This window comes from Miniopterus schreibersii, assembly GCF_964146895.1.
Source record: "Miniopterus schreibersii genome assembly, chromosome: X".
NCBI classification, from domain to species: domain Eukaryota; kingdom Metazoa; phylum Chordata; class Mammalia; order Chiroptera; family Miniopteridae; genus Miniopterus; species Miniopterus schreibersii.
In genome coordinates, this window is record NC_138104.1 from 97,107,028 (window position 1) to 97,209,893 (window position 102,866).

General features: G+C 39.4%; 1 protein-coding gene across 3 annotated transcripts; it reads left to right on the forward strand.

Moving 5' to 3' along the window:
• The first annotated feature begins 719 nt into the window (after positions 1-719).
• On the forward strand, positions 720-100,618 carry ADGRG2 (adhesion G protein-coupled receptor G2). Of its 3 annotated transcripts, XM_081126595.1 has the most exons (29): positions 6,958-7,015; positions 30,139-30,183; positions 38,935-39,050; positions 56,051-56,086; positions 58,643-58,687; positions 58,785-58,808; positions 60,252-60,290; positions 62,213-62,254; positions 64,379-64,432; positions 68,756-68,811; positions 69,663-69,718; positions 72,110-72,149; positions 72,621-72,658; positions 73,914-74,008; positions 74,542-74,608; positions 75,100-75,488; positions 78,045-78,216; positions 78,382-78,538; positions 79,445-79,588; positions 80,209-80,331; positions 80,945-80,990; positions 81,113-81,216; positions 82,007-82,128; positions 84,456-84,724; positions 90,460-90,559; positions 91,128-91,411; positions 94,482-94,583; positions 95,554-95,706; positions 98,867-100,618. In XM_081126595.1, the coding sequence occupies exons 3-29, from the start codon at positions 38,936-38,938 to the stop codon at positions 99,049-99,051; spliced, it is 3,057 nt and encodes a 1,018-aa protein (XP_080982721.1). In that variant the 5' UTR covers positions 6,958-7,015; positions 30,139-30,183; position 38,935; the 3' UTR covers positions 99,052-100,618. The 3 variants fall into 3 exon arrangements, with proteins under 3 accessions (XP_080982720.1, XP_080982721.1, XP_080982719.1); XM_081126594.1 differs by lacking the exons at positions 6,958-7,015; positions 58,643-58,687; positions 58,785-58,808; positions 60,252-60,290; positions 62,213-62,254 and adding an exon at positions 720-865; XM_081126593.1 differs by lacking the exons at positions 58,643-58,687; positions 58,785-58,808; positions 60,252-60,290; positions 62,213-62,254.
• Positions 100,619-102,866: the final 2,248 nt, after the last annotated feature.

Below are 102,866 nucleotides of genomic sequence, written 5' to 3' on the forward strand. Positions count from 1 at the left end.
CTCTAGGCCTCTGGCTTTGGCATCTGTAACATGGGTTACTTTGACAAACTGATTAGGTGATCTGTAAGTCTTATCCAGATCTAGCTTTTATTCTATGAAGGAGCAGAGGGAGGAGATGCTGAGGTTATAGGTAGAGGGGACCAGGAACAACTCACTTCACCCAGCAGGTAGAGCGCTGGGGATCCCAGTTTTTAGGTTCGGTGTAACATGTCCTTCACCAGATAACCACGAAGCTGAATCCTTTCCCAGGACCTTTTCCTTTTACAGATCTTTCAAAATCGCCCTCCAAGTGGTCTGACATCCAATCTCTGCACCAGAAATATTGTGGCAGAGGAGCTACCTCGGGGTTACCACCCATCCCAGTGGACAGTGCTGAAAGTGATGGAACAGGCAGTAGGGTATCATCAGGGCGACCCCTAAAGGTGAGCGGCTGGTTCCCTGAAGAAGCGCCGGATCGGGATGCGGGCATCGGAGGATATCGCGGTCCAAGGAATCCTGAAGCCCCGCAAGGGCCTCACCTGGGGTGGGGTGGGCTACCCGGTCCATGGGCCCCGCTTTTCTCCCCACTCTCAGTCCAGAGGTCCCGGCAGGGCTTTGGCCCGCCGCGCCACTCGCTCATACCCTCCTCCCTCGGCGCCCCGCCCGCTCCCCACCTCCGCGTCCAGCCACAGCTCACAGCCTCACTGCCGCGGAGCACTCGACGCGCCAAGCGGCTGGGCAGCTGGAGAGCGGGCGGGCGAACTATCCGGGAGCAGCGGGGGCGGCGCCCAGCCCGCAGGAGGCGGGAGGAGGAACGCGGAGAGAGGGAAAGGGAAAAGAAGGGCCGGAGGGCGTCAGCAGCCAGCCCGTCGGTGGGGACCCGCAGGTAAGCGCGTGGCGCCCGCATGGGTCTATCCCCTTGCGTTCCTGAGACCCAACCCGGGGAACTGGCGACGGGCGCGGGCGGCTCCCGCTCAGCGCCTGGACTCGAAGGGCTACGGGACAGCAGGGCGAACGCTCCCTCCGCCCAGCCGCGGCTTTGAGCTGGGGCCCAAGGCCGCCCTGAAAGGCAGAGGCAAATGGCCGAGCTCCCGGGGCGACACCCTGACAATGGGAACGTGCGCGCCGTGGGAAAGGGGGCTCCTGAGACGCGTTGTCCGAGGGGTGACAGACGTATCCCAAAACTTCAAACGGACTCAAACTCTCCCCACCACTCCGGGAAACGGAGCCACGAGTCTTGTTCTCACTGTCGCTCTTTGAGACGCGACCCGCAGGCACTCAGTTTACCGCTCCAGTCAGTGGGTGCCCCGGAGCCTTCGGAGCTCGAATGCTCCCCAGGCTCTGGAAGGTTTGGCGCAGCACCGCCGGGCGAGACCCAGAACAGGTGGCCCGGGCGCGGCGGGATGGAGCGGCAGCCGGGAGTCTGGGGGTGAGCATGGGGGAAGGAGAAGGCTGGAGGTTTCAGGTGAGCACGTTTAGAGGGCGACTTGTCGTTTCGAGGCCCCGGAACTACGTAGGTGAGGAAAAGGAGAGCTGACCGGCCTCCCGAGAGCTAGATGAGGCAGACAGCAACCTCTTCCGTGGCTGCTTCGGCGGTGACACTTCTTTGTGCGTACTGTGCACACAGATCCCTTGGAGGTCTCGTTAAAAAGCAGATTCTGATTCAGTAGGTCTGGGGAGGGGCCCGACAGTCTGTGTTTCTAACAAGCTCCCAGATGCTGCTGCTGCTAATCCATGGACCACACTTACAGAAGGACTTTTTGTCCAAACCGTCTGAAAACCTTAGGAAAAGTGGGAGATTGGGAGAAGAGGTTCTAAAACCTTACAATCCCACCTCCACCCCAAACGCACACATTAAAACGATTGCTACTCATTTAGTAGCGAAGTGCTTTACTTTTCTTACCAGTTACTAGCCAAATACATTGTCTAAAAGTGGAGCTGGCTTTGCGGGCATGCGACCTGTATTTGGTTTAATGCTCTGCTGTCGCATTTCTTAATTTTTGAATAAGGGACTTGGCATTTTCATTTTGCACTGGGCCCCACGGATTATGTAGCTGATCCTGTCTAATAGTCACCATAGGCAGAAAAAGGATGCATTTCTTCCAACAGGGTTCAGAAGGGGTGGGTGATGGAGAGTGAAGGTTTATTAAGCAGAGACTAGCTAGATGTTGCAGTTCCTCCCATCTTTCTCAACTTCTCTTCGACTATTTTAAGAGGTAAGCCTATGAGTATAACCTCAGTTATACACGGTATGCCAACATTTATTGTTTTATTCATATTAACAATATACACTTTATTAAGAACTTAATTATTAAATAAACAATACAATTAAGTTTGATGCTGCAATAATTTGTAAATTAAGTGACAGACTGTGTGTTATTTCCAAAGGGTGTGGGGAATCCTTTTCAGTGTCTCAAAGTTTCGCTTAGTTAAGATCTAAAGTGAGCTGGACATTGCTTGGTTTGGCTGCTTTTAGAGCTCAAATGCAAAGCTGGAAAACAAAAATGGCCAAATTTTGTAGCAGTTCCAGGGATATTGTTTTACAAGGCCTCAGCTCGATGCCAGCCCTGATCGGATTCCCTCTGCTTTTATCATTCCCACACCCTGCAAGGTGACTTTCACTAAAAGGGGGATAGAGCAGTTTTTACTATTGAAACACCGAAGAAATGAAAGGCCAGCATCAGTGTTTCCTCCGTGAATAATTCTTGCCCCAAACCCACAGATTCCAGGTGTGTGTGCTTTTCTAGAAAAAAATTTTGGAAACACAGAAAAGACAAGAAAAATTGAACTTTAATTATGGATATGATTTTGTTCCACAGAGGGAGAATAAGTCTGAGAAATGGAATTTCATTGGCAGGTTTGGCAGGGACAGGAGAGCCGCTATGTTTTTGGTACTATGAACAGCCTTCCAGAAATGGCGAAGTGAGTTTGCTCAGGTGTTAGGAAGAGACAGTAAAGAAACTGCTTTTCCATGGCCTACGTGGTCATTCTGGGGCCTCTGGTATGGCTGTGGTGTGGCTGAATCTGGTCTGGGACTCAGAAAGGGGACATGACTATGTAGGTTCCTGGTACCTTTACTACTCACATGAAACTGACAAATACATTTTTCCCTTTTGCTGTCTGAGAGCATCAAGTAACTTTCAAATACACGCTACAAACTGGGAAGAACAACATGAAATTAAAACAGGTTGGGAGAGAGTGTGTTTCTGTGACATTAATAATTCTGAAGATAGGGGAGATTCTGTCTTTAGTAAAACTTGGGAGCTGGTTTTTATGTCTCATTGAGAAAGGGCTTCCCTACCTCAAGATAGAGAAAAAAGTTTCTTTTAGATCTTTTAAAAATGTTTATGGTTTTTAAAATATGTGGGTCTTTAATTCACATGGGACTTATTTTGGGGGCATGGTATGAGCTGCGGGGGGGGGGGGTCTGGAAGTTAAGAAATGGGCTAAACATTTGGGGAAAATTATCACAAAATAAATTCCCATAATCAAGTAAGATTCTATGAACACTGTTCCATTTTATAAATCTACTTAGTTAATTAATGAGTTGATTCCATGTTTTTAAAATTGAGGTAAAATAAATTGAGGTTATTTATTTATAATAACATTCACCCTTTTTAGAAGATAGAGAATTCCATCACTCCAAAAAGTTCCTTACTAACCCTTTGTAGTCAGTCCCTCCCAGGGCTCTCAGCCCCTGGACAGCAGTGATTTGTTTTCTGTCCCCATAAATTTGTCTTTTCCAGAATGTCCTATGAATGTATTCATACATGATATATCCTTTTGAGTCTGGCTTCTTTCATCTAGCACAGTGCATTTGAGATTCACACCTGTTGTTGGGTGAATCAATACTTTGTTCCTTTCATTGCTGAGTGATATTTCACAGTTTGTTTATTCATCAAATTTCGGTGATTATGAATAGGGCCAATATAAACATTCACATACAGCTTTTTGTGTGAACATAATTTTCATTTCACTTGGGTAAATAACTAGAAGTAGGATTTCTAGATTGTGTGGTAATTTTTTAAAAATCCTCACCAGAGGATATTTTTTCTATTGCTTTTCAGAGAGAGTGGAAGGGGGAGAGAGTGGGAGAGAAACATTAATGTGAGAGAGACACATTGAGTGATCGCCTCCCACATGCACCCCAACTGGGGATTGAGCCTGCAACCAAGGTACGTGCCCTTGGCTGGAATTGAATCCGGGACCCTTCAGACCATGGGCCAATGCTCTAACCACTGAACCAAACTGGCTAGGGCTATTGTGTAATAAATTTAACTTTATAAGAACTGCCAAACTTTCCCCAGGTGGCTGTACTATTTTATTAGACTTATACAAAGTGGAATTGGTAATATATATATTTTTTGAAGAGCAGAAGTTTTAAATTTTTATAAAGTCTAATTTATCAGGTTATTTTTCTTCTATGGATAGCACTTTTAGTAACCTGTCTGATAAATCTCTGCCTACCTCAGGTTTACCAAGACTTTCTCTTTGTGCGTTCTTTTCGATATTTAATAATTTTATCATTTATAGGTAGGTTTATGACTTCGTTTTGAGTTAATTTTAATGGTCAAAGTTTACTTTTGTTCTAAATTGATAGCCAGTTGTTCCAACACTGTTTGTTGAAAAGACTGTACTTTCCTCCCATAGTATCCCCTTTGCCCTTTTGTCAAAAATTAATAGACTGTATAAGTGTGGGTTTATTTTTGAACTCTATTCTGTTCCATTGATCTGTATGTCTATCTTAATGCTAATACCACATTGTAGGTCTTACACATTCTTGTGAGGTGAATTCTTAGATTGTTTTATGTGTGTAATTTTTATTGCTTTTAGAAATTGTGTCCCCTTTCCCATTTTATTTTATAATTACTCTGCTGTTGTATAGAAAGGCTAACTTTTTCTAGGCTTATTATATTCAAGCCATGTTGCTGAACCTTTGTTAGCTCTCATAGCTTTTTGGTCGATTTTCTTGGATTTTCAAGGTAGACAAACTGTCTGCAAATGGCAATAACTTAGGGACCCCGTCTGCCAATAATTTTTCCTCATTTTATTTGCCTGCCTTAGTGGCTAGGCTTCCCTCTAGAGCAGTTATTTGGGTGGGAATGCTTCTAATAGTGTACCAATAGGTATTAATTATGCTTTCTGTAGAGTTCTGGTAGTTTCCCTTATTACATCCAGGAGAGTTCTTTCCATTTTTAGCTTCTAAATGTCTAAAGTTTCATTTTAAAATTTCTTATTCTGTTTGGAATTTTTTTTTTCATTGAAAAGTCTAACAGTTTAGAGGTGAGTCAGTCTTCCCAGCTTAGGATGGTCATATTTTGATATCCTTGGAAGGGAAGATAGTGTAGCATAAGTCAATTCGCTTTATTTAGACTATGAAGAAGCTACCCTTAGAGCTTTTTGATAATATTCTCATTTCTCATTTGGGGGATGCCAGGCACAGTAAGGATGAGAGAGAATAAAGGGATGGTTTATCACCTACTTATGCATACTATTCATAGTGAGAAGCATATTTTAAATTTCAACCCAGTATGAACATATGTATATATAATTGAAACAGAATCTTACAAAGCGTTATGAATCTCACAAAGTATACACTTTTCCTTTGTGCAGTGTATGCTGATATTTGCAGTTCTCTTCCATCTGTTCTATTTCATTTTAAAATGATAATCATGACCCTCTAAATTGACTTGACCATTCTTTCATAAAACACTATTTTATAAAACTGTTGATTTCATTTTTAAGCCCCAAACTGCTGAACTGTGTCCAGGACAAATTCACTTTACATCAGATCTTGTTATGATGCAAAGTGAGTTGAATTATAATATCCTCAGATTATTGTAGTTATCCACATTTCTCACATGAATTACTGTGTAGCCTCTAAACCAGCCTCCCAGAATCCACCCTTAACCCCACAGAATAACCAGTAAATGCAGTCTTGTAAACCCACTGCTCAAAACCCTTTAATAACCTCTACCACCCAGAATAAATCCCTGGATCCTCACTGTAGCCTCTGAGGTCCTATATGGCATTTACCCCTATTCTTCTCACACTTCTTTAAACACACCAGTCTCACCCAAGCCAAGCACTTGCCTGCCTCCCAGCCTTTGCACCATTTCATTTCATCAGGTGTTCACATAACTTGTTCCCTTATTTCATTTAGGCCTTCTCTAACCCTCATTCCAAAATGACATTCACCCTCTACCACTATAAATGTCCATCCCTTCATCCCACTTTTGTTTCCTTTGTACCACTATTATCTGTGGTTATATATTATTTAATTAATTGTTTACTGATTCTATGTCTCCCCCCCCTCCCCCGCTTGCAATCAGTTCCAAGAGGGCAAGGACTTTGTGTATCTTGCTCACTGTTTGTTGTATTCTTAGGATCCAAAACAGTGGGACATAGTAGGTAATCAATAAATGTTTCTCAGATGGATGGATGAGTGTACCTAGAATTTAGGAAAAAATCAGGCACTAGTCTTAAGAGAAATTCAAACACTCTCCCTTTCTGTTCAATTTTAATGTGGAAACTTATTTAGGTAAATCATGATATATATATGGGGGTGGGTGTATATACACACAATGTTTTTATTGACTTCAGAGAAAGGAAGGGAGAGGGAGAGTTAGAAACATCAATAAGAGAGAATCGTTGATCAGCTGCCTCCTGCACGCCCCCTACTGGGGATCGAGCCCGAAACCCAAGCATGTGCCCTGACCCAGAATCGAACTGTGACCTCCTGGCTCATGGGTCGACCCTCAACCACTGAGCCAAGCCTACTGGGCAAGCATGAAGTATATTTTAGTGTAAGCAGTTCATTAATCAACAAACATCTGGTATCCACTATGTTTCTGATTCTGTGATAAAATAATGATAGCAAATAGCTAATATTTATTAAGCAGACACTGCTCATACTACTTTATATAGTAACTTATTTAATCCTCCCAACCTCTTGAGGAACGTACTATTATTATTTTACAGATGAGGAAACTGAAGCACAGAGAAGTTAAGTAGCTTGTCCAAGGTCATATAAAAGGTAAGTAGTGGATCTGGGGTTTGAACACAGACCACCTGATTTCAAAGCCAGTGTTCTTAACCACAATGCTTTTAGCAACAAGGAGTATACACAATTCCTGACCTTTATAAACATGTAATGTTTATGGCCTTTGTTCCCTTAGCATAGTGGTTCTCAACCAGGGCCGATTTTGCTACCTATGGTCATTTGGCAATGTTTGGAGACATTCGTGGTTGTCATGACTGGCAGAGGTGGCAGTGCTGCTGGCATCTAGTAGGTAGAGGCCAAGAATGTTGCTAAACATCATATAATGCAGAAGACCCTCTCCCTCATCTCCCCCTACTCCCCAACAAATAATTATCTGGCTCAAAGGTCCATAGTGCTGAGGTTGAGAAACCCTGTCTTAGCATAGCAGTTCCAAAAGCCCATTCAAATCATTTGAGGAATTTTCAGAATAAATACTGATATTTAGGTCCAATTCCTGACCTTAATAAATCTGAAGTGGGCCTTTGGCATTGCCCAGAAATCCTACCATGCTTGCATGGTGAGTTTGCATTTCTGTTGTCTAAAACAGCTGTTTTACACCTTCCTTTATTTCCTCTCCACTCCTAAATCAGCTGCTCATTAGACAGCAACCTCCTCCCAGTCTCAGCACCCAAACTCCTAACATGCCCATATTTGTACAAATACTCATGGAAACCCCCACTGTTACTGTGAAACTGAATGGACCATCCCCAATGTGCCAAAGACTGGCTCTTTTTCTGAGCTCTGAACATATTCTTTTCTTAAATCATTTTTAAAAACTTTTTATTTGGAAATCTCAAACTTTACAAATAAATTGCAAAAATAAATGGTACAAAGAATACCAATATATCCCCTATCCAGATTCATCTATTGCTAACATTTTACCCCATTTGCTTCATCATTTGCACTCACGGTCACACATAATTTTTTTCTGAACCATCTGAGGGTAAGGTTACATGCATCATGGCCTTCAATCCTAAGCACTTCAGTATGGATTTCCTAAGAATAAGAACATTCTCTTACATAACCACAGTGCTGTTATCAACTATAGTAACTGTTATCTAATCTGCCATTTGTATTCCAATTTTGACAATAGACCTGATAACATCCTTTGCAACATTTTTACTTGTAGTACAGAATCAGGTCTAGAGATATCATGGCATTTAGTTGTCAGGTCTCTTAGCCTCCTTTAGTCTGGAATATCTCCACAGCCTTTCTTTGTTTTTTTATGACATTGGCATTGTGGAGGAGGAAAAATAATTTTCCCTATACCCTTCTAGGTTCTTGGCTGAGACCCCTGGTAAGAAAAGATAGATTAAGGGGAGAAAAACAAGCAAGTTTAATAACATGGATGCCTCCTGTATACATGGGAGAGACCCAGGAAAACTGAGTAACTTCCCCAAATGGCCCAAGCCACTGCCTTAAATATCATTTCTAGCTAAAGACAAAAGATGATGATGGGGTACAGTTATGGGAGGTGACAAGGGTAAGGTTGTTATGAAGATTTAGTCAGTGCCTTCTCCATTGATAAGAGATTTAGAGTCACCTCCTCTTCCTGGTACAAGAGGGAGACACCCTGACAAATGGCGATTCCATTACAAATGTAAGTGTCTCTTACAAGAGGGTAATTTGTACTCAGTTTTCAGGGCTTCTCCTGGGTCTTGTTTCTTAAAAAGAATGAACCTCAAGATAATCCTTATGCCAAATAGGCATATTTTGTAATATCATATTCTGCTCCCCCTAAAAGAATCTTTAAATATATTTCCAATTGTTTCCACAGTTGTCAATTGTTTTTTCCTTTGAATGCAATTAGGATTAGTAGCCACCTTTGGACATATACATTTGTATCTATAAACAATGTTGTGGCTTTTTATTCATAACTTGAATTAAGTTTTAGCATCAGTTGTTTTTCTACTTTTTCCCTAAGAGTCTGTTTCTATGTTCATTTATTCCTTTACTAACTACCTATATAAAAATGTCATTTTAAAAGATCTTAAGAATTTTGGCAAGGGGAAAAGGTGAGGGGAACAAAGTAAATGAAGGAGGTTTTGAAAAACTCAAGTATACTTTATTTTGCTGTGATTACACCCAGGTGGGCAGGTTGACACTAGTATCTCCCTTTGTCTTAAATTGCATAATCTGAACTTAATTTGACAAACTGGATAGAGCAAATATAGCCTAAAATCGAGCAAATACCTTCCACTTGGTTTTGGTAGGAGACATTCTTGAATGTACTCTTTGTGCTGAGAGCCCCAATAGTATCTACAACAGTGCCTTTCAAATGTACAAATCGATCACCCGGGGATCTTGTTAAAATGCAGGTGAGGATTCTGTAGCTCTAGTGTGGGCCGAGATTTCTGCTGTTTGGGAGCCACACCTTGAAAAGTGAAGCTTTAGAGCACAGCTGAGGATTACCTGAAACTTTTGTCCGTTGCCCATTTACTGATTGATGATAAACATGTCTGCCCAAGTGCCTCTCTGGACTTGTCCTCCCAGCCCTGGCGTGAAGAAAAGAGTGGGGCAGGGCAGGCATGGAACCACCCTGCTGTCGCCTGGCTTCTATATTTTGTACTTCCTCATTCATTCCAGAGAGACTGGGTATCCATTTCAACAGCCCTGACCCTGACCACTTGAGTACACACCAGCCCCCTTCCAGCCACTCGCTGCACATTTCTCTACCCGTGAGCCTGCTCTGCCCGCCCATGTGGCAGACTGGGAGTGCCAGGGAATTAACACTGAATTAACACTCCCCTCCCCTCCCAACCCCACCCTGGCAGCAGCCCTCAGTGAAAGTTGGTAGATAAACAGCCCAACTCCCTTGCCCTCCAGTAGTATAACTCTGAGAAGGAGGGACTGGCGTTCTACACTCCCAGGCTCCCAGGACTGAGCTTCAGTTGCCCCCAGTGGTAACTGGCTTGATAATGCGTCTGTCTGTATTAGCTGCCTTCCTGCAGCTGTCTCACTTCCCCATTCTCCTGTTTCCTGGGATCACATCCTAAATAAACTTTTTGTTTTTGAATTCTTGCCTCAGAGTTACATTCTGGAGGAACCAAAGCTATAGCTGTTTGAAGCCAACAGTCAGGAAGTACTTTTGTTCCTTTTAGTAAAACCCCATTGCAAGAAAACAACAGAGAGCTCCATGGGGTTTGTTGGGGGGGAGGGAGTGTTCACTAGTGTCTAGTTATTTTGTTGGCATGACAACAACCATTTGGATGGCTGGGAAGAAGCCCCGACAATGGAGAGAATGCTTCCGTGTTCCTGGGCTATTTGGGGACCATGTCAACAGAGTTGATATTCTGGGCTCCCCAGCAGAGTTGATTCTGGTCATTCTGACTCTGGCTAGGGATGAGGGGGGGATTTCTCTGAGTTTTGCCTCAGAGCCCTTAACCACATCTTGTGGCCCCTGCAAACCTCAGCCTGGCTGTATCCTACTTCCATGCTCCTCTTCATAGGCCTCCCTCCCTGGGGGTCTCTACTGTGGACTCTCTGCCCATCCCCTTGGGACAAGGAGTCCTTTCTTGGACCTTTATTGTGTGGAGGCTCCTGATATTAAGTTTCAAGGACGTGCCCACACCTGTTTTCCAAGTTTTGCATCAATGATCAATGTTCCTCCTAGCTATGTCTTCAGCTTAGCCTCTTCCTCCTGCATTCTTTCCCAGGCTAGAAGTGGACCGGAACCTTCACATAATTTAAGTCTCTCAGGGCATTTTAGAGCTGTTTGCACCCAGGTGGGGGTTCTTAGACCTTTAGACCTTCGGTATGTTCAGAAGGGTGCTACAACCCAACCTTCTGCCCTCAAGACCTTGTACACAGAATTCTCCTTTCTGTGGTTCCTCACATATTTGGAACCCACACCAGGCAGTGGTGTTTGGGAAGGTGGCCTGACCTGGAACCCTGGACTTAATTTCTCACAATTGTGCTGTACCTCTACCAGGGTGTGCTGCCCAGCAGGCTGAACACCCATGTCTTTGTTCGGACCTCTTGGGGTTCCTAATTAGACACCTGTGGTCCTTTGGGTTTGGTATTTTAAAGGCATATGGTACATTAACCAGGCTAGCTTTAATGTAAACATCTGTGAAACCATCAAGGATGGATGACTAAGTGACTGCTTCCCTGTGACTTTGAGCTTTCTTTCTGGTTTGCAGACTGCCACCTTCTTGCTGTGTCCTCAAATTATAGAGAGAGTGGGGAAAGGGAAGGAGGGAGGGAGGGGGAGAGAGAAAGAGAAAGAGAGCGAGAGATTGAGAGAGAGATCTTTCTCTTCTTATAAGGCCACCATCCTATTGAACTAGGGCCCCACCCTTATTACCTCATTTAACCCTAATTACCTCCTAAAACCCTGTCTTCAGATACAGTCACACGGGAGGTTAGGGCTTCAACACATGAATGTTGAACCCAGGCCAGGCAAGGTTGGTCCATAGCAATAATTTTGCCCAGCTCCCCCATTCCCCTCCCCTCCAACATTTCACCTACTCATCTAGCTGAATCCTGAAAATCCACGATTAGAGATTCATTTATTTGGTTTAAGGATTTTTTAAAAATGTAAATGGACATGGATTTTGGTTGATGTGCCTCTCTGTGAGGTCTTCTTCTGAGAGCAGGTAAGGGTTCAAAATGTATGAGGTCACTGGGCGCCTGTAGGTTGGGAATGGGCCCTACATAAAGGAGAGAAAGGGTACTAAAATGGAAGTCAGTTTCCTCCAAGCAATGTCTGTTTAACTGTGCCAAGACCTGTTCAAATCCTCAGAATTATTTTCTTATCAAATTTTTTTTTTTGCAAAAATAACCCTTAAAATCAAAGAATTGAGTACTTAATCTTGCTTCCTTGGATCTATGAGCAATTTGAAAGACATTGCCTGTTAATGAGGTATTCTATAAAAAGGGAAAGTAGAAGTACAACTTCTCATTGGCTTATCCAGCCTTCTATCAACACAAACTTTTTATTAGCCAGCAAATTATTTATAATGACAACAGATGTTTGCAGTAAAGGTTCTTATGTGCTGTTAGAGCCTAAAGTACTTTTCAAATCATCAAAGATTAAATTATATATGAGATCTTTTGCACATTAACTGTGACTTTGATAAAGTTTTGTTACTGTTTGTTACTAAATGATAGTCCTTTGTCAACCAGAATATGTCCACTTCAATACTTCATCTTCCTCCTTTGCTAGCATCAAAATGGCAAAGTGAGCCCTTCTTCTGGCTTGTTATTGCTGGGATCAGCTGCTTGTGGATAATTAGTTCAGGTAATCAGAACAGTCAGGTACATGGCTTTGACACCTATGTGACCTTTGCTCCTATGGGGGCCCACTGAGGGTGAGTCAGTGCTGCTGAAGAAAGTGCATGGAATTTAATCTCCTTTGGACCTGCTCCCACAATGGTGTCATCTAGAGGTCCTCAATCCTGGCCATATATTAGGTTAAAAAAAGTGCACAGAGGTAAGCACTATCCAGAAATTGGTGTTTATCTTCTCAGACATTTCTTTATACTTATTCTACATATGAATATGTCCCAAAGCAAGAGAGCATACTACTTGCATACTTTTAAACTTTATATGATAGGGTTTTTACTGTCATATTCTTCTGCAACTTTCATTTTCAATCAGTTATTTTTTGTGAGATTTGTCCTTGTTGTTACATGTAGCTCTAGCTCAATTCTTTTTCTTTGCTCTGTAGTATTTTATTACATAAACATATAACATATTTAAGCATTCTTCTATTGATGGTCATTTAAGTTTTCATATTTTGTTATTGAAAATGAAGCTGCTATGAACAGCCTTGAACATGCTTCCTTGTACAAATATATGAATGTTTCTCTAGGGAATATATCTAGGAATGGAGGTATTGGGTGGCAGGGTACATGCCTCTTTAACTGTACTAGATGTTGCCCAATTACTTCCTAAGCAACAGTGTAAGACACTTCTTATTGCTCAGCATCCTTGCCAATACTTAGCATAGGCTTTTCAATATAGCTAAGATAATAGGTATGATATCGTATCTCTTTTAGTTTTGATTTGCATTTCTGAGTACCAGTGTTCATTGGCTAAATTTCATCTTTGTGAAATTCTAGTTCAATATTTTTTTGCCCATTTTTTTTCTATCAGAGTGTCTGTATTTTGTTTTATTTATTTGTATATATTCTTTATATAGTCTGGATACTAATTTTTAGTGATATGTGTTATAGATAATGTCTCCAAGTTAGTGGCTTATTTTTTCACTTTTTATGTAGTTTTCTGATGAAGTCCTTACTTTTAATGTAGTCAAATTTCTTTTTTTCCTTTTATGTTTTGTACTTTTTGTGTTCCTATTCCAAAGATATAAAGATACTTTCTTATATTTTCTCCTAAAATATTTTAAATGTTGGCTTTTGAAATAACTTTAGTCTAACTGGAACTGAGGGAGAAATTTGTGTGTAGTTTGTTTTTCCATCTGGAAAACCAGTTGTCCCAGCATCATTTGTTGAAGAATTGATTCTTGCCCCCTCTTAAACTGCATCTACCCTGGCACCTCCTTTGCTATGTATGTCTACGCATGAATCTGCTCCCAGGCTCACTCAAATTTGGCTTCCTGGCATATTTGTCTAATCCTGAGTGAAAACTACACTTGATTGCTGTAGCTTTCTAATGAGTCCTGGAGCTGGTAGGTCAAGCCATCATTTCTTGTTCTTTGTCAAATTGTCTTGGCCACTTGCTTTTACATAAATACCTTAGAATTACCATAAAGTTCCATGAAGAACCTTATTAAGGTTTTGAGTGAAGCTGCCTTGAATTTGTAGCATTATACATTTTTTCCAAAATTACTTACACATAGATATCTCACTTGCATCTCACCAGCAAAATGGGAGGTAGGTTAAATGCCTTGACCACAGTTCACAAAGTTAGTCAGTTGATAGCCGAGTCAGATCCTTTTTTTAAAAAAAAAAACTTTTTTTCTTTTTATGCCCTTTTCTTTGCTTGAGAAATAATTCACATACCATAGAATTTGCCTTTTTAAAGTGTACAATTCAATGGTCTTTAGTATATTCACGGGGTTGTATAATCACCACCACTATCTAATTCCAGAACATTTTTATCACCTCAAAGAGAAGCCCTGACTCCTTAGTAGTCACTGCCTATGGCTCCCTTCTTTCCCCCAGCCCCTGGCAACCACTAATCTACTTTCTGTCTCTATAGATTTGCCTACTCTGAACATTATATATAAATGGAATCGTGATGTGTGGCCTTCTGTGTCTGGCTTCTTTCACTTAGCATCATGTTTTCAGGTGTCTTCCATGTGATGATTCAGAGCTTAATTCCTTTTGCTTTCCTTCATTTTCATCTTCTTTTCTGTTTCATTCCATTCCTTTTCCTTCATTCCTTAAGTTCTTTAGCCAAGCCTTTTGACTTTAAGCACAGTGCTCTTTTCACAGTTACATATTAAATCAATCAGTAAGTAGGAATTTATTTCTTCAAGAAGCTAAGGACACAATGAAATTATTACTCGTGAGCCTAACAACGAAGTTCTACAGCCTTACTCCCTGTTGACATGCAGTAGGCACTCGAACATTGAGCTGAGCACAACCAGCTTAGAGGATCAGCATCAAAGTTCTTCAGGAGAATCTTGCCAAACATTTGCTAAGCACTGTGTCTGAAAAGCTGAATATTGTTTAGGTTGTGAACTGTGCATTAGATATGCATACTTGCTTTTATAGAAGTAAAGTAGTGTTTTCTTCCAGTGAACATCAAGTAACATCAGTTGAATATGTTAACAGAACTTGGTTTAAAAGTTACCTAAAGCACCTTATGTAAAGAACCGTTCTTTCTTTAGAAAAGCTCCTATTCAGTTAAGCAATATTTTGCTGTTAATTTTAACCATGAGCTTGAATTGAACTATGAAGAAAAATTAGAATGATTGACACTACAATTTGTCAAGCCCCGAACTAAACTAAACACAGATATATATGTTTCCCTGCAAAGCCTGCTGAATCAATTTCATACCACTCCCCAGACCATCCCCAGTGAACAACAGAACCTACATTTGCCAGGATGGGGTTGAGGAGGGATTACCCACACACACTCAAAATTAGTTGATCTGCAACAAACCTCAAGCTATTTTCTTAACTAAACCTAAATCAAGCCAATAATTCCTATAGATTTTAACCAGCTATTTTGACACTCTTCTAGGCACTGGGGAATCAACAGTGAAATAAACACAAAGCTTATTTTCTAGTGGGGGAAGCAAATAATAAATAAGTAAAATATACATTATGTTAGACAGTGATAGTGTTAAATTCAAACCTTTGCTCTGCCACGTACCTCTGTGACCTCAGGCAAGTTACTTAACCTTTCTGTGCTATGCCTCAGCTTCCTTTTCTATAAAGAAATTATAATAGTATGCCTTCTGTGTAAGGTGGTGATATATCCCAGTTTGCCTGAGGCAGCCCTGATTTATTCCTGTTTTCTCTGCATTAATAGTGTCCCATTTAACTTTCAGGTACTCCATTCTGGACATTAGATTAAATATGTGCCCTAGCTAGGCTGATGCAGGGATTGAGTTAGTACAAATAAAACACTTAGAACCCTGCCCGACCATAGCCTGTATTTACTAGACTTTGGTTGTCATTTCTTGTCTCAATGCCATGCCAACTTATCACTTAATTTTCTTCTGACTCGTTGCTAAGTCCAGACTGATTCTTGTCTGAAGCAGTTTTGCATGTCTGGGTAAAGAGGCCATCAGGGATCCTTCTTCCACGGTGCAGTGTCTTCTGCCTGCAGTGCTTATCCCCTAGTGAGCATCCTGCTCACTCCCTGACCTCCTTCAGCCGATCTTGGGTCAGATGTCCTCTTTTCATGATGCTTTCACAGGCCACCTCTCAAAAATTGCCACCCTCTCCCACATACACTTTCTATCTACTTCACTGCTTTAGTTTTGTACTTAATACTTGTTACTAACAACACAGAGTCTATTGAGCAGCTAATAATGTTTTTAGTATAGTTTTGTTTTGCTGTTACTTGGATAGATAAAAACCACAAAATTCATAATGCCTATAAGATTTATTTGTGAAGGCCTGGAGTGGGGGTCAATGTAGAAAAAAGGGGGACATCTGAAATACTTTCAACAATAAAAATTTAAAAAGTAAAAATAATGTATTTTTATCAGTAAAATTGTAGAAATTACAGAAAACCGCAATGAAATAAATATAATCCACGCACAGTCCCTCCCTACCCCTGCCCTCAGAGTTGGCATTTTGAGGTGTATTAAGAAAGCAGTTTTACACCAGCTCTAGAGGGAATGTATTTTCTAGTTTAATCATAGAAGTTCAGCTAAACAGCTTATAAGCAAATAAAGGTTTACTCTGTTCTCTAAGTATTATCATTTTGATTCCTTTAAGATAAACATTTCTCCTCCATATTTTCATCTGAAACTGGTCTGAGAGAAAATGTCACAGTACTGGTCCAGCCTAATCCCATCTCTAGAAGTAAAAATCATGGAAGGGCAGTTGAGGGAAGAGAAATGTTCCCCCACTTGGAGTTAAGGTTTCCTGGCATGTCTTAACAGAAATGATCATGTAGTAACAGACTTTCTATTTGCTGACTTATTTATAATATAGAGCAAGTTGCACATTCTTTTTGTGTCACTGTCTGACTGGAGAATATAATTCAGCTCCTTATGTGTTTGATTTCCAGCCCTCTTTAAAATTTATAATTGTTTCATATACTTGTTGATTTACATTTTTATTTGTTTGAGTGCCCTACTGGCATGTACAGTCCAGAAGGGCGCAGTTGTATCTGTCATGCTCACCAGTGTGTTCCTAGCCCCTCATGTAGTACCTGGCATGTGGTATTTACTCATTAAATATTTGTTGAATGGGAAGGTGCCTGAGCATGGCAGGCACACTCACCCTTCATGCAGTGGGGCTCCCTCCACTTGGCCCAGGGTGGGGACATCCTATGTGCAAGGTCCTTGGCTATGGAGAATGAACACCTAAAAAGGGGCACTAGCCCCTCAAACATCAGCGTCACTTTCTCCCCCAGGTCTCAAATTCCTCTAACAAATGACAAAGTCATTAATTTAACCATCCACTTGGTTTAAAGTACCAATGCCTTTTGAGACATGAAGCTCATTAGGACCTTCACACTCAGGGATCAAGAGTAGATATTAACTACATTTTGGAGGACATTTGTAACAGGGTGGGAATGAGGAGAAGAGCACAAGGAAGAGAAGCAGAAGAGGGGCTGCACAAAGGGGGGATGGCCAGGGAGCAAAGGGTGCAGAAGAGCAATGGGCCCACTGCCTACACAGTCTCTTCTGGAGAAGCACGTTCAATTTCACCCACAACCCAGGCATGTGAAGCAAGTAGCAGAGCACCTGACACACCTGAGCAGTTAATGATGGTGATAACACTAATAGCTAATATTTTTTTGAGCACGTACTATGAGCCAAACTCTATGCTGAGCTCTTTTCTTATACTTACTCACTGCTCCTTCATAAGAATTTTAGGAAACAAATATATGATTATTCCCATTTTATGGGTAAGGAATCTTGAGGTAGAGAGGCATTAAATATCTGTAACTGCTTCATCCTGAACTTGTGACAGGCTAAAATGAAATATTAGTCATTCTTATCATAACTAGTAAAAATGTGTTGCTGGCTTGCTAAACCTCCCTTTTCTCTGCAATATCTTATATGTAAAAATGCTTTGACAATTTTGTCAATGATTTGGCATTATTACTATAGAATAACTAAAGGCACTTCATAATACTTCTAGAATATGAGATTTAAAAGCAGAGATATTGTACATTCATTTTTACTTGCATGAGCATACTACATCTTTATTCTGGCAGGATCATTTTTACATTAAATGCTATTTTTCAATATCTATTTCTAACTATAATACTGGTCATTGCTATTTATTGAGCATTTGCTATGTGCCAAGAATTGTTTTAGGCATATTATATGTATTGACATATTTATGTGTCCCAATAACTGGGAGATGGGCACTATTGATATTATCTCCATTTTACAGATGAAGAAACTGAGGCATACAGACAGACTGAGTTACTTGCCTGAGGTTTTAGGGGCAGCAAATGGCGAAGCTAGAATTCAAAGGCAGGGACTTATGCCACTTGAAACACTCTGCCATTTGCCTCATGACTGGGCATAGCAAACTTTCTTTCCTATGGTTAATATTTACAAGGAGTAAGGAAGTTACTATTACTTCCTGAGGAACTCCACTAGCTGTAACCGACTTTCCCATTTTCGTCCATTTCCTTTCAATCCACCCCTTTCCAATAAGAAGCCAGGAGACCAATTGCAAGATTCTGTTTTATATTCACCCTGCACTTTTTTTACTATAAAAATTTTCATCCATCCCTAAGACTAACCTATGTGACTGTTGTACTTTGGATAAGAGAAAAAATGTTACTATTTTCCTCGACATTCTACTCATCATTCTAGTTGAGTCATTAGTTTCACTAGTTGAATGTTTTTTGTAGTACATATGCTGACTAGCAAAGTATGGATTGATTGTTGGTCCAGGTCTGGGTGGCAGAAGGACTTGTAGGAGCTGCCTCTGGAGACTGGCCTTTTAAAATATATATGTATATTTTTTATTGATTTCAGAGAGAGGAAGGGAGGGGGAGAGAGAGAGAAACATCAATGATGAGAGTCATTGATCGGGTGCCTCCTGCACACCCCCTGCTGGAGATCGAGCCTGCAACCTGGGCATGTGCTCTGACTGGGAATCGAACTATGATCTCCTGGATGTTAGGTCGATGTTCAACCGCTGAGCCACGCCGGCCGGGCTGGGGAGTGGCCTTTTCTGCTATCAAGTTTGCTGACCTTTCATAGAGTTCTGAGGTCAAACTACTGGTGCACATAATATCACACTACTTTCCCTGCAGTGTATTAAAGTGAGTTACAGACCTGTACTAGGCAGGCCCAGTGTACCTCATGATTCATGGGGACTTTGGGGTCTGGTGGCAAGTGATTATCTTTGGGAGTTATTTCACTCATGTGGTCTGCTTCCATTTTCCCAAAATATCTGGGGAGTTGGTCTCTTACTGCAAGGGGAAAAAAATAATACTCCCACACCAGTTGGAACACCTCAGTTTTGGAAAAATCACTTTTAAAAAAAATACTGTGAAGCCACCCATGCTGCATCAGTGCTGGAGGGAGTCATTTGGGAAAAGGCAGAGTCCAGACACTTGTGGGAGGTATGATTTTTATGGGCTGTTTGTGTGTCCAGTTTTGCAGTCTTCAGAGGATTCTTTTGGGGCTGTCAATGAAAACCATTGAACTTGTCAAGTTGTTGTTTGCCAGGTATCCTGGAAAAACACACTGACAAATCTCAGTACTGGGCGGGTCAAAGAGGATAGTTCTAAAAAAAGAAAATGGATGGCCCTGCTCTGGTGAGGCCAAGACTTGGTGCTGCAGCCAAGTTCCCCGGTGAGAGAGGAGTTTCCACCATCGGAGGCTTTCCCCACCCTACTTCACACCATCCAGTCTGCAAAAATAACTCCACTTCCGGTGGAGCCAAGTAGTCATTTGAAGGCAAAGAAAGCAAGCGGAGAAGGCAATGTTGATACTTTAAGAGCACATCCTTATGAAGGAGGGAAAATAATAAAATGAGAAGGCCAGTCAGCAACTGGGAAATTTTCCTGGATGTAGGAGAGCTGCTTGGAATGGCATTGCCTTTCGTTTTCTAAGGACCAGCTGAGCCGACTTATAATGTAGGCAAAGCCTCTCCTTGGGAGTCTCTTCCCCATCCCTCCCCTTTTGCTCTTTTGAGCTAACAGCAGGATTCCATCTCAGTGCTCCTGTGTTATCCAGGCCTGATTCCATTGGGCCCTCTTTAGTCATCCATGCCTATAGTCCCCCTTCTCACCATCAAAGCTGGCCTGATTAATTCAAACTCATGTGTTAATGGCCACAGTAACAGAAATTTTCATTCTTTAATGGGTTGCAATGCCTTACCAAAAAATAAGCCTTGAGAAGTGATCTTTTAGATATCTGTCAAAAAGTAAGAACTTTCAGAGTAGGAGAGGAGTCCTACTCCACAGAAACTTTAACAGACATTCTAGGTCATCATCATCTCTTTCAATTTCTCTGATATAGAACATGTTTCTATGCCCTCTACCTCCCAAATACACAAAAGATATAATCAGTCACTCCTATCTTTGTGTCCTCAAAGCAGTGTTCTTATGACTACGAGCACATTTTATAACACCATTCATCCATGCATAGAAGTTGACCAGAGATGTTTTTTTGCCTTCCCAGAACATATTTCCCTGTGTAAACTAAACTGGCCTCTATTTAGAAAAGAATCTTAATTAGAAGCCACAACTTCCTGAAGATAATGTTATCAACCCTCCAAGGCTGCTGAGAGAAGTAAAGGACTGAGAAGTGACTCCTGGGCTTGGTGAGGTGAAAGTCATGGGAGATAGCCTATTTGAAATCAGTTCAAGAGAGGTTGGGAGGAGAGAAGTAGAGATACTGAGTATGGCCAACCCCTGAGCAGATTCAGTTAAGGACTAGTTGCAAAGAAACACTTTGCTTCCTTAAAGGATTGTTATGGTTTCTCCTCTTCGTGGGTAAGAGTTCAGAATGGAACATGATTCCATTTTCTATCTGGGCACTGAAGGCCATGTTTTTGGTTTGATGATACAGATGTGAAGGCCACAGGACCAGGTTATCTGTTTCCTAGTTCTCCTCCTTGGTTTTGATGGCCTCTAATTTATATTCTTCTGAACCTGCTTTTCTTTGTGGGAGGAGGGGAATACAGAGCGCCATGCTGTCATCTGTGGTCTTGGTTGTTAATTATCTCTTGGCCTCCATAGAACAAGCAGGGTCTTTAAATGGAAGTATTGCTAAAAATTCTAAGACACAAGACCAATGTGAAATTCCTCCTCCACCTCTCCTGAGATCTCCTGGGCTAAAGCATGGTTCAGGATGAGTTTATGTAGCCCCTGAGGACAGGTGCAAGGACAGAATTTTAAGATGCTGGGGAGTAGGGGGCAAGGCTGGAAGGCAAGAGCAGAAAAGAAGGGCCTGTGCACCCACCACTTGAAGCCCCAGGACTGGTGTCCTGCTCTTCCCTGGCAGCCTAGGAAGTGTTTGTCTTCATATTTGGGCTTATCCTTCCTCTTCCTGCCTTTGACCTTCCTCATCCTCTCCACGCACTAGACTCAGAGCTCATCTTTTAAAAGCTGGACTCTGGTTAATTCTACATCCCTCATTCTGGTTTCTTCATTCTGTTCCCCTCTGAAATTAGGCTTTGACTGTCTTCTATACTTTTTTTTTTATTGTTGCTGTTGGTACCGGACTCATTTTCAAGTTGTTTCTTGGGGACTAGTGTGAGTGGGAAAAGCTAGGAATTGATGTTAACACCGTGGAAACTATGTGACTATGATGGCTAAACGTGTTTTCAGAAAGCATCCCATATACTTGTAACCTAGCAAAAGTGAAATGCAACACTGCAGGGACTGGGATGGGGAGCTGTGGATTGGACTACCAGAGGAGCTGTGGCTGTGGTAGGAAGGTATGCTTGACCAGGTGTGGAGAAGTCAGATGAACTGGGTTCTAGGCCATACCCAGCCACTTATCAGCTCTGAGCTTCACTTGCCTCAGCTGAAATCTAGGCACTGCTTGTCACTCTCTCACCCTTAATATCCAATCCAGACAGAAGTCCCAATTCTCCCTTCCAGATACTTCTCAGATATATCTGTATCATATCACCACCACCACCACCACCACCATCCTCATCCAAGCTATTGATTGTCACCTCAAAAACTGTAATCACTTCCTCACTGGTATAGAGCAGAGCAGACTATTGAACACTGGCCAAATCCCACCAGCCCAACTTTGTTATTGTAAATAAAGCTGCATTGGCACATGGCCACACCCACTCATTTACATTTTTTTTCCCTATGGTTGTGACTAATGGCAGAGTTGAGTAGTTGCAGCAGAGATCCCACAGCCTTCAAAGCTGGAAATATTTATTATCTGATCCTTTACAGAAAAATGTTTGCTGACTCCCGGTGTAAAGGGAAAACCGATTTGTATAATTATTTTGAATCTTCCTCCTTTTCTGAACTGTAATTCTCATTATATTTCAGTAGATCTTCATGTGTGTAACATGACATAAACAAATCTATAGTCTCCCTTTCCTTGATTATACTTCTTACTTTGGATTTTTGTTTTAATGATTGCTCAGACCTTCAGAACAATGTTTGAGAATAGAGAGCAGAAATCCCAAACTGGAACTCCACTTCCACTCTGTCCCCCTCCAATGCATTTTCCACTCAACTGTCAGAACAATCTTGTCAAAATGTTAACACATCACTCTCTGTTTAAAATCCTTTTGGTGGCTTTTCATTGCTCTCAGAACAAGACACAATTCCTCACCTTGGCTGCCAAGCCCCAGTGTGAGCTGAGCCTTGCTTGCTCCTTCAGCCTCATCTCTCAGAGTGCTTCCCCTACCCCTCTGTGTCCTGCCCACTTTGGCCTTTCTTTTAGTTCCTTACATGGGCTGGACTTTCTCCTGCTGCAGTGCCTTTGCAAATACTGATTCCTCTATTCAGTATGGTCATTCCCTGCCTCTTTGCTGTGACCCCCTAGGTCAGATCCCATTATTTTCACCCAGAGGTCCACATGCTTTTCTTGGTGGCACTTATCACAGTTGCAGTCTTGCATTTCTTGCTGTTAAGTTTTGTATCACACCTTTGTTTCCCCAGTAGACAATAAGCTCCTTGAAGGTAGGACTTATTTTGCTTTCCAGTGTATCCCCAGTACCTAGCATGGGGCTAGGAATTTGCCTGACAGCTACTCTGTAAACATTTGTGTGTCAGCTGGGATAATGTATGCAAAATCATCTTATCTACCATAAATCACTGTACAAATGGAAGGCTTACTATCAAGAACAGATGAGAAGGAGAAAAAGTAATTCTCTTTAAACAGGGATGTTCTATAGACAGAACATAGAAAGGGAAATACTGAAAGACATTTGAGGCAAAAAAGTTTTCTTCTGCTCTGCCAGAAGACTGCATTGAGAAATTGAGAAAAATCTTTTTCTTTTTTTTAAATTTATCTTTAAATGGGTACTTGTAGTTCTTGTAGAAGCGAAAAAGGAAAGCAAAAGGTGTTGGGGGAATGGAGGGTAGATGGAGAGGAAGAGAAAGAATGAAGAGGAAGGAAGGAAGGAAGGAAGGAAGGAAGGAAGGAAGGAAGGAAGGAAGGAAGGAAGGAAGGAAGGAAGGGGAAGGGGAAGGGGGAGGGGAGGGGAGGGGAGGGGAGGGGAGGGGAGGGGAGGGGAGGGGAGGGGAGGGGAGGGGAGGGGAGGGAAGGGAAGGGAAGGGAAGGGAAGGGAAGGGAAGGGAAGGGAAGGGAAGGGAAGGGAAGGGAAGGGAAGGGAAGGGAAGGGAAGGGAAGGGAGAAGGAAGGAAGGAAAGAAAGAAAGAGAGAGAGAGAGAGAGAGAGAGAGAGAGAGAGAGAGAGAGAGAGAGAGAAGAAAGAAAGAAAGAAAGAAAGAAAGAAAGAAAGAAAGAAAGAAAGAAAGAAAGAAAGAAAGAAAGAAAGAGAAAGAAGGTATATAAGTTAGCTTTTTTGTGAAACAAAACACTCCAAATTTGGGGGCTTAAAGCCACAGCCATTTCATTAGTCCCCAATTCTGGAGTCTGCAATCTGGGCTGGGCTCAGCTGGATGGTCCTGATGGTCTCAGGTGTACTCACTCAGGCACCTGTAGTCAGCTGCCAGTCAGCTAGATGACTGTTCTGGGGGGTTGGCTCAATGACTGTGACTGGGCATGTGCGTTTCACCATCTGGCAGGCCAGCTCAGGCTTGTTTGCGTGCTTTCATGGTGGCTTGAGGTTCCAGGAGCAGCAAGAGAGAACAAACTTCCATGCTCAAGCATTTTGTAAACTAGTGCTAGTATCACATTTGCTAATGTGCCATTGAGCAAAGCAAGTGGCAAGGCTGGCCCATATTCAAGGGGTGGAGGAAAAGACTACCTTTTGATAAGCAGAGCTGCAGTCACATTGCATGTGGACACGCATACTGGGATAGGGAGAATTTATGGCCAGTTTTGCAATCTACTACATAAAGGAAAGGGTTAGTAATTTCTTGTGCTGGCAAAGTACACAGCAGTATAGAGGTCGAGTATGAGTCTCTCACATTGAATTAAAATATGATACTAATAAATCACCAAGTGCCTATCTTCCATAGTTTACCTATCAAACAGGGCTAGGTAATAATGTAACTTCTTACTCATTTCCAGTGGGAACAATAAAAACTTTATGGGCAAAAGTTTCCTCTCTTTTTCTCCCTGGATTGGACCAAAAAGCAGTTAAATGTTTAGTACATCTCAAGTGGCAAATAAATTTGGAAACAGAAAAATTTTAATGCACCAGCCTTAATTCCTAGCCCAAGTGTCAAATATACAACAACAACTTAACAAAGGAAAAACTGACACAGTGGTTTTCTTAGTTACTTGGTGGGATCTGTCCTACACGTGCAATTGTTTGTTTCTTCCTCATCTATGTATTTTTTTTTAATATCTTTTTATTGATTATTTTAGAGAGAGAGGAAGGGAGAGAGAGAAGCATCAATGTGAGAGTAAAACATCAATCGACTGCCTCCTGCATGCCCCCTACTGGGGATTGAGCCTGCAACACAGGCATGTGCCCTGACTGGGAATCGAACTGGTGACCTCTTGATTCATGGGTCAATGCTCAACCACTGAACAACGTTAGCCAGGCATCTATGTATTTTTAGTCATATTTTGTTTCATTATTGAAAATACAATGTCAAAACATAGTTTAAATAGAGGAAAATGCTTAGCATTTGTTGCTACTCAGTGGAAAGAGAAGTTAAGAGTTAATTAGAAAAATATCAGGCATGGAAATGGAGGTTGATTTAAGGTTGCAGTAATTATCTAAATTCCGTTTTCCTGGTGAAGTGTTTTCATACAAATGGAAGAAAGTTCACCTCTAGTTCACTTTGTATGAACACAGCTTAACGTAAGACTTGCATTTAAAAAAATCAAGTATGTGGCGTTTTTTATAATGCTTTGAAGAAGAATTAATTGGTATGTCCTTGCATATGCATTTACTTTTAAGGTGATGATTATTTACTTGCTAAAGAACGTCATGCCATTTTGAAACACCTTTATTTCCACCAACCTGGGTGGAGGGCTGTGGTTGCCTCACCCAGAGGGTTGGGTCTGGTGATTAAGGAGTCATTTGAAGGTGGGTTTCTCACCATGTGGTCTTTAATACTGTTCCCTCTTCTTCAGCTCTGCGTAGAGGTAACCAGCAACATTCTAGTCCCTGAAATATGTTTGGCAAGTCTCAAGCTAGGTTAGGGGAGGGAAGGAAAAGATGGAAAATGTAGGATGAAGGAGAGTAGAAGAAGGGAAAAGAGAAGACAGGAGAAAGGGGAGAAGAAAAAAGGAAGCTCTCAGTGCTGCAGAAAAATAGCAAGAAGTCCACCAGCTGTTTTTCCTGGCCTGGTTCATTCCACCTCAGCATGCAGCCTCACCAGTGACTAATACGTCATCTTTTCAATGTTTCAGAAAGCAATTCCAAAAGCCCTCTCAGTCACTTCTATAACATAACAATGATCAATACCAGCACATTCTTCTTGCTATTTAATAAATACCTTGGGCTATGGTCTAAACCACCTTTTAGACACCATCTCCACCCACAGTAAAGATGGAGAACACCTAGTTGCCATCTTTCTGTGAGTGCCTTGTATACCTAATGGATATTATTCATAATCCACCACAACCTACATCTGGACATGCAATGTGGATTTTTCCCAGTCTGTTCACAGACTATATTTCTAATACATTCCATCAGGTTTCTGCTCCATATCTCCGTGGTCCCTTCTGGCCAGTCTCTGTTTTGCTCTTTATGCTTCAGCAACATCAAACTGTCATGCCCACTTAATGCCAGTCTTTGGCTCTATGTCTTGGTTTAAGCCATTTCCTCTCTTTGGAATGCTCTTTTCCATTTCTTCACACAAAGGGAATTGCGCATCCTTTAGAAAGCAGCATGACTGTTACCTCCTTGGGCAAAATTTCCTGGATCCATTTCCCTACACTGGATTAGGTGCTATTCCTCAGAGCTCCCGTTATACCTGTGACAGAGCTCACAGCTGGTTCATATGGCACTTCCAGAAAGCCTGGCATTCTGGATGCAGCTCTAATGGTCCTCTTGGCCAAGTACCTTTGTGCAGGGTGCAACCTGTACAACCACACAGAGTGGCCATGCTTTTGGGTACATAGTAGTCATTCAGTAAACGTTTCTTGAATAAATTAACTTTAGAGTTTTCCAGAGCAATCTCACAATTTAATTCCTCATGAACCATGACATCCTGAACTGAACAAACCAGTCTGTGCAGGTAAAGGTCCTAGTAGGCAGAGTCTCCTTAGTAATGGGGCCACCACAAGGTTCTAGGACCACTTTTACTTGTTCCTCAATGGCATACTTACCACTCTACATATCACTATTTCTTGTATATGCCCACAAGCCTAACCTTCACCATCATTTCTATCTATGCATTTGCTTTTCCTACTGGAGAAGCTTCTCTGCGTATTCCTGTCCCCATTCCCAATTTCTCAAGGCCTCATTTTCTTCTGGTCCTTTCTTCTATGGTGTCGGTGTTATTGCCAGGAACTAGGAGAGACTCTGCTCCTCAATCTGGGCCACTAATTAATCATTAGATTCTAAATGAAGTGCTGCATGGGTTTGTTTGGTTTGGTTTGGTTTTGGTTGATCCTGGGGCTGCATCACATTACTCCAAGGCAGTGGGACAACTGCCTGGGGCTGCTGTTACCTGTGTATTTTGCTCATTGTTTCGTTCATTATCCCCAGGATATGTGGGCCCTGTAGCTGAGCAGCCTATGAGCACAGGAGTTCTGATTCTTGGATGCAGCCTTTCTGAGAGCTTCCTCTGCACTGGAGAAATCTAAATACATACATATTTAATTTCCTTTCCACCCAAACCACTTATACGGTCTGCTTGCCTCCCCCCTTTCTTTTCTGGTCACGCTGGTATTGCCCTGGGTTTTAGCCAGCTTGGTAAATAGAGGAAATTGGATGCATTTCCAGCCTCCCTGATGTCATGGTTTGGGGCAGTCGGCAACTGTGGGAGGTTTCAGTTAATCCTAGCAATTGGTTAGTTTGCCGTTCTTCTCTGAGAAGCTTCTCTGTTCCTTGCCATGTCTTACATAAGTCCATATGGTTCCTTTTTTGACTTGCCCTTTTCTTTTAATGATGTAAGAAGCCCAAACATTGGCAGTGACTATGTTTTGTTACTGGAGTGCTGGTGTTGATTGGATCCTGATTCCTGTTTAGTTTTTCTAGGAGATACAGGACGGTGGGAGTGTAGCGGCGATAGTGGCAAGGAGGCACCTGGAGGCTGAAGGATGTGCAGTTCTTTAATTAAGTTTAGGCCTCTGTGTCCGTCAGACATTCTCACATCATTGCTTTTGACATTCTTTTGCACAACTTATTCAAGTGAGTTCCTGCTCCCTGGCTGGGAACCTGGTTTTTTGGCTCTGACACCAGAAATCCTTGGGCTTTCAATGGGGCCTTTCTAATTAGGTTAGAGCAGGGCCAAGGGAGATGGCATCCAGCTGAGCAAGTGATGGCATTACCTCCCAGTTAGCCTCCCTCTGAGCTTGATTTAGGAGCTGTGTTTGGAGAGCCTGAATGGCTTGGCTCTCCCTTCATTCTGCATTTCTTTGGTGGAAGAAATATATTTAATTGTAGTAAGTAATACATGAACCCACTTCTGCGGAGTAAATATTGTGCTTCGTCCTCTTCTCCAGCACACTGCTATCCGTGGAGGCTTCATGGGTTTCCTTCAAGGCCTTTTTGGATGCATGCACACTTGTTACTATATAAATAAGTATACAGATATATAGTTTTGTTTAACGTATCCTCATATATATTTATTGTTCAAAATATTACAGATGTCCCCTTTTCTCCCCATTGACCCCTTCCACCCCGCCCCCACTCCCCGCCCCCACTCCCCGCCCCAGTCCCTCACCGCACTATTGTCTGTGTCCCTGGGTTATGCATACATGCACAGAAATTCTTTCGTTAATCTCTCCCCACCCCCCACCCCCACCTTTCCTCTGAGGTTCGTCAATCTGTCCCGTGCTTCTATGTCACTGAATCTATTTTGTTCATCAGATTATTATGTTCTTTAGATTCCACATATACGCGAGATCATGTGATATTTGTCTTTCTCTGCCTGGCTTATTTCGCTTAGATTAATTTTCTCCAGGTCCATCCATACTGTCCCAAAGGGTATGAGATATATTTTAAGAAACTTGATTTTTTTCACTTGACTTATATGTATTGACAATCTCTATATGTCAATACATATAGACCAACTTTATTTTTTTAAAGCACTGCATAACATTCCATAGTGTTGGATACACCATCATTTATTTAACTATTCATCTACTGATGGATACTTAGGCTTTCTTTCCCCCTCACACAAAGTTGCAATGACAGTGTTTGTATACTTTTGTGTATATGCATCAATATTTCTGTAGGGACAATCTCTGCAATTAGAATTCTGGATCAAAATGTATACACATTTAAAATTTCAAAACATAGCTAAACTATTCTCTCAAAGTTTACATTTATACCAATTGTGTATGCAAGGGTTCATTTCCCCACATGCTCTCTCCAGCTTTGGATATTATTAAGCTTTTAAAATTTTTTCATTCAGAGGGCAAAACATTTCATCGTTACTTGTCCTATTTTTCTACTTGAAAGGGCTCCAAAGGAGCAAAGAGCATCTCGTGTTATTAATAAACTGGATTACTGGGAAACATTAAGTGTGGTTTTTTTTTGTGGTTATTAATAAGGTTTCAGAAGAGGCAATGTGCTTTAGTTGTGAAATTTCATCAAAAATCTCTGTAGAAAATCCTTATTCACACAAATGTAGAGTGAAATTACTTCTGTTAATCAAGTCACAATTGATTAGTTTGTTTGATTATTTTCATGTTTTTCAGTTGTTAATTCTACATTCATTCTACACTGAGCACTGGGACATGTGTTTGTAATTTGTTAATCCTAGGACAGGACAACATGCTTGGCTTTCATTTTTGTCTTCTTTAAACATTGCTTAATGAAGTTTCTCTGACATATTGGGCTTTAATTTATTAAGAACTACTCCTTATTTTCCTCTTAAAGAACACATCGTGATCAATAGAAACTCACCATGACTCCTTATTTCTTCTTTGAATTCATATTCTGGATTCCTCCTTGAGCATTGAACGTCTGTCATATCAGTCTATTGACTGAAGCCAGGTCACTTGGTTCCAAGATCACCCTATAGATTGTTTCTTCTTGCAAGTCTTGATTTAAAAATCATTATGTCTTTATTTCACGTGAAAGAACACCATTGTGTGATGTGACTATCACCTTTGAGCTAATAGCTGTACCAATGTTTTGGTTTTGAAGTACAGCATGATGGAATATTCTGAAAAATACAAGTCATGTTGTCAACAGTGCCTTGGCTGGGCACACTGTTTCCTTTCTCAAGCATGCAGCTGCCTTGTCCCTCACTCTTGTCATTGCCAGTGCCCCTGCCTTAACTCTGAACCAAACTTAACCACCAATAGAGAGTTGTTTATTTAGTCCCTTTGTGGAGAAAGAATTCTGCCTCTGGCCTTGGAAGCACAACTGACATAAATGACCCAAACCTTAAAATCAAGGAGTTTAGGTTCTAGAAAAGTTAAGTCACAAAAACATGAAGAAATATCTAACAAAGCATGGTCTCTAAAGGGCTACCCCTCCCCAGATCTAATCATGTCATTGTCCAGTGTCCCTATGATGCTGTTAATGAAGCCTGAGACTGAGCAGTAATACAATGCTACTTAACAAGGTCAGCTCCCAAACTGGCTTTGGCTTGTTTTCCAATTTATAATATGTTCCTTAAGAGCAGGGTTTTCATCCTCCATTTCTTTTGTAACTCTGCTGCCAAGTTCAAGACTTGGTATACAGAGGGGGGTCTGTAGAAGCCTCAGCCCGATGGGCTGACTGTAGTACTGAAGCATTGTGGTACCAAGAAGGTCCACTTTCCATTGATCTAATTTTTTTTCGTTTCTTTTTTCATTTTCAGATTTGTGCAGAGTTTCTCCATCTTTTCTTCTGAACTGCCTGTCAGGTGAGTGAGGCTATTTCTAAGTGATAATGTAGAAATAATGAATGTTTGGTGGTTGTTTTTTTTCCCTTTCAAATTGCCCCCCTTCATTCCACATCCCTACCCCCTTAGCTGCTCTATTCTTTTTTGTTTGTTTTGTTTTGAACTCCTCACTCCCACCCACTCGGAGCCTTCTTCTCTTCAGACATTTTCTTTTCCTTGGAGATTCTACTGTTGAACCGTTTCTTCTCTGTAATCCCATTGTTTTTATGGGTACAGATTTTAAAATGACATGGTGCAGTAAAATCTGGAGGAGAGTGATCATTTATGTAGAACTCTGGGATTTTGTTTCACTGTTTCACCTTTCTTTCTCCCTGGACTGGCTTCCTTATTTCCAACAGTTCTTCTGTTTTGAAATAGACCACTGAATTGTTCTTTCTCTTACCTAAGATGTTGTGTGCATGCAGCTTCCAAAGGCCTCTTCCAACCAGATTTCTGCTCCCAACTCCCTTCTACAAAGAAATTCTGAAGCCACTGACGTGCACTCCCTGTTTCCTTTAAGACTCATAAGTAGTGGTTATTTCTGGGACTTCACTGGTATAAATAACAGAAATCTTATAACAACACAAATACTTATTATAATTATTATAAATTATAATTATCCTATTATAATTTAGTTCATAAAACACATAGTTATAATAAATGCTCATAAGTTATTGCTATAAACAATGTTAAAATACCTGTGCAGGGTCACACAGCTAGTAAATGTCCAAGCTGGGACTTGAAACAGGAGTTGGCATGGTGTAATGACAGAAGCAATAAAGGGCTCAATATTGGTGGGTGATTTGCTTTCCTTAGTACATACCTCATTTCCTCTCAAATGTGATCTCCTGATGAGATAAACCATGCACTTCTGCCCTATTCCTGCTCCCATCTCCCCAGTGCAGATCAACATCTTGAGGATGCTTTTAAGGAGAGTCTCCTTTTTCTCTCTCTACGTACTGATAGAATTGTTGTGTAGCAACAGATTCGGAAACAAATCAATTTTAAAATCTTTTTTGAGTGCTTGCTGTGGGTGGAGTTGCATGCTGTGGGAGTTAGGATGAGGTGGATACCAAGTCTATATAGAAGAAGATATTGTGTTCTGGTACCTTTTTTTGGTTTCAGGCCAAGATGAATCTAAAGTTGTTGTTTTTTTAAAATCACTATTTGGCTATACCAATGGTCAATTAATCTAAGTGGTGGCTGTGAGCTCTTGCACACAGGAGAGACATCTGTCTTGTTTATTGTATCTTGAGTCTGTAGCATAATACCTTTCATGTAATAGAACCTCAATAAATATTTGTAAACTAGATGAATGACTGCAGAAAATAATTCCAAAATCTATTTACATTTAGCCCAGGAGTGTACTATAAATTTGTCTTCTAATTATACTTGTATTAATAGCTAACACTTTTTGACTATACTAAGACCTTCAATATATTACCTAATTTCATTTCTACAGGAACCGTCTGAGGTAGATCCAATCATTACCTCCACTTTTTCAGATGAAGAATTTAGGTCCAGAGAGGGTGAGGAACAGGCCAGGGGTATACTGTAAGTGGTGGAGCTTGTATTTGAGGCAGGCATATAGCTCCACCATCCATGCTCTTGTACCCTATGCTATTCTGCTTGTTTGTGTTGTTGAATATATTTAATATGAACATTGGGAGAGGATCCTGAAGAGTGAAGGGAGAGAGATAAAGTAGACTTTCAGTTTGCCTTGAGTAATTCACACATGGGTAATTAAGAGGATGGTAGACTGCAGGCAGGACAGTGGAGACATTTGGAGATGAGTAAGGGAGTTGGAAAATATAACAATTTTCATAAGGTTGTATGAGTATTTCTTTACTTAAAGTGCATCATTTCCTTCTTGCACACCTGATATTGATTCACTTGTTTTATTGAGTAAAACTACTTTTTTTCATTAGAAAGCACTTAATGCTTATTAAGAAAATCATTTTGCACTGTAAAGACCAAACAAATCATTTTCCTTCCATTTGCTTCTAGAGATGTGAAAGCTTCATATTACAATCATCCTGTCTAGTTCACCATTGATTTTACTTTGTGCTATGACAAATGACACACAAAGCTGCCATTTGGGAGTTCATATTCAGCACTTACCAGTTAACCCAGTTTCTGTTCTGTCATGTTTAGGACATTGTTTTGTGGGGATTTTGTGTTTTTATTTGTTTGTTTGTTTCTGTATACGGGATACAGTTTATCTTACTACAGCATTGTTGGCTTTAGTTCTTGGTGACTTTATCTTCAAAAAATGTTGTTGCTGAAGTTCAAAATAATTCATTTTGTCCTATATTTATTCAAATTACCCCAATTTACAGGATTCAAAGTTGCTGCTAGACATTTTTGTGAGCATTCCAGAGAATTTTGTAAATAGTCTCACTTGATTTATAAAATGGGTAAAACTGTGAGGACTTTCCTTGTCAGGTTTTGGCACCAGGGTTATGCTAGCCTGGTAAAAATGAGTTAGGCTATGCTCTTTCGCTAGGTTTTGCATTCTTGTGAGATTGGAGTTCTTATTTGATAGAAGTACCAGTGAAAATATCTGGGTCTGGAGTTTTCCTTGTGGGAAAATTCTTGAGACTTTTAATGATTATATGTTTATTCAGGTTTATTCTTTCTTCTTAGTTCCTTCTTGGTAAGTTATTTATTTTTTTTCTAAGAATTTGCCCATTTCTATCTAGATTTTCAACATTAATAAAGTTGTCCCTGCCCTAGCTAGTTTTGCTCAGTGGTTAGAGTGTCGGCCCACGAACTGAAGGGTCCTGGGTTCGATTCCTGCCAAGGGCACGTATCTCAGTTGCAGGCTCAATCTGGGTCCCAGTCGGGGCGCGTGCGGGAGGCAACCAATCGATGTGTCTTTCTCACATCGATGTTTTTCTTTCTCTCTCTCCCTACCACTCTGTCTCTCCCTACCACTCTCTCTGAAAAGCAATGGAAAAAATACCCTCTGGGGAGGATTAAAAAATAATAATAATGATAAAATTGTCCCTAAGATACTTTTATCATTTTTATGTTTATAGCACCTTCAGTTATGTTGCTTTTTAAATTCTTTCTATTGGTTATTTGTTTACACTCTTTCTTTTCCTCACCCTCTTTCCCTCCTTCCTCCCCCCCTCCTAATTTTGCCAGAATTGTCTTTACAAAGATCAATCTTGGCTTTGTTAATAACTTTTGTTTTATATTTTTACTATATCATTATTTCATGCTTTTATTTTTATTATTTCCTTTCTTCTCATTCTTTGGGTTTATTTTGCTGTTCTTTTTCAAACTTCTCGAGAAGGAGCTTGACTTATTAATTTTAAGCTTTTCTCTCTTTCTAATATGTACATTTAAAATATAAATTTCCCTCTAAAGATCTTTAGCTTTAGCCCCATGTTTTGATATATGGTGGTGTTATTATAGATTAAGTCAAATGTTTTCTAATATTTGTTATGACTACTTCTTTGACACATAAGTTATTTGTTAAATAACAATTGTGTTGTGGTCAAAGAACATTCTCCTTTCCTTTTTCCAATTTTGTAAAATATTTCTGAGACTTTTCTTTTTGGCCTTGTTGGCTTTCATAAATATTCCATGTGCACTTGAAATGATTATGCACTCTATGGTCTCTAAGTCAAGTTGGTTAAATATTGGAATATTCTATATCCTTAGTGACTTTCTTATTTGAATTTTATCTATTGCTGATACAGATGTGTGAATATCTTTCAATATGATTGTGAATTTCTTCTATTTCTCCTAGATTTCTGTAAAAAATAACTGCTTTGTGTATTTGAGGCTATATTATTAGTTGCATTCACATGTAAATTTGTTCGGTCTTCCTATTGAATTGAACATTTTATGAATGAACCATTTGATTTATAGGTAATGCTTTTTTGCTTTGCTTTAAAGTATAATTTGTCTGATATTAGTATAAACATTGATTTTTTTAAAATTAGTATTGACATTGCATATCTTTTTCATCCTTTTATTTTCAAACTTTCTGTATCATGTTCTAGTTGTACCCTTGTAAATAGCATATGTAGCATATATAGTTGGATTTTTAAATTTTTCTAGTCTGATAATCTTTGCCTTTTAATTAAATCATTTGATCCATTTATATTTAGTGAAGCATTGATTTGTATTGTGTTTAAATTACCATCTTCTATTTTTCCTAACCATTCTTTATTTTTCGTCCTTTCTTTCAGATTAACTAAATATTCTAAAAACCATTTCCCCTCCTCCACTAGTTAGGCAGTTATATACTTCACTTCTATTTTTTAGTAGCTACTACAGAAATTACAGTGTCTACTGAACTAGGATAATATAAGGATTTTGGAGGACTAATTCTATTTTTTCATTTCCTAATTGAGATATATTATTTCCTATATTATATAATATAGTTGTCATATTTTTATTCTATCATGTTTCACTTATCTCTGTAAGATATTATTAATGTTTTATATGGTCAGTTCATTTGGATTTACTAATATATAGTACCACCCTTAGCTCTGGGCAATTGGGGTCTTTGGCCTGTGTCTCATGCTTTATAGGTCCTCTCTCTGGCCCTTCTCTAGTCATACCCCTCTTTAAAGAGCTCAAGTTTGCCTCAATAGACCTATACCCTCAGGAAAAAGCAGCTCCTTTGCATATATTACTTCTCTGAGTTCCTGCTTTAGCTTCATCTTTGACTTGATGATTCTTTTCTGTCTTGTCAACTCTTTGATATGTTTAAAAAAATACTTTTTAAATATTTTATTGTCTTTAGCAGAAGATTTGGTCCAAATAATCTAACCTAAACCATATTCCTGGAACACTGAAAACATTTTTTTCTGAGATATTTGCTGTATCAGGGTCTTAAGAGCTCAATTGAAATTTAATTAAGCTTTTACTAAGTTTCCTGATTCTTTTTAAAAAGTAATTAAACATATAACCAAAGACTCTATTAAAAAAATCCAAAATAACCCTGAGTTTCTCTGACTTCTTTGACAGTTGAATGATCCAAGTCAATAGCTTTTTCACCCTTTAGTTCTTGCTTTATCTGAACTGAGAACCTCTTCAGTACCTCCCTTTTAAATTTCCCTTTGTGCTTGTCTTGTTAGCCAACACTTATGACTCCATGTAAATATCTCAAAGGCATAAAGTTTTCTAGAAAACTTAGGGAACAATTATCATATGTCTTATTCAAGTAAAAAAATATTTATCATTGCATTCATCATAGCAGCCATGATATAATCAATGTATTCCAGTTAACCAGAGGTAACAGAGAATAAATCTCACCCAGACCTGTCCTACAGTGGTATCAAACTATTTCCCCCTTTTAATCTTACTATTTATTCTATATCTATATAAAGATAGATTTATCACTTATTGCCATTCAAGCTTGCACTGATGATATGGATTTTTTAAAAATATGATAGTTATACTATTTAAAATAAAATCAAAGAGATCTAGAACAATTTCTTAAAGTGGTACAAGTGGGGCCATGGCATACAGTCATTTAGCTTCTGCACTATACAACCCTAGAGGTTGCCACTTACATCTAAGTCCACAACCATAAAAGGGGCCCTGGACCAAGGGGAACCTGGGTAACCCTTAATAAGAAATTGTCTAGTGTCAAGGTCTAGATTTTACTGTTTAAATGCTAGCAGATAGTTTTCTTTGTAATTGATGCTATCTCACCAGCTATCCTTAGCACTTTGAAAATTGTTAAGAACCAGTACCCATTCAAATAATTTTTAATGATGACCTTAATAGCATTGAATTAGCCCAACTAGTACCAGAAGATGAAGAAAAGTTCCAGCTGAAAAGGATTAAAATGATTTTTATGTATAACGAGTAAGAGTTTAAAAATCCACAGATTTCCCTCTTTGATCAAAGATCCTAGCGACCTTATGACCTAACAGGATGTTCTCTAGTTTATGCAAAAGACGAAAGGAGCTATAATACTTCAAATACCATAAAACTTCTCTTGCTAGGAAGTGTATATTCAGCTTTGAGGAAACATTCCAGGATTAACAACTGAAAGCAATCTTTTCAATGATGCCTGGTCTGTACTAAGTTCTTCTTGACCCATATTCTCTTTTCAGGGTGATTGCTGGAATTACCCTTCATTCTGGCCTTTCCTGCCCTCATTTGGGAGTTGAGTACAAGCTCTCTTGTGAAAAACATGGTTTATTTTGATCAGAGTCCCAAGCTCTAGCCCACAATAACTAGTCACTGTGTACCATGACTAATTTAACTGACCATATTTTGTATACCACTTAGGTCCTACCCTAGGAATTGGCAAAACTCAAGAATAATGTTTGCAGCCCTGGCCAATATGGCTCAGTTCACTGGAGCATCATCCCATATACCAAAGGTTTCAGGTTCAATTCCCGGTCAGGGCACATACCTAGGTTGCGGGTTCAATCCCTGGTCAGGGCATGTAGAGAAGGCAACCGATCAGTGTTCTCTCACACATAGATGTTTCTTCCCCCCACCCCAAGGAGACAAATTCTCAGGAGGCTGGCAAGGTGGTAGGAGTCCCACCAAAGCAGCCAAATGACATGACCAAACCCATCTCCTAGAGCATGCTGGGACTCTTTCTTCATATGTAGAATGTGGGTTTCAGGCCAGGTGAATTCTGAGTTCCATTCCAGAAATATTCTGCTCTGATATTTCTTCCAGAACTAAAATTACTTGTGCAGTAAATCTTCTAAGTCAGCTTTATGAATTCCAGGTAGAACTGAGTTTAAAGCATTTGTATAGGAGAGGCTTTTATAGAGGTTTAGTTCACTAAATAGAGCTTTTAAAAAAGAGCAATGCTTTTGGAGGGAAACTGAGTTCAGAAATAAAATATAAATTTTTAAATTTTTAAATGAAGCTTTTTATGATATACATATAAGTGTACAATTCAGTGAATTTCAGGGACTGAACACACCCATGTAACAGAAGCCCCCTTGTGCCCACTCCTAACTTTCACACCCTCTCCCTGCTTCCAAGGATAACTGCTCTCCCAACTTCTTACTCCATCAATTAGTTTTGCCTGCTTTTGTTCCTCATACAAATGGAATCATGTACAATATGCATTCTTTTATGTCTGGCTCCTTTATCTAACATTATATTTCTGAGATTCATCAATATTGTGTGTAGCTGTAGCAGACACTTAAATTTTCCTCCAGAGAGACATTGCTACATTTTTGCACAACTATATTAGCATTCTCTTTTGAGTGACCCATTTGAGAGGGTCAATATTATGCCATTATGAACAGAGAGAGGATAAAGTGCTGAAGAGGAGTGACAGACCAGAGGCAGTTTACAGTACATTAATGTATATATCATTAATATATAATACAATTTATTGATTTTTAAAATGTAAGCCCTCTTTGGAAGGAGTAGGATTCACCTCCTGGTCTAAGACGAGGAAAGAATCACCTCCCTGCCCCCCCCTCACCATACTGGTGATGGCTATTACATTACAGGATTCTTAAAGATTGCCTGCTTCTCTTTGAGACTGAGAATTTGTGATTTATCCCCATCTTTCTTTGCCCTCATTCCTGTAATCCCATAATCCCTGCACTACCTAACCCTGCACACTAGGTACAAAATAGATATTATTTGACTGAATGAGTGAAGAGTACAGCTAACATTTATAGTGCCTTAATGATACCAGCTATTGTGGGAAGATCTCTTATTTACTCATCACAGCAACACTATCAGGTGGTTTGGTGCTCTTATCACAATTTGCTAAATGGGGAATCTGGGCCATTGAACATAACCTGTCCAATGTCACTCAGACATTGAGTGGCCAGGACTTATGAACTCATCTCTTTAGTCTTCACCACTGCACATACACTCTATTTTAGTTTGCCAGAAGTTGCAGAGTTGGCTGGGTTCATGGGTGCCCTGTGGCCTGTAGCTCTACCTGCTGAGGACACACAGCCTGACCTGTCCCAGCCATTTCCCTTGTGGCCATATAGAGGAAGTCTTCTCCTTGGGCTCTCATTGCCCCCCCTGCTGTGAGAGGACCAGACATAATCTTAGCACTTGCAATTCTAATTCTGTATACCTAGCTCCCCCAAGCGCCTGTCCCACCTCCACCACATATATCTCATCTAGTTAACTGCTATTCAGCCCTCACATCTCATCTCATGTATGTTAGCATTCAATAAATATTTGTTGAATGATTGAATAAATGACCAGTAAATGAGGTTTTTAAATTCAGTTCTGATATCAACTTTGCTTTTTAAATAATGTTAACTCTGCCCTGACTACAAAAAATGCAATCAATGATAATGAACTAATATGTAATTAAGAGGAAATGCAATGTACCCATCCTTTTACAATCTAAGACATAAACAAGAGATTATTTGTGAGATTCTGTGGGCCCTTCTGATTCTTAGCATAGTTTTAAACTAGTTTTTATATGGCGGTAATAATTATATACGCAGTGTTTTGTGTTTTTAATTTCTCCTTAATATTTTGCATGTATTGATGATTTCCATAAATTTGTATGGTGACCTTGCTTGTCATTTTAAACATAACAGAATATCCCACTGGGTGGTCCTCCCATAATAAACATTGGGTTTTGCTTTTTGTAGCCAGTGCCCATCTGGCATTGCCAATTATCTGAAGCTACAGTAATTTAAAGGAAGCAGGACTGAAGTTTGCCTTGGTTGAGGAACTGACCTTTGGGTATTGCTGTGTTGTGATTATGGCAAGCTGTGATGATATTTTCCCCTTAATTTATTCCAGGATGTTTTTCTCTGGCGGGCAGTGTGGCCATGTTGGCAGACCTGAAGAACTTTTACTGATGTTCAAGATATTTCTTGTCATTTGTGTTCATGTTGTTCTGGTTACATCCCTGGAAGGTAAGATACCTATTCTCCTTCATTGGGGTATGTGTGTGTGTGCATGTGTGTGTGCTCGCACACCCCCTTGTGTGTTCATTTAGGAATTTCTTACTTTGGTAAAAAAAAAAACAAAAAACATAAAACTTACTATTTTAAATATTTTTAAGTGTACAATTCACTGGCATTAAATATATTTGCAATTTTTTGCAACCATCATGACTGTTAATTTCCAGAACGTTTTCATCATCTCAAACAGAAACTCTGTACCCATTAAACAATAGCTCCCCATTCTCCCCAGCCTCTGATAACCTCTGTTCTTTCTTTTGCTATGAATTTGCCATATAAATGGAATCATACAATATTTGTTCTTTTGTGTCTGACTTCTTTCACTTGGTATAATGTTTCTGATGTTCATCCATGTTGTAGCACCTATCAAAATTTCATTCTTTTTAAAGGCTGAATAATACTCCACATTTTATCTACTCACTGTTGATGGACATTTGGGTTATTTCCATCTTTTGGCTATTGTAAATAATGCTTTGAACATTGGTGTACAAATATCTGTTTGAGTCCCTGCTTTCAATTCTTTTGGGTATATATACCAAGCAGTGGAATTGCTGGGTTATATGGTAGTTCTATGTTTTACTTTTTGAGGATCTGCCAAACTGTTTCCTACAGTGGCTGCACCATTTTACATTTCTACCAGCAAGGCTCAAGGATTCCAGTTTCTCTATATCTTCACCATCACTTGTTATTTTCTGTTGTCTTGATAATGGATGTGAAATGGTATCTCATTGTGGTTTTGACTTGCACTTCCTTAATGATTAGTGATGTTGAACATCTTTCATGTGCTTATTGGTCATTTGTATATCTTCTTTGGAGAAATGTCTTCAAATCTTTGGCCCATTTTTAAATTGAGTTGTTGGTTTTTCTGGTGTTGATGAGTTTTAGGAGTTCTTTATGTATTCTGGATATTAATCCTTCATCAGATCTATGATTTGCAAATATTTTCTCCTATTCTGTGGGTTGTCTTTTCACTCTCTTAATAATGTCCTTTGATGCACAAACATTTTTAATTTTGATGAAGCCCAACTTATCTATTTTTACTTTGTTGCCTGTGCTTTTGCTGTCATATCTAAGAAATCACAGCCAAATCCAATGTCGTGAAGATTTTACCCTATGTTTTCTTCTAAGAGTTTTATAGTTTTAGCCCTTATGTTTAGGTCCTTTAATCTATTCTGAGTTCATTTTTGCATATGGTGTAAGGTAAGGGTCCAACTTCATTTTTTTGGCATGTATATATCCAGTTTTCCCAGAACCATTTGTTGAAAAGACTGTCTTTTCCCCATTGAATGGTATGAGCACCATTGTCAAAAATCAAATGACCATATATGTAAAGGTCTATTTCTGGTATTTGTTTTTAAAAGTATCTCCTTGAAGACACTTCTGCATGGAAATTTAAGGGAGGTAGAGAATCAGCTAAATGAAGCAGCATGGTTTTCAGAAAAGAGGATCTTTAGAAGCTTACGAAACAAGGAGAAAGGGTATCTGAGGGAGGCAGTAAAAAGACCAGAAACCCTGGGGCTGCAGTATCTATGGGTACAACTGCCAAAATAACACAGTGCTATGCAAATGTAAAGAACGTTCCTTAGGAATGTTATTTAAAATACATTATTAAGGACAAACAGAGAAATACCTTTCTTCTTCAGAAGAGTAGCAGGACCAAGGAATCTTTATTGGCTAAAGCAAATATCTACTAGCAGCAAACAACAGTAGCATAAACCAAACATACATACAACACACATACATGCACACAAATAAATGGAAAACTTCCCAACAGGTTAAAACACAATTGACAGTCCTTCAAAAAGTAGGCACTGGGGCATATTTTCAAGAAGCAACAATAGCTTATTTAAAAAAATGATAAGAGCTAAATGTGCACTGACTGCTTACAATGTGTCAGGTTCCTATGTGCTTTACATACATTCACTCTCTTAGGCTTCTCAACCAAATCTATGAGAGGGAGATCCTAGTCTTAGCCCAATTTCTCAGATCAAGAAACAGACTCAGAGAGATAAGTAACTTGCTTAAAGAAGTGGCTGAGCTGGGATTTGCACCCAGCTCTGAATTTTGTGCTCAAAACCACAAAAACCAGAGTTCTCAAACTTGAATGTGCATCAGAATCATCTGGAGAGCTTGTTAAAATACAGATTTCTGGGTCTTTCCCCCAGAGGTTCTCATTTAGTAGAGCTGGGGTGGGACCTGAGAACTGACATTTCTAACAAGCTCCCAGGCAGTGTTGATGTGACTGGTTCAGATATTACACCTTGAGAACCACTGCCTATATAACTGCAGGCGAAAGCAGGGAGAACAAACTCCTCCAGATATATATCATGGGATACAAATTCTGTTGTGGCCATGTGACATTCATGTCAGCTATGCTCACATACACCATCTCACTGTGGGATTGGCAGAGCAAAAATCAAATGTCCTTACTTTACTGATGAGTAAATACCCCCAGGGACATCATTCCTTAGGAACTGATGGAGCCAGACTAGATACTAGATCTTCGGTCTCACGTTTCAGTGCTTTTTCCACCACAAGGGTAGATGAGGAAGGAAAGTGGAACACAAGGGGAAAAAATCATCAAAATGAAAGCTGCTTGGTAGAAATAAGGCTTTCTTAAAAAGTATTTTAAAATGATGAAACAGGGCAGGTAAGTCAGAAAGTGCATAGCTCTGAAACAAACCTGAGTAGGGAAAACCTAAGTGGATGCTTAAGGCAGCTGAATGTATTTCTTTCTTTTATTTTAGAGAGAGAGAGAGAATGGGAGAGAGAGAGAGGGAGGAAGAAACATCAATGTGAGAGAAAAACATTGATGTGTTGCAACCTAGGTATGTGCCCTGACCAGGAATCAAACCCACAACCTTTTGGTGTATGGGAAGACGTTCCAACCAACTGAGCCACCCAGCCAGGGCTCAATGTATTTCTTGCTCTGTCATATGAATTGATTTCTGAAAGCAGTGGTTCCCAAAGTGTGGCCCCAGACAAGTAGCATCAGCATCACCTGGGAGCTTTTGAGAAGTGCAGATTGTCAGGCCCACCCTAGACCTGCTGAATGGAAACTCTAAGGGTGGAGCCCAACAGTCTGTGTTTTAATCAGCCACCCAGGTGATGCTGATGCATGCCCAAAGTGAATAACCACTGTCATAAAGAATTGGTTAAAACACTACTGCTGACAGCACAATATAGTAGAAAGGTGGTACGTTCTAGAGTTAGAACCCTCCCTATGCCCTGCCACCTGTTATTTGCATGATCTTCATTTGCCACTAGACCAACAGGAACTTCTGTTTCCTCATCTTCAAAATTGGTGCAATCATGAGCTTTCCCAATGGATTCTTGTAAGACTCAATATATGCTTTTTAAAAAAGCTCCATGAAAACAAATACTTTCTTTTTTCCCTTTCCAGCTTTATTGACATATAATTAGCATATAACATTGTATATGCAATGGTTTTCCTGAACAAAGTGTTTGGGGATCTAGAAATGGCTAAACAGAAGTTTATTTCTGTCTTTCAGAACTCCCACGAAGAGTTCATGTTATTTAATAATAACCTTGATGGCACTTACCATGTGCCAGCTGCTGTTTTGAGCTCTTAAAAAAGGCTAACTCATTTAAAGCTCACTCAATAACCCTTTGAAGTAGGCACTGTTATTAGCTCCATTTTATAGATGAGGAAACTGAGACACAGAGAAGTTAAGCAACTTGCCCTAGGTTAATCATTTTATTTGCAGAGCTGCAATTCAAATTCAGGCCATATGACCCAATCTTTCTGTGTTTAAGTACTACACTATCTGTCTTTTGGAATTCTTAACCTCTCTGCTGTGCTAGGCTCAGTTGCTTGGTGGTTATGCAACTGTAGATTAAAAATAATGGTGGAATCCATACTTGTGAGAATCACTGAATGTTAGATTGGATCAACCAGATGGCTCATAGGCACCATCTCCCTCAACAGCTTTGGACTGAGGCAGGTTCTCTTTAGTTCAGAATGGCTTAAGTCTGGTCTTTGATGAAAGCCTAGGGGATTGACCTGCTATTTCTATACTGGATAATCAGTTGTACAGTAATGACAGCCTGCTATGTGCTCAGCATTACTGGCTGCTGAGAGAACATCATCTCTGACTCCAGGGAATTTACATGCCAGTTGAAGGGACATGATTATGACACATGAGAACAACACAAAGTACAATTAAGTCCTAAATGTGAGTCAGTGCTATATGGCCTTTGGCCAAATCTTTGGATTAGTCTAGTTAAATGTTAAGCCACCAGTAGCAGATGCTATTGGTGCCCTGTCCATCCCCAGAGGTCACCTACAGACAGATCCTGTGTATGTTGATGGCTTCCATGTCTCTCTGACCGAGAATGATCTGTGCCCATGGAACCACACTTTGCCTTTGTATGGAAAAAAGCAGAAGTGCCAGGGAGTTAACCCCCCACAACAGTGAGAGATGGGAGTTGGTGTTTACCTAGGCCAGTTTCCTCACCCCTGGGGCAAGCTGAGGTGTGCCCCAGTTGCCCATAGTAGTAACCTCCTCATTAATGTACCCATTATTGACTTTGTTCCCTTCCCTATCTCACTTCCCTACTCCCTCCCTCTGCTTCCTGGGGTCATCCCCATTTGGAAACACATTCATCTTCCAAGGTCCAGCCAAATATTACTACCTTTATAAAGCCTGCCCTGACCTCTTCATAATAATTAAATCTTTCTCTCCAGTGCTCCTCCCCCCATCCATATTTTTTTATACTTGTCACTTTGTATCATGTCATTATGTACTTCCTTGGCATCATGAATCCCTTTCAGTGCATTGTTAGTGCCAGGTGAGAAGGGAGAATGGAGGTTTGGCGAGGTGGGTGGGAAACTAATGGGAGGAAAACTAATGAGCACTAAGGGCCTGCTCTGGGCCAGGCCCCTTTAGGTACTTTATATACATCATCTCATTTAATCTTCATGAAAACTCTTCATGGTAGATATTTTTAGTCTCAGTTTGCAGATGAAGAAACTGAGCATCAAAGAGGTGAGGTCATTTACCCAGAGCCACACAGCTTGGAGGATACCTCATTGGAATCTATAGCCGTACTCTTCATACTATACTAGGCTGCTCAGTAAGTGTCTGAAGACTGAAAGAACATGTCACTGAGGCATGAGAAGATGGAGAAGGAGCCTGGGGTAAGCCGCTGGAGAGTAGCCATTCCCCCTGGCTCTGGGGAATCTAGATTGCAAACACAGTAGCTTCACCCTGGAAGCCTGAGAGATGACTCAGTAGCTCTTGACAGCAAGGAGAGGTAGGTCTGACCCTCTGTTGTTAGGCCACTAGCCAACAGAGAGAATCCTTAGAACCTAGCACTTCCAGTTGTGTGATTTGGCGATGTTTGAAGGAGTCATTCTTGATTTACCAGAAGCCCAAAGGGGCAGGTAACTATACTTACATCTAGCCTCTAGCTCTCCCAGGCCATGCCAATGCCTTTTTTGCCCTTTTCTTTCTTTCTTTTTTTTTTTAAGTCTTCGAAGGAGGTCTTCTTTTAGGTACAACTATTTTCCAGAGGGTGAGATGACATAATAATAGTGGAAGATGGTTATAATTTTATTTTTGCAGAGTTGTCTTCCCCATTTGGAAACAATTACACATTTGAGCCAGTTTGGTGATCTCATAAGCTATAATCCCCAACATACTCTTTCTCTGGGCTGTACCTAGATCTTTCTGTGCTGCAGGCATTTCCAGTAATAGATTCCTCTATAATTCCCCTTCTTCAAAGCCTCACTGTCTTGTTTCCTCTTAGACTCTCATGCTTTGTCCATCTAAGACCTGGTTTTTCCTTGTGCAGCACATGTTAGAGGAGGTATAGGAGGTAGGCTATATGCTTCTAAAAGGCAGGGTACCTGTCTTTTTAAAAATTTATTTTCCAATTACAGTTGACATACAATATTAAATTAGTTTCAGGTATACAACATAGTGATTAGACATTTATATACCTTGGGAAGTGATGCCCCTGATATTTCCAGTACCCTGTTTATTACATAAATATAAACTTTATCCAGGGACAAAAAATCATATAGTCTGAATTAATAATCATTACAACTTATTATTGGAACTGTGATAAAATACTTTATAAATGTAATATAATTATATTCAAAGTAGTCAACCTCACTTTACAGATGAAGTAATATAAGCAGAGAAGTATTAGAAACTTACTCAAGGCAGAGTCAGGATTTAAACCCAAGTTAATCTTCCTCAAGAGCCAAGTTTCTTAATCATATTTAAAGCTTGGTTAAGGAAGCATGCTCACTCATCCATTGGAAATAAATGGACATGGGCATTTTATTAATATGAAAAAGATTACCAAGTCAAGAATTACATATTATTTAAAGTAAGGAATCCCAGATCAGATTTTCAAAGCTCACGACAAGCCAAAAACATATAAGAAGACAGAACAGGAGCCACCAACATTACAAAGGCCTAGGGGACTGCTAAGAATCTTCTACCCAGAGGTGCTACAGCAAAGATTAGGGTTTACATGGCTAAAAAACAGAGGCAACTTAGAAATACTACATTTCTATCTAAGTAGGATGCAGCATGAATATCCATTATTCCAGCGTTTCTTAGCACCTAAGAAAGAGTCCATTACGGTCACTACTGAGATTGCTCATTGTCCAATCAGAAGGGAGTCATTTGAGAGCAGGAGCCTCCATCAGAGCCACCCAGGCCACTTGGACCTTCATAGTATGGCATGTAACTCACTGTGACAAGGTCATTGTGCTTCAGTTTCTTTATCTGTAAAGTGGCAGTACCTCTCTCATAGTTATATGCAGATTAAATGAGTTAATGCATGTAAAACAGATGACTGTAATACATTTGAGACATTGTAAACATTCAGGAAACACTAGCCGTTATCACTAGAGACCAGCATTGTCTAACATAAATTTTTGAGATAATGGAAGTGTTTGTTATCTATATTGCCCAATACAGTAGCCACCAACCACATGTGGCTATTGAGCACTTGAAAGGTGACTGAGGAACTGAATTTCAAATTTTATTTAACTTTCATTATTTTAACTTTAAATAGCCACATGAGGCTACTGTATTGAAGTGTGGCTATAGACTATGTGTTCTAATTGCTTCAGAATGTTTCTATTTCACACTGTATAAGTCAGGGTTCAATCACAGAAGAAGAATCACTAGAGACACACAGACATGAATTTGACAAAGGGATCTGACCTTATACAACTGTGGAAGCTGGTTAAGCAGTCTCGGTAAAGCTGTTGTCTTCATATCTGATGCTAGAACTTAACAACTATGAAGGGCAGGCAGTAGCGAAGGGAGCATGGATATAAGATGCGGAGAGCAAGAACAAGCTGGAAACCACAAGCATGAGTTGTAGCCACAAAACAGACTAAAAACCATGTCAGTTCTTGTTGCCTGTGACCTTAGTGGTATGGATGTCCTGGAGAAGCTGAGCCCTTTAGCACATACCTGGCCCAGGGAGTCAAAGAAGCCAAAACTGGCAGCTTGACAATTGCCAGCATGTGAGAGCTACACAGTGGCTGCTACTCTGCTTCTACCCAAATCTCCCACAAGAAACTCTCTTGTGTTCCACACTACCCAGAAACATACCGAAAAAGGAATTCTGGAAAGCATAGCTCAGCCTAGCCATGATGTTACATTACAAAGCCAGCACACATACTAGAAAGCAAATGAGCTCAATTTTTTATCTGTTAATACTTCTAAATAAAACATAATACTAACATCTCCCAAGGCTTTATTTAATTGTTTCTGTTCTGCAACTGACTCAAAGATATTCTGAAGATCCTTACAACCACTCAAGCTTGTATTTTTTTTAAATTTTCTTTACATTTTTCCTGTGATTTAGAATTTTCTCCACATAAACCCACATTATTATTATAATCAGAAAATAATTAATGTTCATTTTTAGAAACCAGCCTATGACCCCTAGGGAGACTGCACACCCAAGTAGAGGACAACCTAATAACATGATTAGCCAGGCTTTCCAATTTTTCCCTGAAACTTTGCTGAGTCTTGACTTTGTACAAGAATTTAGGAGACATAAAGTATGGTCACCAGATCTGCAACCATTTGACTTCTGCCTCTTTCCTCACATGTTTCCAAAGTGACCCCAAGGGCATTTTGAAAATCCCAAGGGCAATTTGAAACAAATAATATAAAGGGAAAAGAAACTGAAGTGGGAGTCTTGCTCAATAGAAGGGAGAAATCATTTCCTAAAAAGTCACTAGGAAAATGAGAAATAGAGAGAGCATCACTGTATTAATTACTGACATGAGCAGTATTTACTGTGTATTCTTCTCAATGCTGTAATAGTAATACCTATGAAGTATGACCTATTATGATTATCTTTACCCCTATTTTCCAGATGAGAAACTGAAGTGCCAGGTGGGTTATGTAAGTTATCCAAAGTTACATAGTGGCAGATTACAAGAGTTGTACAAAATTAACAAGTGGCGGATTTGGACCTAGGCTGTCTGGGTTTCAGAGTCTAGGTTATTATCCTTCCTACCATACTTGAGGGATTCAGGGCAACATCACATGGACTGCTGGGGTCTGATAGGTTGACCATTGGCAGGCTGACTCCTGCTTTTCCTTCACCCCCACATCCAAGTGACCCCCCAAGATCCTCTCATCTTACCTTAGAAGTATCTGTTGAACTTCTCTTTTCATGCCAACTTTCCAAGCATGGGTTCAAGTCCTCATCGTGTCTTGCCCAATGTACTGCAGTAGTGTGCTCTGCCTTCCCACTTCAGATCACACTCCTTGTTTATTTCATAGCTACATAAATATATATATATTGTTCTGTGCCAGGGGCTAGGGAGAGGTGAGAATGGGGCAGGGGCTGGGAAGAGGGGAGAATGGGGAGTCCATCTGGTACTGAGTTCTTATCATAGGCTCTGTACCCCCAGATAACCTAAACTAAGATGACAAGTGGTTACTGCTCGACTGTGAGCTGGCAAAGAGTGGCGTGGTCTAAGCGAGACCAGAAACTCCGTATCCTAACCATTAGTGCCTCCACCTCCACCTTTCCAGGTGCGTCTGCACTTAAAACTCTCCCACAAGAAACTCTCACTAACCCATAAATTATAGGTGCTTTGGTGTGAACGAACATGTCAACCAATAGCAGAGTCACCCTAGACACTAGTGAGAATCAGAGAGGAGGGGGCACCCAAGTAAATGTTGCTTTTCTTAAACTGTATCTCTTCAAGAGGAAACAGAGATAACCCTAGAGTATGCATTCTCTTCTGGGGGCAATATCGCCCCCATGGGGGTGAAAATGGGTTTTTGTGGACACAAAAAAAACCAAACTTATGTATTACAGAGGACTGAGACTAGGATGAGGCAAGTGAGGAGTCTAGGACAGAAAATTTTAGGAGACACCTGCTTTTGGGGCTCTTTTTGTGTGTGTTTGTATACATATACATAATAATATATGTATTCGTTAGATGGCAATGAGTGCTGTAAGAGGATGGAAAGGGTCAGTCAGGCTAAGAGGGAAAGTGTTTTGATTTTAAATAGAGTGGTCTGAATCAACTTCTTAGAGAAGGTGACATTTGAGAAAAATTTGAAGGAGGCGATAGGGCAAACCAGGGGACTCTCTGAGGGAAAAGTGTCCCAGGCAGAGGGAGCAGCAAGTGCAAAAGCCCTGAGGTGGGGATATGCCCCATGTGTAGGGAAACAGCAGAGAGGCCAATATGGCTGAGTGAGAGGAGGGAAGGGAGGTATGAGGTCTGGGTAGAGGGTCATCTGTTTCATGGGAATGTGGGGAGATTCCACGAAGAAGCATGGGTATAACACCAGTGTAGTAAGTATTCAACAAAGGCAGTCTGCCTCCCTTCAGCCAGCTCCCTGAAGCACTAAGCTACATTTACATATCAGTCTGAAATAGCCCCAGAAGCTACCAACCTTCAGAAGTAGAGTGAACACAAATCGTGGGTAGCATTATTTGCACTGGCCTTGACCAGCAGCCTAGATTACTGTCTATGTATCTAACTTCAGGGGTACCAGGAAGGGGGGGATAATGCCCCAGTATCCCCCACCTCATCCTTCCTAAAGTGCACATCCCTCCTGGAGGAACAGAGTGGATAGCCAGTAGGTCAGTGGCTCTTCAATTTTTTAGACCACAGCCCACAATAGAAGTAGCCCTGTGTAGTGTGGGGCTGGAGTGCCTATGCTTAGATCCTAGTTCTGTCCTTTTACTAGTAATCTTGAGCACATTACTTGACCTCCCTCAGTTTCCACCCTTACATGTAAAATTAGGATAAATTTCTTTGTATGGTTGTTATAAGGACCAAATGAGCTAATATCTGTGAAGTGCCTGGTTATAGTAATGCTATATAAATGCTTATTAACTAAAAATAAACTCCCTTTGGGGGCTCTGCTCTTCCCTGAAAAAATGCATATGAATACACACAGAAATTTGCATTCTATTTCAGGGAATTTATGGATGCTCCAAAATGTATCTTCTACACCCTTGAGGGAGGGTGGTCTATAAACCCCTGAGAGAGCCAAAATCATTTCTGGAGGGGTAAAGGGCAAGGGGATGGGTGGGTGGTACTGTGAGAGGGTGAGAGAAGAGCAAGAACCAGGAGGTGGGGGATCTAGAACACATCTTACCCTCTTCCCATTTTGGCCAGGGCCCACCTAGAATTGCTGATTGTTTGCATGTTGGGAAGTTCCATCAGCTAGGAAGTGAAGTTTTCTTGAATGATGTCATTATTAATTGTTTAATAAAAATGTTATGTCAGAGTATTTACTGAGCAGTGTGACATGAGATGGTCACAGCTCAAGTAAACACATTTCAGCTATGCCAGAGTAGAAATGTTTTCATTCATGTTGTTGGTTATGTAGCAAAATCTGAAAATACAGTTTTTGGAAGAGTGTCTGTTGTCCTAAGCCCTGAAGTGCCAATATAATAACAAAATAATATTGTTTTTAGGGTTCCCATATATGAGTGCCTAGGCGTGGTGTCTTGTTTTGAATCATCTCTCTATGGAACAGTAATTCAACCCAGAGAAGAACTGCCACCAGATTACAAGTTTTGGCTGGGTCTAAAATATTCACACAAAGGGGGTTAGTTGTAGCCTCCTTTAGATCTACTCATAGAAGATTAAGCCTTTATATTTCTCATCCAACCTGGGGATGAGTGTGTTAGAAGTAAGTACTCATTAGTATTAACACAGTCACAGGTTTAAGACGACCAACCATTTCACATTTTAAGTCTTACACCCCCACAGTATTGAACAGTGGGGAGAAAAATGAAAATTTCAAAAATACTCACACATGACCTTGCATGACTTGGGTGCAGGTAGTTTGTTTGTGAGGTGAGCAAAGAATCCAAGAATCAGGAGTGAGGGAGCAGGAAGAGGGCATTAGGAAAAGAGGGAAAGTTAATTAAAGGTACATTATTGAGGTTACTGATGAATTTTTTGTGTTGTCTGTGATCTGTATTTGAAGGGTCATTTTAACACACATTTGTAAGATCTGTTAAGCAATCTATCTGCTATGCTTGGCAGTTATAACTACTACTCCAGACTTCAGGTTCTGAATAATAGTAATCCAAGAAGAGTTCTCAAGGCTTTCCTTCATGGATTCTGCTTCACTGCTCTCAGAGCCATTCCTCATCTTTCCCCTGCTCTGCTTTGTATCACCTGGACCTGACCCCTTGCAGTATTTGGATTAAATTCCTGCTCTTGAACTACCTGCCACGGGTTCCTGACTGATCCCTGATTGATAGAGATTCCTTAATGTCATCAGTCAATCCAAATATTTTTGAACATCTACTAGATACAAGGCACTGGACTGAATTCCTTGAGGCTAATAAATAAAGCATCAAGCAGCTTAGCATCTAGTTGGGAAGACAAGACATACAATGGCAAACTTAAATAACAATGCCTAAGAGTATATGTTCAAATGCCAAGTGAATGATGTAGTCAGTGAATAAGCTTTAAGATATAAAAAGAAGAGAGCCATCTCCATTGGCTTCTGTAGCCAGGGCATACTTAAGAGGGCCAGGGAGCTGACATAAAGCGGTCATCTGCTAAAACTTCCAATTTTGGAAGGGTGAAAGTTTGAAATGTTACTTGAAATCTCCTGATTTATAAACTTTCAGAAACATCAGTGTGATTACCACTGTGTGGGCAAGATAGAACTTGTCTGGGAGCTGAATTGGGATTGTCAGCCAATGGTGTGCATTTGGTGGATGACTTACTGTATTGGGGGAGAAGTCGGAGGCAAAGAACCCTTCCAATTAAAAGATTCCAGGGTTCTAATATTTCACTAATATATGAGGCAATCAAGGCCTGGGCTTAGAAGGGGACAGTGGGCATGGGAAGGGAACAGAGGAGAAAGAGATTAGAGAATATTCATAATAATACCCTACCTTTATATACTAGTTTATGGTCTGCAGAGCTTGTCATTGGAAGCAGGATAGAATAGAGGCTCAGAGGGTAGGCTCTGATGCCAGACTACCTGGGTTCAAATCCCAGCTCTACTATGAATTGCTGGTGCAAGTCAATAAACTTTGCCCAACCTCAGTTTCTCAAGCACTAAAAAGGACCGATGCTAATAAATTCACATATCTGATAGAGCTGTTGGCTAATTAAATAATAAAATGTGTAAGAAGCCCTTAATACAGTAAGCCTAGACCACAGGAATCAGTGTTCACTATTATCATACATACACCATCTGTCTTTAATCCTTGCAACAGCCTCAAGTTACAGTGAGAAGAATGCACAGGATGATTGACTAGATCTGGAGATGGAAGATGAGATACGGGAGGAGTTGGGAGTAATGGCCAGAGAGTAAGCATTTGGTTTGTAGATTCAGCTCTATTGCTGAAATTAACTTTGGGTTTCTGGGCCCTTCAACACCTGTGGGATTTTTCTACATAAAGAGTGGTTCCTTGCAACTCATATTCTTCATAATTTTAAAATACTGGATTTCTGAGTATGGTAGGAAGAATAATGGCTCCCCCACAATGTCCATGTCTCAATGCCTAGAACCTGTAAATATGTTATCCTACATGGCAAAAGGGATTTTGTGGATGTGATTAAAGTTAAGGACCCTGAGATGGGGAGATTATCATGGATTATCTGGGTAGGCCCAATCTAATCACAAGAATTCTTAAGAGTCAAAGAGGAAAGTAGAAGAGTCAGAGGGATGCTACATGAGAAGGACCCCCACCCCATCCCACAGTTGCTAGCTTTGAAGATGAAGGAATAGGGCATGAGCCAAGAAATGTGGGTGGCTTCCAGAATTTGGTTAACAGCTCTCAATTTACTGCTGGCGGGCACCTTGGTCAGTCCTACTACCACAAAGTACTGAATTCTGTCAAAACCCCCCAAAAGCAGAACACAGATTCTCCACTAGAGCCTCCAGGAAGGAATGCAGTCTATTGATACCTTGATTTTAGTCTTACAGAACATGTAGTGGATTTACAGAACTATAACATAACAAACTTGTGTTGTCTTCAACCACTAAATTCATGGTAATTAGTTACAACAGCAACAGGAAACTAATACACTGAGATTTCCAGCTTAAATTACATAGCTGGTGCTACCAGCAATACCGTCAAATTCAAGAACTGATTAGGTATGAAAATGATGTGAAGTGATGAGAGGTAAGTTCTTAGATATATGGAGTTGAAGAGGCAATGACAGTAAGGCATTCACAGGGCGGCAGTGGTCAGATCACACTTGGCTATGTGGGATTGGAGTTTGGGAAGTAGTGGCAATAACTTTGAAACAAAGTGTCAGGGAGGAAACGTAGAGAAAGACTCCATCAGTGGAGCCAGTTTCTTGAGTTTCCAGTTCCTCTGTTTGGCTTCCATGCTAAGTTTATGCATGCCAAACTCCTGCTCATCATAATTGGAATATATGGACTTTGTTTTAAAAAAATCACTAGGGAGTCATACCGAGTAAATTTTATAGACACATCACAATAATTTTATTTATTGACTTAAATCAAGACTTCAATAAATGAATAATGCTTTAAAATTTGCTCTTTGTTGGTTTCCAAAGGAAAATCTGAAAAATTTAACTGTTTTTCCTTTCTTTGTTTATGAATCTTTTTAACAATGGAAATATTTTGTCTCCTAAGAGTGTCATGAAGCTCAAATATATGACTCACTGGAAATGACGACCACCTCTTTGGTTGTAACAAATGAGAAGGGAGTTAGGAGAGAGCCCAAGAGAAACAGGCTGATACTCAGGAAAATGTAAGGCCTACGGGGATCTCTCTCTGTTAGACCAGGAGGAGTGATGTGGAGCATCATAATGAGAGGCAGAAAGTGAATAAAATGTTAGTCACTGAGCAATCAGGCTTCTAGAAGAAGAAAAAATGCCAAAAGAAAAAAAAAGTGGGCAAAAACAGCTTTAAAATCTCTAGCTTCTATTTACCAGATTTCCTCCCTTCATCACTGTACATAGCTGCTTGGAGCCCCGTAAATTCCCTGATGGAAGAGGCCAGCTCTGCCTGTGGGGTGGGCTGGTCTAGCCCTTGAGCTAAATTTTCATCAGGTTTTACCTCTTTTTTGTGAATCCAACCTTTCTACCCAGAGATGGCCAACCAATTCTGTGGGTTTTCCAGAAAACTTCCTTCTCTGCTCTGGCTGTCCTATTATGCTTGACTAGTCCATTTCCTCTAACATCTAAGAAAGAGGTGAGACTCAAATCAGCCCCCTTCCTTGTGGGTACACAGCTCTGCTCAAAGGATTTAGCAGCAGAGAAGGTTGTAACCATTGGTAGCTATGGCAGCCACTGTTAGCCCCTTTCGCCTTTCAACATCACTCTCCATCCCTCTTCCCTGGTACTCAACTCTTCTTCAGTGTGCTGTACCATATTACTTGATCTGTAGATATTGTACCAACCTAGCATCCCAGGAATAAATCCCACTTGATCATGATGTATGATCTTTTTAATGTATTGCTAGATCAAGTTTGCTAATATTTTGTTGAGGATTTTGGCATCTATGTTCATCAGGGATATTCGCCTATACATTTTTCTTTGTAGTGTCTTTATCTGGTTTTAGAATTAGAATAATGCTGGCCTCATAAAATGAGCTTGGGAGTCTTCCCTCTTCTTGAATTTTGTGGAATACTTTGAGAAGGATTGGTATTAGTTCTTTGAATGTTTGGTAAAATTCACCTGTGAAGCCATCCGGTCCAGGACTTTAATTTGTTGGAAGTTTCTTTTATTACTGCTTCTATTTCATTAGTTGTAATTGGTCTGTTCAGATTTTCTGTTTCTTCTTGATTCAGTTTTGGGAGATTGTATGTTTCTTGCAGGTTGTCCAATTTGTTGGCATATAGGTGTTCATAATATTGTCTTATAATCCTTTGTATTTCTGCGGTGTCAGTTGTTATATCTCCTCTTTTATTTCTGATTTTATTTATTTGGGTCTTCTCTCTTATTTTCTCGATGTGTCTGATTAAAGGTTTATCAATCTTGTTTATTTTTTCAAAGAACCAGCTGTCTCCCAAGAGTATTTAATAAATTAAACTCCTGTTAACTCAACATACTCTTTGATTGGTGGAATATTAAAGTAACATGAGGGATATATATTATGCTTGACTAGTCCATTTCCTCTAACATCTAAGACAGAGGTGAGCAGAGACTGGGCAGAGACTAAGAGGAGGCAATTACGATTAAATTAGGTCATCAAGTCATTAACTATTCTGGGTACATGGAGAAAAATCAGGTTATAAATAGTTTGTGTGATATGATCTTTCTTATCATACATATCAATACATATATACACAAGCATTTATCCATTTATTTATATACAGTTGACCTTGAACAAAATGGGCTTGAATTGTGCAAGTCCACTTATATGCGGATTTTTTCAAAAAATACTGTAAATGTATTTTCCCTATGACTGTCTTAATAACATTTTCTTTTCTCTAGCTTACTTTACATTATGTAAGAATACAGTATATAATACATATAACATACAAAATACGTGTTAATCAACTGTTTATGTTATCGGTAAGGCTTCTTCTGGTCAACGGTGGGCTATTAGCAGTTAAGATTTTGGGGAGTCAAAAGTTACATGTGGGTTTTCAACTGTGCTGGGGATTGTTGCCCCTAATCCCCACTTTGTTCTAAGGTCAACTGTATATATGTAGATATACATATATACATAGAAAGAAAAAAGAATATATGTCAAAATGTTAATGTAATTTATCTCTAGGTGGTGAAATTACAGGTGGTTTTAATTTTCTTCTTTTTGTTTATCTGTAATTTCTGAAGTTTCTCCAGTAAGTGTGTATTATTTTTCATGGATTAAAAAAATAGAATTACTATTCCTTTACAGAATCTGAGTATCCTCCCAAAATAAATAATACAGCAGTTCTTGTAGTTTATACACCCAGAGGCATCTGACCTAGTTTAACTCATAAGAAAGAAGTGGCTTAATAGGCATAAAGTCTGTGCTAATAGGTATAAATGAAGCACAGTTAATAGGAATTTAATTTATGCAAATGTATACATTTACTTGTACAAATTGTAATGAATGTTAGCCAACAACTAAAGTTCTTATTCATCATTTTTAGTTTAAAATGTACTAAACCGTTATATCACAAAATATATAGAGCACAGTCAACAGTTAAATTGGAAGAATTGCTTCACCAGAGATACGTCTTTGTAGAGAATTGAAAAGAAGTACTGGAGGGGGAAGGGACGGGGTGGAATGGGTCATTGGGGAGAAAAAGGGACATCTGTAATATTTTAAGCAAAAATAAAATTTTTAAAAAATTTTTTTAAAAAAGAAAAGAAGTACTGATTACGCTGTTGAAAAAAATAATAGTAAATTAACATACTGCCCTCTTTTGGTAGCTATTTGCAACTCATTTTACATTTGCTCCCCTTTTAAGATGTTACTCTCCTACAAATTTATCTGCAAACTAAACTAATTTTAAATCACCTTTTTCCTCAACAGAGAATGCTGGTAATTCCAGTTTGTTACCACCATCTGGTAAGACTATTATTTCATGACTATGGGGGATTTCAGGAAAATAGTCTTAACGTTCTCTATGCAATACGGCATGTAGTCAGATACAGCAAAATTGTTTTTTTCCCCATGAAGCTTAATTACGTTAAATTCTGTCATTAAATCTATACCTGAAAAATCAGTAGCAAACATAAGAGGACAGGCATATTGTTCCCACACATTGCTGGACAAAGCTGGGGAGGGAGTAAACTGTGGGTTTTCAGTACAGTAACTGCTTAAGTTCTTCAATGTTATTTTTAGTTTTCTAGTTCACAAGTCTCCTGAAGAGCATCAAGAACATAAACATGCCGAATGTTCTTATATCTGAGGGATGCTTTCTCAGTACCCACACTGAACAAATATTTCTCAAAAGGCTTCTAAGGGCTTAGCACTCATAAGAATGGAAAGGCAAATAAATTAAAGAGAAATTTATAACTAGGACCCGTCTTGGCAGGAACGAGGAACAAAACCTGTATTCGAGACTGCTAGTTGGAAAGGGACCTCAGGGGTAAAGTGGTCCAGCCCCATCCCTTAGTGATGACATGAAGCCTGGAGGGGCTGAGTAACTTGTCTAAGGTCACACAGTTCTTGTCCTACATCACACAGAGGTGGCTTCTCGGACTTTAACTTCTGTATTCTTTCTGGTATACCATATATTAGAGAACAATCTTCTGTGATAAGGAGTCAGTCAACTCATTGTATTCTTAGTTGTGTGAAAATGAGCTTCTACTGTTATTAACTCATTTAAACAAAATAATAATAGCTATTACTTCTCATGCACGTACTTCATGCCTGGGAGTCTTCAGATACCTCATTTAGCTTCCAATCTTGCAACATAGGAATCATTATATTCACGTTAGAGATGAAAAACTGAGGGCCAGAGAGGATAAAACTTGTTCATGTTCGCACATTCTCTGGAGCACACTACTGGGGTTTCAGTTCAGCCACCATCCTCTTACCCCATTGCTAGCTATGCAACTTTGGGCAAGTTCCTTCATCTTTCTTTCTGTGCCTCAGTTTCTTCTTCTGTAAATTGGGGAGAATAATAGTACCTGTTTCATAGGGTAATTGTGAAGATGAACTGAGATGACACATGTGCCTGGCATGGAGTAAGCCCTTGATAAGTAATAACTATCATTACTCTGGGTTATTAAGTAATGGGGCAAAGATTCAAACCTGGGACTGCAAGTCTCCAAATCCCAAGATCTTTTTACTATGCCATTTTCCCCCTCATGGTGAAGCTTCTAGGGTAAAATGAAACACTGCATGTCTCTTCTGGTACAATAGCCTTCATCAGACTTAATCATAGTGACACCTTTGCAAAATCCTGTTTGCATGGAATGGGATATGGGGCTTTGGAGGCACACACTGGGTCCAGTCACAGCCTGGGTTCTGGGTGCCCTGGGGGAGAGGTGCACTAACTGGAAACTAAGAGCCAGTGCACATCAGGGATGGATGGGCAGCTGTGCCCACAGGCCTCTTCTTTGCATGGCATCACCAGTCATCAATGTTTAGAAGAATTGATAGTAATTGATTAAAAACCACCTTTGGCCAATTATTTTGTTCTGCCACAGGAGCAAAGGATTCCATAGCCACACTTTGAATCTTACTGCTCAGGAACTTCTTACTTCTGAAGAAATATCCTTAGTAATTTTAAAAAATGTAGTAAATGACAAAATATGGAATGAATAATGTAGGACAGACAGGGTGTGTGTGTTTCAGCCAAGGCATGAGCGGTCTAAAACAGACAGGCCAGCCAAGTGCCTCGACACACCCAAATGTCCTTATGGCTGAATATCAGGCTTCCTACTGCAAGGCTTGTTTTAGTTGTAAAATATTTGTGTTTACTTTTCCTGTGTATATGCAGAGGTCAAGCCATTGGATCTTTTTAATATTTAAACAGGCAAAGTGTGTGTAGTACACTGCACCCTTAGCATAAGTGGAGTTATTCCATTGTAAATTTATAACTTGATTGTCTTAATAGTAGCCATACTTTAAAATAACTTACCAGGAAATTGTGTTAGGTAGTACAGTATTGAGTGATAGTAATGTGTTGTTTTTTTACATCCTTAATTCACTATGGGAAGAATTGTCAGGCATCATTATAACCAAATGGAGCCAATGTGCCAATATGTTTTATAACTGTAGCTTGAAAAATATTTAAAATATAAAATGTTTTCTAGAACTCTCTGGCTGAAAATTTTTGAAAGTTAGTATGTCTTATATTTTGTTGTGGTTCCTAAACTTATTTCCATAATATTCCATAAGTAGGATCATGCTTCCTGATCATGAGCCTTGGGTTCTTCATCTGTAAAATGGGACAATTGCACTCATTTCATTCTTGGGTTCTTTCTCTACAATTCTCTGATTAAATGTATACCAAGTGATTATAAGACTTGCAGATTTAATTACATACTGGTTTTATAGCATGTTTTCCACTTCTTTTCATGATTATATCTCAAAAGTTATAACTCCTTAAAATTCAATAAATAATTGTTTCAAAGTACTAATTTGAAAAATTTGCGTTTTTTTCTCCTGCAGCTGACTCTCTTATTGGTTTTGTCCCCTACTCCAATGGTACTCCAGGCAAGATTTTTTAAAAATTTAAACCTAGATTTAGCCCAATTTGTTAAGTTTTTTATTTAATTATATCTTTGTATTGCTTTTTCCCTTGGGACCAAAGAGGTTGAAACTACAAGCCTAAATGGTAATAATTTTTCTGAAGCAAGTGAAAATTGACAACCATTAATATGAATATAAGTGTAATGAATGGTGTTGAAGGTTTCCATATTCAAATAATCAAAAAGATAAACCCAAAAAACCCAAGACTGACAATCCTGGAGAGCAACCTAAACTTTCTGGTTAAATGATAAAATTCTTATTATCATGGAGGAAGACAGCCCTCCATCACACTAACTGTTCTGTAAAAAAAAGAAATGCTGACCACATTATGAATACCCCATTTCACTTGCTCACCAACACAATTCCAACATGTTTTATATGACAGATTGTTTAAATATGAAAAGCACATCCAGTTACTTCAATATGATTCAGCATGGATTTGGAGGCACAGAGTGTTCAAAGACAGCTTTTTTACAGATGATTTTTATCAATTTTAAAATAGTATAAACCTAAATAAAATACTGGCTTCATTATGCTGGAGAAAAGGAAAAAGAACTGGGTTATATTCGAGGAGGTGGGCAGGGCAGCACATTCTGTTCCTTCCCCTTTGTGGGTAGACAGCCTTCCATCTTATTGCAATCAAAACCCAATACTTCTCATAATCCCTTGGTCAAAATAAAATCTCACCATGTGGTTGGCAGTTAAGGAGATAAACAATCATAGATGCAGTTCACACTGATCAAAACTGGTATAAATTCAGTTTTGGTCTAATGCCAAGGACCAGACATTATCATGTTTATGTGCAATTACTTTTTACAGCGAAAGAACATCTTCAAAATAGTTTTGGCAGTAGTATTTGGATTCCATTTTATGTGGTTAAAAAGTGTGATAATATAATACATTCCTTTCCCCCCCTAAAGTTTCATCCAGAATAATAAATTCTAGAATGCTTTTCATTAAAAGAAATACCAATAAAATAGATTTTAAATTGGATTTCAAGTGAAAAAAGATGAAAATGAGATTTCCCTAAAAGTTAGTTGAATATAGTGTTCAAGAATTCCAAATTTAAACTAGAATTACTTTCATAAGAATGAACTACATTAGATAAAAATATATTAAGCATCCAGAGGACTATCTATTAAAGTTAATATTAACTGTGAAGATACCATATCCCTTAGGGAATTTCATTATAATAGAGAAAAAAGGGGACAAAATATTAAATTACATATATGAGTTTATTTAAATGTAATAATGATAGGAATGTTGCTATGTTTTAGACACCTAACTTATGTTTAGGAAACACATTTTGAATGAATATTTGCTCAGGAATTGTCTCTGGGGGTTAGAGAACGGATAGTGCGGTGAGGGGTTGGGAAGCAAATACATTTGGTAATGTCAATTGGCTTTTACAAAGCTCTCTTACTTCTCCAGGATTTTGGGAGATGTGAAATGTTTAAGTAACCTAGGAAGATGCGTGTGTTTATTAATCATGCCAATAGTTAGGTTAATTTTTATTATTTTATTTCAGTTGCTACTTCAACAGTGTTATCTACTTTAAACAAGACAGGTAATATCAAGTTATTTCTAAATATAATAGCTGTCTTCTGTGGCTTCTTGAGTTTCTCACTTGTGTGGTCTTTCGGATTAGTAAAGGTTATCTCCTTGCCCACTTCCTGTGCCTTCAACTGTTGATTTATTACTTGTTTTACTTTGACATTGAACTGTAATTCTGGTATCACCACACTCCTGATCTTTCAAACTGCTATGGCCATAGCACTCTATTTAAAATAATATTTTTAGTATAATAGTAATATATCTTAGCACATAAGAATGGAGAATATAGAAGAATACAAAGAAAATAGAATTAATCTTTAATGTTACTTTCCTAAGGCTATTACTGTTAATAATTTGGTATATTTCCATTCAGTATCATATGTACATATACACTGTCATAGTTTATGTAGATTGTTATATCTTGCCCTCTTGACTTCAGATTAAGTTATAATTCTTTTCTAATGTCCCTTACTATTAAGGACTTGATAATATCCCATTGTGTATCATATGTTGACCATTAGAGTTGTCTCTACTTTTTAAATAGAAATTGTTGCTATAAATATCCTTGTGCCAATATCTTTGCATTCATCCCTGATTTCCATAGGATGCATTCCAAGGACTGGATTTAATGGGTCAACATTATGATATTTTAAGGCCCTTGATGCCTACTGCCCAGTTACCTTCTAGAAAGGTTGTACCAGCAACATTCCTGCCAATAATGGATAAGAATGTCTGTATCACTATAGCTTTGCTGAGAGCTGAATCTATATCATATATTATTAAAATTTTCTCTCAATTCCTTAGGTTCTATTTTGCATTTATTATTAGTGAGGTTGAACACTTTTTCCCCCAAAGCACTTTTTTTACTAGAACCAGAAGCTCATTTCACAGTTGTATCTTTTTTACTCTGGAAAGGAAAGTATCAGGGCAAACAAAATAATGTATTTAAAGGATTCTTCAGGATAATACAAATGCTATCAGCCTCTATAATTACCACCAATCATTGCCCATAGGTCAGTCACACACTGAAACAGAAACTCATTAATAGCACATACGCAAATGAGGCTTCTGAAACTGTCAGTATAACGTCATCATTCTTAAGTGCTTCTCCAAGATCTGAGCTTTATGTTTTCTTCAGAATTTGCCACTCACCCTAGGAGACAGAGTGTTTTTGCAAATCTGTGCCCTGAATGCAGCCTCTTCCAATTTGCCATCCTTACAGCCAGGATTTCTGAACCTGGTTCTCCACTATCTGGGAAATGAACTTTGGGCTCTGTCCCAAAAGTGTGTTGGGAAGATATTTCTAAGGTTTGCTTCTTCAGAGTGTTTTAATATTTACTTGTGAGTCATCGACATTGAACAGTTCTGTCCTGGTTCTGCTGTGAGCTTGTTGTATGACTGTAGTTGGATAGTCTCATCCTCTCTGACAATAATGTTATCTGTCAATATGATGGGAATAGCATTGTATTAACTCTTAGAGAAAATAGCAGGACACTTTCTTGGTTGTAGAGTGTAATCACAGTATTTTAGATTCTGTGTTTACTGATTCCATTAATTTTTATTCTGAATCACCTGATCTTTACAACCTATCACCTGAAGGTCCTGATAGTGACTTCATTCTACATATCTGAAGTGTAATTCTGCATTGATTTGTCTATCAGCAGGAGAGCATGGAAACTGCAGTAAAATTGCACAAGCAGTGGAGTGTGTAATGGGTGTCATCTAACTGGGTAAACATGGGAATCTAAATCCCAGACCCACCCTATGCTATATGATCTGTGTATGCGATTCCCATTCATTCTGCTGAGATGACCAATAGTATCTTAAAGGTATCAACAGTATGATTTTCTTAGTTCACTAAATGATACTCATGGCAAATTGTTTTTTAAAAACAAGCAACAATTCTGCTCTAATATTTAAATTGCTTCTTTGCAGAAAAAACTAAAATCACTATAGTAAAAACCTTCAATGCATCAGGTATGACTTATCAATATCAAGACTTTCTTTTTTATAACTAAAGTAAAATTAAACAAATGGCTGATGTTAATGTTTTCTTTCTCTTTTTTCCTACCTTTTAAAAATGAAAGCTGTTCTTAATGAATAGATGTTTATGCACCGGGTACCTGAAGTTGTACTAAGTGTTGGGATTGTACTTCTAGTCTGTGGGGAGCGACAAGGCAAATAAACAGATAATTAACATGAATATGTTGTATGCAGATAAAGGCAGTGATTACACAACTGTTTTTGACATGGTTAAGAAGCATAGGAGATAGAGGGGCTAATGACTATCAATGAGATGCAGTTTATGAAGGAAAGATCCTTAAAGAAGTGAATCTTAATCTCTTTTTAAATAAAAAAAGGGATGTACTTTTAGGCACTTTGTGCAAGATTAGGGATAAATGACATGGTTAACAAAGGTTTCTGGTTGCTTTAAAGCAGAGGTTGGCAATCTATGGGCTATGGGCCAAATTCACCTTTTATGACCCACAAAGCCTAAAATATTTACTGTTTGACGCTTTACAAAGTTTTCTCACTCGTGATTTAAAGGACAACCTGTGGCCATGTACTTGGGGGACATTACTGATAACAACCCTAGCAATAGGAAAGAAAATTCTCAGTATGAGTAAGCAGCATGAGACAAACATCACTGGAAATGAAGGTGCCATTAAAATTTAGAGAAAGATGAGATGTGATAGAATGAAAAGCTTAGTAAGCAACAGACCAATAGTTGTATGAAACATTTAATGCATTACTACCCACCATCTATATATTGTATAATTGCATAGTATATATTTCTAATGAGTTATATCCATAAGCAAGTATATTTAAAATGAAATCATTCTCTTTTGATGTGGGAAACTTTGCTGTGGAACAATATAGACATCTACATTTCAGGTAACTTTTGGCACCTAAATTCAGTTTGCTCACAAAATCAAAAACTAGCTGAACCATGATGCCTACACACCCAATGTCAACTAAATCATTCTGGCAGAAACCATATCATACACATTAATTCAAATTGTAATTTTAGTTTGTGTCCAAACTAGTTCTCTTAGGAAAGAATTAAGCACTCATAAAGTGTGATGGTAATAAAATAGCAATGAAGCACTGTGTCCATAATTTCGACAAAACAGGACCTAACAAGGATACAAAAATATTCCTTAATATAACAACCTTTTCCCCTTGGCAGTTTGCTTAGTACATTGTCAGCATTTGTCCCTCACATTTACAACAGATTTCTTATACTATTCCAAGAGGATGAAATTAATGAAGGAAAGATTCTTAGAGTAGTAAACCCTGAACTATTTTCAAATCAAAGAAGAGATGTATTCCTTTCACCTTTGCTGAAAGTGTTTCTCAGGTTAATATGTATGAAGTTTTTTGTTCTAATGTGGCTTATTTCATCTCCCATTCATCTTTGCCTCCTGCATATGCCTGTGTGGTCTGTTGTCCTGGCCATTACTCCATTTTGCCCTCACTATATCTTTTTTTTTTTTTTTTTACTGGCTAGTATCACTCATTAGATTGTAAGCTTGTTGAATGCAGGGTTTGTATTTGTAATCTCATAAGGCCTATAGAATATGGTAGGCATTCAGCAAATATTTTTTGAATTTTGTAGTTTTTGCCCATGTGAAATGATATCATGACATTGGTGTTATTTCATACATACATTTGCATAAGGAGCTGAGATCAGCATTAGAATGTTCATGTACTCCCTCCCTTACCATGAAAAAATGGAGAATCTAAGAGTAAGGGCTATTTCATTTAAAGTCTCTATGCTAGATTTGTATTCATACTGTTCTGTTTGTATTGGACAGGTGAGAGATTAATTGGGAACGGGACAAGAAATTTTAGGGAGGAGTAGGGGATCAGACACTGATGTACTAAAGAATAGTAAACAATCAAGTTCCATAGCTGACTAACTAAGAAATGAAAACTCTCATTCTTTTAGTCTTTGTGGAATTCATCCAGCCAATTATACCCAACGTATAATATTTTTGGTCCACCCTTGATGCCTAAATTCATGAATTCTCTTGACAATGTAATATACAAGTGAAGGTGTTGACATGCTTAACCGGCTGGGTTGTGTTTTCTTTGCAGGAGTCAAACCCCAGAGAAATATCTGCAATTTGTCATCTATTTGCAATGACTCAGGTTAGTTCTTGTGCACATTGTATGTTACTGGATAAATTAGCTTCATAGAGAAAAATGGTTTTTCTCCTCTAGAGTGTATGATGTATGCCTCTTGATCTGTCTCTTTTCATACCACCTGGCTATTATGAATCCCAAATGAAAACAAAAGCAAATTTTAGATTTGGCTGGAATTATCTTCCCATTGCATAGTGAAATGATGGATTAACTTCTTTAATATGAGAACATGAAGCTGTACACCAAACATTTTTCACCATAGCTTTAAATCCATAACTAATGCACTTAGAGTTGATTCATGAACATAATTAATAATGAACTTAATTATTGAAAGCCACTTCTTATATATAAATCCCTCCAGCTTTTCCATAGGACCTTAAGTATTATTATAGCTTAGAAACAAGATGTTGTCTTCTACTAAAAATAAAACAAACCACTCTACTAGAATGTTGAAAACCTCACGTACACCTAGTTAATTGGGTGCTAATTCCAGTAGTGCTCATAAGTGGATTTTGCCATCTCTAGCTAAGACTGCCCCCTATTTTTAAAAATTGAGATGGAAATCTCTTGAGGACATGCTATTTTTGAAACGAGAATATTTTCCCTCCTGCCATGGGCCAGATGGAATGAAACAATCACTTTTCTCACATTGGTTTGGCTCTCTGGGCTCCCTTCCTCGTTGAGACCAATGAAAGCAGATGTAAACAACAGAAAAATATGGTGTGACAGGTCAGAATTGGATCATGGGAAGAGAGAAGAGGAAGGTAACAAAATATTTTATAATATTAAAGTCTTAGTATGACTCCATGAATATAAAAAGAAACACTTATTAGAGGAATGCTTTCATTTTATTCTGTTCCCTTTAACAGTTTAGTAATTTGTTTGAAAAACATAGGAGCATTCGGTGAATAGAACTAATGCACATTTGGAAATGTAAAAAATTTTAAAAAGAAAAGCAAATGTAAGAAACAGTTGCAAGTAAAACAAGTTAAGGTTGGACAGTTTAGAAAACAAGAAAACTTTCTGTTGAAAAATATTCCACAAACACGTTCCATTTGAGTGAGTGTGAGATTTGCTTATATGAGCTTTCTCCTGATAGTATGCTCCAGGTAGAATACAGCAGAAAAATATCATCTGGTTTTGATTCAAGAAAAAATAAACACATTTCACTTTCATATATTGTGTAACTCTCTCTTCTTCTTCCCTCCCTCCTCTCTTTACTGAATTCTCCATAATTTCATTATTTTTGTGCTTCCTCTATGTTTGGACTGGTGACTAATGTCTACTTTAGTGTTGTGTCTACATGATGTTTGATAACTGTTTGAAAATTGAACATTTAGTAAAAAAAAAAAACAAACTGGTCATCTTGAATAACAGATGTCAGAAAGCTGGTTGGAGTAATGTTTTCCCTAATTAAGTGACTGAATTGACCATTTGTTTTAGTGTCTGTTGAAAACAACCTCATCAGGGGACCAACTCTTTTGGCACCAGAAATCCCACAATATCCTGCCAGAAACTAGAAACCTTCATTTCTTGCAGGTTCCAATCTGGGTTCATTAAGGGAAATGGAGGCTAGTGAAGAAACTGGGAGCTGACTAGCCACAGTTAGGCTGAGAGTAAAAAGGTAGAAAGGTGGTGGCTTCCTGGTTGCTCTGCTACCACTGTGCTCCTAGCACATTTATGAAAATCATCACGCCCTCAACAAGACTGAAGGATGAACTTGAAGAATAGAGAGGTGAGGGAGAGAAATTTTGGGTGTCAACCAGGGGCACACACACTAACTCAGTTTATACAAGCTAAGATTTCTTTTCAAAAATGGATAAATAATTCTATGCATGTATCAAGAATCTTTACTTTTAATACTTATGTACTATATTAATTGAAATTTCAGTATCAGAGTTGAAGTTCTCGGTAGAAAAGTTGCTGAAATAGATAAATCATGTTAATCTCTGGTCTAGTGGCTTTGTTGGCCATTTTAAGTGGAAGTGGACCACTGGGAACTGGGCTATGGGAATCAGCTGTACTTTGGGGTGCAATAAAAAAGATAAGATGAGGAGGCCTTCAACCCTCTAGCTCAGGAGTTGGCAAACTACCGCCCATGGTCCAAATATATCTTGCTACTTGTTTTTGTAGGTAAAGTTTTATTGGCACACAGCCACACCTATTCATTTACATATTGTCTATGGCTGTTTTTGCACTACAAAGTTGAGTAGTTTCAAGAGACCATATGACCCACAAAACCTCAAATATTTACTACCTGTCTGATATTTCACAAAAAAGTTGGCTGACCTCTGCTCTATAGTTATATGACATCCTTGCCCTTTTGCTCAAGAGGCCAGTTTTTTGTCTCTATATTATGAAGTACACACAATGTACCTCTGTTAAGGGGTCTCTATTTTATTTGTTTCCAGATAGAGTCAAAGCCCCTCCTAGTATACCCTGTAGAAAAAATGTTGAATAGAATTGACTTCAATGTTACCCAAAGCGAGCATTTTAGGAACAAGGTTTCCTGGTATATCTGGGATGAAAGTCCCAATGAGTTGTTCAACTGAAGAAAAGATTTGCCCTGCACTCTATTCAGGTTTCAAAGCAAAATCTCAACTTTGTTTCTGGGAAACATACTGCATTTGGTAGCTGTATTTTTAAAAAGAAAAAAACAAAAACACCAGCAAGGAATAAATGGATTCCCATAAGGTTGCTAAACTTCTGAGAAACACTTTCCCTCCCTCTCTTATCTATGTAACTGTAACTATAACAACTTTAAAATATATATGTATATTTTTAAAAACATTAACTTTAGTCCACGGTTCTCCCAGTTAGCATCTTTAAAGGAACAAAGTTCTGATGAGAAGCATGTAGGGATAAAATTTCTCCCCCCCACACACACTTTTTAAAAAGGTCTATTACTTCAATAATGAATTATTTTTAAAAGATGATAACTAATTTTTCTTCCAGTAGAAAAGAGAGAGAGGCTTGCCCTGGAGACCAGAAGCTGCAGGTGGACAGGTCTCCCACCTGGCCATACACCCAGGCTACCAGGGCCCAGACCTGTCCACCTCTGGCTTGGCACCTAAAAGATAAGGGCCCTCATGGGGGGCAGCTCAGGGCAGAGCCTCCCACCACCCCAGCCAGGGAGTGGCCTACTCAGTATACAGGATGATGTCAGTTGATGATGATGAAGGGAAGGGACTCCAGACACCCAAATCCAGTGCCTATGTAGACTTCAGGGATATCAAAGTCTTGGGGGAGGGGGGGGCAGGGCAGCCGCATGGAGTGTCTCTCACTCACACTGGTTTCTGAGGACTGTGTGAAGGGCTGTGCCCCCAGCCCAGATGGGTACAGACAGGCCAAAGTTCTGGGTTCAGGCTGGGCTCTGTGCCCACGGCCCCCTGCCTATCTGGCTTTGCCACAGAAGTCTACCCTCCTGGGCTGGGTTTCAGGACAGTGGCTGTACTTAGGAACAGGATGTTGGGCACGATGATGTAGTAATTCTCCAAGCTGCTGGACTTGTTGCTGGAATTGGAAGTTGCAGTATTCCAGGAAAGACACTGTGTCATTGCCATTGAAGGTGATGTTGCTCTGGTGCTGGAACTCCCTATACACGGAGGGCCTGCCTCCTGCAGCTGCAGCTTCTTGCCCTGGAGGATCTCGTTGGGATTGCGATGTCAAGAACTAGATGGAGAAGTAGAAGGGGAAGGGATCACATTCCACATGCTGAAGGACAGGCTACCAGGGTCGATGCACACATTCTTGTGGACCTGCAGCTTGATAATGGAGGGCACCACTACGATCATGACGGAGCCAAGCATGGCCACAGCAACCCAGTGAAGCCCAGCACCCAGGCTGCCCAGCATGCTCTGGCTGCCCATGTCTGTGTGCCTCGGTGCACAAGGGGCACTCCTGGGGCTCCTTACGTGAAGGGAACAGGGTCGTGGCAGAGGCAACAGAGGTGGCGACTCTGGGATGCGGGTCATGGTGGGCCTTGGACAGTGGTCCATTAAGCAGCCCGGCAGGTGGCTAGCGGTTTTATGCACCGTCACGGGTGCCTTTGGACCACCTCTGGCACCGGGATTCAGGCAGGATAAAGTTTCTTGACAAGGGAACAAGTGTTCCTTCTTTCCGCACTCGTACATAAAATTTATAGTTTATATTTTCTGAAAATTATAGTGAGTAATTTTCTGATACAAAAGAGAGTAAATGTGAATAACAGCAAAGAATTTGATGAAACTTTGTTTTTAAAGTAATTTGATAATCTTTTTCTGTATTACATTAATCCTCAAGCTCTAAGGATGCAAGTCTCAATTTTCTTTTTTAAAAATTTATTTTTAGAATTTTTTAGAGGCGAGATAATATTTCAATATGAAGAAGAAAACAATGTTACTGAGGTAGGTTTTAAAGATTTTCCTTATTACAATCTTAAGGAATTCATGTGTATTTAAGTATTTGTTTAAGGCTCAGATTTCTGATATTTGGCATATTTATCTACTTTTATGACCAAATATAAATAAATTTGCTTGTTGAATCCTTAGCTTTGCTAAGAGGGCTTGATTTCATAATAATCTTGGTATTTTGTTAATAATTATATTTTAGTTTTCACTAGGTTTGCTGCTGAATGTTTATATAATATAATGCTATTACCAATCAAAATGTAAAATTATATTAGAAACTAACAAGAAGAAATATAATATATATTGAATCTAAGAATAATCCTCTGAAAGTGACCCTATTCGCCCTGTGTGGGATTCAGATATAGTAGTATCAGCCTCCTGTAACCCAGATTGATTCAGAGGATCCCATCTACACGTGGTTTGTTCATTCAGTGAATATTTCCTGAGTACCTACTATGTGCCTGGCAATGAGCCAGGTTCTAGAAATATAGCGATGACTGCTATCAAGTTTCCCTTTTTACACTGAGATCTTTTACTTAAATCTGGGACCTTTCATGTAGAGAGCTTTAATAGTGTTCTTTTGAGGGGAATAATGAAAGACAGATGGAATAACAAAAGACAGAAATTAGCACATCACACTTGATGCAGAACATTTTTTAAAGAAAACAAAAACTGGCTCAGTCTATATGGGTTCCATCATTTGCTAGGTAGTATTCCATGCAGTTAGTATTTATAGTCCTTAGGGTGTAGTTCTTTGGGTGGCCAACAAAGCTAAAGAAAAACTTCTTGTAAGAGAGTATAAGAAAACAGTATTTGTTGTATTCTTAATGATTTTGTGCTTCTAACAGAATCAAAATATGCCTAATGGCACCTTGACTGGAGTCCTGTCTCTAAGTGAATTGAAGTGAGTAATCTGCTGTTTGATTTAAAACTTAAGACATCAACTATGGAAAGATACTTGTTGAGTTATCTTTGCTTTTGGAAACTGTGAATAAGAAAGAGACCTAAAAGTTATAGAGAACTGGTTCTTGTGTTCTTTGCAAACTATAACCATAATCAACTGTCATCAATTAATATCCCTGTGAGGCTCTTCTCTTTGACGCTATTAAATTACCTCCATTTGAATTAGTATTTGAGTAATATGCCTTGGTAGCCAGCAAGGTTGAAAGAAGAGTTCAAGGTAAGACTTCATTGATACCATTTGTTCATGCTTTCATGAAGCATCAGTGATTGACAAGGCAGGGAGAAGTCTTTGTTAAGTAGACCTCAGTTTACAAATAGATGCCCCCCGGTTAGACAATAGGTCAAAATGTGGGCCAGCAGTTGGCCTAGGCCAGGACAGTCTTACTCTGCCCACTGGGAGGGGAAACTTTATGTTTTTGCCCTCATGGCAGGGAAGCAGCATCAGAGATGAAGTTCATCTACTCTCTACCTTGCTGCTACCTCTCAAATGAAGTTGTTCTAAACTTTTAACCAAATTCAAAAGCTCTGGGGAGTGTGTGTGATGACACTGAAGAGAAAAACCTTTTGTAGGTCAAAGCAAACAAAATTGTTTTGAAGTCTCGTCCTTTAATTAGCATTTTGACCTGGCTGCTTCTGATGATTCAGCAGTGCCTAGGTGGAGAGGAACATCATACAGGATTCCACCTGGTGGATATCAAACATTCCTAGGGCTCTTCTGAGTCTATAGTGGCAAAAAGTTATAGTGAAAACTAGGATGGGCAGGGATGTTATTCATGTCCTTTATATGCCTATTTTTTCTTACCTTCTGATAAAAATCTAGCTTTTCTAACTATTCAAAGTATATGTGTGACATAATCAATGTCCTAGAAGGATTTTAAACTTAGATAGGCAATAGTAGTAATAGAAAACATTTTTTTAACTCACAGATTTATAAATAGAATACAACTTAGTGTACTTGTAATTCATCTTAATTACTAGCCTTGAAATAGAGATGAGTTCATTCAAAGCCACCAAGCATTTGTTGAGCACCTACTATGTGCTGGGGGATACAAATGGGGATAAACTCAACTCTCTGAAATGGAAAACTAGGCTGCATATTAAAATCACTTGGGGAGCTTTTAAAAACACTGATGCCCAGGCACACTCAATAACAATTAAATCAGTATTTGGGGACTGAGATGCGGGCACGAGCATTTTTTAATGCTCCACTGGTGGTTCCAACATGAGGCCATTTTGGGAGCCTAGAGTCTGGTAGGAAAGATGCAGAATGGGAACAAACGATAACACTAGAGTACGATCCCTAAGATGAAGGTCACATGTACAAGGTACCAAAGGATGTTCTAAGTATCTGAATAAAGAACAGATTGGACATGAGTGGAATGCACAGGGAAATCTCCAGAAAGGTGACCTCTGAGTATAGTTATGGAGGAGTGGCTCCTGCCAGCTCAAAAAGCTGACTACTCTTGCCGCCATCCTTCCCTTCTTCTTCCCTCCAAACCTTGCCTGGAGCCACCTAGAACTATTGCCCATTCCTTGGAGCAGGGTTTCTCAACCTTAGCACTATTGACATTTGGGGCCTGATAGTTCTTTGTCATGTAGGATTGTCCTATACGTTGTAGGATGCGTAACAGATCCCTGGGCTCCACCCACTAGATTCCAGTAGCACCCCACCCCCAATTGTGACAAGAAGAAATGTCTCTAGATATTGCCAGATGTCCGCTGGGGGACAGTGCCACCCCAGGTTGAGAACCACTGCCTTAGACTGAATTTTTAAACTAGATTTATTTCATCTTAACCTCATATGAATCTCTGTCACATTGAAGAAATGCAAGTGTTGTTGGAATGAGATTGGAGGAGAGGAATGAGGGAAATTCCTAAAGAGTTGTAAGGAGGGGAAGGCAGGGCTGGAGAGTGCTAGATGGCAGGCAGGGTCAGTTAGAAAGGGAATGAAGGAGAAATCAGAGGCCCAGGCCTCCAGGGTGAGTGGCTGGCCTGTCTCAGAAATTTTGCCTCTGGTCAGGCAGCTCTTCCTCTGGCCTTCTGCCAGACGCTGCCTGGGAGCTTAATGAATAAGATTGTTCAACCATAAATTTTCTATCTTGCAACTGTTGGCTAGTACCAATACAGCTTTGGTCTGTTTAGTTTCCCTTGTCATAGAAATAATTTACTTTTCCCACATTGGAATCTCTTATTATACCCAGTATTTCTTCAAAGTGAACACTGCAAGCAATAAATACTATATGTTTAATGTATTTGGTAAAAATCTAACTTGTTTTGAATTTAACATTCCCAATAATCTCCTTCATGTCAATTTCTCTCACTTTATTAACAGACGAACAGAGCTCAACAAAACCCTGCAAGCCCTAAGTGAGGTAATCATGGTACACCCTGTACCTTGTTTATAATTGTTATTTGGGGGAAAGCATGGAGTTTTGCATTCCTGAGGAGATATGTATTCAAATCCCCCCAAATCTGTCATGTAAAAGAGTGAATGCACTAGTTCCATTACCCCAAAAATCAAAACTAGGCACAACGGATGGACATTATAAGGAGGTGGATTTTCCTTCATGTAAAACCAAAAGTTTCTTAAAACAAGAACCCCAGGAGAATGAGCTTTCTTGTGTGATAGTGAACTCCCTGACACTAGAGGTATCTATCTAAGCAGAGTCTGTATAGCCTGAATAGCTTTGATCATATGTCATAAATCTGGTAGGAATGTGAATTGGATGATCCCTAGGAGTTCTTGTGGCTCTAAGATTCAGTGATGCTGTGATTAGTGCAAGGTTGTCTTGTCTGACACTTTCAACTGTCAAAGTAACATATATATACTTTTGTTGTTTCAGACTTATTTTATAGTGTGTGCCACAGCAGAAGCTCAAAGGTCAGTAATTTTTAATACTTTTTAAAATATCGTTATTTCTCTACTCATGAGAAATAAAGTATTGAGGAGTCTTAGTTTGCAAATTCAAAGACAATCTTCTAAAATAAATACATATTAATGACATTTTCAATATATGTATTTTTTTTCTTCCAAACACTCATCAATCTGTCACAACCATCTTCTCATTTCTTTGTGAAACACAGATGGGGGTAGTGTCAGGGCTGCTGGCCTCAAGTTCTATGAGGCTAAGGATCATCAGTGTCCTTAGCCCCAAACAGGACTAAGAAATGGCTCACAGTGGTCCAGTCAGGTTGAAGGAGAGTCAGAGAAGAAGGAACACAATTTGGAACATGGGAGAAGAAGGAGAGGGAGGAAAAGATTGGAAAGAAAGAGCAAAGAAGAAATTAAAAAGTGTATTCAGAGGTGAATCAGAGATTGCCCAACAATTATTTGAGGTGGCACAGATTATCATCTTAAATTGTGTCCATTGGTTGTCCTGGCTGCATAAGCTAACAGCTTATAGGTCAATAATCTCACTACCTGAACCTTGAGCATTCTGTGAGAGTAAAAATCCTAGAAAATGACAGATTTCTACTCATCAAACTATTCATTGGTACAAATAATGGCAAGTCCTCCATGAAACTGTACATCGAATCCCTATCCACTATACGTATTTAGTTCATTTCACGTACAGTACCTCTTTTTGATCTTTGCAATATTAATGTTTTCACCTAAAGCAAGATTAAGTAGAAAGAAACAGAGAATGTTAAATTACCAGTTATCTAATAATATAGATTGGATTGCCAGAGAGATTTTGGATTTAAGAGACCAGTATTCATCTAGGCTGGTATTTGAAAGGGCTCCTATGATAGAAACTCAAATGCTTACAGATACCAGGCAAGTAGTCAGCTGGGGGTAAGACCCTAGATGTCAAGATGCTTGTCTTTGAAGACAAATTTCACCCCTGCCTATTCATTGTGCAGGCAGGTAAAATGAATCAGCAGCTGTGTGTGGTCAGAGGGTCTCTGGTTTGCAACCTCTGTGAATGTAAACCTCTTTAAATGTTTTATCCTATAAAGTCTTTTGGATAAAGTTCAGACCATGGTACCTGGGTGTTTATAAGCTTATAGGGTTACACTGCAAGTTAACAGTGTCACTATCTCCTTTCCTCATTCTAAGTTTGAAAAACGACTATAAATATGTAGATAGGTTTCCAGTTTAGTAACATTCTGGTTGTATATTTTTCTCTTTATAGTACATTAAATTGTACATTCACAATAAAACTGAATAAGACAAAGAACATATGTGCTGTAATGGTGGCTTTGAAAGGAGTTAAGATTCATCCAATGGGTAAGTTGTCTCTATCTTTATTGCTGTGTTCATTTTCATACGGCTTTGATGTGTTCTTTTTTTAAATTGAAAAAATAATTAATAAATAGTAGCTTTCTGTTTTGATTCCTTTGTCCTTGGGAAGGTTTTAGGGAGCTGTAAATGGTGATTTTTCCTGCTTTCTTAATAAAATTTCAGTATACCATATTTGAAAACATGATAAACCCCATTGAGGAGAGACCTATTTGGAATGTTCGATCACTTGCTGCTGGGATCAGTTTACTTCTGAATTCCTCTTAGAAGTTGTTGAAGAGCAATTAATATTGTGTGCATATAGCCCTCCCCCGAATTATTCACTCAATATTTTTGAGCACCTACTATGTCTATGTAATTGTCAATATAATGGCATCCAATTTATTTTATCACCTGTTTTAGACAAATGCTCTTTAAAATGCAGTCAGTGTAAGAACCGTAATACTTGATGGGTCTGAGCTTCCATCTTGCCTTATTCTTGACCATGCATTTTCTTCTTTTTCTCCTTTTGTCTCCTCCAGAACAGTGCTGCTGTTCTGTCAGAATACCCTGCCCTTCCTCCCCAGAAGAATTAGAGAAGCTGCAGTGGTATGAGGCAAACATGTTGACTCTTTTCCTAAAAAAAGTAATATTTAATGGCCACGTTGGCCTTGGAATTTGGGAATTTTTACAATAAATAAGGGCTTTCAATTCCAGCACTTTTCAAACATTACTGCAAATGCCAATCACTGAGGATCTTGTTAAAATGCAGATTCTGATCACTAGGTCTGGGCAGGACCTGAGAGTCTGCATTTCTAACAGGCTCCCAGTGAAGCCAATGCTGCTGGTTCATGGACTCCACTTTAAGTAACAGGGGTCCAGACTATAGAGAGGTGGTTCTCAGGCCTGGCTGCACATTGGGATCATCTGGGGATTTTAAAAACACTGATGCCTGCAACCTATCCTCAGAGGTGGTGATGTCATTGGTCTGGGGTGCAGCCCGGGGTTCCGGGTGGTGTTAGATGGTTGCCAGAGGAGGAGACTCACTTCTTTGTTGCGCATTTGTGTCTCACATGCATCTCTCTGATTCTTTCCTTTAGTGACTTGCAGGATCCAATTATGTGTATTGCTGGTGGTTATCCACGTGACCCACCAGTTTCTTCTTCCGGCAATTCCATCCCAGTTGCTCCTCAGGCCACAGTTCTTTCCCGGGTCTCCAGTGCCTTCTCTTTAGCTGAGCCTCTAGACCATCCATCTGTGGTCACCCAGAGCCCAAAAGGGGTGATTCACCTTCCTACTCTCCAGACTTCAGCTCCCATAGCTTCTAGCCCTACCATTGATATGCGCCCCCAATCTGGAACTATTTCTTCAACTAGTCCCCAAACTGATCTTTCCTCCACTCTGCCACCTGTGAAATCCTCACTTCCTTCTCCCACCACATCTGCCCCTGTGAATGTCATCACGACCAGCACACCTCCTGACAAGACAGGTAAATATGAGCAGCTAAGCTGCTCCTATGTTTGTTGTAATTCTGGCTACCTAAAATGCAGTTGCCAGCCTGCCAAATGAAGATATCTGTAATAAGATCACAATGAGCCTTTCTTTTTATGATGTCTACTTATTTCAAGAGCTTTCTTTCAGGCATTCATAGAACATAGATATGGCTGAGTGAAATCGTTTGACCAAGAACTGAGAAATAGCCCTGAGGCGAGCACAGATCTCATTTTATCCATCTGAGTTATTTCATAGGTTTCTTTCTCCTACAAAAGGTTTTTGGGTCACTGTTTTCAACATTCTGAAGAAAATACTTTTGAACTGTTAAACACAGTGACTCCATTTAGACAGAAGACAAAATAAAACACTAGTGTTCTTGAAAATCAGTCAGTCACAGAGTGACAGAGCTGGGACTGAGCCAAGGTAGCCACAAGGAGGGGAGGAACATTCACAAGGCCTCGCGTGGGTCTGCATGGGCTCTCACAGGCAGTGAGGTCTGGGATAAGCCATTTTGCTCCTCCTGACTCAGCCTGTTCTACTTAAAGATAAAAGTGATCACACTAAGAGCACTTAGTTGAGAACAATGCAAGCATGAGAATGCCATGGGAACTGCAGAGGGTTCCCCAGAAACAAAGTAGGTTTAGGGGTAAAGGATAAAGGAAAGAAGGAAGGAAGCAGAAATAACTCTGGATACTCTCCAGAGTTTCAATTCAGTGAGTGAGAAGCAGGTCTTCCTCTAGAATTTACATTGGTTCAAGGCAAAACCAAATTCTTGGTGACTTGAGACTGGAGCTCAGGTTGTGGTCTCCACCCCTTCCACTCCAGTGCCAGCATCCCCAGGAGATTTGGAACTTCTGCCAAATGACTTGATATTTCTTCAAATTTGCACTGCTCTCTCTTAAGTAATTTTAAAAATAAATATGGACATTTTAGGCCACATAAAGTCATTGGGGCTCTAGTCGAGAGAAGGTTTAATGGCTGGTGAAGAATAAAGTAAAATTGAAGTTCATTAGCCTGAGCCTAAAATGCCCACCTTTCCAAAGCTATCCCCTTTGACCCTTAGAATCAACCTAACAGGCTACACAGAAAGGCCAGCAAGGTGGCCTCTTGCATCTATGCTTCCACCCCTGAGACCTGGGTTTCAGGGAATGAGACAATGGAATCAAAGTGGCATATGCATAAACTATGTGTTGGGGTATTACTTGGTAGCTAAAAAGTGAGTATAACTTAAGGGTTGCACAGGAGAGGAATGATGAAATATGATATTCTCACAATGACTCATGTAACATAATGACTATTATACAACCATGCATAAGAACAGCTAGACAGAAACTTGGGGGCATTTTTCAAGTCTTGAGTGAAGTGAAAATAACAATAAATAGTTTGCGCACAATGTTCATAACAGTATGTTATAACACATGGATAAAGTATAGAAAGGAATATGAAAAATAAGAAATAAGATGTTAAGTGGTCAAATTAAGAGACTTTTTGTTGTTAGACAGGTTTGTATCATTGCTTCCCAATTAAAAACACTATTAAAAATCAGGCTTACAGTTGGTAATTCAGCTATTAATTTCATAATATTCTCTTTTTCACACAAAGCACTTTTAGTTACCCATAAAAATTCCTGTACACATGATATAAATTAAATATAAGTATACTTATGCTCGTATGAATATACACTAAATACACTGATGTGCTTTTACATTTTTTTTTAGTTAGGTTTTCTTTTTTTAAAATATGTTTTAATTGACTTCAGAGAGAGGAAGGGAGAAGGAGAAAGATAAAAACATCAATGATGAGAAAGTCATTGATCAGCTGCCTCCTACAGATCTCCTACTGGGGATCAATTGAACCGTGACATCCTGGTTCATAGGTTGATGCTCAACCACTCAACCATGCTGGCCGGGCTAGTTAGGTTTCTTGAAGTATAATTTTCACACAGTAAAATTCATCCAGTTTTTATGGATGAATGAAAATTTTATAGTTCTATGAGGCTGAATAAACACCACAGTCATGTAACCACCATCATGATATATAACATTTCCACTACCCCCAGAGTTCCCTCGTATCTTGTAGTCGACCCCCTACCCACTTTGCCCATCCCCTGGCCACCACTGATCTGTTTTGTTTCCCTGTTTTTGGTTTTTCTAGAATGTCATATGGAGAGAATCATATAGTATGTAGCCTTTTGGGTCTGGCTTTTTTTCACTTAACATAATACATTGGAGAATTGGAGATCCATCCATGTTGTTGCATGTATCAGTAACTCATCCCTTTTTATTACTGAATAATATAGTCCATTGTATGGATGGACCACAATTTGTTTATCCATTCTGCAGTTGATGGACATTTGGCTTGTTTCCAGTTTGGGACTATCATGAAAAAGGCTGCTATAAATATTCATGAACAAGTCTTCCTTAAGACATGTTTTCATTTTCCTGGGGGGTAAATGCCTAATATTAGGTTTGCCAGATCACAGGGTACATGTTTCATTATTAGTGATGTTTTTCATTATGTCTTCATAAAGTGATTTGGCTCTTTGTTGCAGAAGTTGTTCCCACCAGTAGCATGACCATTTCTGATCTTGAACACCAAGTGTCTCAGATGGAGAAAACTCTGTCCTTAGGCAGCTTGGAGCCTAACCTCGCAGGAGAAATGATAAATCAAGTCAGCAAACTCCTCCATTCCCCACCCGCCTTGTTGGCTCCTCTGGCACAAAGGTATGACTTAGCATACTGACCCTATAGTGATACCGATGATTCTTACATGATTTTTCTCCCATTATGAGCTTCATAGTGACTTGTTAAGTTGCTACTCTATGTTCTGCTTAGACTGGGGAAAACAAAGTGGGAGTGCTGAATTTGAACTGCCACTTATCTTTACAGATTGCTAAAAGTAGTGGATGACATTGGCTTACAGCTGAATTTTTCAACCAAGACCATAAGTCTAACCTCCCCTTCTTTGGCTTTGGCTGTGATCAGAGTGAATTCCAGTAATTTCAACACAACTACCTTTGCTGCTCAAGACCCTGCAAATCTTCAGGTACATCCTAATTTAGTGTGGAAACAGCCTTTTCTTGTATATGATTTATCAAACCATATATCATATGATATATGATAGAGTCTTGTATATGTATGTGAGTATATGACTGAGGCAACTACTGCTTATAGTCAGGGGTGATATTCAAAATATCTAATATCTAGAACAATGAAGTACCACAGAATAAAAAAGGAAGAACATTGGTCTTGGCTGGAGCAGGATCTCAGTGGGTCATTGTTGCGCCCAGTGTTAACCCTTTAGCAGCTGGATTATAGAAGTTGGGGGGGGGGTGAGTTGGGGGAAGTATCTGCAGAGGGTTCTTGGTAACTGGGAGAGAGCAGGGACATCAGCTACTTGTCAACCCATTCGAATATTTTAACAAGTGTAATGACTACACTGGTATGAATAGTGGTACTGAATATCAATCCTGCTTCTAGTTGTTTTCTATCCACCTGTTAGAGGGACTGGACACTGGAAACATCCAAGTAAAACCAAGTCCTGCCTATTAACTTTATAGTCTTCCCTTTACAAGTTTAGTGCATGTGGTTCTATGAAGACTTTGCCCTAACAAGTCACCAAGTTGGTATGTTGCTGTTGAGGTCTCCCTGGAGTCTGCAGTTATCCTGCACACCCCCAACTTTATTGTGATATAAATGACATATAATATCCCATACTTTCTAACTGTTTCTGTGTATATTTAAAATGTTTTATTTCCTGCTCCAAGGCCTCATCTCCATATTACATGTCCCCTCTAACTTTGCAGTAGAGAAATAAGAACTGATTATACATAGACACACCACAGATAAATGCCCCGACATGATTCTCCATCTACTTAGTTGCTGTTGTTTTTTTCTAACTCCTTATTATACTAGTCCCAGACACTTTTATTATCTTTTATTTGATTTTCAGGTTTCTCTGGAAACTGAGGCTCCTGAGAATAGTATTGGCATTATTTCTCTGCCCTCATCGCTGATGAGTAATTTACCGGCTAATGATGTAGAGCTAGCTTCCAGGGTTCAGTTCAACTTTTTTGAAACACCTGCCCTGTTTCAGGTAAAGTTGACACTAACTGGTTTTGATTTAGGTTTTATTTGGGAGTGGGGTACTTATTCTTCTTTTAATCCTCACATATCTTAAGTCTGGTATAAGTCAAAAGAATTGCCAAAAAGCTGCAATTTATTTTTAAACAGGACCTAAGGATGCTAGTGATGATACATAACAATAACTGATACTTATGTTTACCAATGCCGAGCACTATCCTAAGCACTTAGAAATATTAATTCTAATCCTCTCAAGAACTCTGTGAGGAAGGAACTATTAAACTACAGTATTTTTCCCATTTTACAGATGAGAATATGAAGACACAGAGAGGTTAAGTAACTTACTTAAGGACACACAGCTTAAATCGCTTAATGTTATGTTCCCTTTAAGATTCATGAAGGTCCTGTTGGATCAATCTGTGAACTTTAACCGGGTATTTAGAGCACTGTATAGTGCAGCAAGTTCTGCTTCTACTTACAGTCCTTGGGAAAGTTACTTTATTCCCTGACCCTCAATTTCTGACCTAAAACAAACATTTGGATTAAATAGTCCTTAGGGTCCCTTCAAGCTCTAAAACTCTCTAATACCATTTCATTTTCCCTTGCCATTTTGTTGATTCTTTGGTGTGCTAGGACCCTTCCCTGGAGAACCTCTCCCTGATCAGTTACGTCATATCATCGAGTGTCGCGAACCTGACTGTCAAGAACTTGACAAGAAATGTGACGGTTACATTAAAGCACATCGACCAAAGCCAGGTGGGAGAGTCCTGTTTGGGCTGTTCACTGATCAGAAACATCTTGTGCAAACTATACCTGGAAGATTTGGCCTGAAAAAGGAGATACAGCAGAACCTTAAAACTCAGGGCAGTGTATAAGACTAGAGTCACATAGTCACTCCTTTGAATTTTAACATGCCTAAAGACTGACCAACCACCTAATCTCCAAGAAGGATCAATGCAAGAGCAAGCTCATCAATTGCTGAATTTCATTGCATTTCAACCCATGGCTGCAGGTCTGATTCTCACTTCCAAAGAGAAAACAACTCTCAGTTCAGTTCACATTGAGCATTATCTATGATCTCACTACTCAAAGTGGAGTCTGTAGACTCTTAGGCCTCACCCCAGACCCACTGAATCAGAATGTGCATTTTAACAAGGCCTCAAGGTGATTCTTAGGCACAATTGCTGAGTTTAAGAAGTGCTGACTTATATAAGACTCAGTTGCTTCTAGGGACAACTATAAAATAAGAAGTCTCCAAAAATTAAAAATGAGATTCTGAAATAAAGATAAATCAGTTTTTTCTTCCAATTGCTTTTCAGTTTTTCCAGTTCAGTAAATTAATTATTTGTGTTGTATCTTTCTACTGCAGGATGACTTAACAGTAAGATGCGTATTTTGGGACTTGGGCAGAAACGGTAGGTTCCAGTCATACCTTTTTCAAAGTCTTAAGTGGGTCAGGGTTGGGGGTAGGGGAGAAAGGGCAGTCATTGGTGCTGTGGCCTTGCTGATGGAACAGATACCTTCCCAATGCCAACAGGTGGCAGAGGAGGCTGGTCATCCAATGGCTGCTCTGTCAAAGACAGGAGACTGAATGAAACCATCTGTACCTGCAGCCACCTCACAAGCTTCGGTGTCCTACTGGTAATATTTCCACACTACCTGGCCTTAGATTGTGGGTCGGAGGGGTAGCTGGGCATCATACCATGATGTCTAATCTGCTGGATGACTTTGATAGCAGATATGATATTGTGGCAAAGTTATTGACCAATGAAATTACTCTTCTAATAAGTAAATGCACTTGAAGGACAATATTTGAACATGGAAGTATTTTTTCCCATTTTATTTTTACATTTAAGCTTTACTCATTTAAATAGTAGGAGGGCTAGGGAATTCAGATTAAAATGGGTAATAAAAATGGATAATAAAAATTGTTTAGTTTGCAATGCACTTTAAAATTGTTATAAAACACATTGACATAAATTATCTTATTTAAATCTCCTCAACAGCCCTGCAAGATAGGTAGAATAGGGCGTTATTATTGTCATTTTGATGAAGTCAGAATTAAGACTTGTTAGGTAACTGTCCAGTCATAGAACTAAGAAATATGTGACCCAGAAGCCAAATTCAAGTCTTTAGACTCCTAGCCCAGTGCTTCTCTATTGTACCATAAGACACTGATCAAGCACATGGGCTTTGGAGTCAGCCAGACCTGAATTTGGTTCCTGGCTCCTCCACTTCATAGCTGTGTGACCTTGGACAAATTACTTAACCTTTCTGGGTCTTAATTTCATTATCTTTACTTAATATTTGTGGCTACCTTGTCGGTTTGTTGAATGAACTATTGGATGGGTACTTAGAACACTTAATCAATGTAAATCATGACTCTTTTATTTAAAATATCTGGTCTTGAAAACAATATTTTATTTTCTAGGACCTAACACGAACATCCTTGCCAGCGGCTCAAATGATGGCTCTGACGTTTATCACATATATTGGTTGTGGGATTTCATCAATTTTTCTGTCAGTTACTCTTATAACCTACATAGCCTTTGAGTGAGTATCCATAACTGGAAACTTGGATTACAGGATATAGTGCTCACCTCCATTACCAAAATATATTAAGTGCATTCTCAGCCTTCCTTATCATGTACACACATCTAGTGGAGCCACCTATATGTAAAACTTCATGGTACTTTTTGGTTTATTACATTTGATCCCTGCCATTAGTCTATGCACTCACTGAAGGCAGGGGTTGTATCTGAAATCATCTTTGTACCATAACATGATGCCTGGTACTTAGTTAACATTAAGTGTGAAATGAAAGATGGGTGACAACCCCGAAACCTGACAGCTTACAATCTGAAATAGACCATAGATCCATGTATAGCATAAGAGCTATGTTTAATATACTATGTTTCCAAATTATACCTAGCAAACACAAAAGATTAATATATTAGCACATGTCAGCTGAAGAAGAATAAAGAATGTAAAGCCTCAATGAAAAATATAGAAACTTGATGAGTGTGGCTCTGTAGGTCAAAGCAAAAATGACATTCCAAGGAGCAGAATCTCCTTCTCAGCTTACAGAAGGGTCCCTTCGATCACTTTTTTGGGGGAATTCCAACAAATCTGTTGGAAAAGAAGAAAAAGGCACTTTTATTGTATTAACTAAATGAAACACTATGTAAATTCTGAGATGTAGATTTTGGACCCTGATTAAGAAATGCACAAATTTACTTTGAATGCCAAACTTAGGGTCCAGCTGTGACTACAGATCTTCTAGTGGACCTTTGAAAATATTATTAATGAGACTAAATTACCATAAGGCCAACCATTACTCAGAATGATTTCACCAGATCTAATTTCACACACATAAACATGCACATGTCATCAATTAGCTGTATTTTCCTATGTCTGTTTCACTTAACTATAGTTTAAACTCTTCTTTCCATAATCTCATTTTAACTAATAACATAAGATAACAGGGAAATCTGGCTATGTTTTGAAGATCTGAACATAGGAGCCTATTGTATGAGAAGCAATAGCAATGCTTCTAGAAGTAGTTTGGGAGAAATGGGAGGAGGAGTGTTCAGTAGATTCCACTACAAACTATTTAAAAGGACGGGTCAACAGTCAGCATGTAAAATATTCCACAGAAATACAAACACAAATTTTCTATATGGTTCCACTGACGATTGTTTAGATTTTTCCTTTGTTTTTGGTTTTAATGCCTACACACACACTCAAAGAGATGAAATTTATGCATATGCAGTAGTCCCCCCTTATCCACGTTTTGATCTCCACAATTTCAGTTACCTGTGGCCACCTCCAGTCTAAAAATATTAAATGGAAAATTACAGACAAACAATTCATAAGTTTTAACTTGCACATTGTTTTGAATGAGTAACATGACAAAAATCTCACACCATACTCCTCCATCCTGCTCAGGACATGAATCATCCCTTTGTCTGGTATATCCACACTGTATACACTACATGCCCATTAGTCATTTAGTAGCTGTCTTGGTTATCACAGTGCTTGTGTTCAAGCAGCCCTTATTTTACTTAATAATGGCTCCAAAGCACAAGAGTAGTCATGCTAGCAATTCAGATATGTGAAAGAGAAGCTGTCAAGTGCTTCCTTTAAGTGAAAGGTAAAAGTTCTCAACTTAATAAGAAAAAGATCGTATGCTGAGGTTGCTAAGATCTACCATAAGAACAAATCTTCTATGAAATTATGAAGAAGAAAAAAGCAATTTGTGCTAGTTTTGCTGTCACACCTCAAACTGCAAAAGGTACAGCCACAAGTGCATGATATGTGCTTAGTTAAGATGGAAAAGGCTTTAAATTTGTGGGTGGAAGACATGAATACAAAATGTGTTCTGATTGATGGCAACATGTCGCACCAGAAAGCATTGAACCTATTGTATGAAGACTTCAGCAAGGGATCCCCAGAAACAAATAATACCAAGCCACAAGTAAGGGATGGTTAACACAAATCCAGGAGTAGGTTCGGACTGAAAAATATAAAAATTACTGGAGAAAGAAAGACACTACATTCATATAACTTTTATTACTATATTGTTTTAATTGTCCTATTTTATTATTAGTTATGTTTGTTAATCTCTCACTGTGCCTAACTTATAAATTAAACTGTATCATAGGTATGTGTGTATAGGAAAAAAACATAGTATATATAGGGTTTGGCACTATCCACAGTTTCAGGCATCCACTGGGAGTCTTGGAATGTATTCTCTGTGGATAAGGAGGGACTACTAGAGATAGGTGTTTACCAAAGAATAAAAATAAATTGCTTAAAACTCACATATGGACACATAAGGAGAATGTGGTGCTAATTCTTTTCTTGTCCTTTCCTTTTAGAAAGATCCGGAGGGATTACCCTTCTAAAATTCTCATCCAGCTTTGTGCAGCTCTGCTACTTCTGAATCTGGTTTTCCTCTTAGACTCATGGGTTGCTCTGTATGACACCCGAGGCCTCTGCATCTCAGCAGCTGTATTTTTGCATTATTTTCTCTTGGTCTCATTTACGTGGATGGGCCTAGAAGCATTCCATATGTATCTGGCCCTTGTCAAAGTGTTTAATACTTACATCCGAAAATACATCCTTAAATTCTGCATCATCGGTTGGGGTATGTATAATTTGCTTGCATATTGTCTTGGCTTTCTTTGTTTTTTCTCCACTGTTTTGATTTTTAGTCACATAGAGACTATTGAAACAGGTCACACTTGGCAGGTTTCTGAAACAGCTGTATTCTCCTTACATGTTGTACTGCCCAAAGAGCAACCTTGTGAAGTCTCTTTCTAGAACACCTGTATATTTTCCCTGGATTGGTTATGAACATAAAACTCTTAGAAGGGCTTCCAGTCAAGATGGTAGAGTACGTAAATGCAGCACTCACATCCTCCCATGACATCAGAATTACAACTAAACTACAGAACAGCCATCATTGACAACTGCCTGAAGTCTAGCTGAACAGAAGTTCTATAACAAAGGATATAAAGAAGCTACATCCAGACTGGTAGGAGGGGTGGAGATGTGGAACAAGCTGGTCCCTCCAGAGCTGGTTCCTCGCTAGGAAGGTGCCAGGGACATACGAGAGGGATTGAATTGTCTGGCTTCAGGGAGAGGCCTGGAGGAGCTACTTTCTCCCAGACAGAAGTGCTGGCAGAAGCCACTGTTGTTTTGCAGATCCCTCCCCCTACAGGCAGAAGTAGGCACCATATCTGAGTCTCCATCAACCTGGATAACAATGTTCACCCTGACCTGGTAATTTCCTGAGATCCTCTCCCACCCAACTTGCGGGCCTACCCATACTGCTTCCAATGGCTTTTCCATCCAAAGGCCTGTCTTGGCTCATGCTGCAGACTTTCCTAAAACCTCTCAAAGGTTCACAAACCCTAAACAAGTGGCATCTGGCCTCCGCATGTCCCATACCTCTTATTAAGAAGCCCCAAGCCTGGCACTAATGGAGGATGGCCTCAGTTCTCAGCGTGGCCTCTGCTAGGCACCTCCAAGTCCACTACATGTGACAACCATCTGCAGATCACTTTGTAGCTCATGATGGGTGGCCCCAGGCAGGGCATGGGCAGGGCACAGGCACTGGCTAACCTTGGCCTTCACCTCCGGGAAGGCCCCAGAGCCAGTGCACCCAATGGACAGCTTCAGACCATTCCAGAGCACCACCCAACCACCTCCATGAGCAACACACTTAAGGCGCAGACTAAAGTAAGTCCTGCTCTGTGGGGTGAGACCCTGCACAGTAGCTCCTCCACTGTAGTCGTAGCTGGCCCTCACAGCCGATTGGCCTGGGAGTTAACACCTCCCATTGACATGCCAACAGCAATCAAGGCTCAATTACAACAGGAGGGTACACACAGCCCACACATGGGGCACACCTGGAGTGCCTAGTTAGGGTGACTGGGAGGCTGTGCCACTGGGCCCCACAAGACACCTACTACATAAGGCTACCCTACCAAGACTGGGAGATGTAGCAGCTCTACCTAATACATAGAAACAAACACAAGGAGGCAACCAAAATGAGGAGACAAAGAAACATGTCTCAAATGAAAAATACAGGATAAAACTCCAGAAAAATAACTAAACACAATGGAGACAAGCAAACTATCAGATGCAGAGTTCAAAACACTCGTCATAAGGATGCTCAATGAACTTAGGGAAAGAATAGATCAACTTAGTAAGAACTTCAGCAAAGAAATAGGAAACAAAAATGGAGATAGAAACATCAAAAAAGACCAGTCAGAAATGAAGAATGCAAGAACTGAAATGTAGAATACACCAGAAGGGAACAATGGTAGATTGGGTGAATCAGAGGATCAAATTAGCAATTTGAAAGATAAAGTAGCAGAAAACACCCAATTAGAACAGCAAAAAGAACCCCCTAAAAATGAGGATAGTTTAAGGGGGCTCTGGGACAACATCAAGCATACCAACATTCACATCATGTGGGTGCTGGAAGGAGAAAAGAAAGAGAAAGGAAATGAAAACCTATTTGAAAAAAATAATGACAGAAAAATTCCCTAAGTTGGCAAAGGAAATAGACATGGAAGTCCAGGAAGTGCAGAGAATCCCAAACAAGAGGAACCCAAAGAGGCCCACACCAAGACACATCATAATTAAGATGCCAAAGGTTAAAGGCAAAGAGAGAATCTTAAAAGCAGCCAGAGAAAAGCAGTTAGTTAGCTACAAGGGAGCTCTCAGAAGACTTTCAGCTAATTTCTCAACAGAAACTTTGCAGGCCAGAATTGGCACAAAATATTCAAAGTGATGAAAAGCAAGGAGCTACAACCAAGATGACTCTGCCCTGCAAGGCTATCACTTAGAATTGAAGGACAGATAAAAGGCTTCCCAGACAAGAAAAAGCTAAAGGAGTTCATCACTACCAAACCAGTAATAAAAGGAATGTTAAAGGGTCTTCTTTAAGAAGGAAAAAAGGACCAAAATATGAATAAAATAGCAATAAATACATATCTATCAACAATTACTTTAAATGCAAATGGATTAAATGTTCCAATCAAAAGACACAGAGTGGATGAATGGATAAGAAAACAAGACCCATATCTATGCTATCTACAAGAGACTTACTTCAGATCAAAAGACACACACAGACTGAAAGTAAAGGAATGGAAAAAGATATTTCATGAAAATGGAAATGAAAAAAAAAGTTGGGGTAGCAATACTTACAACAGACAAAACAGACTTTAAAACAAAGTCTATACCCTGGCCAGTGTGGTTCAGTTGGTTGGTGCATCATCCCATGCACCGAAAGGTTGCGAGTTTGATTTCTGGTCAGGGCATATACCAAGGTTGTAGGTTTGTTTCCCAGTTGGGGTGCGTATGGGAGGCAGTGGATCAATGTGTCTTTCTCATATTGGTGTTTCTCTCTCTTTCTCTCTCTCCTTTCCTCCCTAAGAAGTTATAATAAAAAATAAAACAAATTCTATAAAAAGAGACAAGGAAGGACTCAGCAATTTCCACTTCTTAGTATTTATCTAAGAAACTCAAAACACTAATTCTAAAAGACACATGCATCCATATGTTCATTGCAGCATTATTTACAATAACCAAGATATGGAAGCATCCTAAGTGCCCATCAATAGACAAATGGATAAAGAAGATGTGGTACATATACACAATGGAATATTACTCGGCCATAAAAAAGAATGAAATCTTGCTACTTGTGACAACATGTATGGACTTAGAGAGTATTGTGCTGAGTGAAACAAGTCAGACAGAGAAAGACAAATACCATATGATTTCACTTATATACAGAATCTAAAGAACAAAATAAACAAAGCAGAAACAGACTCAGTTACAGAGAACATTTTTTATGGTTACCAGAGGGGAGGGGGTTGGGGGGCTGGATGAAAAAGGTGAAGGGATTAAGAAGCACAAATTGGTAGTTACAAAATATTCATGGGGATATAAAGTATAGCATAGGGAATATAGTCATTAATATTGTAATAGCTATGTATGATACCAGATGAGTACTAGATTTATTGGGGTGATCACTTTATAAGTTATATAAATGTCTAATCACCACGTTGTACACCTGAAACTAATACAATATTGTAAGTCAACAGTAATTGAAAAATTGAAAAATATTTTACAAAAAACTATTTGAGGTTAGAGCTATGAATTCTCTTTGTACCTCCAGCAACTAGAATTGGAGCTTGCACACAGAAGGTGCTCAATACATTGAAAAATTTAGCTTGGTAACAATGAGGCCAAACTCTCAGTCCCTAAGCTTCCAGCTAGCCTCACTCTGTTCTGTACCTCCCAGATATCACACACATGTATGATGGTATGCTCAGAAGGGCAGAGTGAGAGAATATACAGATAAAATCTAATGTAACTTTATTGCCACACTGGTACAATATTTCAGATCATGCCACCTATTGGTGGTGGGTCAAGCTGTCCAAAATGAAAGATTTTTATAGCATAAGGAAGCAGGAACAAAAAAGCAGGTTGTTTTCTACATGGTCACTTTCCTTTAGGGGATGGCAGGGGTCTATCAGGCAGATTACCTAGTTAGTGCTCATAAGGCAATTCCTGATTGACTGGCGTGAGATTCCATTTCTGGGAGAGCTGAAACTGTAATTAAATCTCCATTTGGTGACATGGGGCTTAGCATAAGCAACTCCATTTGAGGCCTGTTGACTTATTTTTAATACTTTACAAGGCAGCCAGTAACAATTTCCTAAAGCTCTACAGTTCTATTTTTCCGTTAAATTCACTTGGCTCTCTGTTGTCACTCATCCAGTGGTCTTGGTTTTATTCTCTTAGGCAAAAACAAACAAACAAACAAACTGACATCTCTTCTGCCAAAGAGTCCTTTAGATAATCTATAAGTAATATATAACGTGATGTATAATGCCTCATTTTTCAATGTATTTTCACACAAGTGACCCCATGAAAGACAAGTCAGTGAGGTTAACAAGGCAGTTATTGCTAACTCTAGGGGAAGAAACCAACTCAAAGTGATGACATGATTTACCGCAATTCACACAGCTCAAGACCAGCAGAGCCTGACTTTCTGATTTCTTATGCATATTCCTTCCACTGTATTACAGATGCAGTCCCTCCCAAACTCCCTACTCTTCCTCAAGCTAAATATTCTTTCAAATATTCCCTACACAACAGGATTGAAGACCCTTTATCACCCTTGTCACCCCACCTGTCATTATATCTTTATGAAGAATAAGAGAACACCTTTCCAGAAAGATGTCACTTTTTCCAAGAAAAATAAGTCACTGCTTCTGACATTGGTACAAATTCTGTCTTCTTTGTAGAATCCTGAAAGGTCAGATTCCATTGTCAAGGACTAGTTCCATACTCCCAATATCTTATTTTTATGAAAGTGTCTCACTTTGGAAGTCATGTCGTTGTATCCAGAAGGTACAAATATAAAAGAATTAAATGAAATATTATGTTAGATTGTACCAGGAACCTCAACCTGTCTGTGAGAATGAATTTTTTTTATATATCCAGAGCCTTGAGATTCGATGTCAGGCTGGTCTGTGTGAGGTGTCTGCATGGGGTCGGGTGGAGGGTGATGGGGTGGAGAGGTGAGAAGGACTCCTTCTCAGCCAAAAGCCAATTTAAGCCAGGAGTAGCCTTCTCATTGGCCTCCTCTTAGTGGAAGTGCCTGCGGGCCCTTGAGAAATCCAGCATAGTGGCAGTCATCACCCCCAAATCAATGAGGTAAGATTTTTCCATCAATGGGTTCCAGATAACCAATCAGGGACTTTTGAGTTCATAATGAAAGATTTGTCAGGAGTTCCTGGTAATCCCAGTAAGTCGACTATGACACACATTTTGCTTACATTTTGGAGTCCTTCACTTTACCTTCCATGTGACACTTAAAATTACATTCCAGGCATGTATTAGATAAGAGTAACATTAGCCACTGTAGTGGACAAACCCTGAAATCTCAGGAGAAGATTAATTTCTCACTCACGCGCAGTCCAGTTAGCAGGAGCAGTTAACTGGTCTTGCAGCTATTCAGGATCCAAGCCTCTGGAGACTGCTCTGTCTCAAGACAGGGCTTCCAAGATAGCCCTGAATTTGGGAGGAAAAAAAGAGTGGAGGATCTCACAGGAGGTTTTTATGTGACAGGCCTAGAGGTGGAGTAGGTCACTTTTGACCATTTCCCATTGGCCAAGACCTAGCCGCAAGGGAGGCTGGTAGATGTTCAGCTGTGTGCCAAGGAGGAAGAAAAACTGGATTTGGTGAACAGTTCACCAGTCCCTTCTGCCAGAAGAAAACAGACTATGATCTCTATTCTTTCTTCTCACCACCTTTGGTTATTAGAACTATGTGTGACCTATGTTTTCCATCTTCCAGGAGTACCAGCCGTGGTTGTGACCATTGTCCTGACTATATCCCCAGATAACTACGGGCTTGGATCCTATGGAAAATTCCCTAGTGGCTCGTCCGATGACTTGTGAGTATAAAGCCCCCAAGGGAATGTTAAGTGAACTAGAAAACAGAATTCTCCAAGAAAGTGAAGGATCTAATTAGCATATTGACTCTGCTCTCATCCTAATAAAATCCACTAACATTTATAGCATCCTTCATAGATTGTATATATAAAATTAGATAAACTAGTTGGAATGCCATGCTAGTAGTTAAGTATTAAGAAAACAAGTTAGAAGGAAGTATTCTGAAAATACTGTTATAAGCCTATGATAAAAACGAAATATCAGTTACATTATGTTAGTAAAGACTCATAGAATAAAGTCACTAGGATTTAAAGGGAGTAAAATCCTGAATGTTATCAAAGAATAAATTTTTAATACTTTCAGCCACCAAGTGTCCTAAAATAAACTGTTTTAGGTTTTTTCCCTATAGGTATAAATGATTCTGTAGAACAGTGGTTTTGTTGCCCCCCCCCTTTTTTTTTTACTTGTAGAAATTTTTCAGTAAAATGATACAAATTAATTGCATCATTTTGAACCATATTTCAGCATTGTAATATGTTTTCCCCTGTTTTTTCCCCCTCCCAATTACAGTTGCTGGATCAACAGCAATGTTGTATTCTATATTACAGTTGTGGGATATTTCTGTGTAATATTTTTGCTGAACATCAGCATGTTCATTGTGGTCCTGATCCAGCTCTGTCGAATTAAAAAGAAGAAGCAACTGGGAGCCCAGCGAAAAACCAGTATTCAAGACCTCCGGAGCGTTGCTGGCCTTACATTTTTACTGGGAATTACTTGGGGCTTTGCCTTCTTTGCCTGGGGACCAGTTAACATCACCTTCATGTATCTCTTTGCCATCTTTAACACCTTACAAGGTAAGCTCTATAGCACTAAATCAGCACTGAATGATCCCAATTGCACTTAAAAATATCACTACTAAAAGAGTATCTTCAAGGTGGTTTATTTAATTGCTTAAGATATATTCGTGAAAGGGTGCTTGGAGATCCTTGGAAGAAAGGTGTTCATTAAATTCAGGAAGTGGTACTTTTTTCCTCTTTTTCCATCATCTCCCCGAAGAGAACATACTGAGGGTAACCTGCCAGGAACTCTTTCTGGGAGTCAATTACTCTTCCTTCACTTAGTTTCTTACTTTTTGTTTTTTGTTTTAACTTTGTTGAAATAGAACATCCATACAGAAAACTACACATGCCATAAATGGCCCTGTGAGGTCTCACCACTCTGACCTCCTTGGCTGTGTCTGACTGGGAGACAATGATAAATATGGAGTCAATAGACAGACCCAAGTGGCAGCAGCCTGACCCAGTGGCTAATCCTGAGAAGTTGCTCTGCTGAGACATGCAGCAGGAAAGGGTCAGGCTTTGTGTGTCAACTTTACTTCAGAGCTTCCCGTTTGTTAATGAAGCCCAGCTGTAGTCATTTTGAACCCTCTTAGCTATATTCTTTGGAAAAGCAAATTACTAATTCTTTTAGACCAGTGTTATAAAAGACTTGTCAGCTCTGATTAATTTTTAATGGAAGTACAGTACTTTGGCATCAAAAGCCAAGCAGCCTAATAGGTTTGCATTACAATAACAATAATTCATGTCCCTTGGTTCCCTTTTATTCCAAATCCTCTGCTGGGATGCCTTTTAATTGCATTCTCATCTGTTTGTTTTCATCTTTTCCTGTTGCTTTTAGTTCCCATAGCATCCTCCTGCAGTTCTATCAGGCAATACATCAATTTGCTTGTTTTCTAAGAAACCCCAATGTGAGATTGAATTCAAATGCCTAATTTAGCTGTTGGTTCTTATTTTATTTGGAGGAAGCCAGTTAATATGCTTGTTGGTTACATAAAATTGTAAATTTTAACCTACAATGTACCAGTTCTTGAATTGGTATATCTAGGTGTTGCACTATATAGTATTAAATAGAAAAGTTTTATTTGACAACAATGGCATGCTATAAATAAGAGACACTTTAAAAGAAAAAAATATGTCAAACAAGTGCTGGCGAGGATGTAAAGAAAATGGAACCCTTGTGCACTGCTGGTGGGAATGCAGATTGATGCAGCCACTATGGAAAACAGTGTGGAGTTTCCTCAAAAAATTAAAACGAACTACCGTTTAACCCAGTGATCCCACTTCTGGGAATATATCCTAAGAATCCTGAAACACTGATCAGAAAGAATTTATGCACCCCTATGTTCATAGCAGCACAATTTATAATAGCCAAGATCTGTAAACAGCCCAAGCGCCCATCAGTAGATGAGTGAATAAAAAGCCGTGGGACAGTTACACCATGGAATACTATGCAGCTGTAAAGAAGGATCTCGTACCCTTTGGACAGCATGGAGGGAACTGGACAGTATTATGCTCAGTGAAATAAGCCAGGCAGAGAAAGACAAACATCACATGATCTCACTTATATGTGGAATCTAATGAACAGAATAAACTGATGAACAGAGTAGGTCCAGAGGCACGGATACATGGAACAGACTGACAGATGGCAGAGAGGAGGGGGAGGAGGATGAGAAGAGATTAACCAAAGAACATACAGAGTGGGGCAAAGTAGGTTTACAGTTGTTCGTATGGAAAATAATACAATAATAAATAATAATACAAGAATAAACTCTTTCATGTACTCCAACTATAAACTTACTTTTGCCCCACCCTGTATATGCATAACCCATGGACACAGACAATAATGTGGTGAAGGCCTGGGGTGGGGTGGGGGCTGGGTGGAGGGGGGCAAAGGTGGGGGGGAGGGGGAACATCTGTTATACTGTCAACAATAAAAAATAAAAAAAGAGAAAATATATGCTCAGATCAGAATAATTATAAAAAACGAAAGCAAGGTTCCTACCTTCATATATTTAATGTGGAAACTGAACCTGCCTTTCTCTTCTTTTACCCAGAATGTCTTTTCATTAGTATATGAAAGGATAGAAGAAATTTACTGTTTCATTTATAAAAGGGAACCTAATTTGCAGAGCTTTGGTATTGATTAAAGGAGAGATATGTATAGGCTCTGAGGTGGGGCTTGGGTACCCCCACTTTGATCTCTCTCATACATGCTGTTTCTCCCCTAATAGAACCACGGGTAGCCACTCAGGGTGGCAAATGAACAAAGGTGGGCATGCAGTATTCAAGATATCAGTCTTTAGGATGGGCACCTGAAAAGGCACACCTGATGTTTTAAAATGAAGATTTTAAAGTAGATAGATTAGGGGTTGGGGAGAGGGAGAAACCCAAATTTGTCCCTTCATTCAGCAAATATTTATTGAGGAAATCATTGAGGAGTCACAGTTATGGGGCTGTGTGGTGAGCCCTGTGACTGAAAGACTGGGACAGAGGTGCGTAGGAGGTGGAGCCTGAGGGTCTATTCAAGTCTGGAGTGGTGTTTTCTTCTCAGCCAGGATGCCAGTGGAGTGTCCTTGAGCAGGTTAGAGGGAGGCTGGAAGGCAGGAGGAAAACGCTGCCGTGCTCCAGGCTTGAGGGGAAGAGGGGAAGGATCAGGCAAGGACTTGAAATGAGGAGCAAGGGATGTGAGACAAATGGTGGAGATGACATTTGATAGAACTTGGAAGTCAATTATAAATATGGAGGGGCAGGGGTGTAGGAGCCTAGGTCCCGAGTTGGCATCCTGGGTGGATAGCTTGCTCTTCCAAAGACAGGGAAAGCCACAGACACAATGTGAGAGGGGACACAGTGAGTTTAATTTTAGAAATACAGAATTATCATTCCTTTTACAAGTATTTTTTTATCTTACAAAGAGAGTCTCCCAGGGTGCCTTTTGATAAGCAAACTTACCCAGGATTTTTTTTCAATTTGCAAAATTTCACTCTGCCTATAGCTGCCAAATATTTTATCTTTTGTGCAAAGGAAGCTCATGACATTCAGGTCTTAGTTTGGAATTCACTATGTTATGGGTCTTTTCCCCCCATAGGATTTTTCATATTCATCTTTTACTGCGTAGCAAAAGAGAATGTCAGAAAACAATGGAGGCGGTATCTTTGTTGTGGGAAGTTCCGGCTGGCTGAAAATTCTGGTAAAGATTTACTTTACTTAAAAAAAAAAAAATTACTTTACTGTTTACCCTTATAAATCTTGAGGAAAAGATTGTATAAGTTAAGGTTCAAAGCAATAAATGCCAAAGGGCTATTGGGTCTGGAAATCAATGAATGGAATCTGCTCAATAGAAAATATTGTGAACATTAGGGACAAAAAAAACCCAATGAATTTAAAAAACAATTACTCGTATCTGGGAACTTAGTGAGCAATAGAATTAATGTCTGGCTTTTTCTTGAATAAAGCAACAGTGAAAATTTTAGAATTTCTCTCCTTTTGAGCTGTTTCCCATTTATCCAAAGTAATTTTTAATATTTACCTTTATAACTTTTTAAGTCCTGATTCAACCTTGTATATAAACTTCAGCATACATTTGGTTGTTTGGTTATAGCATACATTTGGTTATTTTGAAGTTATAATATTTTCACGTCCTGTTGGATTGTAGAGCAAATAGCTAATTTTTAAGAACACAAGAAAAATTAAGTATTGTCTGAAAACTAAATTCCTTTTGCATGAATACCACCCATGAATACAACCTTTGTAGTATTGCAAATATCTGGTTGCACAAGATCTATTCAGAAAATGGCAGTAAATGTAGTTTAGTCATTTAAGAACCATGAGTCATCACACACCATGGTTGATGTATGTTCTTAGGACAGTCCTTGGCTCTGAAGTACAACCTAATTCAGTGGATAGTTATATACATAATCCAATTAACTTGGCCTCTAGTTCCAAAAGAATATATGTTACTTTTAAACAGGCAGTCATTTAAAGGACAATGTAGTCTTAAATGAAAATACATTTTATCACACCAACTTGTGAAATGTATGCCTTCTCTGTAAGATCTGGAAGTGGGAGGTCAGTTGCTAGAACAAGTCACACTATGATCTCTCTTGCCTTTGAGCTTTAACATTCCTCTCTGTTTTCCTGTAATGCTTATTTTACTACAGACTGGAGTAAAACTGCTACTAATGGTTTAAAGAAGCAGACTGTAAACCAAGGAGTGTCCAGCTCTTCAAATTCCCTACAGTCAAACAGTAACTCCACCCACTCCACCACGCTGCTAGTGAATAACGATTGCTCAGGACTCATGAGCGGAAATGGTATGTATCACTCAATATAGTATTTCTCAAGCTAGTGTTTGTTTTATTAAAGTATTATTATCCTATAATGGCATTTTCGCTAAGCAAAGTAAACAATTATATATATGGCGAGTGGGTCAAAGTGTGGTTCCCTTATAAAACAGGAAGTTTTTTAATCCAAATGTATTCACTTTAGACCAAATACCAGAACAACTGTGGGTTTTTTTTTAAGATTCATTGTTTGTGATGGGATTGATGACAACCTAAAAGTTTTAACATTGCAAATCCTGACTTAAGTATTACCCAAAGACTTCTGTGTTATATCTGTGCAAGTAGTACTTAAAACAGTTGATAAAATTATATCAATTTTTACTTCATCTATAGTCATACACATCTTCAACATGTAAAAAAAAGTTTTTATTGATTTCAGAGAGAGGGAGAGGGAGAGATAGAAACATCAATGATGAGAGTCATTGATCAGCTGCCTCCTGCACGCCCCCTACTGGGAATTGAGCCCACAACCTGGGGATGTGCCCTGACCGGAAATCGAACCGTGACCTCCTGGTTCATAAATTGACGCTCAACCACTGAGCCACGCTGGCCAGGTTATTCAACACTTTTAAACCTTCCTATTTTTCATTTATCATGTTTGTTCATTATTTTTCACAGTGTGGCTGCCTTGTGACAGTGCCCAAATCCCCATTAGTGTATCAATTACTGTGACCAGTATTGGTGACAATATATGTCAACAATATATGAACAGATTAGTATTGCTGCACCTGCCTTACTCATTAATTCTGAAATTTCTAGCTAAAACTTCCATTACATTTTCTTTCTTTCATAAGACTGTGCTGTTCATTACTCATAAAAGCTTATCTATTTCTATCTTCTTTGGCTTCTTAATATAATTTTTGCATTTTTATAAAAACTTAAATTCTGCAGGTATACTTTCTCCTTCCCTGGAGAATTTGCCTTTACTCATTATTTTAGGATATTAGTTATTTTTATGACAAACTCAAATAAATGTGTGAGAAGGTTCATATGTACACCTACCAAACAGTTTTCCAACCTCCCAAAGATGCCTCTAAAGATGTTTCTCAACCTCAGCACAATTGACATTTGGAGCCAGATAACTCCTTGTTGTGGGGGGCCGGCCTATGCATTCTGGGATGTTTAGTGACATCCTGGTCTCCACGCAGCACATACCAGTAGCACCCACCCACTCACCCCCAGTTGTGACAATGAAAAATGTCTTCAGACATTGGGAAATGTCCTCTGTGAGGGGAGGTAAAATCCCCCCGCTCCGCCCCATCACTGAGAACCATTGCTGTATAAGATGAGAAACAGCTGCCACATGGCCTTAGCTCTTTACTGTAGATACCAGGGGAGAGCTCTGGCCTCTACGCCAAATGGCTGTATCAGGAATGACTCAATGTAGGCAAACAGAGTAGAGGCAATCAATCAAGGCTGGTTCATAAGTTAGTATGAGAAAGCAAGTTCAAAGTAGACAGATCAGAGATGTGAGGTGAATCATCAAGAATCACATTATCAATAAAGCCTACCGGCTTAGATAGAAGTGTTTGGGGCCCTCAAAAGCCAGGTTTTTGCATGTTCTAGAAGAGCCGAGATGAGCCTCACTTGCCTAGCCTATGGATATGTTGCCATCCTTCAGGGAATCAGACCTGACCGAAGCAGCAGTCTGCACAGCTGTCTGGCACGGCTAATTTGACACAGCTGTTTTTGCTGCCTGATGGTGAGGCTGGGGGTGCATTTTAGGCCACCAAAGTGGCCAAGTGGTTAACACCACATGAAATGCACGTCAGGTGGCTGTCCCTGAGTCCTCTGTCTGCACACCAAGATCTGGAATGGACAAGGGATGGGATAGACACTTTCAAAAAAAGCTGGAAATTTAATGCCTTGCTTATTATACCAGGTAAAACTGTTCCTGCACCAGAATGTCCTCAAATCAAAATGTCTAAATCAGGACAGCTGCCTCAGACAGTCACATGCCATATTTGCACTGTGTCAGAGATGGGGCTGTGTTAATAACTGTCACATAGTTTGTGTGAATATTTCATATTTCAGTTATGGGCTGCCTTAGAGGCTTGTGTACCAACAGCCATCTCACCTGGTACACGGGGACACAAGCTCACAGTTTGGAAGAAACATCACGTGCTGACTCCATCACTTCTGAACCATTTAACCCTAAGCAAAGCACCTAATTTTTGAAACCTTAGTTTCATCATCTGTGAAATGGGGATAATAATTGCACCCATCCCATAGGGTAATAAATGATATAATACTTATAAAGTTCTCGGCACTGTTATCATCATTATAATTAAGGGATGAACTAACAAATTGGCTTATTCAGCTTTCCACATTGCCTTCTAATGGTATAACGGTCAGAAGGACGATGCCAAGTAGCCAGAGGGTCTCAGCTGCTGTGCATGCCCCCTCCCCCCACACACAATTAAGGGACTGCTCGGGGTGGGGCAGACCCAGGTCCAAACCACAGTTTCTCCAGATTGCCAGCTGCTCCCTGGCCTGGACTCTGGGCTCTGAGGTTGGAATTGGCGGTTTCCTCTTGGGAATCAGTCCTATCCTGGTCTAGTCAGAGGGGCTGGTTTAGTCTATAAGAGACTATTTTTTTCTTGCCATGACTGTTGTTGCTCTGGGTTTCTCTGGTACAAAGTTTTATTTTATAGGAAGCTTAGGGAACCAAGAACCTTATAAGAGGACATATGGGGATCTCTGTTAACCTTAATCTTTGGGGGTAGATCAGAATATTACATTACATTACATTACCATATGCTACTACTTGAAGTCAATATATGTTCAACCAGAGTTAGGAAATGGGCCTTTTAAAATCAAATATATTGTTTTGCTTCATATTTGGAGCATTTCATCAATAAAGGTATATTTTTAAAAAAGAATTAACATATTTGGAGCATTTCATTTTTCAAAACTGCCATAGAGGAAACATTCTCCAATTTGTTTTGCTTATTTTGAGTGGCCTTAGGGAAGGAATGAAAGTAAATAAAATATGACAATATACCATAAACATTTTTTAAACATGTTCTATGTGTGTATACTGAAGAATGAAGTGCTGTTTCAGGTTGAGTATATTTTAAATGCTTTCTGGGGATACTTCATGACATTTCCCCCCCCCCCCTTTATACAGGGAATGCTTCTACAGAGAAGAATGGTGTTTCTTTCAGTGTTCAGAATGGAGATGTGTGCCTTCATGATTTCACTGGCAAACAGCACATGTTTAATGAGAAAGAAGATACCTGTAATGGTAAAAGTCGCATCGCTCTCAGAAGGACTTCAAAGCGGGGAAGTTTACACTTCATTGAACAAATGTGATTCCTTTCTCTGAAATCAAAGCATGATGCTTGACAGTGTGAAAATGTCCATTTTTACCTTTTCCACAATGTGAGATGTATGAAAATCAACTAATTTTATACTCAGCAACCTCTGGAGGAGCATAAGCTAATTGAGGGCAGTGGTTACTATCCGAAGAGGATGCCAAGATATTTGGAGACATTTGCAACTTGGTTTCTTATTCTTCATTTGAAAAGAAGATTGGTTTTAAGCAACACACTAAATAAGATTCGTTTAAAGAAAATAAAAGTAGTTCATTTCCAGCCACATTTTAAAGAGGTTATATTATCTTTGATAACATCATATAAAGCAACTGTTGACTTCAGCCTGTTGGTGAGTTTAGTTGTGCATTCCTTTGTTGTAAGTAAGCTAAATTCTAGTGACCCACACATCAGCAATCTTACTTCTACATTTTTTTTGTATTTATTTTCTAGTGTGTAAATTTATTTCTTTGTAGAATCGTGGTTGTGTTGTTGTGTCTAATGTGATAATTCAAAAAAATCCTTGCTGGTTCAGTGAGTTCTAAAACTCTTTTTGGAGATTATATGGGATGTGAAATATAGAAACTTCATTCAAGTCAAGAAATAATGATGCCAGCCAGACTGGAAAAATGTAAGCAGACAGTGCCACAATCAACTCATACAATGCCTTTGAGTGAGTTAGAAAAAGGTGTCTCCAATAGATAGACACAGCCCCATGGGCTCATGGCTTGGAAAACAGAGTGGGGTCCATCTTTTAGCCCCACTCACCCTCTAGGGTGCGCCCTTGTACAGGATGTGAACTGTATACACCTGGAAACATGGCATCTCATACCGATCTCCCGATCTGATCCCTAATCATTAAATTATGGAATCTGCACCAAGATGTTTACCTTAATACCGTGGCCACAGAGAGGGATGGAAGTGTAATCTAGACCATATGTCAGGAAAATTGTGAATGTGGAGGAGATACATACACTGCCTCTTCTCAGATCCCTAGAGCCTTTCAGAAAAGGGAAGTAGCACAGGGATTACTTTTTAAAAGAGATGTATATAAAGGAAAAAAATCATATTGTTGTTCTTTAAAAGGCCATTGCACGGTACTTTGTTGATTGTTATGACTGGTACACTCTGGCACAGCCAGAGCTATAGCTATTTTCTAAAAGAGCTCTTAGTCTTAAAGAGTGTATAGGGACAAGGGGGAACAGCTACCGGGAATGGTAAACTATCCTGCAGTGCTATTATTTCCATATGTATGAAATCCTGATTGCTCCTAGTTATAGAGGGTCTATCTTGCTTCCCATCTACAGCTGTGTGAGCAGTGCCTCACATGTGTCCTTATTAGGAACATTTCAAAACCCTTTAGTTAGGTCTTTCACTACCATTCCCTCGCATATATTTCAAGTGAATGTATCCCAGACTAACCATAGTGATAATGTAATATACTTCTCTGAGTGCTGATTTGCCTTTGCAATATTTCTTCTCCAATTTATTTAATTGTCTTGTATTTATATGTTAAAATCAACAGAAAAACATTAAAATCGACAAAATAAATTTGCAGTTAACTCCTTTAAGTTTGAGAACTTTCACAAAGAGAAAACGTTTACAGTCCTTTGCCTGGAGGTGTGGCATGGAAGTGGAAAGACAGACCAGATTAAGATGACCATAACAGTAACATCCTTTGCAAACAGCAGGCACACTGTAACTGCAAAGTTAGAGCAAGGCTTGTTCTGCCTCATGAGATTTCTGTCTTTCATTTTTCCCTTATTCTTTCAAGCTTATCTCTTTAACACGTGTTACCATTAATCCACATGAGTCCCAGATTTGGATCCCCTCTAAGTGTCTGCTTTCTTAGCATCAAACAGTAGGATTCCAAGAAGGACAGGATTTGGGGTTTCTGGGGAGCTGATGAGCATATGAGAGCCACCAATGGGGAAAACCGGCCTCAATTTGCAAGAGGTCTCTGAGCAATCTCTCCTTCCACGATGCTCAGCTGCTTCAAAGACGTTGAGTGTTGAGGAAGGTGGTGAAACACTATAGATTTGGGGGTAAGATCTCAGAAACCAAATCTCCTAAAGCAGATTATGTAACCAAAGTGTATACAACAGGATGCACAGTGTGTGGTGTCCTTTAGATCCCACCCCCCCCCCCCTTATTTTTCCTGTTGTGTTTTGTGCCCAGGTTGTGGTCCTTAAGCCAAATCCTCTTGTCTGTTTTTTGTTTATTTTTACTTCAGACAGAGAAGGGGCAGGACAGAGAGAATGTTCCTGAGAAGCATCCTCCTTTGGGTTTAAAATTGGTCCCACAGTCTGAGACTCTACTGGAGGAGATAAAGGCGGTGCCAACATAAGGAGGCAAGGAGTGTCACAGGAGTGGCCAGTATTTGAAACAGTTCCTCACAACGTTTAAGAAGTTTCTTTTCCCAGAACACACTGCAACCATTAATCCCTAAAGTAACTCTATTAAACTTCAATGAGCAGCATGATGATTGCTCTCAGCAAAAATGGTGAAATGGCTTCATTTGGGATATTTAGTTGTGTCTAATGAGGTTACCTAGGAGTCAGGTTAGTTTGTTGAAGGCCATTTTGAAAAAGAGCTAATTTACTAAATGAGCAATTTACCAAATGGACTTGTATGTTGTCATTTTGTCTCCATAAAAGCATTTTAAGGACTATTCAGTTTATCTCTGCCTCAGCTCCTTGCTGCTACAGTTTAAGTATGAAGGACAGGAGAAAGGAAAGACTGGTCTTATGAACATAATCTTGAATGGGAAGAATTCTTATCAGTATATTCTTATTTCTTTTCACTTCAGTCCCTAGATACAACATCAAAAAGTTAGGGCAGACAAAAATTGAATACATTCCTTGAGAATATGTTCTTTTAAGTATATTTATAAATATTCTTCACTGTGAAGAAATCTTATGCTTCCTGGTGTTTCCTCTCTTTACCTCCCAGTTTCAAACTAGCTATAGGAAGCTAGAGCAGAGACAAATTCAACATTCTTTGCCCTAGCCAGTTTAGCTCAGGGGTTAGCCAGCCCCCGGACTGAAGGATCCCGGGTTTGATTCCAGCCAAGGGCACCTACCTGAGTTGCAGGTTCGATCCCTGGCCCCTGTCAGGGCACATGCAGGAGGCAACCAATCAATGTGTCTCTCCCACATTGATCTCTCTCTCTCTCTCTTCCACTCATCCTTGGGCAAGGATTTCTAAAAAATCTTTAATATATCATGATGAAAAACAAAATGCTTTCCAGTCAGCTAAAGTTAAAATGTCACAGAAATAACCAAATCTGTCTAACTGGTTCAGAATGGACTGTTTCCTCTGTGTCAAAGATAGAATGCTTTTCTTTAAAGTCAAGGACCTGAACCTGCTCAGAGGTGGTTTTTGCCTTGGATGCTGACATGTGGCTCTCTGGGAACTTCTTTGGCTGAAGTCCTTGTGGCAGGACAATGGGCAGATGCTCTGGCTGGGGTCAAAGAAGTCAGACATGGTGCTACCCCAGGATCCAGTTCTGGGTTTTCACCTTTATGAAGGTAATGAGCTTCAGAAACAGTAATATGCCCCATCACATTCCATATCTGATTCTTGACAAAAATTTGAGACAGGTTTCTATTGGGTCCCAACCAGAGAAAGGCTTCATGGATATGGGGACCAAGATACAGAGGTTTTGTATCTTGGGGACATGAGGATACTAAGATATGTGTCTCATTTTTATATAGCACAGCTTCTAGTCCAAAATTTGTCTGGTCACTAAAATTCACTTGCAATTTTATTTTATTTTTTTTAAATATACCTTTTTAAAAATATATATCTCTATTG

Bases quoted from the DNA above. Each gene is read 5' to 3' on its own strand.
- ADGRG2 (XM_081126595.1), top strand. From the start codon at position 38,936: ATGTTTTTCTCTGGCGGGCAGTGTGGCCATGTTGGCAGACCTGAAGAA. The intron at 58,809-60,251 runs GTAATAATTTTT...ATTTTATTTCAG, and splicing joins TGAAACTACAAGCCTAAATG to TTGCTACTTCAACAGTGTTA. The intron at 80,332-80,944 runs GTGGGAGAGTCC...TTTCTACTGCAG, and splicing joins AGCACATCGACCAAAGCCAG to GATGACTTAACAGTAAGATG.